The sequence below is a fragment of the Peromyscus leucopus genome, chromosome 8b (assembly GCF_004664715.2).
Source record: "Peromyscus leucopus breed LL Stock chromosome 8b, UCI_PerLeu_2.1, whole genome shotgun sequence".
Taxonomy (NCBI): domain Eukaryota; kingdom Metazoa; phylum Chordata; class Mammalia; order Rodentia; family Cricetidae; genus Peromyscus; species Peromyscus leucopus.
Window position 1 is genome coordinate 104,739,273 of NC_051086.1, and position 119,613 is coordinate 104,858,885.

Here is a 119,613-nt window from a genome sequence, read left to right on the forward strand (position 1 = left end):
GCCACCAGCCACGTGGCGAGGTATAGATTTCTAGAAATGGGTTACTTTAAGCTATAAGAAAAGTTAGCAAGAAGCCTGCCACGGCCATACAGTTTGAATGCAATGTAAGTCTCTGTGTTTGCTTGGCTGGGTCTGAGCGGCTGTGGGACTGGCGGGTAAAAGAGATTTGTCCTGACTGTGGGCAAGGCAGAAAAACTCAAGCTACAGGTGTGACTGTTTCTTGTTGTGCCCTGGCCTTCCATTTTGGAATAGGAATCTTACTCTGTGCTCTGACGTGTTAGATATAAATAACTTGTTTTTTATTTTACATGAGCTCACTGTTACAGACTACAGGGACTGAAAGCATTCCAAATGATGACATGGTCAGGAACTTATGAAGATAAGGAGTGGGAGACTGGCTTAAATGATGTATTTAGGTATCACGCTGATAAGAAGTGGAGTTGTATTGGGTTTTGTCAGCCTGACAACAACTACAATCACCTGGGAAATGGGCCTCTGAGCGTGACTGTGTGAGACATCTGTGATCCCTCAATTGGAGGTAGGGGATATGCCCATTCTTTCTTCCCAGTGTGGGTAGCACCGTTCCTTGACTGGGATCCCAGACTATACATATGGAGAAAGAGAGCTGAGAAGCATGTGTCCATCACCCTCCTCCAACTGCAGAGGTGATGTGACCAGCTGCTTCAGGTTCCTGATACCTTGATGTCACTGCAGTGACGGACTGGACCCCTGAGTTGTGAGCCAATAAACACTTCCTTCTTCAGATGGCCTCTGTCGGGGTATTTTATCAGAGCCAACAGGAGAAGAAACTAAGCCAGACATTCAACTGCTAACACACGCAGGCCTGCTCTCCACCAGCCAGAGTAGCTCAGGTATGTCTGCAGAGGGTTTCCTGGAGGTCTTTAGTGAGCACAACCACACCGCACACACAGACACGCACACTACACACACCAAGCCCACTACTCACACTGCACACCCATAACTCATACCATCCATACCACGCAAACACACCACAAACTGAATACTCCATAACACATGCCACACATGAAGCATACCCCACAAATCCGTATGCCACAGACATGTGCATGAACAGCCCCCCGTACACATCCCCACGCCCAGCACTGTCACATGTGCCGCCCCACACCCCCAGGAGATCCTGCATTTTCAGCCACTGGTAATCTGGCCGGGTGGACATCTGAGAGTACGGCACACCGTCTCTGAATCAGCGCGGCCTATTCTCTGCTACATCCTGGGCCCTGAGGCTGCTGCTTGGTGGACTGTGAGCTGAGGATGTCTGCTTTTGCTTAGTGCAGCTCCTGTGTTCCCAGAGGAGGGTCCGCCTTGGTTGGCTCAGAACCTATGAGTAGACGACCGAGTCTCATTAAGTCTCACACCTGCTGCCCAGGGACAATTCATGAGAGGGCCTTACTGTCCCTCTCAGCTCAGCAGCACTGGCCACTGCTGGCTCTTTGCTGGCCTCCCCAGCACGGAGGTTCCAAGACAGTTACGCTGGCTGAAGACAGGCATGGGGTCAAAGGGAAGACTCAGAAGTGTCCCAAGACTGATGCCTCCTACTTACTAACAGTGCGTTTTGACATCCAAAGGCAGGAGAGGCTAGAGCTGAAAGATGCGTAGATAAAGGCCACAGCAACCTCCCTGAGTACTCCTGAGGAGGTAGGCCGGAGAAGAGGTGGAGGAGCGGGTGGGACTGACCCTGAGGGCCCAGGATCTCATGTCGAGCAGAGATGGAGCAGGACAGAATGAATGCTCTTAGCTGTCCTGAACCCTCCTAGCTCAAGAGAACAAAGCCAAACGGTGTCAGAGTCACCAGATCCCACTGCCCAGCAAAGACCATGACAGATAGAGTTGGAAAAGGAAGAGGAGTAGCTGGAGGTTGCAGGTGACCTGGAGTCACAGGAGGTTACCTGGGCGAGCCGGTCCACGGCTGGTTGACCTGCGTGGTGCTGTTAGATCTTCGAAGATTGTTGATAGCGCGGGAGCCCCCAGGCCCTGTGGCGTCCTGGAGAAGGGGAAAGAGAACCTGGTTAGTAGAGAAGACCTTAGACACTTGCCAGTGGCTCAGCCAGGCCAGGCCTGAGAGAAATCATCGGGAACAAAGGAGTGTTCTGGGTTCCAAACAAGGCTCTGAAGGTGGTACATGGACAGTCAAGGCCACAGGACAGGATGGATGGGAAGCAATTCTAGGCCTAGCCATCGGTGGGTGTGTGGGGCAGGGCCCCAGCCTCTGGGAGCTAGGTGTACTGACAGAGTGGGGAGCCCTTCACCCCTGAAGTGCGGGAGGGCACAGGAAGTGGCACCAGGCCCGACTAGGAACTGCTCACCACGTGCCACTGCTGTCACCAACAGTGATGGAAATATCAATAGTGTAGAAATGTCACACTGCAGGGACGGAGAGGAAAGCAAGTGGCGCATGGCCGTCTGCGGACCAGGGGTGGCCACGGCACCCCAGGGCATGGCCGTCTGCGGGCCAGGGGTGGCCACGGCACCTCAGCAGCAGGCTGTCTGCGGACCAGGGGTGGCCACAGCACCCCAGCACATGGCCGTCTGAGGGCCAGGGGTGGCCACGGCACCTCAGCAGCAGGCTCACCTCTCCCTTCCTTTGCCCTCTGCACTTTAAACACTGGCACATCTGACCGACTCTTTTGTTTTTCCCCTTGGTTTTCTGAAAGAGGGTTTCTCTGTGTAGCCCTGGCTGTCCTGGAACCCACTCTGTGGATCAGGCTGGCCTTGAACTCACAAAGATTATCCTATCACTTCCTTGCAAGCGGCTCTCCCCAAAGCCCCAACCCCTGCCCATCTGCCACCCACCCAGTTTCTACAAGGCCACACAGTAGCATGTCCCTCCCACTGGTCCACCCACTCGAAGAACCTAAAGAAACCTAAAGGCCATGGGCAAGAGGGGCAGGGTCTGATGCTAGAAGGATGCAGGTCCACCCCGAGGCAGCTCGACAGGCTTGTAAGGTCCAGCTCTCCCTGCCCAGGGATAACCACGGATATGAGATAGATGTTCTTGGGAGGAACTATACCCAGAGACCAGATGCCACTCCAAAAGGGCCCTGGCACCCACACTCACCAACGCCTTTTTTCTCGGCTCACTGCCCGTGGCCACAGACACGGAGCGGACAATGGACTTGGTGGCAGAGGCACTGCTGGGGCGCTGGGACATGGGTGGAGGGAGGCCAACCAGACTCAAGTCCATACCTTCTGGACTGCCTTCAGGAGTAGCACTGATGGTCCGTGAACCTTTCATGGTGGACCAGGCTAGCTCTGAGACAGAAATGAGAGACACAATCGGACATCATGGTAGGGGCCAGGGATGTGGCTTAGTCTCCACTTAATCTCCAGCGTGGCACAGAGCCAGGTACGGTGGTCTATGCATGGAATCCTAGTGCTCAGAAGGCAGAGGTGGGAGAACCAGAAATCCAAGACCATTCTCAGATATAGTGAGTTCAATTCAAGGCCAGCCTGGGCTACATGAGGTCTTGTCTAAAAAAATGATGGGGGGTGGAGCTTAGAGAGGTGATCCGGTACTTAAGAGCACATGCTGCTCTTCTAGAGGGACAGAACTTGATCCCCAGTATTCATATCAGTGGTTCACAACTGCCTGTAACTCCAGCACCAGGGGATCTGACACCCACACACAAATTAAAATAAATATAGTTTTTTTTTTCCAAGATAGGGTTTCTCTGTGTAACCTTGGCTGTCCTAGAGTTCATTCTGTAGATCAGGCTGGCTACAAACTCACAAAGATCCACTTGCCTCTGCCTCCCAAATGCTGGGATCAAAGGCGTGGACACCACCTCCTGCATAAATAATTTTTTTTTTAAGATCTACCTGCCTCTGCCTCCCAAGCACTAGGATTAAAGGGGTTCTCGACCACCGCCCAGCTTAAAATTTTCTTTTAGAGACAAAAGAGAAAAGACAAGACACCATGGAGGAATCTCGGCCCTTGCACTTGCCACCTCAACCAGCCCTGGACATCTCAGTCTACCTGCCATCTATCTAACTCTGGAAGCTCCCATTAGGGATGGGAGCTCAGTCAGGAGCATAGGACTGCTCTAAACACTAGCAGGTTTCTGAATGGTGAGAAGTGAACAGCTGCGGCATGGCCTTGTGGGCACTGGCCAGCACTCCCAGAGGGTGGTAGCAGTGGTGGGTGTGAGCCTGGCCCTGCCACTTACCCCAGCCTAGTCCTTGATCAAAGGACTCCACCTGTTCAGGACATTCTCTGCATTTAAAAAAGTGCATCTTTCTGGGCTAGCCTGAGGTTCAAATGTGACTCTGAGGTTGGACCTTGGAGATCCCTCAATAGCTTTGACCGACTGTAGCAGGATGTGAAACCATAAAAGTTCCTGCATCACCAGAGAACAGAGTTCATGGGCGTTCTGTGGTCTCTGGTCTCTTCCACACTACATCTCTGGTCCAACCACTGGGCCCTTGCCTTGAACAAGTATAGCAGCCCCACCTGGCCAGGGCTCAACCTCACATCACTCATTGACTCCTTCTGAACTGTTCTCAGCTCACTTCACACCCTAGGGGAAACAGCTTAAGACAGAATAAATCTGAACCCCTGACATGTCCCGCTCTGGCCCTGTCCTCTACATTAACCACTTTGCATTAACCAAACTTGCCTTCCTGTTCCCCAAACCCAGGCAGTGCATCACAACACACCTCTGCATCTGCAATCCCCTCGCCTCCAAACTATCCATCAGTTTTCCTTCTATCAAATAGCTTTGCTCTCTAGGACACCCTTGAGAGGACAGGGACCATGCAGCCTCAGCGCCTGGCATGTGGAAGGCACTGAAGTGGTGAGGACTTAGGTGAGAGACAGGGACATGGGGCAAATGCTCAGTGATTACAATCCCCTTGCAGAGTCCAGGGAGCCAAGAGCATACACTCACCATAGCCCAAAGTGATGCTGCCTTGGTCCTGACATCCAGGTGGGGGGGGGGGGGGGGGCAGTGTCCCTATCTGAGGCTGCTCTGCCATCAATCTGGCCGGTGTTCTCAGTTACATATTTCTGGTTGTGTGGGTGAAACCTAACACCTTCCCCTACTTGGCACTGGCCAACCTGGGTGGACTCTGGCTGGCTCCTGAGCTGGTGGACACGGCTTTCCTAGCCCCACGTGCAGCCAGTGAGGTTCTGGGCGGTAAACATAGCCTCTCCATGGAAACCTCTAAGCCAGATGAAGGGAGGCTGGGGAGGCCAATCTCACCCCGGACAAAACCGTGCCGCAAGCTCGCAGGATCGGGAGGGGCAGGAGCCTGCTCCCAGGCCCTCGGGAGCCAGCTGACCCGGAGAGGCAGGGCCCTTGGGCAGTGCAGTGCTGCGCTCCTCCGCGGGCGACCCGCATCTCCCAGGCCCCTCGGGGCTTAAGGCAGGGGTTCCGGGCCGCCCGAATGGACCCTACGGCGATCTCCCAGGGCGAGGGGTACTGGGCACAGGCCATCCTCGCTGCAGGGCCCGATCCCTCACCGCGCGATGCCCCTCACCTGCGCGGGCCCGGCCTGGGGCGCAGGGCCCGTGGGCTCGGCCTGGCGGGCACGACTGCAGAGCCACCCGGGGCCCCACGGGACTGGCCTCGGCCGTGGGTGACAATAAAGAGCCGTCCGCAGGGGCGAGCGGCGGCGGCTAGCAACCAACCTGGCGCCTCCCCCGCTGTCCGTCACGCTGGCCCGCCTTTACAACGCGCGCCGCTCAGGGATTGGCTCTCCGGACGCCCTCTGATCGTCGGGCAGCTCATTGGGCCGCTGGGCTGTCCTGCAATTTCCGGCGTGGGAGGAGCAGCCGAAAGCTAAGGCGGAGTGGAGGCGGGCGGAGGGGCGGGGCTTCAGGGAGGCGGAGCCTGCGGGCCCCTGTGCCTCCTGAGGTCGGGCTTCTGGTCATGCTTCCCGGCTCACCCCGGGTCCTCTCCCAGGCCTGACCGGGCGACCAGGTGGTGTCTGTGCGCCTCTTCCCATTCTTTCCTACCTGCTTTCAAGAAAGCTTGCGGCGTCTCCTGGTGGCTCCACTCACTGCCACCCGGTGGTGGGCTCTCCTCCTTTCGCCCAAAGGGCTCAGGACACCGAAGTTCAACTGCCCACTCCAACAGAAGTTAAATAACAACTTTATAAACTCAAATGCTTTAAAAAATTATCCGCGTGTGTTTACTAATTTATGCGCACGCGCATATGTGTGGGGTGTGTGCGTGTTTGGGACGGTGGTCCAGGGGTTTGCACACACGAAAGAAGGGCTCTGCCACTGAACCTCAGCCATCTTTGTTTTAAGAAAGGGTCTCGGGCTGTGGTGGTGCACGCCTTTAATTCAGAGGCAGAGGCCAACCTGGTCCACAAAGCGAGATCCAGGACAACCAGGGCTACACAGAGAAATCCTGTCTCGAAAAACAAACAAACAAAAAGGATCTCGTGTAGCACGGCGTGGCCTCAAACTCACTATGTAGCTGAGAATAGATCGAACATCTCCTGAGTCTGGAATTACAGGTGCCACCACACCTTAGCCTTTTCTTTCTTCCTCTTCCTCCTCCTATTAAAGTTCATTATGCGTATGTGTTTGTCTCTGCACCACGCTGAGGGTGCTGGATCCTGGAACTGGAGTTAACGGATGGTGGTGAAATGCCATACAGGTACCGGGAACCAAAACCTGGGTCCTGTGCGAGAACAGTGCGTGCTTTTAAACACTGACGGCTTCTTTTTAAAAATTAACGGAAAGCTTTGATTTATTTATGCATATTAAAATTCACATCCTTTTGTGCGCAGTAACCACCTACTCAGACGTGGTCGTTCTTCACCTCCACACACCCCCGTGAAGCCTTTGTCTAATGTCCTGCTTTGGGCACGGGCTGGCCAGGACCTTCTGTTTTACCTCTTGAAGAATGTCAGGGACGTAAGGCACAGGGCGTCTTCCTGTTGCCCCACCGGAAAGGTCCGGGATTCATCTTGTCTCTTTCCCCAATATTCCAGGTGGTGGTGACATGTTACCGTACTTATCTCTAGAATGACCCAGGGCTTGTTCCATATTTGAGTAAATATGGAAGCAGATGTAGACACTGACTTTTATGTGAACATAGCTTTTCATTTGTCTGCTGTGAATTCCTATGACAGAAATCAGTGTGGTTTAAGAAACTGCCAAGACGTTTTCCAGACATGGCATGGCCAGTGTCGTGTAAGCTCTACTTGGTGTGTGTTCCCTCAGCTCTTGAAGTGGCTGGAGTCTTGTTTAGTCACCATAATAGGCGAGTGGTTGTAACCACAGGCTCAGTCACCTACTCAGGCGGTGAAGATCTGTGTGTGCTGATCTGCCATGCATTCACCAGGTTCCTTCATGTCTGCCCAGATCTTTCAGACACTTTGTAATTTGGGTGGTTTGCTAGTTTTGAGTTTTAAATTCCTGTGTATATACATGTGAGAGCACACTCATGCCATGGCATACATGAGGTGTTTAGCCCGGGTCCTCTGAAGTCACAGAACTTACAGAATGAATTTTCTTTCTCTTCTCTCATGTGTGTGTGTGTGTGTGTGTGTGTGTGTGTGTGTGTATGTGTGTGATCTACTGGAATAAATTGCAGGCTGCAGTCCAGCTAATCCAACAATGGCTGGCTGTGAATAGAAAGTCCAAGAATCTAGTAGTTGCTAGGTGTCTCGTGTCTCAGCTGGTCTTCTGTGCATGCCGGAATCCTGAAGTAGGCTCCAATGACAGTGAAGGGATGGATGTGCTAGCAAGGTAAGCAGGCAAAGAGCCAAAGCTTCCTTCTTCTATATCCTTATGCAGACTTCCAGCAGAAGGTATAGCCCATATTAAAGGCCTGTGTCTTTCCACCTAAAGATCAGGATTAAAAGTGTGTGTCTTCCTATCTCAAAGGTCTGGACTAGAAGTGGATTCACCCACTTCAAACCAAGCAGGAAACCTCTCACAGCTGTGCCCTCCACTATTCTGGACTGTAGTTCATTCCAGATATAGACAAGCTGACAACCAAGAACAGCCATCACAAGAGGTCAAAGGATAACCTTCATGTATCAGTTTTCTTCGTCCACCATGTAGGTCCCAAGGGTTGAACTCCATGTGTCAGGCTGTGTGTGTGGCACGTGCCTTTACCAGCCTAACCATCTCATGGTCTTTGTGTGTTCTTGACAAGGTCTTCACATTAGTCTGCATGAAACATGCGTCCTAAAAATCGTCTCTCTCAGTCTTTGGCTCATCTTTCATTCTCTTAACTGTGGCATTCAAAGCTTTTTTCCTGTTGATAAAGATCTTTTTTCCCTCCACAGGGTCTATGTAGCCCTGGCCAGCCTAGAAATCCCTATGTAGAGCAGGCTGGCTTCAAATTCAGAGAGCCGTCTCCCTGCCTCCTGGGAGCTGGAATTAATGGGGCACACCACCACACCTAGCACGTCTGACACTTAGGCTATGGTTCACTTAAATGTATGTGTAAAGTCTGAGGTATGGGCCAAGATGTCTTAGGTCTTTTAAACACTGATAGCTCCAGCACTATCACTGGAGGGTACCACATCATCACTGAACTATCACTACAGATGCAGAAACCACCGACTAGGAGTGTGACTGGCCGTGCTGACACACGGAACATCCCAGGTTCTACCTCCAGGATGTGGACGCTGTTGTTGACCTTGTTTCTGTAGATCTATCATCTTTTTGTTTAAGACTTCCCCAATAGCAGTCTTGGCAAGCATAGCTGTGGTAAACAAATCAGCCACAGGAGTCCCTCACCATAACAAGTCTGTTACCATTCCCTCACAGGAGGGTTGGGATCGCAAGTATCTCCCCCCACGCCCCACAAGCCATCAACAGTTACTAGGAAAAAGGACACCCCAGTGATACAGCAGCCATGAGCCTTCCCCTGCTCCTGCAGCCCTAATGGAACCCCGATTCACCAGCTCAACCTAGTGCAAATGTTTCTGTACCCAGGGTTAACCGAAAGACTCCCAGAAAAAGCCACACTGTAGGAGCTGTGAGTAACACCCTGGGGTGGGGAGACGGCTCAGCGGTTAAGAGTACTGGCTGCTCTTCCAGAGGACCTGGGTTCAATCCCCAGCACCCACCTGGCAGCTCACAACTGTCTGTAACTCCATTTCCAGGGGATCTGACTCCCTCACACGGACATACCTGCAGGCAAAACACCAATGCACATCAACTATTTCCTGTCAACTTTGGTGTCAGCTCATTACTACAGAAAAAATCACTACAGCTCAGTGGTACACACAAGGCCTTGCTTTTGACACAACTGAACCCCCCGAGACTCTGGTGGGGTTTAGGACAACACCTCTTTGAAAATGCTCCTCTCCAGCCTTGTTCACTGCGCATCATGGCATGGTGTAACCACAACTTCCATTCAAAATATCCTTCTAGCCCCTCGAGGGTGAGGACAAAACAATACCACTGAGAAGTTCCCCCAAACACTTAAGGAGAAAACATCTGTTCTACTTAGGAAAAGAAGTCCTTGAAGTGTACCCCTTATTAATAAAACACTAGCCGCAGCAGCGTGGGCTGTGTAAACATTGATGTTTATTGGGAAAGTGCATGTCCCAGCTCCACAGGCTCTTCTGAGATGGACAGGAAGGGTCACTAGACTCTCCCATGGTCTGCAGAAAACTGTGACAAGCTGAGCATCCATGGCAGGGTCCTACAGGGACCTGACACTGGAAATGGCCACAGGCACTTGGCTAAGGAAGCTGAGAATCAGACCTTTTGGGCCACAGGCACAGGCACAGGCACAACCCCACAGTGCTGTGACCCTGAAGGCTGTGGCTCCCAGCTGCTGTGACCTCCCTACGGAAAGACCCGAGATCAGAACCTTAACTAAGAACCAAGTCAGTGTTTCGAACCCTTACAAGTGCTCACTTTGAGGGTCAGGCAGGCAGGGCTTGCCCAGGGTACCCAAGGTCAGCCCTGCAGCCCTGCTACTTGCCAGTTGCTACCATAGGCATTCAAGTCCATATAACCATTGCCAGCACCTAGCAAAGGGACGGGTCCAGACAGGGACCGAGGTAGCCCGGGGGTGGGGGCGAGGGTTTGGCCTCTGTGTTCAGCCTCCTAGAATCAGAGCAGCACGGAGCAGAGGGGCTGTGGCCAACGGCCCTGGGAGAGCACTGCCCTGCAGATGTACTACATGAAGCAAGAAACCTCTGAGGTGGTCTCCAGCCATGGACAGACCTCCAAAAAGGTTTGTGTGTGTCTTGCCGGGAAGAAGACAGAAGCCAGTCTCAGGGGCATGGCCAGAGAGTCAACTTCCCAAGAAGCGACGAGTGTGCAAACATCTTTTGAGGGAGCCTCTTTTCCACACTCCCGTCTTGGCTGGTCAGCACTGAGGCCCGTATTTCTTCTTCAACAACTCTTCTGACCACTGGGAGGCCCACACAGGGCTCAAGGACTGCCTTACCACAGCTTTCTAGGTAAAGAGAGGGGCCAGAGGGGGCAGGAGGATACCCAGAAGACACTCAAGGACCACTCCTTGGTGGACATGAGGCCATGAGGTCTTGGGGGCCTCAGTATGAGGACCAAGGGACTCTGAGCAGCTGGGTCCAGAGAGTCACATGTTCAAAAACGCGAAAGCTGACGGCTCTGAGACGGAATGTTCTGTGGTCACCTTCTGTACAGCTGGCTGGAGACCCTGGGAGCCGGGGCGGGGCAGGCGGGGGCAAGCCACCAGCTCCATCCCCTCAAACAAAGAGTTGGGGCGCCACAGGCACGTACTGGAGCTACCCTCGGGGGTGTCTGTGTTCTCCGGGCTCTGCTCAAACCCTGCCCCCTGTTCACTGGAACATACCAATTGGGTTTTGACCTCACTGGCATCCTCTAGAGCAGGAAGAAAGGTATCTGGGGATGGAGCGGGCACAGGATTCCCGGGCATGATGGTGGTGGAGCTCAGAGGCTGGAGGAAGACCTGGCTCCCAGGGGGAGGCACAGGGCTGGTCAGCAGGTCAGCTGGGCCCACAAGGGCAGCTGCAGAGCTGTGCTGGGCACAGGGCCTTTGGGCAGGGAGATGCTGTCCACAGGAGGCTTCAAAGTGTCTCAGGATCTAGAGAGAAACAGGAAGGAGGCAGTGCCTGCTTAGCGCTGGGGACAGTAGGGGACAAGGCAGGGACCCAGTAATCTGCTGTTGGAATGGTGGAACACATGAAACAAGTCCTGCTAAACAGATGTATGGGCAGTCCCAGCCTCAGAACCTTCCAGGCATCAAGGAGCTGAAGGTACCAAGGAGACCTGATGTATCTAGTCACTCTGGACATGTGTTCCTGTGATGTCACCCCACGTTTACCAGGTGCTGTGTTAACTAAAAGGGAGTTAACAGTGCTAACAGCACAGCCAACCTGGACTAAGTGGCCGAGACACTGCAAGTTTAACAACCACAGAGAAAACAAGACCCCAGGTATGTGGCGCATGCTTTTAATCCCAGCACTCAGAAGACAGAGGCAGAGGCATGGGCATCTTTGTGAGTTCGAGACCATTCTGTTCTACAAAGAAAGAGAGTTCCAGGACAGCCAGGGCTCCACAGAGAAACCCTGTCTCAGCACAAACAAACAGAAGCAGCTAGGAACGCAACCAAGTAGATAGGAGGGGCGTGAGGGAGACCCTGGGGATGTGAGAGGGTGGAGAAGTGCCGTCGGAGACTTTCTGGAGAAGGTGGAGTGTCGTCTAGGACACAACGTAGTGGGTCTCACACGGCGGCAGTATGGGTGGGTGGGGGTCCAGGAAGGAGAAGAAGCCAAGGCACCCGCAGTGCCAGAGCCCAGGGGAGGGGGGCACCACCCACTAAGCAGGGCTGTAGGAGTGTGCCCATCAAGCGCTGATCATGGCCAGCTAGGGGCCGAGACAGACTCTGCTGTTCCCAGGGCCCACTGCCCACCTTGGTAGCTTTGTTGGTCACAGGTCCGGGGTTGCCCGCACCAAGTTCCTGCAGCTGTTGCCGGCAGAGGAGGAGGACGTGCTCCTGAGGCAGGAGGTCAGCACCCCCAAAGGAGGCAATGGCACACAGTGCCCTCTGTGAGCGGGAAGCAGGGAGGATGGAAGTCAGCTCTCCTGGCTCCTCACTTAGGGAGGCCTGCATGGGGCCCACCCTACCCCTCCATCCTCCGTGATGCCCTGCTGCCTGTGCTTTACCCACACAGCGCCTGCCCCTCGCTCTCAGCCTTACCATCTGCTCACACTCACTGGTCCCGACCAGCTGGCGGAGGAGCAGCTCCAGCACGGCCTCACAGTTGAGCAGCCCACACCTGCTCAGGGGGACAGACAGGAGGGGTTGGGGGCAGCCACAGCCAGCTCCCTCCTCCCTCGGGGCAGGTGCAGGGGGGCGGCTCACTCTTTGATGAAGTGCTGGGTCTCCTCACGGCTCAGGAAGACACGTGGCCCCTGGGTGACAGTTCTCACTAGGCTCAGCTCTTGCTGACAGTCATTTGGGGCCATGGCCTCAGTCCTGGAGAAAGTAAAAGGATAAGTCAGGATATCAAATCTCAGGTAGGGGCTGGAGAGATGGCTCAGCAGTTAAGAGCACTGGCTGTTCTTCCAGAGGTCCTGAGTTCAATTCCCAGCAACCACATGGTGGCTCACAACCATCTGTAATGAGATCTGGCGCCCTCTTCTGGCCTATAAGCATATGTGCAGATAGAACACTGTATACATAATAAATAAATCTTAAAAATAAAACAAAACAAAAAAGAACCTCAGGTAGACAGGTGGGACAACACCCCCTAAGCTTCCACACTGGAAGAGCCTGTTGACAGCCCCTTTGGGAGAGGTGGTATGGTGGTTTGAAAGAAAATGGCCCCCAAAGGAAGTGGATTAGGAGGTGTGGCCTTGTTGGAGGAAGTGTGTGGCTTTGAATTCTCATATATGCTCAAGATAATGCCCAGTGTTTCAGACCACTTCCTGTTGCCTGAAAGATGTAGGACTCTCAGCTACCTCTCCAGCACCATGTCTGCCTGCACACTGTCATGTCCCACCATGATGACAATGGACTGAAACTCTGAACTGTAAGCAAGCCACCCCAATTAAACGTTTTCCTTTATAAGATGTGCCATGGTCATGGTGTCTCTTCACAGCAATGGAAACCCTAACTCAGAGAGGTGGCCACCTATTCCACATACCTTTCTGTCAGGTCACCTGGCTCACGGCTGGCCCCAGAGTGGCTCTCACTGCCTGACCGACTGCCTGAGTCCGAGGCCCTGCTCGGGTTGCTGGTGCAGGAGGAATTCTGGGAACTCGGACCACTGTCCAGCTCATCCCAGCCTCCTCCTGCCTGCCCAGGCTGGTGTCTCACAGCTGAAAGACAGAATGGCAGGCAAGGTCCCAGGGCTTTCCATGGGCCCCATGCCATCTCCTAAGGGACTTGGGCTAGGAGACAAGGGGTTGTGTCCTGAGCTTACAGGGCAGCTCTAGAAACTCCAAGCACACAAAATGGGTGAGTGCTTCCTGCCGGGTCAGAAGCCTGGGGCTCCTGCCAGTGAGGGCAGCGTCAACATTTATCACCACATCCATCAAGTGCCCATTCCCCACCCCAACACTTGACACGAAGGAATGACCCAGATCTGCGAGGGTGGTAACCCTTGCCTCCATACCTCTGGCCCCAAGGATTAGAGTCCCAGGGTTGGGGTGTGTGTGGCTAGCTGAAGGTGTCACTGCAGGCTGATAGGTATCACCACGTGGCAAGGGGCCCTGGGTACGGGGGTTCTCAGGCCCAGGACGCACCGCATTAGCCACTGCCTCTGCGGCCCTCTGGATTGTAGAGAGGAGGGCTTCACCCGCAGAGCCTGTGCACAGAAGAGGTGGCATCAGCAGAAGAGGCGGCGCCAGCACCCCAGCCCACCTCCCCTGCCTCCAGCCACATTCTCCAGGATGGGGCCAGAGCTACTGCCTGCTCAGAGCTGGGAGGTAACGACACATGCTGCAGGGAGCAGAGTTGCTGCTGCCACAAATCCCAGGCACTGTCGTCTGGACACTTGGCTTATAGCTGAGATCAAGGGATGTTCTGAGGGGGAGGGTGTGGGAAGTGAAAAACGTCCTTGGCCCTTCACTCAAGTGTCAGGGGTCCACCCTTGCCTTTGAAGAAGGGACTTACAGGCTAAAGCATCAGTCAGAGGCCCCAGAGCTGCAAAAAGGCCCATCTGTAGCAGCTACAGCACACAGCTGGATACAGCCTAGCATCCGGCCCCAAGGATAGCTGAGGTTACTTGCTCTATTACGTGCTGCTGCATAACCCTTCAACAAACAAACCTCAAGCGTCTGCTGGCACAGGTACCCACATACACTACACTGTTACAACCTGCACGGTGACCGTTTGGGTTCCTGTCACGGCCTGGACCCTTGTCCATCAAGCAGCAAAAATGGCCAACACAGCCAGCTGGATTTAAGTCTAGCTCCTCCTCCCTGTCCATCAAGTAGAGCTGGCCTTGTCATACCTTCCTCCCAGCTAGGCAGAGGAAACAACACAGGGGAGCACACCAGGAAAGAATGAGTTCCACATGTGGAAGAGTTGGGGGATAGCTAATGAGATGCCAGTGAGGCCTGACCCTGATCCCTCGGTATCCCTACCCAAGAGCCCTGTCCCTTACCTGTCCGGCCCCACTCCTTAGTGTAGCCGAAGCCCTGGAGAGCACTATGAGGTCTGGCCTGGGCACCCATGCCTGAAAGAGGACACTGGCATCAGTGCAGGCCTCCCCCCAGACCAGCCCCCATGTACAAAGACGCCTAGGAGACCAAGAGGGACACCCTCTGCTGGTGGCCGGAGCCGGTCACCAGAGCGGCATACCTGCTGGAGGCAGGGCTTGGGGTGGCTGGGAGGGAGGCAGTGGCACAGCATCTGAGAACAAGGTGCTGCCCAGGTCCTAAAGAAGAAGTGTGTGCTCAGAGTCCCCCCGAGCCGGCCGCTCTGCCCGTCCCACCAGCCCTGCTTTTCAGACACCTCTCTTGAGCTGCCCAACCAGGCCCAGGGGCTGTGGCCCAGCAAGGAGAGAGCTGGGTCCTGTGTGGCAGGAAAACAGCAAGCACCTCACAGAGCCACTCTGTGCTTTGACCCTGTCCTGTGCTCACCTGGGCAGCTGCCCGCACCTTCTGGTACAAGCTGTTTCCATGAAGAGGGTCGGGGGGGCCTGCAAAAGCTGCAGGGCAGAAGTCAGACGGGACGGGCTGAGCCTGGGCAGTGCTCCGGACCCAGAGTAAACCAGCCCTCCTCAGCCCTCCCAGACAGTAAGTCCCCAGCCCCTCCTCAGCCCTCCCAATTGTATGTCCCCAGCCCCTCCTCGGGACCCTTTAACATCCCCTCTTGACCACTCATGGTAGCAACTCCACCGTCTACCATCACAACAGCCACTGTGTCTGCCGGAGACCACTCCGCCTCCCCCGACTCTGGAGCTACGCCTGCCTCACTGCTTCTCTGGGTCCATTCTCTTCTACCTGCCTGCAACAGGAACCTTCTAGAGGTTTCTCAGGGCCCGGATGGTAGACCCGAGGTCTCTATCAGGGCCTTCCAGGTATGAAATAGCCCCTGATTCCTAGGCTGGCTCGGCCTGAGCTAAATTCCCTCTGCTAAAAAGCTTCCATCATGGAAAATCAGGTTTTCTTATATCACATTTAACCACAAGCTTTCCCTAGCTCAGGGCCTTGCACATACTGGGGATTGCCACAGCACCCTGTACATGCCCGTTCTGCCTCATCCTTCCAGGAATACTTAGTGGGTACCGCCAGCACAGACACATTTCCAGTTCTAAGTCTAGGCCAGTCAGGACCCCAAGCCCCAAGCATAGCACTCGAGGGTTTAGTCTCCCCCACCCCTGCTTCCCCTGGGCACACCTGTGTCTTCCCATACCTGTGGCTTCCTGGATGAGAGCAGAGTTTCGTCTGAGGATGAGCAGGAAGGAGGAAGAGCCATGACCACATAGGTAAAGCAAGATCTTCAGCACCTGGAGAGTGGACAGGTTCGTGGGGCTGGCCGCTATGGTACAGGACACTCGGTACAGCTAAGTGCCTGTCCTCGGCTGGGCAGGAGCTGAGGCCTGGTCTGCTACCTACCACTCAGGGACTCACCTTGAGCTTGACGTGGCCAGAGCTACTGTCCAGGCGGTTCAGGAGGTACTCCAGCAGGCACTGGCTGCTGCCCAGTGACTCGTGGGAAATTTCTGAGAGTCATTTGAGTTAGGGAAGGAGCAGGCAGACACAAGACCCACTGCTGAGACAAACTCACCCTCCTATGACCATGACCCTTCTCAGGTCACACTCCCTGAAGACCATTACCACAGGCTTTGGTTTCATCAACACTGGAACTTTTAGGGTGTCCTGGACTCTACACCATTGGGTATTGCAGCTTTTAGTACACCCCTGACACATACATCTGGATACTAGGAAAAAGAAGTTGGTGGTGCTCCTGGGATAGCATGAGAACCCACCCCTGTCTCAATAACACTTCCTGCTAAGTCAGGGTGCCCACTCTTTACTCTTCCCCCCACCAACAGTGCAGAAGGATACTGGCAATCTCTTCAAACAGGTAGCCTGGACACGGGATGTCATCATCTGAGGTCCCCTTCAAGAGAATGGGGAGCTGAAGAGGAATGAGGACCATGATGAGCTACCATCTCGGTAGGTCCCAGCCACCAACCAAAATGGAAGCAAGCCTTATGTCCACTGGTGCTAAAAATGCCCAGGAGAATGCCTAAGAGGGACCAGAATCATCCTAGTGGTCACAAAGCACGGCTTTAAGCAGGCTCTGCTCTGGCAGGGATGAATGGCCCCAGGGGAGAGGACAGTCAGTGAGAGCGCTCTAAGAAGGTCAGGTAAGGCTCAGCCCCAGCCTCTACACTCACAAGTGTAAGGATAGTTTAAATATACCTACTTATCAAGCAGCAACAGCAAGAAGCTCAGGGCTTTCCATGTATTGGACGGTGCGGTGCCAGACCCAACAAGTCAGAACTGCTCGGCTTGATGGGTTTTGCCGCTCCTCAAGAACGGCTAACTTAAATTTTACATAGTCATGCATCGGCATGGTCGTGTGTGCTTATGCTACTGGCTTGCCTGTTACTGCAAGTGTTTATCTGGTTGAAATCTGGAAACACCTATTTCTCATCACTCAGTGTCTGGGCAAAAGGGTGGGGTTTAGGAATATTTAAGACAAGTATACGGGCACTGCCAGAGTTCCACACAGCCTCACTATACTATTTGTCCACAGTGCTTTTAAGGGGATCTGGAGGAAGCGATCAGCAGAGCTTAGTACTTAAGAACTTGTCCCAGCCTCTACATGAGAGATCTGACCTCCTGTAGCACGGCCCCTAGGGGCACTCAAAACCCTCAAGCTCCAGTCAGAAAGCTTAGGGCAGTCAGTTTGTTTCACTCAACAGCTGGCAACAGGCTCCGCCTTCCCCACCCGGTAGCTGCGGCCTTCCAGATGCCTCCTGTCTCCTTAAGCAGCATGAGTGTCCAGGGTGTTTCTCTGAATGAAGCCGGGGAAGCCGGGCTCCGGCCCGGCGGAGACCGCCCGCCGCCCTTGGGCTCGTCCTCCAACTAGCAGATCAGGCTCTCTCGTTCTCAGCAGTGGCTGGGCAGCCTGTCCCCGCTAATCCGGCGAGATCCCCGGGCGCCGGGTGTCAGCAGACCCTGCGAACTCCACTCACCCTGTGTAGGAAGCTCAGGCGGTCCCGCAGCGGCGGCGCGGCCGCCATGGTCCAAGGAGCCGCCCCCCTACAGCTGGCCCCGCTTCCGCCAGGCTTCGATCCTCCAATCATCGCGCTGCTCTGGCTCCCCCAGCCAATCGGTCGCAGGAAGGGGGCACAGAGGTCCGAAAACATCCGAGTTCAGCCAGTCCAAAGTCCCAGTTAGAGAAGGACAAGGACCAGTGCCAATTACAGAAGAACAGGCCCGCGACTCTGACCAACCAGAAGACAGTATGGGCGGAGGTGCCGGATGTTCAATTATTCGACGCCGGAAGAGGCGGGACCCAACATGGCGGCGTCCACGGGGGCCTGGAGGAACCGCTCATGTCCGCCAACGGAGCCTTATGGGGGCGCGTGCGGAGCCGTCTCCGAGCCTTCCCGGAGCACCTGGCGACCTGCGGGGCTGAGGTAAGGGGCGGGCGGAGCTGGACCTGCAGGTTAGCCGGAAAGGGAGGGAGGGCGGCGGTCAGGTCCGGCCACACTACCGTCAGGTCTCCCCTCAGGCTTCGGCGTACGGCAGGTGCGTGCAGGCCTCCACAGCCCCCGGAGGCCGCCTGAGGAAGGACCTTTGCGTGCGCGAGTTCGAGGCCCTGAGGAGCTGCTTCGCCGCCGCGGTAGGTGGGCGCGTCCCCCCGGCGTCGCGCCTAGTTTGGCGTTTCTTTTCCGGTGCTTTGGGGAGAGACCAGACATCCTTTTTTCTGCCAGTCAGCTCCAGGAAGGGTCAGCGAAAGGGCAGGAGGCCCCGGCTCGTTAACTCTTGGCTCCGTGGCCGAAGGGCAGCCTGCCCAGAGCGACCCCAGCTGCGCTCGCCCCGTCCCGGGGGTTGCTGTGTGATGTCGTGGGAGGGTCCTCCTAGGCAGTGTCGGTAGCCGGTTCTCAGTGTAGCGCAGAAGTGGTGAGAACCGCTTGGGGTCTTGGTCCTTGTCTTCTGCCTATGACCCCTCCACCGCAAGCCCCCTCTGTTAGTTGCTGCCCCACTTACAGTCTTGCGAAGGTGGCCAGTGTTAGCAAGGCTGAAGACCTGGAGTGTGGGGTGGGCGTCCTGGGAAAACCTCGGAGGAATGGTGAAACAGACCACAGCGAGTATTCCAGAACACAACTGGTAGGTGCCACCAGAGAATGGGGACTTGGACTGCCAAAGTCTTGGGCCCTCATTCTAGAATAGGTTCCTAGAATGTCACTAATGCCGACCTCCTCCTGGGGTACTGCTGATTCAGTGGGTCTGGGGTCGGTCATACCACAAGTGCTCCTGAGCTGTTAATGCAGAAATAGGACTAGAGATAGGGTTGTTGTTAAGAACCCAGAGCCATACAGTGAATCTGAGGCAGTTTGCCGACATTCCAGAATAGCCGTAGGCAGAAAGAGTAGTGTTTGGGAGATCTAAACGTCCCTTGAGTTTACTGCAGCCTAGCCTCACCTAGCAGCCCACTACTAGTTTCCCATCAGACACTGTTCCGTCATCAGGTGTTGCACTTTTCTTGTTCCGTCTGACTTGATCCCTGCCTTTTGGTGGCTTTCCAGCCCTACATCCCTCCCCGAGGGGAAAGGCAACAAGACAAGCCTTCATTCTTTTGTGGTTGCTAGCCAGGAGCTCTTTCTGAAACCCTAGACCCACTCCTAATGTTCACAGGCTTCTGCCTTCTGTTACCTTTCCTGTGGTTGACCAGAACTGTGTGGCTGGCAGGCTGTTGAGTCCATCTCCTCCTGGGCCAGGTGAAGGAATCCCACTGTGATTCCTCATTCATCCCTACACAGCACCTATAGATCCTCCATTCAATCACAGGGTGCAGGCTTCATCTTTTAGGTGAGCTCAGTCAGGTACCCCCACATACACAGCAGCACCTCAGTTCTTTAAGGTGTTTGGGAGAATGTGGCATTTGATGAGGTAGAGATCTTGCTTTTACGCCACATCTAACTTGGAAATAAATGCTTTCTCCTTCAGGCCAAGAAGACCCTGATGGGAAGCACCTAACTAAGAAGGGCTGTGGGCACAGGTGCCTTGTCCTGATGGCACACAGTGAAGAGCTCTGGGAACTGAAAGAAGGTCTGGGCGGTGAAATTCCTGGTGTTTTTGTTTGTTCTCAGCTTGAACCTTGGGCAGCACAGGGTTTGTTTACCAGCAGTGTGTATGTGTGAGGATCTGGATTCCATCAAGATGTAACAGAAACAGCAATGAAGGTTATTTAATCCAACACAGTTTCAGGCTTTTATACACATAGCATGGTATAAGGAACTGGTCTCCCAAAGACAATGCATCCAGAGCACACCTGCACTGCATCCCGCCACCCCACTCCCAAAAAAAAAGCGGGTGGCATGTCTGGACCACAGGACTCTGCCAAAGGGTCCCCGTTTAAAACTGTTCTCAGCAAAGGCTAGAGAGATGGTTCAGCAGTTAAGAGTACTTGTTGCTCTTTTAGAGGACCCAGACTCAGTTGCCAGCACCTACATGGCAGCTCACAACCATCTTTTAATTTCAGTTCCAGGGGATCCAACACCCTCTTCTGGCCTCTGCAGGAACCAGGCACACATGTGGTACAGACATGAATGCAGGCAGAACACAATATAAAATTATAAATCTTAAAACAATCCCTACTATTCTCATCAAAATTATTTGATCTAAGCCTAGCACACCAGGCCCTGGATCCAACTGCTTATGAGCAAAACAAAGCAAAGATAACCCAGCAGCAGCCCACGGGGAGTGAGCCCACAGGGGAAGAAGTGCCGTAGAGATGGCTGTCCAGGAATTGGGCAGAGGCTTTTCCGGACAAAAGTCAACAAGGAGGTTCTGCTTGGGACTTTGGGTGAGGGACAGCCATCCCTGCAGCCTGTCACAGACATGGCTCCTGGCTTTCCTTCTTTCCCTCCTCTTCACATGGTGAGTTTAAAAAACTTCAAAGTGTAGCAAGGGATTCTGTGTGTGAGTGCCACCTGCTGGGAAACATAGGAACTGCTCAGTTCTACTCCGTGTGGAGGTCATGCTGTCCTTGAACCAGTTTGCACCTGTCTCAGAGCCTTGGTACAGGGAACAGGGCCAGAGACCATCATGCCCTACACTCCATGCCAAAATCTGCCTCCCTGTGGCATCTAACTGCTACTCTGGAACTAGCCTGGCTTACCAGAGTGAGAAAACCCATGTGTTTTAGTTTAAAATTTATTTAATGAGTATTTTAGATGTATGTATGTATGAGCACTGTGTATGTGCCTGGTAGCCAGGGAGGCCCAAAGAAGGTGTTGGATACCCTGGAACTGGAGTTATAGTTGTGAGTCACCATGTGCTTTTAACTGCTCAGCCATCTCTTCGGCCTCTAGAATACCTGTTTGATAGATACTCTGAGTCCACCTCAAGACAGGACTTCTTTTTTTTTTTTTATTTTTCGAGACAGGGTTTCTCTGTGTAGCTTTGCGCCTTTCCTGGGACTCACTTGGTAGCCCAGGCTGGCCTCGAACTCACAGAGATCCGCCTGGCTCTGCCTCCCGAGTGCTGGGATTAAAGGCGTGCGCCACCACCGCCCGGCTTGACAGGACTTCTTGGCTATGGCAGAGAGCCAGGTCAGATAGATTCTGTCCTAGTGGACAGTGATGACGGGTCTCAAGGGACCTGATGGTTTTACTGGACAGTCCACCCCTCCCGCTGCTGTCAAGGTAGCAGAATGAGTGATTGTCCAGGGATATTATGTCCTTCACAGTCAGAAGCACTACCTACCTACTCAGTGTTCTTTTCTCCATGTGTTCAGACCAGCCTCTCCAGACTGACGGCCCAGCCTGCCACAGCATCTTCAATCCTCTTGATAGCTCAGACTATACCTTCTTCAGTCTTCCTCCTGAAGACTTCCCAACTTTGGGCCCCACTGAGCTCAGATTTGTCTGGCAAAATGTTCTCTCTGGCTGTCTCTTCATCCTCTCCTCTGAGGTGGCAGACATCCATTGCTTTCCACGGTCCAGCACAGCTGAGGCCTCCAGGACCACTCCACTCTGTCACTGTTTGAATATTAGATTCCTCCACATGCACAACCCTCTTCCCGTGGACAAGTGTTAGTGAAGTCTCGGTCCCCAGCGCTAGTGGTTCTATTTTGGGAGGTTCTAGAAACTTCAGGAAGTAGGTCATTGCAGGCATGCTTTTGAAGGTTGTGCCTGATCCCCAGTTCTTGTCCAACAGGATATGGAAAACCTCTTCCATATGCCAGTATGCTCCAGCTGCTGTAACATCCTGATCACATGGGCCAAGCATCACAATACTGAAACTGAGCAAAATAAATCAAGTTGTTCTCAGGTACTCGGGCCACAGCTGTGCCGGCACCTTTGGCCTTTGCACCTACGCTATTCTCTGGTTTCCAGACTCAGTCTCAGGAACACTTCCACGGTACGGTAGAGACAGTCTGCAGCTGTGTCAGCCACACAGCGCTGACCACTCGAGCATGCTGTCAGTCCACTTGGGCTGTTGGGGTGGAATATTGAACCAGGGGATTTACAAAGAGTGCAAATGTATTCCTCACAGCCTGGAAGCCCAGAGGTTAAAGGTCAAGGTTTTGTACTGTGAGGGCCCTCCTGCTGAATTTTCATTGGGCAAGAGACCACAGTACAAAAGTTGCCTCAGCAAGGATACACCTTTGTATCCTAAGCACTTAAAACTTCTTCCTGGTACTCTTAGAACTCCTGGTTTTTATAGAGGGGCCACACTGGACCACAGCAAATGTCTTGGCCTCAGATGAGATCTGTTGTTCCTTTTTGTTGTTTTTTTCTCAAGAAAATGTTTCTCTGTGTAGCCCTGGTGGAACTCAGTATGTAGACCAGGGTGGCCTTGAACTCAGATCTGCCTGCCTCTGCCTCCTGGAGTGCTAGGATTAAAGATATGCACCACCACGGCCTGGGCTATCTGTTGTTCCTTTGAGAACCTGAGCTCCACTTTCTTCTGCCTTGCTCTGCTGCTCCAGGGGCAGAAGCATGCATCCTGGCCTGGCAGCCCTGCGAACAAGCATAGCTGTGCTACAGCAGAACCCTCATGGGCAGGCACCATGTCCCAGTAGCCTGTACCAGGTGATCGACACCTACTAAAGGCAGCAGCTCAATTGGCAGGTGGCTCCCCAGTGCCCCCACCCTCACAGGCCTAAATCTTAACTTCTTAAAAAAATATTGCCGGGCAGTGGTGGTGCATGCCTTTAGTCCCAGCACTCGGGAGGCAGAGCCAGGTGGATCTCTGTGAGTTCAAGGCCAGCCTGGGCTACCAAGTGAGTCCCAGGAAAGGCGCAAAGCTACACAGAGAAACCCTGTCTCGAAAAACCAAAAAAAAAAAAAAAATATATATATATATATATATATATATATATATGTGTGTGTGTGTGTGCAGAGAGAGCACACAGTGGGGTGTGGCCTGGTTCATATGACCCCAACTGAGACTCCTAGGCCTTCCAAGGCTTTCATAGCAGGGCGTGGGGACAAACCAGGTTCTTGTCCCTTAATCCCACAAGTGCCTTACTTGGTAAGCAAATGAAGACAACACAATCACGTATTTCTGTTCTGACTCGGGGACACGGCCTGACAGCTCTACCCTCCCAGCTTGCGGCCAGAGAGATGCACGAGACATCCCAAGGCGTGCCCTGGTGGCATGCCTGTCAGCATTCAAGCTCCCTACAACAGGGATCACATGACACAGGGAACTAAGGTGCCTGCAGTGTCCCCAACTGTACTTACCATCTGAATCCAGCGATGATGGCTGGGGAATGTACCCCAGGACCTCGAGGTCCTGTTTGGTACCAGCATCTTGATGAATAGGTGTTCAACTTGACTCACTAGATGTTAGTGGTGTTTTATTTTTTGTTTCATAATCAATTTCAATGAATGTTTATGACAGGAAACCAGGAAGGCCATGTACCTCCTTCCCCAACCCAAGTCAAGTTATACCCAACCCTGGGCCTCCCCAGGGGGTTTCCCACACCATGGAGAACATGGGACAGTCTAGTCAGAGTGGAATCTGGCTGTGACAGGTTGCAAATTTGATGATGAGTCGCTTCCCTGCGGCCAGTGCTGAACAGACGAGAGCTGCCGAGTGCAGCAGCACTGAACCTCAGCACTGCCTTTCCTGGGCGGCTCAAGGCCCAAACCACACTTGGGCTATTGAGTGCCTTGGCGAAGCCTTGGAGCAAGTGACACCACCAAGTGACAAGATGTCTGGGTTAGGCTTTCCCGGCTCATCATGAGGGACTAGATACCAATCCCTGGGGACATAAGAATGTGGCCTCCAGTCGCTGCTGTCCAATGTCTGGTTCTCACGCTTCCTCTAGGTCTCCAGGCAACTGTTTAATTTGCCGGCTGTGTACCACCTGTAATGCGGCCCCTGCAGCCTGACGGAGCTGGGTGTCCAGGGCACCGCGGAGGTCATTACCCTGTACATTAGGCAGGGAGTTAAAGCTAATGATGACTCCATCCTTCGGAGCTAGCTCTTGCTCTGGATGAGAGGCAAGGTCCCGCCGTCTCCTCCGGAGGTCAGAGCCAGCCTGCACTTTCAGGTCTCGGTTGGGTTTGGCATTCTCTGGCTTCTGATCCCCAGGCACCGAATTAGAATCTAGCCTCTTCTTTGCCTCCAGGACGGTGGCGTCCTCCTTTCCTCTGCGCTGCTCCTCAGCAGGTATGTGAACCCCTTGGGGAGCCTGACTTCTTACCTCTGGGTGAGAAGCCTGACCTTTGTCAGAGATGGCCTGGGGTTCTTGCTGAAACCTAGCTTGGGGCTGAAAGCCTGTATCTGCTGGCCTAGCTGGGACCATGGTGGGTCCTGATTGTCTGGACTTTGTGTGAGAGTCTTTAGCCTCTGCCCCTGCCAAGGGTTGGGCAGCCTCTTTGGGAATACTGGCACCAGCGGCCATTGTTTCCTTTACAGTTTCCTTCCTTTCTTGGGAACCTCCACCAAAGGCATGTTGGTGCTGCCTGGCTACTTCCTCTGCAAACTGCTTCTCTGGACTCTTGGGTGCCCCAGCAGGGTCTGGCTTGAGCACTGGTTCCAAGTCCCCGGGGGCCAGCTCCCTCCCAGCTCCAGCCACCTTGAGCACAGCTCCCTTCTGGTCTTCTCTTAGCTTAGTCTGGACCCCCTGGAGCTCTGTGTCAGAGCCACCAGCAGGAAGGTCAGCAGGGTCTCTGCCTGGCCCTGCCTTGGCTTCCTCCAGGGGTTGCTGGCCTATCTCTTGGGGTGAAGCAGGGCGGCCTCTAGGCGCTCCAAGCACAGGCTGCAAAGGCTGTGGGGGCCCCTCTTCCACTGTCTCCCCAGCATGCTCCTTCCAGGTCTCCTCCTCCGGTCCTCTGAGGGCTGCCATCCCAGGCTCTGGCTGCATGTCTGCTGCAAATGAAGGTGAGCATCAGTTTGGTCACAGAAATGAATACAAGCTGCTGATTCACTGACTGAAAAAAATCTTTCAAGCAGTTAAGAATGACTAAGAGAGCCAGGCGGTGGTGTGCACACCTTAAATCCCAGCACTCGGGAGGCAGAGCCAGGCAGATCTCTGTGAGTTCAAGGCCAGCCTGGTCTACAGAGCAAGATTCAGGACAGGCACCAAAAACTACACAGAGAAACCCTGTCTCGAAAAACAAAAACAAAAAGAATGACTAAGAGCTGGAGAGATGGCTCAGCAGTTAAGAATACTTGCTCTTCTTACTGAAGACCAGAGCTACATTCCCAGCACCTATTCAGGCGGCTCACAACTGTCTGTAACTCCAGATCTAGGGGCTCTGACATCCTCTTCTAGCCTACACACACATACATAATAAAACTACTTCCTGCCACCTAGCCTCAGCTCTAGCCCCAGGCTTGGCCTGTCTGGCCGTCTGCTCCCGGGACTCTACCTACCAGGCTTAGCCTTGTCCTCCTCGTCCTCCTGCCGCTGCTGCCGGATCTCCTTGTGCTGCTCCTCGATCACAGCCAGCAGCTTCTCCTGCTGGTCCAGGAGGCGCTTCTGCTGCACCTGCTGCTCTTTGATCACCTGCAGCAGTACGGCGTGGTCCAGCATCTCCGCCCTCCCAGCTTCTGGGGGGACACACACAGTCAGACGGACTCCAGGTAGGGTTGCCAGAAACCCGCCAGACCAATGGCCTTGTGACGCACACAGTGACCCGTGGGGGAATTGGCCCTGCCATGCCCATATCAGCACCACGGTCTGCATCACCTCGGTCCCACTGGCACAGCAGTGAAACACTGAGCTAAGGCCGAGGGGTAAGCCCTAATCAGGATGAGCCTCCAGGGCAGCCTTCCCGGCCAGCAACAGTGCCGCCTGCTTCTACTCTTACCTCAGTGGTTCAGACAGACTGGCAGATGCCAGCTCCCTGTCTGTTGCTGGATGAAAGTGCACGTGCAGACAAAAATTAAGAAGGAATGTACCAAAAAGTTACAGGTTCTCTGAGCTGCGTGATTCTCCCCTACTACCTCACATAGTTGTTCTAGGACTAACACAAGGGAAAATAAAACCTAAAAGCTATTTAAAAAAAAAAAAAAAAAAAAAAAAAACTGGGGCTGGAGAGATGGCTCAGAGGTTAAAAACACTGACTGTTCTTCCAGAGGTCCTGAGTTCAATTCCCAGCACCCATATGGTGGCTCACAACCATCTGTAATGAGATCTGGCTCCCTCTTCTGGCCTGCAGGTGTACATACAAACAGAACACTGTATACATAATAAATAAATACATCTTTAAAAAAAAATATTTTAAGATTTCTTCCAAGATGAAGAGAATCTTAAAAACAAAAGAAGTCTTCAAGTGGAGCATGAGAACCTATCGCTGTGGTCCAGACACTCAGTGGCAGCCTCAGGAAAGAAGGGCGCTCCAGATCATCAGGGGTAGGTCGGGGAGGGTTAGGACACAGAACTGTGGACAGGGAGGGTGAAGGCCTTCCTATGCAAAGTCGCTATGTCCCGTCCTTGTGACACTGGTGGGGAATGCCCAGTCTCACCCCAGCTGCTTCTGGTGGCCACCAACAAGTGCAGCAGGGCTGGCTGGCCTTCCACGACAAGCCCCTCAGCACTGGGCCAGTCATCCACAGCAAGCAGCTAGGGCAGGTTAATTTTCACAAGTCATATGTTTTAAAATTGGGCGTCTTTAGAAGATGGTGGGTGAAGGACCAGGTGTTAGAGCATAAAAACATCTTGTGTAGGGGTAGGAATGGAGCTCACCTCTAATCCTAGCACACAAGAGATACAGACAAGCAGATCCCTGTGAGCCAGTCAGGGCCACATAGCTCCCAGGTACAGGGCACACGCTCACAGGCTCTGCACCAGTAACTAGCTGAAGCAGTTCCTGGTCAGCATCCTTTCAGGGGCAGTGATGAATGCCCATGAACACCTCTAGGGCCCCCCAAGCCCTCAGTAGCTAATGCAAGGAAAGAGAGGCAAGTCGAACGGTGGTGAGGATGCTGGGGCCCGCCATGAGGAGGAGGACAGAGTCGACCTAACAGGACCGTGCCGATACCTAAGGTTCAGACACTGGCTTGGGAAGGAAAGGCCTCCTTTCTTCTCCCTTCACAGGAAAAAGCTCAAACCAGTCTCCCCAACAGGCCACACCTCACCCTGACTGCATGATCATAAAACTACCAGTTATATAAAGACAAAGTTACACACGTTGATGACACTTCCCAACCACTAAAGCAAGGTTCTGAAAGAGCAGACCCCATGTCTCATGTACTCCTTAGTGGATGAGCTGAGTTGGTCCTGGGAGAGAAAGATAGGTACCACATCCAGCTGGAAGCCCCATGTGGCAAAGGGGAGATGCCATAGGGACTGGCTTTTCCCAGCCAGAACCTACCAGGACCAGATGGGATGGAAACCCCCACACTAGACACAGTGGGATACATGGATGCAAGCCACACACAGCATCAGCAGGTACATGCAGCCCCAACCCTGTCTCTAGCTCAGGTGGTACCGTAAGTTACTTATAGACACCATCTGGCTGTCCTCTGAGGACAAGGCCACGGGCTGAGAAGAAGTAAAGTTGAAAGAAGAGGGAGCTGGAGTGTCAGAGATGCCACCTGGGGGCTGTGCTGCATCTGGAAGGGTACCGCTTCCTCGGGACTGACACATATTCATGCAGGGCCCTCACAAGTGGAGTATGCCACCTAGGTGCTGTTCCCACACTGTCAGAACCTCCACACACATGCTTCTCTTGCAACACAGTCCTGAGCCATACCTGCTACTAGCTTTTTAATCTCAGCTGTCCATCCCATTGAGAGGCATATGGAAGAGAGGCACAATAGGGAATAATGAAAAGTCTCTTCTTCAGAAAGAAAAAGAACAAAGAATCAAACATGTTTAAGTGACAGATTACAGAAACTGCAACCAACAAATACAGTCAGACTAAAGCCACAGAGGAAAACAACAAGCGTGGGGAGTTTCCCAAGCCATTTGTAAGCTCCAGTGAAGCAGAGGGCGCCTGGGAGCTCTGCCCCCAGGCCCGGGCTGACAGTCAGCCTGGAGCAGCCCCATCTCAGCTGCAGTTGCTGGGCAGCTGCTGAGTCTGGCCTGCAGGGCCAAGTGAGAAGCAAACCCTGGATCTTTTCACATCCATTGCGAGGTAGAGTATGAACACTCAAGGCAGGCCCGGTTCAGAGATGGCCTGGGCAGTACAGAGAGTTTGACCCAGGAGAGTCAAGCAGGCCACTGCCTGCTCCTTACGCCAAACCAGGGGTCAGACTTCAGGTGGGCTTTGTCACTGGAGGGTTCCTGGGAGGGCCACCACCACCACCTTCCCTGTACACTAAATACCATAAACCATATGGGATCAACCATAAAAAGTCAAAATGAACATGGAAGTTTAGAGAACTCCGGGCGAGTCAGCCACAGTGAACTTTGGATGCCAGAGCAGGCCTTTACTTGAGGACACAGGGCATGCTGCTGACCACCAACGCTGCCCCAGCCCACTAATACACAGTTCCACCTAAGGCACAGCTTTCAGATGATCTTCACACCTGGTGTCCTAAGGCCTCACCCCAGCTGGCTTTACACACCCTGAGCTGGGGAAATAGCAGCATACATGCTTTAAGTTGAAATAAAAATGGTAATCAAAGCCGGGCGTTGGTGGCGCACGCCTTTAATCCCAGCACTCGGGAGGCAGAGCCAGGTGGATCTCTGTGAGTTCGAGGCCAGCCTGGGCTACCAAGTGAGTTCCAGGAAAGGCGCAAAGCTACACAGAGAAACCCTGTCTTGAAAAACAAAACAAAAGACAAACAAACAGACAAAAGCCATGTAACTACGTGACACTTTTTAAGGGGAAAAAGGGAGATAAAACGGTCCTGGAGAGGTGCCACAGGAAAGGTGCTGGTGGGAAATAGCCGGGGTCACTGAAGGTGCTTCCTTGGCATAAAAACCAAGGAACAGGAACTGTGGAGCAGGAGGGATCCAGGAGCACCCACCCCACCCCGCCTCACTCTGGGGCTCCTCCTGAGGGTCGGTGGCAGCCTACCTTCCAGCTTGCTCCCTGCCTGGTCTCCACCTGGCTGCTCCGCCTCCTCCTGCTCCTTCTCCTCGGCAGCCCCTGGCCTTTGGGCAGGGAGGCCCGCCTTCCCACCTGCACACAGGGAGACTCAGCTGGTTTTGGAAAGTCAGAAAGTCAGGGGTGGGGTGAGGGGCTGGCAGATGTTCCCTAAAATGACTCCATAGCTAGCCCCCACCCCCAGCACAGTTTATATTCAACCTGATGATTACCAGGGAAGTAATAAAAAAATATTTAACAATCTCACAAGCTGATGGCAGTGAGCCAATGTTAACTACCTTCGCCAATTAAAATGCAAGCACCGTCCTAACCAGCTCTTAGACGGGCACTTAACAATGTGTTACCTGTCAAGCGCTCCTGCACTGTCCCCCGTGTGCGCCCAGACACACGAGAACAGCATGGCACCTGACATTTAGTGGTCTGGCAAACAACTGTGTGACAGATATTACAGAATCTGTCAGGCCACCAGGCTCTTCTTTACCCCACCAGCTGCTGAAGGGGCTACGACTCTCACATGCTAATCTCGAGAAATGAGAGCTGGGGGCTGAGGACGACTAACAGGTTCCTGCAGCACCTACCAAGGGGTTTCCTCTGAGAAAATCTCCAGGAGGCTGACACTCACCAATGTTGCTCTCCAGGTCACTCTCCACAGGCTTCTGTGGGACCCCTGCAGCCCTCTGCACAGCCTGGACACCTTCACCAGCCACCAGAGCATTCTGCTCCACAGAGAGCCTGGACTGGGGGACCGGATGCAGATCCCTATTGTCTGCTCTGGAATCTTCCTTCCTGGGCTGGACAGGTGGCTGGCCATTTACTTCTGGAACTTTCTGGGCATGGTCATCTTCCCCGATTGCCAGGGCTTGCTCAGGTCTTTTCCCTTCTTCTCCTCTCTCAGGTTCCTGCTTTTCCTTCTCTGACTCAGGTGGAGGTGGTGCCACCTGCCCCCTGTCCCCAGGGTCCCCTTCATCTGTCAGCCTGGGAGGTGGCTTTTTCTCTTCTGGCCCTTCTTGGTCTTGACCTTCATCCACTACTACTTTGTCATGAGGAATGGGAGGCTCATGGCGGTGGGCCTCGCCCACAGGGACAGCAATACCTGGAAGGACACAAGGACAGACTGAGATCAGGCTGAAGAGAGGTCCCACTTTAACCTCCTAGGGAATTGGTCTCTGGCTCCTAAGAGTGTGTGTGATATGGGCCACTGCTTCAGATCCCTCCACAGCTATCTGAGGACTGGCAGGATTCCTAAAATGTTAACGTTTCAAGGGGAACAGCAGTAGGCAGTTGTCTGGGCTGAGGGAAGACACGCAGGCCACACAGGGCTGCTGAAGCCTTTCTCTGTCAAGGCAGCTAGCGCCACTTAGCCACTTACCTTGAGCAGGGCGGTCCAGCTGTGCAGCTTCCTGCTTCTCCTCAGGGGTCTCCCCTCCAGGCACATCTACAGGACCCTTAATCTGGGCCTGCTCCAGTACCTCTTTGTCCTCTGGCAGCTTTGGCTTCTCCCGACTATCCTCAGCAACAACCACAATGGGATCCTGGACTGCAAGCACAGCACAGTGAGCCTCTAGCAACCAGTACAGACTGGGTCATCCTCCTAAGATCAGGACCACATATCAAAGCCGAATGGCAGAGTGGGGGTGAGTTTCTTCCTGTCCAATCATTATCACCAGCTAAGGAGCACAGAAATCATTCTTTCGTTCATAATATAAAAAAATGTCAAAATTCAATTTATAGCTATAGGCAATGACCATGCTATGTAATACTTGTCCACAACCACCAGGTGGCAGTATGAGCACACAGCTAATGCCTGTCCCTTGGGTCTCCCAACAGGCACCAAACTGCCTGCCCTACTGCCTAGACTGAGGCCTTTAAGGAAACGTACACTGGATGTGGTTGGGCAGGCCTGCCAACCTCTTGCTGTTGGTGGGGAAATGCACACCACAGGTGAGAACAAAAGGAGAGGCCACCAGCGTTGCCCTTCACACACCCACACATGCATGGGATCCATGCTCTATCAAGAACAGTAGTGTCACAGAACTGGAGAACACTAGCTTCGCAGACTACCTTTGAGAGCTGTGATGGGGATCTAGCGCAGTTGGGAGAATGCACAGGCCCCGGTCAGGGCTCAGGCTCAGCAGGGCATAAACTAGGGACAGTATCATCTTAGTACTTTGGAGGTAGACTCAGGAACATAAATTCAAGGTCATCCTCAGCTATATAGAGTTGGAGGCCAGCCTGGGCTACGTGAGACCCTATCTAAAAAACACAAAACAAGCTGGCAGTAGTGGCGCATGCCTTTAATCCCAGCGCTCGGCAGGCAGAGGCAGGTGGATCTGTGAGTTCGAGGCCAGCCTGGTCTACAGGGCAAGTTATAGGACAGCCAGGGCTACACAGAGTAACCTTGTCTAGAAAAACAAACAGAAACAAGGAGATGCTGCTGGTCTCCAAGTTGTTTACACATCCAGCTCCAGACAACATGGGGCCCAATTGTACACACAGTTCTGAGGTTCTGCTTCCCCAAACTCAAGTGTTAGTTTGTCCATACAAGGCTGATTAACACAGGTGGCTTTCCTCATTGTCCTCTTCCAAGGGAGATGATCCTACCACATCACTATTCTGATGGGCCCTTATGTGATACCCTGCCCCCTGCCAAACACCGCCCCACCCCCCAGTCTTTATCACATGGTAACTCCCTGGTAACAGAAAGACGCACCCATAAATCAGGAGGGAGGAAGAAATAGAAGCTCCCTGTCCAAATCACAATCTACTCTGAGTGGTGTCTTCTTCATGTTCAGGTGAGGGATAGCCTGCCGCTCACTGTCTGGAGCCCAGGGGAAAGTACCAGGGGATAAGTGACCATGCAGGTGTGGAGTGGCCCTGAAGCTCCTCTGGGAGGCCTCAGGACAGGAACTGGACGGACAGGGAGAGGCTGTCCAGGTCCTCTAGCCTGCACTACCAGCAGATGAGCCCCGCAGCAGCGGGCATGGCTTCTCCAAGACGGAGACAGACCTTTCATCATGGATGGATACTGACGATGCCCTCAGCCACAACAAAACACACTTTCAAAGCTGGCAGCTCTGAGGAGCACCCCCCACCCCACCCCGTGCAATCTGCTTCCAATTCCAAGGCAACCACAGGGTGGAAACAGGAAACAGTGCAGTGGTGACTGGCTCACCTGCCCCACAGGCCAACTGACAACCAAAAAGTGAAGGCCTAGTATGGCTCCAAGAAGCACACCAATGCTCAATGGGCAGGCAATACCCTGTCCACCACAGACCCCTCACACAGTCTATAGGCTATCCCCATAGTCACCAGGCCTGCGAATAACACTAGTAATTGGAGCCAGCAAAGATCTCCTGTGGTAGCTACTTGCTGCCACATTCCAGCCAGGTCCTGGGCTCCTCCTACACACAGGAATGGACCAATGAGGTGACAAGTCATAGGCTCACCTGCTGCAGTACTTCCCTAGGGGTCAGACAGGAGTCTTGCCTCATAGATAGCAGATAACAGCTTCATCAAGAGTGTCCTTCATTCAGTGAGAAGAGGGCCCAAAGGCCTGCCTCATGAGGCCTTGCTCATGGAGCGAGGCCTGCTGCAGGCTGTAAGCCCTCTCCTTGTCCTCCTGCCCTCTTGGAGACAACCTCTACCAGTCCACCTGATGGCCCGGCTTGAGGCTGCTTCCATCTCTCGGGGCAACCAGGAACTGGGCAGCAGGCTCCGCATGCCAGTGCAGCTCTGCTGGCCTCCCCTGCGCTCCCTGGATGTCTTGCTGTCGGTAGAGATGGGAATGTCCACCCCTGGACGCTGGCATCCACCCCAGATGCCAGAACACCGTGTCCTATGGATGGGCCCCTGGTGGTGCAAGAGCAGCCCCACCTTTAGGGCCAACAGCCAGGGCTCCTGAAGAAGTAAGAGAAATGGCCTCACACTTTTCTGAAAGCCAGACCCTGCTCCAGGGAGCTTCTGCTTTGTTCTCCAGGCTTCAGTGAAGAAAATGACGCTTGCTGAGGTCTGGGCTCAGCGGGATGGTTCCATAGCTCACCTTGCCAAATATGGCTCACACCATAAGCTCCTGGGAGCTGGAGGGCTGGGCTGATGGCCGGGACCAGCACTGTGGAGCCTTGGCATCAGCAAGAAGTCTCCCCTGTTCTTCATTGCTGATTCTTCCTCAAACTGGCATGTGTGGTGGGTGGCAAGGGAAAGCCAGCACTGTGCCTCTCAGTGAGCAGCACCACAGCCCTAGATTACACTCAGGTTTGACACAGGCCAGCAGCTACCCAAGGGGAGTCCTTCTAATCCAGCAGGTCCCATGAGTACCATCACCACAGAGGAAGCTAGCAAAATGAGCCCACTGATGTCTCCTGGCACACCAGCAGAAAAACTGAACAAGATCATAGCAAGATGGTGGCACACGCCTTCAATCCCAGCACTCCGGGAGGCAGAGGCAGGAGGATCTCTGTGAGTTCAAGGCTAGCCTGGTCTACAGAGTAAGATCCAGGACAGCCAGGGCTACACAGAGAAACCCTGTCTCAAAAAAAAAAAAAAAAAAAAAAAAAAAGATTTTCATAGGAGCAATAAGCAGGCGACACAAAGAATTTTTAAAACATCATCACCGCACAAGGGAGAGGTGACAGGACCCCCTTTGTCAAGGAGTCAGCCAAGGAGAGGGGCATACAGCAGCAGGGTCTCTCCAGGACACATCTTGATACTGTCAAAGGTGCTGGGGCCCATTTCACCTCCACAAGAAGAGTGGCCAAGACAGGCAGCGACAGAAACCACGGAAGGTCCCGGAGAGGGAGTGCCGACAAGACAGTGGGAAGGTCTACCACAGGAGGACTCCTCAAGTCACCCATGCCTGGCGCCCATAGCACCCCATGGCTGTACAGCATGCCCCCCTAACTTCTACTTCCCACTAACCAGTGCTGCCCCCATGCTGCAGGAGAAAGGGGACCGGGGTGTGGATTTGAGCTGTGCTGCCCCATGGTGCACAAGGTGGGTGGGCAAGAGGGAGAAAGGAAGCCACCAGGGTGTAGCAGGGAAGGAGCCGCACCACCACAAAATCCAAATCCATCCCCAGGACCATCTAGGGAACCATCAGGCACAGAGAGAAATGGCCTAATTAGACTTTTTAAATGGATAATTGTCTTCTTAAGAGCTTTCACAGGGACTCGGCCAGGCTCACCAACGGCCCACAACACCAAGCATGGGGCCCCAGGCTGCACCTGATGGTCACGTGTGCCATGTGAGGGTAGGACACAGTCACAGCACATGCTGGGCTCTCACCAGAGCAAGCAGATTCTGTCTGTGACCCCACAAGATCAAAGAGACCAATTAAGGAGGCTCTCCTGCCCTGAAGGTGCAGCTGACAGGCCAGTCGGAGAAGCCCTTAGCCCGAGCCCTGCCCAAGTGGGAGAAGCCCTCAATTAAGAGAGGCTGGGTGGCTAGAAAACACAACTAGCTAAAAACAGACGGCATGCGGTTCTGAGAGGAGCATGTGTGTTGTTATAGCCTCGTGAAGAAATGGAAACCAGATGTGGCCTTGGAGAGCACAGGTGAGCAGGCGGCCTGTACATGCTGTAGAGACAGGACACAGCTGCTGGCCATGACTTGAGGCTGCACGTAGGAGCCTGAGTGTGGCCTGAAGAGAAACCCATTACTGCCCTAGTGAGACAGAACTGCACAGGGTTCTGCTGGGGTGACCTCAAGGCACACAGGGTCACGATGTCCTTGCTACCCACAGCAGGGCACCACATTCACTCAGCTCACCAGACACCTCTTCCCTTCCATGCTGCCATTCTCATGCCAACACCTGTTCTCGGCCTGGCGGCACCGGCAGTGGCATCAGACCGGCTCTTCTTCAAGGAACCACCCACTAGCTAGGATGGGCGTGCATGTGCACCTCCTTCCTCAAGCAGACTTCTCCTCAGTCCAAATGACCCCATCTACTGCCGCCTAAGACATGGCACCCTGCAGCTTCTCAACATTCCATCTTCAACCTCTGAGAACCCCAGCTGTCCCCCAGGGCCCCCTAGTGACCTCGTCTGTCCTTTGCCTCTTGATTCCTGGGAGTTGGGAAAGGAGGACTCTTCTCTGCCTTTGCCAATCCAAGAAGACAGAGGAGAGCATCAGCAGCTACTTCCAAGCCCTGCCTGGGCTGAATGAAGGCGGCGGCCCAGGACAGCACCTTGGGGCAGCTACCAAGGCGATGGCACTGGGTGTGGAGCCCTGACAGAGATGACAGAAATCCGAGGACCTCTGTATCAAAGGTGCTAAAGCTCCCAGCAAGTGCATCAGGTTGTGCCCTTCTCTTGTGTACACCACAGGCAATGTCTCCAGGGTGAGTGACCAGCCAGCACCTACACAGCAGCCCAAACTTCGCCAGGGAGGACAGGGCTCTTCCCTGGCCATGCCTCCCCAGAGCCAGAGCTAGTCAGACCCAAACCTTCCTGACTTCTAGTCTAATGTACTGACACCCCACCACTGCCAGAGACAGAAGCCCAGGGTTACTGTTATCCACAACAGCACCCACCACAAGGCCCAGACCGGCTGCTACTCACAGCTACTAGGCAGGCATGGGGCCTCAGCGTGATGGCTAAAGCGAGCTCTGTGTTACCCTTACAGCTATACCTGGGAAGGCCTGGGGGTACATCAACCACCCCAAACAGACATACACAGAGAATGACACTCTGAAAACATACATCCTGTACCCCATCCCACCCACCCACCGCCCCGTGGCACGGCCACAGATGGGAGTAAAGGAACACCACAGACTCTTGCTGAGGTAGCCTGCCACTGTGTGACCAACTTGTAATTCTGCCAAGAGTGAAAAACATAAAACAGCAAACAAAGCTGAGACAGACTAGCTGGTTTGTCAAGGGGAACACTGGCTCAAATTTACATCATCAACACCCCTCCCTCCCCACCTCCCGCCGCCAAAAAAAAAAAATAAAAAAAAAAAAAAACAGATGTGGGCAACACCCATAAATTTACATACCTTTTAGTGTCCACAATGGCCAGGCATGGAGATCTGAGCCCAAGCTGGCACTGTGCCATCCCGCATGTCACCTGCACAGAGGTGGCAGCACACGGGCCAGTCTCCATGCAGATAGCATACCTTCACGGAACGGAGTTGGTGGGGCCCAAGACTAGAACCTCCCACTAGCTCCGTCACTCACAGGACAGAGGCAAAATCCTCGAAGCAGAAATAAGGGGTTTCTTGGAAAGCATTACCCGTGACCCTGAGTTGATGCTGTGGACACTCACACCACGAAAGTTCAGGGATTTAGGGTGGGGTCTGTGTATATACCTGACAGCCGGGCAGACTCCACTTTCACCCCGCCCTCGGCATCTCCTCGCCGGCCACTTCGAGCTTCTTGTGTCAAGTCCAGAGGGGCTTCTTCGCTCACAGACAGGGTAGTGAGTGTGCTGACCACCAGGACGCCCAGGCCGACCCAGAGCACCACCTGGACAAAGACCCCAAGACAGGAGGAATGGCGACAGTCCCTGTGCCCAGTGGAAGCTATGGAGACTGAGGCTTCCTCTCTTTTTCTTTTTCTGACACAGTCCAGGTTAGCCTCAAACTCACAATCTTCCTGCCTCAGCCTCCGGAGTGTTAGCACTAGGTGTGCACCACAAGGCCAGGCTGAGGTCAAGTTTCTCCACTACCGCGGCAGGAGAAACAACTCGCAGTGAGCCCTGTGCATACCATTATTTAGGCGCATGCTCCCACACGACCCTGAAGAGTAGGGCTGTGCAGGGGATTTGGGTCACAGACTGGATATGCTGCCACCATGTGACCCACAGCAATGCCAAACAATGGCTGGGCACACCTGAGCTGGCAAGGCAGGATGCCCTGCTGGGCTGCACAGGAATTCAGGGCCTCACCTCTCATCTGAGGTGGGGTGATCACTGGCCACCCAGAGCTTCACTCGACATGACTTTCCTGGGCCCTTTCCCTCCTGAAGGGCCCTACAAGTGATGATAAATTCTGTGGTACTGCGAGCCCTCATCATACCCCCAGACACTGCCTCCATCACCTCTCCACTGTGCGTCTGGGGTGACCCCAGTACAGGTGCTGCTGTTTCTGACTCGGCCTGGCCTCCTCACGCTTCCTGAGAGGCAGTAGTTTCTGGTTCCACAGTTCTGTGACAGGAAACAGCGAGGTGGCCTCTTGCCTGGCCAGAGGACCTTTATTGGTTCCCTGCCTTGATGTCTAAGAGCCAAAACTCAAAAAGCTTTTCTGAATGGCTTCTGACTTGCAATATTTATTTACACATGTACGTGTGAGTGTCTACACACACGTGTGTGCAGCACATGCATGCCTGGTACCTGCAGAAGACAAAAGAAGGTGCCAGACCGCTCCGGACTGAAGTTACAAGCAATTACGAGCCACCAGGGAATGGAACCTGGGTCCTCTCTAAGAGCAGCAAGTATTTTTAACCACTGAACCATCTCTCCAGTCCTGGCCTACTCTTTAGAAACAAATAAATAAAAATCAGCACCAAAGAAGCTGGGTGGTGGCGGTGGCGCACGCCTTTAATCCCAGCACTCAGGAGGTGGAGGCAGGTGGATCTCTGTGAATTTGAGGCCAGCCTGGTCTACAGATCAAGTTCAGGACAGCCAGGCTGTCAGAAAAACCTTGTCTTGAAAAAACAAACAAACGAAAGAAAAAAATCAGCACCAAACAGCTGAGAGATGTTCCCAGGTCCATCTAGTACCAGAGGGAGAAAGAACTGCCACTCTCAAGTTTGAGAAAAAGCCCATCTGTGTCCAGATACCTCAGCAGGCTGGAGCCTGGTGTACCTCATGAATGTGTGGGGCTCTTTAGGAAGCCCTGGCTCTTCTGGCAGGAACCACGGCTACCTAGTGTGCCAAGTGGGGATGCTATCTTATCTGTGTCCCCTTAAGTCAGTACATCCATCCTACGGGACTCGGGCTCAGGGCCCCTGACCCCCATCACACCCTAAACTCCTTTCTTAAGCTCTTTGGAGACCCAGTCCTGAAATCCAGCACACTAATCCTTCTCATGAAGGAGAGATTTGGGGACAATGCTTATGGGGGTGGCATACTAAAACAGGTGTGGTCGCAGTCCCCAGGGGCATCTGCTCCCCAAAAGGCAGTGGTGAAAGCTAGCACAACTGACGAGGACTTCCCCTGCTGTGCCCTCACGGCCTGTCCTGTATCAAGGTTCCTGTCCCCTAGCACCACCATGGTAAAGAACAGAAACCTGGCTCTGGACACAAAGGCTAGAGGATCCGGATGGAAGTTTAAATCAACCACTGAAGGAAGCTAGAGAGGCTTTACATCATGGTCTGCAGGCCCAGATAAGTCCTTCTCAGTGTGGGCACTAACTCCTGCAGCGTAGCAGAGTCAGCCTCCCAGGCCACTTTCTGACCCGGCTCAATGCATTCTGTCTCTCTCCAGCTGGTGGCAGACATGACCTTTTCCAGGAGCCACAGAAAAGACACTTCTCCCTAAATGCACTTCCCACCCATCAGTGGAGAAGGCCTTGGAGAGTGCTGAGTGGGCTGGGAGACAAAGGGCTGCTGCTCCATCGTGGAAACGGAGCTCCCTAATGAGAACAGAGCCCAGGGGACGCTGGCAGGCCCTGGTGTTCTGTCCCTATGGGCCCAGTAAAGTAGGCTCTCCTAAATGCTCTGGACCAAAGATAAAGACATTTGTTGGTCATTTTACGTCAGTTATTTTCAACGGGGATTATCATTTACCAATGAAGACTGACAAGGAAAGGCAACACCTCATCCGTGACTTTGAATGATTTATTTCAACCTTCAGCTTTTTGAGCTTAGCAACAACAACAAAAACCACCCAGAAACATAACTCTGCTGATGCTGGGAGACAAGCTTCCTGAAAAATTCCCATTAAAGGCCAGGTATGGTGGGGTATACCTTTAATCCCAGCACTTGGGAGGCAGAGGCAGATGGACCTCTGTGAGTTTGAAGCCAGCCTAGTCTATATAGTGAGTTCTAGGACAGCCAGGGTTATGCAGAGAAACCTTGTCTCGAAAACAAAACAAAAAGAAAAATCCCCATTATGGTCTGCCTTGGAAAACGAGTTCCCATTACAAAGTTCTCAAGACAGAGTGGAGCTGACAAGAGGTCTCCAACCCCCACTTGCCCCCCACTTCCTGAGCACAGGTGGGAAAGCCAGCTCAGACCAGACAGGCACACTGAGAAAGGCAGTAAGGAGCAAGTTCCGGTCAACTTACACAGGGACCTGTACAGTAAAGGACAAGTGTGTATTCCAATAAAATCTATGGGACCCAGAAAACAGACTCAGCTCCACCTGGTACTTGAGGGACCTCTTACCCCAAGGTACCTCCAATTTGCACTCTGATAACAGATGCTGGCTCCTGTATCCCAGAACACAAGGCCAGCAGGATGCACGATCAATCAAATTGTTTCTTGAGACGGGGGAAAGAGCTCTGCATGCTGTAAGGATGTCTGCTGGAGACCATGTACACACTGATACACCACGCTGCAAGCTGTTGGCTCTGTGGGCATTGGCCTCTGTCTGGCCAGGCCCGCCTCACCCATAGTCCCGCCTCACCTACCCTCTCCTCTGAAGCAGCAGTAAGACCCCAGGGGAGAGCGCTAGAGCTACTCAGCTTGAGAGTCGAGGGAACCAGGCTAAAGCCTGAGATGAGACTGTCTTCTCCCCTGTGTGACAGCCTGAGCAGGGAGTGTGCCTATCAGCAAACACCTATTCTGTCGGAGCCACAGCCAGAGCAGAACAGACCCAAACAGCACTCAGTGCTGCTGACCACAGGCATGAGGCTTCCATTAGTGAATGCAACCAAGCGGGAACTAACTTCCTGGGGCAGTGTGGGAGGCCAGGGGTCCCAGACTCTCCCAGAGCTGTACTAGGTTGAAGGTCGGTATCCCGACTGGCGACCATGTGCAGTGCAGTGGTAGCAGCTCCTTTGGAGTTCTGAGCAAGAGAGTCAGGCCAGGAGTCAGGGAGGGCTCTCCATCCTAGGGCAGCCTCAGGCTCAGGGAGGAGACCAGCACGGCCTCTGGTCAGGCTAGCTCCCAGCACTGGGCCACAGCTTCCTGCAGCGGAAAAGCTACTTTTGAAGCAGGGATCTTGGTCGATAAGCAGGATCCGGTGTGCCAGACATCTGATTTCAGAGCACCCTGCTGACTACAATTCTGGCATCGATCCATCTTAATGTAGTCCAGAGCCAGCCAGGAGAAAGACACAAATCTACCCCCTACAGTTCAGCTCAGGCTTGGGAAATACAGGGGTCTGACCAAGGCCACAGTCCACAAACATCCTATAGCCCCTCCCCCTAGCTACCCGAGGCTGTGGCTCCACAAGGGGCCCTGACCCCTAACACAGTGGAGTCCGGACAGGCAGAGAATGCACCTTTCTGTTCTCGATAAAGAATTTCAGAGACAGAACAGACACCCGAGGCCAGGCTCCAGCTACTCTGCCGTCAAGCACCTTGCCGGGGCAGACAGTGTGTGTATCGAGGCTCCTTCAGGCAGCCTCATTCTGGCTGGCTATGGGACAAAAGCGGACCTGCTGGCAGCTCACTGCTATACACGCAGGTGTGCACCACTCACACTTGCCCAAGATCCACTGCTTCCCGGAAGGGGCCAGCAGGCCGTCTACATGCTGATCCCTGTGCAGCCCTTCTTGCTAGAGGAATCCACCCCTCTTGAAAGGTTCCTTGGGGCTCCAGCACCCCCTGCTGGCTTCATGGCCCAAGAGGACAAGGCCACCAGCCTCATCCAGGATTAGAGACAAAACACGCTGTCCACCAGAGCCGCTGTCATGCTTCCTAACTAGTCTCGCTTCGGCCACCTTCACACGAGCTGCCCAGCAGGCATGGACTCCTTTTCTGGCTCTTTGTGAGTTCCCTGAGCAGAGAGCAAACCATGCACCAGCCAAATGCTTGCTCAGTTGAGCTGAGGAGCTGACTCAGCTTGTCCTTTCTGCAGGAGCAGCTAGAGTTCCTGGGACAGGGCCCGGCTCCCAGAATGTGTTCTTCACAGTACAGAAGCTACAACATGCCCTAGCCTGGTTGAGAAGGGTATAGAGGTTGTGTGGTGGGTTCATGGCAGTATCTTCCTACCTCAGTCAGAAAGCAGTTCAAACGTTTATGATCCTAAGAAACAGTAAACCAAGCCCAGATCAAGCCTGGTTATCAAGCCTTGGCATGATGCAGTGTGTTTACATCTGCAGCACATCAAGCTGTGACCATGCTTGCTCATTCTTATACATGAACTCGAAAGGCTAGCCAACAGAGGCAGTCCCAGCTGGGTAAAGACAACACCAAATTGCCCACTCCGACCACAGGCACCATGACAACAGGCACACAATGGCGTACACGACAAAAGAAACAGAAATGTAGCGATGGGAAAGAAGGAAGTGAACCAAGAGATCCAGGGAAGGCTCAATGAAGCGAACAGGAAAAAATTACTATAGGAAACCCACAACTTCCCTGCACACAAACAGCTACAGTCAGCATGCCAACGAAACAGATCCCACACAGAAGCCAAGTCCAGAAGACCTGAGATGACAGCTGAGTCATCAAAGCCACGGCCACCTGCTGAACAGGAAGCACATAATGTGCAGAAGAGCTACTATACAGGCACACATTCTCTATTTTTTTTAACGATTTATTTATTTATTATGTATACAGTATTCTGCCTGCATGTATGCCTGCAGGCCAGAAGAGGGCACCAGATCTCATTACGGATGATTGTGAACCTCCATGTGGTTGCCGGGAATTGAACTCAGAACTCAGGACTTCAGAAAAGTCAGTGCTCTTAACCACTGAGCCACCTCTCCAGCCCCCAGGCACACATTCTTAAGCTCATCTGAACTATTAATGAATTCCAATGAGAACAAAAACAAAAGGGAAATTTAGGTTTCTTAGATTCAATGATTCAAATATTTATTCATAAAATAAATCAAACAGCATCCAGAACATTATTAATGAGAACAATGAGGAAGGTGGAGAATTTAATGTTAAAGAGCCAGGCATGGGGGTGACCACCTTTAATCTCAGCACTTAGGCAGTTCTGTGAATTCAAGGCTAGCCTGGTCTACATAGTGAGATCCAGACCAGCCAGGGTTCCACAATAAAACCCTATCTCAGAAAAAAGAGAAGGAGGCTGGATTAGGCAATGAATAACAGATCAAGATGCAGAAAGCAGGGGCCAGAGACATGGCTCAGTTGGTAGACATCTTGTCTAGCATGCACGGAGCCTTGGGTTCAGTCTCTAGCACTGCATGGACTAGGCTGACCTCAAACTTTCTATGTAACCAAAGTTTGAGGTCAGCCTGGGATATGTAAGACCCTCTCTCAAAAACCAGAATATAAAAAACAAACAAAAGCGCAGCAAGTGCTAGGTTGCCATAGTGATAAAAACAGTTCAGAAGGAAGAGACCAACCAGCAAACTAATGTAAGTACCAACCAAGGCTGGAGAGACGCTCAGCAGTTAGGAGCACTGGCTGCTCTTCCAGAGGACCTGGGTTCAGTTCCCTGCACCCACATGGCAGCTCACAACTGTCTGTGACTCCAGTTCTGAGGATCTGACACTCTCACACTGACACACACGCAGGCAAAACAACAACACACGCAAAATAAATATTTTTTTAAAAATTCCCAATTAGGAAAAAAAATAGCCAAGCGAATGGAAACACATGAACTATGAACCAAAGGCTGAGGGGCCCCCAGCTGGATCAGGCCCTCTGAATAGGTGAGACAGTTGATTAGGCTTGATCTGTTTGGGAGGCATCTAGGCAGTGGGACCGAGTCCTGTGCTCATTGCATGAGTTGGCTGTTTGAAACCTGGAGCTTATGCAGGGACGCTTGGCTCAGTCTGGGAGGAGGGGACTGGACCTGCCTGGACTGAGTCTACCAGGTTGATCTCAGTCCTTGGGGGAGGTTTTGCCCTGGAGGAGGTGGGAATGGGAGGTGGGCTGGGGGGAAGGGAAGGGGGTGGGAGGGGGGAGAACAGGGGAACCCGTGGCTGATATGTAGAACTGAATGGTATTGTAAAATAAAATAAAAGGGAAAAAAAGGATGTAAAAAAAAAAAATTCCCAATTAAAGGGCTGGAGAGATGGCTCAGCCGTTCAAGGCCAGGCTCACAACCAAAAAAAAAAAAAATTCCAGTTAAACCTATACACTAAGAATTTATTCTATGACACAAAGATCTTTCTGTGAGCCACCCATGTGGGTGCTGGGAATCAGGGAACCAGACTCAGGTCCTCTGGAAGAGAATACTTTTTTTTTTTTTTTTTTTTTTTTTTTTTTTTTTTTTTTGAGACATGGTTTCTCTGTGTAGCCCTGGCTATTCCAAAACTCGCTCTGTAGACCAGGCTGGCCTCAAACCCAGATTCACCCGCCCCTGCCTCCCAAGTGCTGGGATTAAAGGCGTGCACCACCGCACCCAGCTAAGAAGTAAATACATTGAACTAACTCCCTCGCTCCAAGAAAGTCTTTCTTTAATTTTTAGATTTTTAAATTTTATGTATGAGGGTTTTGCCTTCATCTATGTGCACCATGTGCACCATATATATGCACATGCCTGTGCCCTCTGAGGTCAGGTTACAGATCTTATGAACCACCATGCAGGTGCTGGGCCATCTGCAAGAGCCACAAATCCTCTTAATTGCTGGACCAACTCTCCAGCCTTTCTAGCTAGGATTCTCTCCCACCCCATTCTACCCAAAAACACATGATGGGGTTAAAAACCAGGACTTGACAAACTAGGAAAAGCATTTGCAATCCAACAAGCAATGGGCTAAATCTCCTTAACCTCACTACGGAATTGCTACATCAATCTAGAGCAGAAAAGCTGGTGTCACACTGGTCTTCCCAGATGAAAACACTAGGGTAGGCCAGTTGAAGACATGGGCAAACACTCAAGGAAAGGCCAGACTTACTGCCAGACAGCACAGTCCACAGTCTAGACTCCAGAGTGACTCATCAGTGGGTACTAAGAACTAGGAGCATGGGCTCCAGTGGCCACGTGTTCCTAAAGAAAGGAACAGAACCCCACAGAAGTAAGCTGCTCCTATGTACCCCATTCTTCTGAGGTACAAGCCAGCAGAGGGCAGAGCATGTAGGGAGCAGAGTAGCTACAAGATGAAAGCTAAGTGAGAATTAGCAGCATGAGGGCCAACAATATTTAACCAAGGTCCTAGGAATGAGGGCAGACTGAATCCATGTTTACCCCAGCTAGCTACAGCCCCTGCCCATGCTGTCATTGGGCACACCAGGAGTTACACCACTCAGAACTTCCATAGTTTCTTATTAAAGACCATGACTGAAAAATACCAAGCATGCCAGCAAACAGGACGAAAGGACAGAAAACCAAGGACCAAAAATGGAACATCAATCAGAACTGAGGGCAGCCGCTCCTAGACTTACAATGGGGTTATATCTTGATAAACCTAAGATAACTTGAAACTACCTAAAGCTGGAAATAGTAGCTAATGCCCTTGGCTGATCATCTACCTGCCTTAGTTTCTTTTCTGTTGCTGGGATAGGATACCCTGACAATGGCAACTGAAGGGAGAAGGTTTATCCTGGCTCACAGTTCCCAGGTCCAGTCCACCAGAACAAGAAAGGCGTGTGGTAAGGGCGTGAGGCAACAGATACATTTTAGATGGATAGGTGGTCTTCAAACACTTCCGAGATCTACAGAATGTGACATTTAAAAAGTTTTAATAACATAGGCTTTTTATGACAATGGATTCATCTGCTCCTGGCGGCACCAATCTACTTCAGAGAAGATGATGGCCATCGAAGAACCTCCATATGGAGTTTGCTTTCAATGTGACAAAGCTAGCCACTGGGTAAAGAAACTGCCCTGGCCTGACTGCTGACAGTATGCTGTCCAAACTGGACAAGAGGACACAAAGGAAGTAAGGACTACCAAACTTTGCCAAGAGAAGGCAGGCCAGTCCTTCAAAATCCAGCTTCACAGAAAAGTCTGTCAGATAGTCTAGGCCTATAGACTAAAGATGGATGCTCAATGTTGCAGAGGAACCTTGGGGTGACTGTCCAGGCAGCCAGCTGTCTCTGTCATTTCTAAAGTTTTGGAAGTTGCTTGCTCTGCACTTCCTGTTTACTTAGGTAATATTTTAATCCTTCTCAGGTCTCTGATGGGGTTGAAGACGAGATAGTTATAGTTTTACCATTTTCTTTATTACCAAATTCAAAAAAAGAAACTCACAAAAGAGATGTAAAGTTCATAAAATTAAGAGACAAAAAAACCTTAAGTTGTTTATCTAAGAAAATGTTTTAAGGTCTAAAAGGATATTTTTAGGTTGGTAATAAAAGTTATGATAGAAAATGGCTTAGGTTTAAAACTTGGACTCACCAAGATAGGATGGATAATAGAGTATTTTCTCTGAATCTTCTACATACAAATGGACTGGACACTGTGGATGGAATTCTTACCTGATAATTGTTCCTTATTGTATATAATTTTACTGTGGTAGAGTTAAAACCTTTCCTATTTAGACAAAAAAGGGGAAATGTTGCAGGGTATTTGATCACACTGCATGAAGATGAGTCTCTGTCCTTCCTCACTTGCCTAAGGCATCTTCTGATTTGTTGAATAAAGAGCTGAATGGCCAATAGCTGGGCAGGAGAGGATGGGGGGACTTCCAGGGAGAGAGGGAAACCTGGAGGAAGAATCTGAGAGGTGGTGATCCGCCAGTGAAACAGAGGAAATGGCACATACAGTTGTAGGAGAGGTAACAAGTCACATGGCAGAATACAGATTAATATAAACAGGTTAATTGAAATTATAAGAGCCTGGGAACAAGCCTAAGCTAAGGCCAAGCTTTCATACTTAATAAGAAGTCTCCGTGTCATTATTTGGGAGCCGGCAGTGCAAAGGAAGACCCATTACACAGTGCCAAGGATATTACAGATCACTGATGTCAGAATACCAAACTTCCAAGTACAGCTTCTCCTGAATGTGCATGAACTTCACACCATTGTAAAATCAAAAAGCTGTAGAGGTATGTTGTAAGAAACCATCCATAACAGAAACAATAATAATATTGAAGGGTTATGAGTTGGCTTAGTTGGTATAGTGCTTGCTGCACATCCATGAGGACCTGGGTTCCAGCCCCAGCAAAGATGTAAAAAGCCAGATATAAAGGCACACACTTCTACCTGCAACACTGGGGTAGAGATAAGCAGATTCCTGGAGCTTTCTGACCAGCCAGCTAGCATCCCCTAATCAGTGAGCTCTAGATTCAGTGAGGGAACTACCTGTCTCAAAATCAAGGTAGAAAGCAATTGAGGAAGGCACCCAATATCAACCTTTGGCCTCCACACATACATATGTACACACAGACCTGTGAACATGCACACACATACATCAGTGGGTAAAGTGAGCTGGAACTTGGAGATTTTGTAAAAAACTGAGCATGGCGGCATACGTTGTGATCCTGGAGCTCACTGGTTAGTTATTCTTCCACAAACAACAAGGTCCAGCTTCAGTGAGAGAAAAGGTAGAGGATGATAGAGGAAAAGATACCAGAAGTCAATCTTTGGCCTGCATACACACAAGTGAACACAGTACACGTATACGTATAAACCCCCACCCTACTCCTCACATTGATAAATAATGCCCTGGTGTGGTTGGAGCCGCCTTTAATCCCAGCAATCAGGAGGCAGAGGCAGCCTGGTCTACATAGTGAGTTCCAGGACAACCAAGGCTACATGGTGAAACCCTGCCTCAATAAATGAATGGATGGATGGATGGATGGATGGATGGATGGATGGATAGATAGATAGATAAAGGTGGGCATGGTTGTACACCACTTTAATGCCAGCACTCATCAGGCAGATCTGAGTTCAAGGCCAGCCTGATCTACAGAGTGAGTTCCAGGACAGCCAGGACTACAAAGAGAAACCCTGTCTCTAAACAAAACAAAACAAAAAACAAAAAAAAAGGAAATGAAAATCCTTGCCTAAATCAGTGGCTGCACCAACAGTCAACAACCCTGACTCTGTAGGTAGCAGGCAGGGTACCCACATTTGCCCTTACACGTCTGCCCTTGCACACCAGAACACAAGTAGGAAGGACACATGGAGGTCGCTGGCCACTCTACTTCTTGTTGCTGTGACAAAGCACCAGATAAAAGCAGCTAAGGACAGAGGAGTCATCAAGGCTCTGGGTGGAGGGTAGTCCACCATGGCTGAGGCATAGAGGCAGGATGTCACACAGCAGCAGTCAGGAAGCAGACAGATAAGTACTGATGCTGAACTCATTCACCCCTCCCTAGTCAGTCCCAGACACCAGCCAAGAGATGGCGGTGAAGAGCGGCTCTTCCCACATCAATTCAGTCTCATCCAGGCTTGTGTCCTGAGTGATTCTAAATCCTGTTGACAATCAACTGAGTCATCTCAGAGACACCGACACCCACACCCACACCCAAAGAGAAGAAAAGGCTAACCTGAGAGGCTGGAGAAATGGCTCAGAGGTTAAGAGCAGTGGCTGTTCTTCCAGAGGTCCTGAGTTCAATTCCCAGCACCCATGTGGTGGCTCACAACCATCTATAATGAGATCTGGTGTGAAGGCACACATACAGGCAGAACAGTGCATACATAATAAATAAATTAAAAAAGAAAGAAAAGAAAAGGCTAACCTGAGCAGAACAGAACTGAGACACCTACGTACGATACCACCTTCGGGGGGAAAGGTCTCCACAGACACACGGGACACCTCACAAGGTACAGCGTCAGTTAACAACACAGCTTCAGACTGAAAAGCAGAAACCAAAAGAGCTACAAGGAGACATAAATCGACAATTAGGAATTATTTTACCTTTCTCATAACTGAGAAGATTTTTTTTTTAAATATCAGTACAAAAACGTTAAATCTCAAGTCCTCAGTTTGTGACCTTAGGCCTAAGCATTCACAGAACAGGCCGTGTATGAGTCCACAAGCTCACTTCAACCAATAGTAAAGGGCCGAAACTCTCCAACGTGCATTCAAAGAGTTACTAAAAATACCCCAAATATCTAGAAATGGTTATGATTTGGATTTGAGGTATCCTCCAGAAGGCTCATGTGTTACATGCTTGGTCTCCAGTTGGTGAAGCCGATCACCAAAGGAGACCAGGCTCACAGAGGCTTTGCCTTTATCAGGGAGGAAGCGACCCACTGACAGACACTGGTGGAAACACTGGGAGGTGGTGCCCTCTATCTCCATTGCTCTCTCTGCTTCCCGGATGCCACAAGGTGAGCAGCATCTGGCACACACAGGCCACACTGTAACAACTCTAACTCACACCTAAAGATGAGGCCAGGGACCACAGCCCAACTCTGAGACTGTAAGACAAATGCATCTTCCTCCTCCTAAGCTGCTCTCAGGCACCTGTCACAGTGATGAAAAGCCTAAGAGGCTGTGGGTAAGAAGAATCAGCAGGAGTCAGAAGATACTGTGAGGAGCTGGAGTAGTGGCTCAGCAGTTATGAGCACACACTGCTCTCTCAGAGGCCTGAGTTCAAGTCCCAGTACCCACGTCAGATAGCCCACCACAGCCTGTAACTCCAGTTCCAGGGGAACCAATGCCTCTGGCCTCTGCTGACTCTTGTACTCAAATACACACAAACCCACATATATGTACATAATAAAAATAAAATAAATCTTTAAAAATAGAAAATACTGTGAGCTGAAGGATGATGTCACCTCTTTGATCTAGTCTTGATGCAACCCCCAATGAAAATGTCAGCAATTATTCTGGAAGAAACCAAAAGGCCATTCTGGGAGTTGGTCAAGCATGCAAAGGACCACTGATGAGAAGGAACACCTTGAAGAGGGAGAGAGGGGTGTGCCCCCACGAGCGGCCGTGGAGGAGAGCACAAAGACCCAGAACACGAAGCAGGCAGAACTGGCGTGGGGACCAGCACACCAGCCAGCAGAGGCTTCCCCAAGAGCCTCAAACGGACAACAGGGGCCAAGAAGGAGACAGCAGGGGACAGTGTGGATCAACTGGACAGCCACATGAGTCCTGCCTCACTTAAGCTGATCCCAAGTGGGGTAAAAGATAAAAGCTACCAGAATAGATCTTCAGAACTTAGGGTAAGCAGACATTTCCACTTTTCTTAAATAGAACCAAAAAAGCACTAAAGGGGAAAAAGTCAGTAAACTGGGCCAAAGTAGAACTCACAACTTCTGTCACCAAAAGACGTCCAACGCCAGATGAAGTAACTAACCCTGTAACCCAGCACTGGGCTACAAAATGAGGTGGTACCATCGAGATGGCTCAGCAGTTAAGAGCACCGGCTGATGTTCCAGGAGACCCAGGTTCAATTCCCAGCACCCACATGGCAGCTCACAACTGTCTGCAACTCCAGAGTCTGACACCCTCACACAGACATACACTCAGGCAAAACACCAATGCACATGTAATAAAAATAAATAATTTGGAAAAAAAAGAGAGAGAGCTCAGTAGGTTAGGGACACACAGGTTCAGTCCCGGCACCCACATGGAGGCTCACAACTGTCTACATCTCCAGTTCCAAGGAAACTGCCACCTTCTGGCCTCCATGGATACTCGGCACACCCACACATACACATCAGTTAACAGTAAGTTTTTTTTTTTTTTTTTGGTTTTTTTTTCAATTTTTTTTTTAAATTTATTTTATTTTACAATACTATTCAGTTCTACATAACAGCCACAGATTTCCTTGTTCTTCCCCTTCCTGCCCCCCTCCCCTTACCCCCAGCCCACCCCCCAAACAGTAAGTTTTAAAAACGTAAACGGGGCCAGTGTGATGGCTCATCACACAAAGGTGCAAAGCCTAACCTTTGAGTTCAAGTCTGAAACTCAAATGGTGGAAGGAGATAAATAACTCCCACCCATCCTCCGGCCTCCACGTAAGAGCATGTGCAACTCATGCAGACAAACAAGACACATAAATTTAATTAATTAAGGGGAAAAAGAGATGTTCTTAAGAAAGAAAACAAGCCGGGCAGTGGTGGCGCACGCCTTTAATCCCAGCACTCGGGAGGCAGAGCCAGGCGGATCTCTGTGAGTTCAAGGCCAGCCTGGTCTCCAAAGTGAGTTCCAGGAAAGGCGCAAAGCTACACAGAGAAACCCTGTCTCAAAAAACCAAAAAAAAAAAAAAAAAAAAAAAAAAAAAGAAAAGAAAGAAAACAAAACAACAAACCCAAGTGTGAAGTACATGTATTTGAAAAAAAATCATATAGAACCCATTAGAGGAACTGTAGTTGGTATGTAAAATGAAAAATAAATAAATAAAAATAAGAATCCATTAAAAAAACCTACAATCTCAAAAAACCAAAAAGAAAATAGAAGGAAAAAAAAAACCCTACAAATCAATAAGAGAAGGACAACAAACAGGAAAAACCTGAACTGCACCTAAAAGACGTCCACAGGGCTCATCAACACACCAGCAGTTCAGAACACCAGTCACATGGAGATTTAGGGTATTTGGTTAAAGACCTCCAGGTGCCTCCACACCTTCAGCTGGAGTGAATATGTAATGTACATATGTAAGTATGTTTATATTTAGAGACAGAGTCTCACTATGTAGATAAGCCTGGACTCAAACTCACCAAGATCTGTTTGCTCTTGTCAAGATGTGTCTGCCTGAGGGTGTGCATGTGAACCACATGTGCGTAGGTGCTCAAACAGAGGCCAGAATGTTACACGTTAGGAGTCACAGGTGACTGTGAGCTGTCGGACTTGGGTCCCCTGCAAGAACAGCAAGTACTCTTAGCACCTGAGCCATCTCTCTAGCCCTGGCAGCTGCAACTCTTTTTGTTTTGTTTTGGTTGAGACAGGGTTTCTCTGTGTGGCCCTGGCTGTCCTGGAACTCACTCTGTAGACCAGGCTGGCCTCCAACTCCAAGATCTGCCTGCCTCTGCCTCCCAAGTACTGGTATTAAAGGTGTGCACCACCACTGCCCAACTGGCAGTTGCGATTTATAAAAGGGATGGATGGTACATGTGAAGTCTGGGGACACTCTTAGTGCTACAACTAGAGGCACCGCTGTTTCAACCCCAAAACATGCAGAATCTACAAAAGCTGACTATGACACCCCAGGAGCCAAGTGCCTCCTGGAAAGCATGGGATGGCAGAGCTGCTCACTCGTGGGCACCCAAAGGAACATCCGAACATCAGATCGGACTAGACATGCCACAGGGGGTAGGTGCGATGGCCGATCTTGGCTGTCAGCTTGACTACATCTGGAATCAACTGAAACTCAAGCTTCTGTGCATTCCTGTGAGGAATTTTCTTAATCAGATTTGAAGCAAAGACCCACCCTAATCTGTACCACACCCTCTGGTGGCGCACACAGAAGGACACACAAAAACCTTTGCCTTTTGCCTGCTTGCCCTCACCCTGAGGCAAGTCCACCTGTCCATCTATTGCTTTGGCATTCCTTCACCAGTATCAGAACCCACTTCTTTGGAATTCGAACAAAGACTGAAGACCAGCAGCTCTCCAGGCCTCCAGCACCAGACTGGGACTGCTAAGACACCCATCCTCATGGACAGAACAACCGCCAGATCCTTGGCTTTTCCAACAGCCTGTAAGCCATTCTAATAAGCTCCCTTTGCCTACACATATTACATATATATATTATATATTATATATATATATTATCCTATCAGTTCTGTTTCTCTGGAGAACCCTCGCCCACACAGCAGGTTAACGTGGAGCAAGTGAACAAGTGCAAAGCCCTCATGCAGTGGCCCTAAGCACCACACAGGCCAGGCATGAGACCCCACTGCATCACGCTGAGGCCACCAAGAGATAACAGTGACTTTGAGAGGCAGGGTCAGATGATGAGAGGGGCTCACAGGCGCTCTGGGGGGGCAAGATACTCAGTTTCTCCTGGATGGTGGTTTTGGCTAGAGTCACACTGCAAAAATACATCAAGTTATACGTAAGAACTATGTTTTTCTACATACATATTGTACTTTTTTTCAGTGTGTGTGTATGTATATGTGCATGTGGAGGCCTAAGGTTGTTGGTAGATATCTTCTTCGATTGCTCTCTACTTTATTGAGGCAGGGTCTCTCACTGAGCCTGGAGCTCTCTGACTCAACTAGTCTAGCTACCCAGCTTGCTCCTGGGATACTGCCTCTGCCTCCCAAGTGCCGCGATTACCAGCTGGCCACCACGCCCACCCAGCTTTTATATGGATTCTGGGAATCCAAGCTCCAAGCCTCATACTAGCACAAGTGCTTTATCCACTAAGCCACTGTCCAAGCCCACACTTTATTTCTTCTTCTTTTAATATATAATTTATTTTATGTTCTTTGGTAGTTTTGCCTACATGTATGTCTATATGAGAGTGTCGGTTCCCCTGGAACGAGAGTCACAGACAGGTGTGAACTATCAAGTGGGGTACACTTAAATAAACATCTACCGGTATGCATCCAAAAGGAAACATTCAACAATCCCCTAAAAAGGAAGCAAAGACACAGGCAGTTCACAGAGAAAGAACATTAAATGGCATTTGTGCCTTTGAAACAACCTTTCCCCTCACTCGGAGGTACTCTGAGGGACAGATGAAAATGTTGGCATAGTGACAGACACACCTTGGAGCCGTGACCTCACCAGGCACAGGGTGAAAGGCTCCCATTCTGACCAGGAATCTTATTTCTGGAATACTTTCTATAGACACAGTCTCATGTATAAGGAAACACCTGTGAGCTGCAATAGCCAAAGGCTGGGGCTGACTTTGTGGGAGACTAGGCTTATGGAATTTCCCTGTAGTGAACTCCCAGGAATCAGCTAAGACAGAAGGTAGTAGTGGGTGCTTGCACCTGTAGTCAGGAGCAACCTGCTATGGATGTTAAGCAAAGATAGCAGGAAGCTGCATTACCAAAAAACCAAAACAAAACAAAGAAGCTGGAGCATGCCCACACATGTGCACATACATTATCTTCCTGGGACATCCCGCTAATCCAGCAATGGTGTTCTATGTGGGAGTATCTAGGGGAGGGTAGACAGTCACAGTATGAACACACTTCGGTGTTTTGTGCTTAGGTATGGAAGAGTAATTGTCCTCTCTGGGGAAGAGTCCTGATACACAGGGGCAGAGACTGAGCCACCTGTTTGGCCCACTTCTCACATCTCCTTGACCAAGTATTTCTTGTGATAAAACACTGAAAATGAGTGGACAGAACCTGTCTGAAGACCCTGGGGCGGTGACTGTATTCTGCTACTTCTCCCTGACTGGAGTGACTGGCCAAGGGTTAGGCCATGTGGTGGGCAACACTCACCTTCATCCAGGGGATAAGTGCATATGGCCTGGGGAGGGACACACTCACCTGGGCTGTGGGAGCATTCTTGTGGGCTTTTTTATAGATCAGAGCCGGGCAGATGAAGCAGATGAGGCTCCCCATCGTCGCCCCTGTGAGGCCAAGGATGGTTTCCACTACAAACGAAGAGATAGCAAGGTGTGACTGGGAGCCTGTGCTCTCCTGGCATAAGGGCAAACGGCCTCTGTAAGGCCGTCCGAGTGCCTGCCAGTGGGCGGACGTCCACTGCACCCAAGGGGCTCCACGACGACCTCCACTTTTCTCCTCCTCTTCATACACTAAGTGTGTCAGAACAGAGCAGCCTGGGAAATTCTGACAGCTCATCTTTAAATGGCCAAGCACAAGCCGGATGATGATGTAGAGGCAGGCAGATCTTTGAGTTTGAAGCCAGCCTGGTCTACATAGTGAGTTCAGGATAACCAGGGCTACACAAAGAAACCCTGTCTCAAAGACTCAGTAAGTAAATAAGTAGACAGACAGATAAACAAGTAAGTGGCCAAGTACAGCGGGTTTCCTACCAAAATCAGATGTTGGCTCCATGTGGCCTAGTTCACTCCATCATCACTTGTCAAGTAACCCAGTGCCTTGTCCTAAGATACGTGTGAAAAAGGCTACAATGTGCTGGCTGGCTGAAGCCGTTACTCCTGTGTGTGGTGACAGCAAGCTACAACTGGTCTGCTGAGGAATGGGTATGACCTTGAATTTCTAGGCGGTTTTTAGGATACCAGAGAAAATGGCCTGAGACTTTGGGAGCACTCTCAGATAAATGCTAAGCCTAGGCTAGGGACATCCCGGGTCCCCATGCAACAGGAAGAACGGAGGATAACTAAGGGCAGAAAAGAGGCAGCAGGGCTGCCCACCTTACCATTGGGGATCAAGATTCCACCGACCATGGTTCCAAACACCACCGAGAGGGTGAGGACTTTAAACCGGAGTGGGGGCATGTAGCCTCCTGCAGCAAAGGTGCCATCTTTTTGCTATGTGAAAAAAAAAAAAAAACAACCAGTTTTGAAATGACTACTTTCCAGTGGCACAAGGCCACACAGGGCTCTGCCAGCCAAGCCTATCTCTGCATGGGTCCAGGCGGGAGCTCACCTGGCCGGTGAATGGTGCAGCATAATCAGATTTGGCTGAGCAGCTTTAATGGAAGCCTGCAGAATGCCAAGAAGCTGTAAGCTTCACTCCAGGTGTGGGCGGGACATCTTACAACTTTGTTTTGAAATGTTAGTATTATGCCCTTCATTTTCATATTTGCTCTTGGGGCAAAGACAAAACAGAGACTTAAAAGACACACAAACCGGACAGCAGAATAGAGAGAGGCTCCAGAGGGACAGCCCTGTGAAGTAAGTCAGCTTCTCCTCAGTGTGCAGCTTCAGTTACGTGTTGAAGCCCTACACACACACACACACACACACACACACACACACACACACACACACACACACACACACGCATTCACGCACACGCTGTTATCGCCATTCCCAACAGATCCATGGTGAGCACTTAACAATTTCAAAGTCCAGGAAGGAGGAAAGTGGAGAAGGATTTGAGGTGGCATCGCCCAGCACCCCACCCCACCTGGCACACAGGACACTCATCACAGGTGTAGCAGCACAAGAGGAGGTGAGAGCCCCACACTCTACATGCCTAAGAGCCCGACACAGCCCGGTTCAGATCCGTTTCCTCTCTGACAACAGAAGTATCTCCTCCTCAAGCTGCTGATCCTCATGTGAACTGGCACACAGCAAGGGTTGACCATAATGATCATTCCTGAGTTAGGAACAACGGAACCTTCCAGAACTAGAATTTCAAAGCAGCTATTTTCACAATGGACACTAACGCAAGATGGACTGAGGTAGCTGGAGCTGAAATCTTTTGTTGAATAAGGATGACAGTTTGTCCGTAACCCAGGAATCCCAGTTACAGCCCTGGAAGTTGACCAAGAAATTATCTAAAGAGGAAGTGGGAACCTGTGTGCAGACAGGCAGAAAAGCCATCAACAGAAGAACGTCTACAAGAGCAGATGAGCAAGAGCAGAGATGCTGTGGGTTTCCATGGATACACATACAGGCCCCCAGTCAATCTACTGAAAACAGAGGAAAGGGAAGGAAAATCACACTGTAAACAGACACAAAGATGGGGATGTGACCACATGCATGTAAACGAGAAGCAGGTAAGCTAACTTTCTTTCTCTTTCTTTTCGGTTTTCCGAGACAGGGTTTCTCTTGTAGCCCTGGCTGTCTTGGATTTCACTCTGTAGATCAGGCTGGCCTCAAACTCAGAGATCCCCCTGCCTCTGCCTCCCAAGTACTGGGATTAAAGGCCTGCATCATTATCACTTGGTGGTAAACTTTAATACTTCTCTTTGTTCTATTACCAGTGTTTAACTTTACAAAAGAGTTAGATGCTAGCACTTGGGAAACAGAGGCAGGCAGGTCTCTGAGTTCAAGACCAGCTTGGTTTGGACAGCAAAGGCCAGACCAGCTAAAGCTACATAGTAAAACCCTAACTGAAAAACACAACAACATAACAAAAGGAAAAAAAAAACTTTGCAGAAGAGGGGGGACATTATGCAAAAAGCACCAACACTGCTTCAGTCTGAAGCACATGGACACACCAAGCTCACACGAAGCAGTGAAGGGTGGTTTTAGCAACCCACAAAGTGGAGGTGGTACAGCATGAACCAGGGTGGAGGAGGGTGAACCTTTGGCCACAGAGCTGGTCTCATCTTTGCCCCTTGTGGCAGTTTGAATGTAACCAGTCACCAAAAGCTCATAGGGAGTGACACTATTAGGAGGTGTGGCTTTGTTGGAGTAGGTATGGCCTTGTTGGAAGAAGTGTGTCACTGTGGGGGTGGGCTATGAGGTTTCCTATTTCAAGATATTGCCCAGTGTCTCAGACCACTTCCTGCTGCCTTCTGATCAAGATGTAGCCAGTATCATGTCTGCCTGCACATCACCATACTCTCCACCATGATGATAATGAACTGAACCTTTGGAACTACAGTTTCAAAGCCACCACCTCAATTAAATGTTTTCCTTTATAAGAATTGCCATAGCCGGGCGGTGGTGACGCACACCTTTAATCTCAGAGCTAGGGAGGCAGAGGCAGGTGGATCTCTGTGAGTTCAAGGCCAGCCTGGTCCAGGACAGACTCCAAAGCTACACAGAGAAACCCTGTCTGGGGGTGGGTGGGTTGCCGTGGTCACAGTGTCTTTTCACAACAATAGAAATGCTAAGACACCCCTCTAAGGGACAAAGTCCAAAATCCTACTTTGCATGGCATCCAGGTACATGAACACTAGCAGAGAGACCCAGAGCTGGCCTGTCACGGGGCCTCTACTGTCACAGGAAGCAGAGTCCACAGGAAAGAGACCCGAACAACAGCACTGCATGACTGGGCAGCTGTGCCAGCTGTTTCTCCCGAGCCCACACTCTGGGACCACTGCCCTTTCCCTTACTCCAAGTGCTTGTGACCTTGTGTTTCCAGCCACCAGGAGTCCTGGCTGATCACACAAACCAGGTGCTAAGATGTCAGGCATTGGAGCCAAAGAATCTTGGTCTAGATGGCAAAGTCCAGTCATCACAGAAAACAGCCTGGACAGTGGACCATCTTACCAGACTCAGGAGAGGGTGCCCCTGTGAACAAGGGTGGAAAGAAAGCTGAGATGGAGAAGCGCAATAGATGTGAGGCAACCCAGGGCAACAGCAAGCAAGGACCAGAGAGCTTTTGAGTTTCAATCCCTGTATTTTAAAGTTTCTTGTGGGGATCTGGAGAGATGGCTCAGCAGTTAAGAGCACTGGCTGCTCTTCCAGAGGACCTGGGTTCAATTCCCAGCACCCACATACATGATATCTCACAACTGCCTGTAACTCCAGTTCCAGGGGATCTGACTTTTTCACACCAATGCACATAAAATAAATTTAAATATATTATTTTTAAAAGTTTCTTGTGAAGTCACTACAAAGTACAGAAGCAGCACAAGCCTATCCCATGATTCCAGTTGTGATGATGTTGGCCAGTGAATTTGTGCCCCTGCTACAGCCTCCCCAGGACTACTTCCACAGCAGCCCTCATGTCTCACCATCTCTCTGACTTGAGTTTGCAAGCATCAATGCTGGCAAATCCCATAGATAACCAAGTTGCCTACACAGCTGGCATGGACCAAAGGGCACTCTTCTGTGTTCTTTTTACCTAGGTTAATGCAAGCCGTGCCTGGTCAGGGGGCTGGGAGTACATGCAGCTCAAGAGCCGTGGGTGTGCTTTAGCATATACAAAGCCTTGGGTTCAATCTCTAACAACAAAGGAAAGAAGAAGAAAGGAAGGACGGATGATCTCTATTAAAAACTTCCTGCCGGGGCCAGCAAGAAAGGCTCATTAGGTAAAGGCACTTGTCACCAAGCCTGACAACCTGAGTTTGATCCCGGAACCCACATGGTGAAGGGACAGAACTGGACCCCACCAGTTTCCTCTGACCTCCATTCGCACACCAAGGCAAAAGAGCCCCGCTACCACACTAAATAAAGAAAAAATTTAAATTACACACAATGACAAAAACCACTTCATTTCAGCTGGGTATTGTGGCACACACTTGTGATCCTAACACTCAGAGAGTGGTGCTAGGAGAGAGAGGAGAGAATCCTGAGTTCATGGCCAGCCTGGAAACACTCCCCTCAAAATAACCCAAGACTTCATTTCACTTGAAATTTGTCTGGGTCAGCAAGATGCCTCAACAGGCAAAAGCACTTGCCACACAAGCCAGACAAACCCTGGACCCACAACAGAAGAGAATCAACTTCTAAACGTTGTTCTCTGACTTACATACACACACCCACCCACCCCACCCCACCCCCAAACACATACATACACTGTTTATTGTTAACTAGGAAAAGCTCCACCTACCACTGTCATGGAAACAGAGCTAGCCCAAGAGAATGAAAGATCATACCTGTTGCTCGAACAGCAGTGTGTTCAAGGCCTGTCTGCATGGCAGAATCATCATGGGGAAGCCCACAGCCACAGACATGACGAAGCCCACTCGGATCATCTCTGTCACCAGGTTGGAGGGGAAGTGTATCAGCACGTTGCCGGCCGTGGCATCAGTGAAGCTGACGTAGCCAAAAAACCCCACCTGTCAGAGGGGACAAAGCAATGTAGCCAGCTGTCTGTCTGTCAGTCTGTGTTGACTGCCTGTCTTTGACCTCCAAGGAAGCTGGCACAAAACCCACCCACCCAAACACAAAAGCCCTCCTCATCTCCTCAGACATAAAATTCTTGATAACCGAAGGTGAGCTGTTCAAGTGTAACTTCAACAAAACTATAAATGAGGCAAAAATGGAGTTGCCAATATGGAAAGGAAGGTTCTAGAATGCCTCCAAGCCTTTCAGAGGAGCCTTTTTTTTTTCTTTTGGTTTTTTGAGACAGGGTTTCTCTGTGTGGCCCTGGCTGTCCTGGAACCCACTCTGTAGACCAGGCTGGCCTTGAACTTATGGAGATCCTCCTGAGTGCTGGATTAAAAGGAGTCACCACCAGAGCCGGGCTCAGAGGAGGCACTGTTAATCAGGAGCTGGGCGTAGGGCACAGGCCTGTGATCCCAGCTTTCGGGAGGCAGAGACAGGAGGATGGAGAGAGTTCCAAGCCAAACTGGGCCACACAGTGTAACCCCGCCTCAAAAACCAAGCTGAAATCAAACAAAGCCAGTCAAATAGCCGTGGCGAAGAGGACGGAGGAAGCTCCAGGACTGGATGATGCTCCAGCGACCACGCTGAAGACTGACGCCACAGGCAAGGGCAGGAGCCGGGCTGCAACCCCAGCACGTTCACATCCTCCGCAGACAGCATCTGTCCCCCTCCACGGTTCTGGGCTCAGACCCAGGGAGTCACGTATGCATGGCACGCTCTCTCCCAACTAGGCTGCTTGTCTAGCTCTGTATTCTTTTTTTTTTTTTTTTAAGATTTATTTATTTATTTATTCATTATGTATATAGTGTTCTGCCTGCATACAAGAAAAGGGCACCGGATCTCATTACAGATGGTTGTGAGCCTCCATGTGGGTGCTGGGAATTGAACTCAGGACCTCTGGAAGAGCAGTCGGTGCTCTGAACCTCTGAGCCATCTCTCCAGCCCTAGCTCTATATTCTTAAAGACAACAAACAGAAGCCAGATGTGGTATAATCCCAGCTCTTAGGAGGAGGCAGGAGGATCTGAGTCCAAGGCTTAAGCTACATGTGAGCTTCAGGCCAGCTTTGGCTACACAATGAGTACCTGTCTCAAATAAATAAACAAATAAATAAATAAATAAATAGGGAAAGAGAGAAGGGGGGAGGGAGGGGAGGAGGGCAGGGGAGGGAAAGGATGGGAAGGGAAGGAAAGGAAGGAAGAAAACAGCAAGTATATTAATAAGAGCCAGGCAGTGGTGGCGAATGCTTTTAATCTCAGCACTCAGGAGGCAGAGGCAGGTGGATCTGAGTTCAAGGCCAGCCTGGTCTACAGAGCGAGTTTCAGGGCAGCCAGGGCCACACAGAGAAACCCTGTCTTAAGGGAGTGGGGGATGAGAAACGACTGAAAACATTTCTGATGTTTGTGAATCGGGATATCTCTCACACTGGCATCCCATGCACCCTCATTTCTTTTTAATTGGAATGCTCCTCTGTAGAGAATTAACAATGGCCATGGAGAGGGGAAAGCAGGCCCCCAGTTAAAGCAATCTGGAACCAGCCCTGGTCAAGATGCCTGAGTTCTTCAGACTGGATAATGTTCACAAAACTGGACATTGTGGTGCTCGCCCACAATCCCAGCACTTGGGAGGCAAAAGCAGAAGGATCACCCCAAGTTTGAGATCAGTCAGGAATACCAAGTAGGACCCTGTCTTAAAAAAAAAAAAAAAACAGAAAGAAGATGCAACATGGTCCAGGGCAGAAGCAGCTCCCAGGTGCCCAGCTGCGGAACTGAACTGCTCTGGGTCACCGTGAACACAGTGACCTACAGACACTGGCATGGAAAGGGTGGGAGCCAGTTATGTCTGCGACCCTGACAGACGGGCAGGTGACATGAGGTCCTGAGTGCAAGAGGCGGTGTGCTGTGCTACTGTGCATCAAGGAGAAGGTGTGGTGGCTCCTACCATGACATAGAAGGCAGTGACCACGTTGAGGGAGGAGGCAAATATGGAACTCATGGTCTTCACCGATGGCTCGTCCAGGCTGTCATAGGTAGGCAGGACCTGGCTGTGTAAAGACAATCGAGTCAGCAGCAGCACACTCCTCCTGACAACTCCTAGAACCTCTACCAAAATGGCCCAGGCAACAAACGCCTGGCACTTCTTTCCCAGACCATGATTCATGGGGCCCGGGAGAGCAGCTGGATGACGCTACAGACGGTAGCACCATGAGACCCACCAACCTACCCTGAGAGGTTCCGTGGAGATCCCTTCACAACTAGCACCATGCTGTGGGAGGAGTGCAGCTGTGACTGGGCAGGGACTGAAGACAGGGCTGAGGAAGGAGCCGACAGGAAGCCAAGCAGCACCACTGCCAGGGACGGCAAGTTCAACCCCACGGGCTGGCTGGCTGCAGCCACCTCAGCACCGTCAACAGACACGGCAGTGAGCACAGACAAGGAGACAGCCTGCGCACATTTCCCGACTCGCAGCCTCTCTCCAGTGAAGAGAAAACTGGCTTCTGTCCTAGGTCTGGTGCCAGGAGTGTGCTGCTGCTGGACATGGAGGAGGGACCCCATGTCAGGACAGGGATATGACAACCTCACGAAGGTGCTCTGCAAACAGCATGTCTGAGGACTTGGGACAGAAAACCCGACTGAGGAGAGTATGCAGGGCCCGGGCACCAGGTGACTGTAACTAGCAGGGGGAGGTCCTTTGCTCCACCCCTTAGCATCGTTGTAAATAGGCCTTTGGACTAAAGCTCTGGGCCGGTGGATAAGGATCCAGGCCTGCCCGAGTCTATCCTGTGTTTTCTCTGTTTCTCTTCTCTCTATTTCTAACTAAGTCTCTTATCCCTCATTCTTCAAGAGTTCCTGTGGGGGACCAGCCCCACACGGCATTTGAGATGGTTCAGGTTAGAACATGAGTTAAAGAACTAAGCTAGAGCAGGAGGGGAACCTGGTAGTCACCCTTAAGTACTTCCCAGGTGGCTATAAACTTCCAGGACAAGATCAAAGGCACTAAGGAAACCAGACTAGGAACAACCAGGCAAGTGTGTGTGTGTGTGTGTGTGTGTGTGTGTGTGTGTGTGTGTGTGTGTGTGTGTGTGTTTGGGTGTGTGTGTGTGTTTGTGTGTGTGTGTGCGTGCGTGCGTATGCGTGCAATCACACACATGTGCATGCCGGAAATCAGCAACCAATAAACAGATCAGCACAAGGATGAGTGGAGCTATGCACAAAAAAGTCTTTAAAAAGTTCCAGGAAAACAAAGAGACACACTGCTTTGATCAAAAAGCAGGCACAGATACGTGGGAGGGCCTGGCAAGGCAAGTGCAACCCCTGTCCACCCCCTTCTCACCAGGAGTCAGCCACACCCTGCACAGCCTCAGGGACACTGAAGGGAAGCTAGCATGAGCCCTGGGCTCAGCTCTGAGGCCGGCAACAGCTTCTCAGGCTGACCGGACTCTAGTCAGAGCAGGAGGCCCACCGGAAAGGGAACTTGAAGCAGATACTTGTGCACAGACACAGACGCCCGTACCACACACAGGCAATGGCACTGCGGGTGCTGTGAAGAGGTGGGATGTGCCTGGACACCGTGGAAAAGCTGATTCCATAGGCTGCCATTCAGTCCCAACTGCCCTCCCACCTGGCCCCCACTTCAGAGAGCAGCCGCTATGGCATCACACAGCTCCTGAGAGTAAGCTCTCCAGGTGATCCAGGGTGACAGTTCTGTATAACACAAGATCTATCTACCACGAAGTGAGATCGAAGGGGCCAGACAATCACAGCAAGAACTACTCCAGGCACCAAGTAAGGGGGCTGGCTGCCATCCCAGCAGGGACAGGCCACTCACCTGGCAAACACTGCGTGCTCACAGCCTGGGGACAATATGTGACCAACACAGGAGAAGAGGGCACATTTACAGCCCCAGGTCTTCATGGAAGGGAGATGAACCGGCACTTAGACAGTGGCATGCTTCCACCCTCCAGGAACAGTAACTTGCACTAAGAACCGACCCACAGAGTTGCACTGCCTGCTAGGCGGCTACTGCCAAAGAAGCCCAACCACAGGCTTGCTTTTTAAAAAGCAAGCACGCAGGCAGAAAGGACAAATGGTAACTAGGTACGCCTCACAAGAATGTAACTTCTGTCACCGACGATAATGGGGACATTAAACAGCGAGGCTGGAGCACGTTCTGGCGGAGACAGAGCTGCCAAGAGGAGCCGGTAAGTGGGAAACGACGATTTGGAACTCGCATGTGGGTGTAAACACAGCAGTGTGAGCAAATCTTCTGTCACACTAGTTTACGATTGGCACAATACATGCCCACTGACACCACAGGAGGGGGGCTTCTCTGCCAGCCCCCCTCACACACATGCTGATGGTCTTTTCCCATTGATGTCAGGTTTCCGCTTACTGTTCCCACCCGGGCGTGCATCACAAGCTCCTGCCGCCCTGATGGAGAAGGTAGCGCTGCTGTGAAGGGGGAGCAGCCCGTTCTGTGTTCACAGAGCCCCGCACGCCAGAGAGCCCGCCTGCACACACAAGCCTCAGAGGATCGCAGCAGCAGCCTGAAGTCAATGTTTGTGCAACTTCTTTTTAAATATTCTCAGAAGAACAGCTAAATTCTGGCAAAACACTCAGGACTCTGCACAATCAGATGGCTGGGTTGCTGCTGCACCCCACAGCCAACTCTCCTCTCATGGGATCTGGAAAACTAGGTGCCCTTGCCAGTCAGTCCCAGCAACAGTTCATTTCCCAGTTACAAGAGGTCTGGCCCCTCATCCTAGAGGGAACAGCCGTACTAGAACAAGCGTCATTCCTCGGTGGCCAGGAACAAGCAACTCAAGCAACGAGAAAAGCAGGACTCTCATCCCCACGCCTCTACACCCTCGGCCCCACCTCCAGCCCCGCCACCTCAGGGTACTTACGACTGACAGGCAAAGGACATGCCGAAGATGGGGACGCAGCGGAAAATGCCCTCCCAGCGGATGTAGCTGACTCGCTGCAGCCACTGCCCACTGAAGAGGCCGTGCTTAAGGGAGGACAGCACAATCTGGACCGGAGAGAGAGCAGGGCAAGGGTCAGGAGTCAGCGTGCAGCGTGGACCACTGGACACCTTGCCACAGAGGAGGTGCAGGAGATATGCAGTTCTTCTCTGCATCGAAGATGGCTTACTCCTTCCTACAGCCTGGACCCTGGCTCACACTCAGTCCATACCTGAAGCTGCCTGAACACCCCTGAGGGGTATACCCGGCTGCAGGGGGTTTTCTACACATGATGGAGCAGCTCCTATATTGGGCCTCTTAGGAGAGACAGAAGCAAAGCCTCACTCACCATCCCAGCCCTGATGTCTGTCTCAAATTACAGAATGCTGTCTCCTTGATATGGCATGTCCTTCCTTCCCTCACCCTGGCCCAGGCAGACATAGCCATCTTTCAGCAGCTCAGCCACTGAGGATGTGGCTACCTGAGTAAGGAGTTAACTGTCCCTGGGCTGGTCCTCAGAGAGCTGAGGGGCACTGGCGGGGCACTGGCAGACCATGGCTGCAGTGAGAAACCTGCAGCCCAGACTGTACAACCTCCTGCAAGGACGCCTGGCCCTGCTCTCAGGAGGGGTAGCTTCTTCCCTAGCCAGTGAAAGTGATTCCAAGGGTTCAGCAGGCTCAGGCGGCAAAGGGTGAGGACCCTCTCGGAAGTCCCCACACCTTGTCGTCCAGACTGTCCTCCAAAAGCTTTTAGAAAATGACAGCTGGCACCAAAAATGACAAGTGCCACCATGGTGGCACCATGGACCTGGTCACACGCTCCACATGAAAGATCTTCCCACAAAACACACATCCGCTACATTTGCTTTTTCTAGAGCCTTGGTAAAGGGATGATGGTCTCAGAGTCCCTCACCCTGCTATTCAACTGCCGGGCCTCTGATACCCACTAGTCAGACATACGTATGGCCTTCATGACATGACAGAACCTCAACCACAGTTGTAAGACTCAGAGCCACCTTCCCCTACCCCGTACAAGGTAGCCAATGGCTACACCAGACTCAGGCATGGACATTCATGGTTATGGGAAGGACTAAGCCACAAACAACGCCCTTAACCGTGCATGTGATGCTCACCACAAACATGAAGATGGTGTAGAAGAGGAGCGCCATGGCACTGAAGGACTGGATAGAGGCCATCATGTTCCTCTGCAGGCTGAGTGGGAGCACAATGCACAGGGACACCGCGAAGAGCAGGAACACGCGCAAGCTGTTGGTCACCTGAAAGGGAACCAGCAGAATCCTCACGGTCTGCGGTGCTGAGTACTCACTGCCAAGGCTCAGCTTACAGTGTTGCCAGGACAGGAGTCGCCGCAGGCTGGGGAGCACCTTGAGGCCTTAAAACAGCAGGAGGCGGGGTCAGGCCTGGCATGCTCACTCTGAAAGCTCCCCTCTCGGCAGCTGTGCCCATGTGGATCAAAGTACTAGACACCTCTGGCCCCAGTGTGGCCCAGCCAGGCTCCACAATGAGACCAGTCAGGACAAAAAGGTCAGCTGCCCCTTTACACAGGGAAAGAAGCCGCCTGCTCTGGCATACCCGCACAGCTAGTGCCGGGGGCTGGAAGGAGGAGCCACCACTTCTCCATACGACTCAGAGCCAACTCTGCTGCAGAAGGAAATTCTGATCCAGAAGATTCATCGCAGAACTCCAGACCAGCATCTACTAGCAAGCAAAGGCTATCTACCATCTAACTCAGCGGCAGCCCGCACTCTGACTTCCTGGGTCCTTCGTCACAGCTGACAGCACAGGTGGAGGCCAAGAGAGTCTACTGCCCAGCTGCAGGTACCTGCACACCTCCAACAGCCCACAGTGCTGAGCAAGGGCGCACTGGACACCATGGAGGAAGAGGACAGACAGGCTCTATGCACACTGGCTCACTGCATGGGAAGCACTCGCAAGGTGCAGAAGCCAATGCTGTCCTTCAAGTCTCTCAGAACTGCAGGTGAGACACCTGACCCTGGCACCGGTCAATAGGTTTTGAGAAATGACCCAAGAACCTGTGTGAGGGACTGACCCACAGCTCTGTGAACCCACAGGAAGAGCGAGAGATGGAAAGCAAAATGGGAAGATACCTTCAGAACATAGACCGGGGCCAGGCTCACGGGATACTCACTGGAAAGCTAGCTCTCCAGCACCGTAAAAAATCCAACACATTGTATTCATGAGTAGGGCCACCCCTCAGCTGCCATCTTTACAAACTAAAATCCATCTCTACCTATCTGATAAACAGATACGAAGAACTCTTCACAGAAAAGACCCTCCAGGGCCATGTGTGTACTCTCCCTAGCCAGTCAATGGTTACAGCTCTTGTTCCCCTGTAGGAGAGGAAGACTTGTGGGGCACAGTTCACAGGTGGTACCCCTCAGGGACAGGGAGGGTCCCCTGAAGGATGCAAAGAGCTATGTCACAGGCCCTGACTGGCAGTGCCCTCCTCCCTTCCTCAGCAGGGTAGAGACCCAGCTCCCTGACTCAAGGTACTGGTCAAAAGCCAACCCAGCAGCCACAGAGGGCCCAGCCTCTTTCTGCCTGTTGATGAGCAGTCCTGGAAGGCTGAGGCCTCTGGGCTGCACAGTGGTGTGACCTGTCCTGCCCCTCCTCCTCCCTGCCCCTCCTCCTCCTCCCTGCCCTCACACTGCAGGCTGTATCACAGCCTGCTCTCCCTCTCCTGGTATCTCTCAGACACTACCCCAGCAAAGCCCCTGAAATCCAAGGGAACCTGAGCGGCTGGCAGGCATGGGGGCTCGCTGGGCCAAGGACACTAGTCTCAGCTGGCTTCAGGAGAGGAGCCGGGGCGGCAGCACAAGCATTACCACAGGCCAGACAGTTACCAGAGCCTTACCCGTAATCCAACCAGCGGGGCAAAGAAGTTGGAGCCCAAGTCGCCGATCACGACGTAGAAGGCGATGCAGGTCCCCAGCATCAGCCCAATCATGCTGTGAAGACAGACGGCACAGGGCTTTGGAGTCAGATTCGACAGAAAGTGCTGCCTTGTGATGAGAACATGGCACCTTCACGAGAATCACGACCCAGGCACCCCCAGTCTGAGACCTAGGACCAGATCCAGTCCCTGGCCTGTGCTGACACGGCATTGCCAGGAAACTGGCTGAGTGACAGACAGTTTCGTATGTCCACACTCATAGGACTGGATGTTTGGGGCTCTCTCCATTGCACTTGGGGTGAATACTGAGCCACACTTAACTATTCTCTGTGGGGTAGCATACTTTCCTTCCACAGGAGCTTCAGAAATTCAGGTGCAACAAAAACTCACAGTGATGTTAGACAAGTTAAAGGAATAATCAACTGCTTCCAGGAATGTTTCCTTCTGTTTTCACAATTCCTCGATTTAAAAGCCTAAAAGTGTAATTTCCCAACAATTTTTTCAACTCATAAAATTTTACTTTCAATGACAACAATGTGACATTCTGGATTAGTGCATCCCTTCTGCAGTAGAATTGGGGACCATCTAAAGAACAGCGCTGAGATTAACTATCCAAGGGAACTATTTGCTGTGCTCCCCAAGTTCCCCATTCTCACGTACTAAGTCTCAGCAAGACTTAAACAGGCTTTCAGCTTTGACAACCGTCATTTTAAGGGTACAATAAACCGACTTCCAGCTATTCTCTAAGTAACTCTTCAGAAGCATAGTAGGCGTTATCAGCCAATCCACACGTGAAACGCAACGTTCATCCCCACCAGGCTCCAGCTCCTCCACTGCTTCAAGAAGAAGGGTGGGACCCAGCAAGGCTGCGCCGCTTACCTGGTCTCCACGAGCATCTTCCCCGCCTTGCCGTAGGCATGGAACGCTAGGGAAGACAAGAGAAGAAAGCTCAATCCAACGGTGAGAAAAAAGGCTGCCCAGGAAAGCTGTGAATGGCAGTTTGACAAGCATCCATTTGTTCCAAGTTTCATGGATAATGAAATACTTTCAAACTCCAGTCCCTCGACTTTCTTTAGACCTACCATCCTCAAGTGAAACAACGGGAAACAAGGACAAAGCAAGGGAAGAAGGGAACCTTGGGCGGGAGTTTCATTGTTGTTTCATATGAAACTTAGAGGGGGAAAGGACTCCAGGACCCTATAAAGTAGTGTTCTCGGCCGGGCGGTGGTGGCGCACGCCTTTAATCCCAGCACTCGGGAGGCAGAGCCAGGCGGATCTCTGTGAGTTCAAGGCCAGCCTGGGCTACCAAGTGAGTCCCAGGAAAGGCGCAAAGCTACACAGAGAAACCCTGTCTCAAAAAACCAAAAAAAAAAAAAAAAAAAGTAGTGTTCTCTGCCCACGACAGTGATGAGTAGGCCTGCTTGGAGCAGTGCCAATATAGCAGAGGTAGCCCCACTTAGGACAGGGGAAGAGGGAGAACTCAGGAGGGATCCAGTAGGTTCAACCCCTGCCCCAGAACGCGGAACTCATGCCCTGCACCACACGGACACTGCTGAGGGCTTCATATCTGCCCTTTGACTGTGATTTACAGAACAGAACAGAATCTTTGCAAGCATGGCACTCTGAGAAAGGAAGGAACGAGGGCTCTGAGCCTTGCCAGTGCCCAGGACAGCCAGTAAAAGAGCGCTGATAATGGCTGGCACGCATGGCCGCAGCAGGGTCCAACCAGGAAACGGGTCTGTCTTTCACTTTCTGATCTAAAACTGTTTCCAGCAGATGGGAAGTTAAAAGCTGACTCAACAAGGTTCTTCACAGGACCTTAACAGTTATCCGGTCAGCCAGTGTTTTCCCCCATAGTTCAGCCAGATGAGGGCAAAGGGAAGTTCTGGTCTTCTGGGAGCAGCCAAAGGCAGTGCACGTGACAGGATGGCCTCAACCTTGTCACAGCCCCAGCTTCCTGCCCCTTGTTTCCTCCCTCACTCTGGGCCAGCAGCCCTCTGAGGTTGAAGAGCAGGAAACACACATCCACTGGGTATGAATGAACCAAACAAAATCCTTGTTACTTTTAACTGAGGGAGAGGCACAGAGTTGGCAAAAGCCAGACAGTTGGCATCAGCCTCAGCCTGGCCTGAGAACAACAAGGACTCCAGCCTCCAGGGGTCACTCTGGTCTTTCCCAGACTCAGTTGCGAAAGGAACCAAGCATACCCCTCAAGTTCATCTAGCAAGGACTGAAACCCAGTTCAGGATGTTACCTAAGGTCTAGACTGAGAATTTCAAAAAACTGAAAGAACTCCAGAGGCAGTATCAATAGCTGCCTGCCATGTCACCAAAGGATACCCACCCTCTAAGCCCTGCGCCAGAACACGCAGCATAAGACACAGAGGGCCTAAGCACTGACCCATTCCAGCTCCCACTGTGATTCCTTTGTACTCTCTAAGGGAAAGTGGGCCTACTGCACACTTCAAATACAGAAGAGCCTGCCTGCCCTAGAAAATTCCAGAACACACATGCTTCCAGGTGTGAGAAAGTGGAGGTCATCAGCTAGCCAAAAGACCAGCAGGAGGTGGTTCTGTCTTCTCCCAGATCACTCTCAACAGAGCCCAGGCAAGACCAGGCTTGCTGTGCACCTGCCTGTCCTTATCTTCCCTGAGCCCTGAGAAACAGGGCCACAGGACACCAAGCAGAACTGATTCCACCTCCACTGCCCACAATACCCAGCAACGGCAGGGCAAGAAAGGAGTGCCATTCAAGACGGGACACAGATGAGGCAGGGAAGGGGTTGCTGCTCATGACTAGGGCAATACAAGGTGGGGAAGGCTGGCCAGTGACTTCAGTTGGGCCGCTCCCGGACGAGGTGTAGGAGGAACAGCCCTGGGATCCCCACTGCAGCATGGGCACAGGGCCAGCAGACTGGGCAGGTGCATAATACACATCGTCAGCTCTGGGAGGCTGGGACAGCATAAAGAACAGGTGTCAGAGCTCCACTTCAGAGTCTTGCTCACCAAACCTAGGCCACACCACTCAAGGCCATGCAAGAAGAGGCATCCAGCCAGCATGCCCCTGCAGGTACTACTCTAGGCCCATGAAGAGTGAGGCACACTGACCATGAGCCATGGTGAGTACCAGCAACATCCACTATTCACAGCTGAAAAGACCAGAAGCCACAGGGCCGTCATACAGTCTCCACTGCTAGAGAAGGTGGCTTCCATCCCAGAGCATACACTCCTAGAGCAGGGTCTGAAGCCAGAAGAGTTTCCCAGGAGTCACTGATATGTCTGTGTTACCTTCTATCATGTTCTTGTTTCTGTTAACTTGACACAAACCTAGATAGACATATTTAGGAGGGACTCTCAACTGAGAAAATACCCTTATCAGATTTCCTATAGTATGTCTGTAGGGCATGTTCTTCATTAGTGACTGATGTGGGAGGACCCAGCTCACTGTGGGTGGTGACACACCAGGACAGGTGGTCCTGAGTTGTATAAAAAAGTGGGCTGAGCACGCCATGAGGAGCAAGCCAGTGAGAAACCCCCTCCATGGCCTCTGCTTCAGTCCCTGCCCTGCCTTCCCTCAGCGACAGCGTGACTTGAGAGTTGTAAGATAAAATAAACCTTTTCCTCTCCAAGTTGATTTGGCCATGGTGCTAACTAATACACCATAATAAGGTTTTAAAAGGCCATGTGGAATATAAGCTGGGCATAGAAGCAGGAGGTGTGGAGTTTATAAACACCATCCAACAATCACAAGAGCCAAAGCAAACACAGCAAACTGGCGTCCACATTCACCAACAACCCCACTGTGCCGGTTCCCCACCCTGCAGACATTCATTCTCCAGAGGGGGGGAGGGAGTTTGCCAGGGAAAAGAGGCCACTGCCACAGCTGGTGGTGCAGTTAAGACTTAAAAGGCAAAGGGGCCAATATGAAAAAGAGGTTCCCAGATTCCCATGGAGTACAAATGGCAAACAGGTTCTTTACTGAAGATATGACTACCACCCTGGAAGTTCTTCACCTTCTTCCATGGTCTCCAAGTGAGGACATAGGCTATCTGCACATTTCATCTACAGAGCCCAAGTGTCCATGACCCAACCCAGGGTCCTCTCATACATCCATAGACACAGGCCATCTGTCAGGTCTGCTATATCTTGAGGGAAAGAGGGGCACATCTTCTGAGTACCCTGATGGGCTGCAGCATAAGTAGACAGTGAGTCCTGGCCCATCAAGAGGACAAAGGACAAGGGAGAAAGGCAAGTGTCTGTCTAGCTATAGAAGAGGGCTCCACACTACCTGTAGGGCCAGACCATGGCAGAAGGTGGCACAGGAGAACCTCTCTACCACTCTGGCTCCCATATAGCTAGTCACCCCAACTTGTAGACAAAAGAAAACTGGTGCTGAGCTGACAGGTCCAGAAGACCATCTGGGGACCTGACAGACTGGGGACTAGGGAGCTCAGGATTCCAATTCCAGAAATTGTCTAGGGGCTCGAAAAGCTCTGGGGACCTGGGAGACTGAGGGCCCAGAAGATTATCGGGGGGGCTCGGGAGATTGAGAGTCTAAAAGACTCTCTGGGGGCCCACACAACTAAGCCATCTTGTTTAGGACCCAGGCGATGGTGGCACATGCCTTTAATTCCAGCACTTGGGAGGCAGAGGCAGGTAGATCTCTGAGTTCAAGGCCAACCTGGTGTACAGAGTGATTTCCAGGACAGCCAGGGTTGCACAGAGAAACCCTGTCTCAAAAGACAGGAAAAAAAAAGGGGTGGGGGAGGATAAGCTAGACTACTGGGAATTTTTGGGAATTTGTTGTTTCCAGTAAGTTACCACATTCAGTTAAAGCTGCAACCCCAGGCAGCCAGCATTCAGAGGTGTTCATTCGACAATTTTCTTTCCATTGCTCAAATCTAGACAAACCAGTTTGACTTCTCAGGGGCTTTCGAAGAATAACTGACTGGCCGACCAACTACAAGAAGCCATGGCTGCCCCAGCCCAGGGCTGAGCTCACATCTTCTTTCAGGACACAGAATACAGAAGCTGGAACTTCAGCTACAAAACATGGACAGAGGTCTCAGAGGGAAAGGACCACACACTGCAACATGGCTCCACACCACCAAGGGCAACCCCCAATGACCTCACCTCCTGCTTTCTGGTAGGGCAGAACTAGGCTGTCTCAGTGTGGATCAAGTTTAACTGATAAACCTCACTTCTTCAAATGGCAGTAAAAGACAGAACCAACATCATCACAAAAGAAAGAGAAGGAACTCATCCCTTGGGTTCTGAGGCCAGAAATGAACATCAGGGTACTGGTACCACCACAAAGCAGACTGGAAAAAAAACAAGAGACCACACTGCAGAAGCCCATATGTGCATCTAGAGGAGGGCAAGGCGGAGGCATGGTCTCAAGAACTACTTTACTTGGCACTAGTCCATCGGCCCCCACACGCTGCACCACTTTCCTCGCTTGACCGTGAGAGCCAGGACCAGAGGCAGGCGCTATGCAGGTGAGAGCAACATTCCAGCCACACACTGGTGGGGAGGTCAGGAACATCCCAGGAGGCTAGAAATTTTCTTTCCACATTCCCACACAAGGCTAAGTACCAAGAGCAGAAGAGTGGCATTCCGACCCCATGCCAAAGAATTCCAGAACAAGCTACACAGCAAGAAGGTCCAAACCTGGTGGGCAGAAACAATCAGGTTCACATGCTGACCTGAGGGGAGGACGGAGAGTGAGGCACCCTCCTGCTCTTGAAGCCAAACTACCTAAAGACAAGCACAAGCGCTGCATTTAGTCCTTGTGGCTGAAACTGAGAAGAAGCAGAGGGAACAGAGCTGCAACCAACAGTCCTGGGAGAAGGACCCACCCTCAGGGCAGATGGGGCACCGAGCCCCAGACACAAGCTGGACTGAAGCGTTTCCGTCGTGGGGTTCCAGGGGTTGGGAGTTAGCGGCAGAAAGTCAGCAGAAGGCTACGGAGAGGAAGTCTATGGACTTGAAGGGCAGGTATGCACATCTGTAAAGAGGTAGGAGCACAAGGGGGAGAAGGAGAGGGGCCTGATGCTCTCTACCCTCCACCTCAGCCCAGTTCTGACCAGGTGATTCTACCTTTTTTTGTTTTTTGTTTTTTGTTTTTTTTTTTTTTTGGTTTTTTGAGACATGATTTCTCTGTGTAGCCCTGGCTGTCCTGGACTCACTCTGTAGATCGGGCTGGCCTGGAACTCAGAGATGAGAGATGCATCCACCTGTCTCTGCTTCCCAAGTGCTGGGACTAAAGGTGTGTGCTGCCAGGCTTTTTTTTTTTTTTTTTTTTTTTAATTTTTGAACAGTGTTTTTGATTGCGTGTTTTAAAAAATTATATTCAGCACTTAAAAAGCAGAGGCAAGTAGATCTCTGTGAGTTCTAGGCCAGCCTGATCTACATAGCAAGTTCCAGGCTAGGTATACCTACACAGTGAAACTTTGTCTCAAAAACAACAGGCCAGGCTGTTGCTTACGCCTTTAATCCCAGCACTCGGGAGGCAGAGCCAGGAGGATCTCTGTGAGTTCTAGGCCAGCCTGGTCTACAGAGCGAGATCCAGGACAGATAGGACTATTCTACAGAGAAACTCCGTCTCAAAAACAAACAAGAAAACAATAATGTGTGTGCATATATATGTAATTTCATTCATTATCGTGTGTGCACATGTGTATGCGTGCATTTGTACCACACTGTGGATGTGTAGCTCAGAACACAACTTTGTGTAGCTGGTTCTCTCCTTCTTATATTTTGGTTGTGAGCCTGGCCTTCAACGGCCGAGCCATCTCTCCAGCCCTGGTTCCCTCCTTCTGTTGTCACCTTTATGTGGGTTCCAGAGACGGAACTCAGGCTGCCAGGTGTAGCAGGAATCTTAAAAGTTCTTATTAATAAAATCAAACCTGAGCCAGGTTTTGGGGTGAACTCTGGAAGATCAGAGAGACAGAACAAGCCACAGCTACCTCACCTGGCCAACTTCTCAGCTGATCTTGTTTCCTCAGACTGGAAACCTCGGTTTCCTCATATCCGAATAGATCTCTGCTGAACTGTGCTGCTCAAAGCCTAAAAGCTTAACCAGCCAAATTGCTTAACTAGCCAAACACCTCTAGTTTCTAGTCCTCAAGCCTTATATACCTTTCTGCTTTCTACCACCACTCCCTGAGATTAAAAGCGTGAGTCACCAAGCTTGGCTGTATTCTTGAACACATGGATTTCTGCCTATGGAATGCTAGGATTAAAAGCATGTGCTACCATTGCCTATCCTAAGTATCTAGTGGCTTTTCTGTTCTCTGACCCCAGATAAATTTATTAGGGTGCACAGTATTTTGGGGAACACAATACCACCACAGCCAGGTTTGTGCAATAACTCTTACCAGACCTTGTTTTGTTTTTTTGAGATAGTTTCTTCTTTGGTTTTTTTGTTTGTTTGTTTGTTTTTCGAGACAGGGTTTCTCTGTGTAGTTTTGGTACCTGTCCTGGATCTCGCTTTGTAGACCAGGCTTGGCCTCGAACTCACAGAGATCCACCTGGTTCTGCCTCCCAAGTGCTGGGATTAAAGGTGTGCACCACTACTACCACCACCACCACCACCGCCCAGCTTGAGATAGTTTCATGTAGTCCAAACTGGCCTCAAAATTGCTATGAAGCCAAACAGAGGCTGGCCTTGAACATCCTCCTGCCTTATCCACCCAAGTGCTACGATTACAGATAAACACCACCACACCCACCTTGCACCAAAATTTGAAAAAGCCAGGTATGGTGGCACACACCTTTAGTCCCAGTATTTGGGAGACAGAGACAAGAGGATCTCTGTGAGTTCGAGGCCAGTCAGGTCTACAACGCAAGCTTCAGGACAGCCAGGGCTGTTACAGAGAGACACCTTGACTGAGGGTGGGGGAATTAAAAAAAAAAAAAAAAATCAAAAAAACCAACAACATTGCTCTAAAAACAAAAACAAAAGAAAAAAATCCAGAAAATTCCTTAAGAAATAGAAGAAAAATAACTAAACAAGAGGAATAAGACCCCCCCCAGACCCTCTTCCTCCTCTCCCTCCTCCATTGATTCTCATTTTTCCACCCCTGCTCTCTTTCCCCCTCTTCCTCTTCCTTATTTTTTGTCCTCTCTTTTCCAACTCCCCTCCTCCTCCTTCCCCCCCTTTTTTCCCCTCCTTCCCCTGCTTCCTCCTCTTCCTCCCTCCACACCTCCTCCTACCTCCCCTTCTGTCTTCTCCCGTATCACCCCCCACACACACACACAAAAGACCCCCCAGACCCCCACAAGCAAAAGCATCAAACTTCCTGAGAAGGAGCCAGCAGCTCTGCCAGCATTCTGAAAGTCGGGCCTTACCCAGGCCAGCATAGGTTCTCCTCTTGCTCAGGCTGGCCGACTTCACCAAGAACATACATGACTGATGTGTCATCCATGAGCAGAAGACCAAGAGCAGGGCCCCCAGGATGATGCCACACTGTAAGATGGAGAGAAAAATACACGTTTGCAAAACCAGACCTTCTTCAAGTCTCCACTTCATACATCCACAGCACGAGGGGCTCCTGTAGGCCCTCACTGCTCCATCTGTGACCTCCTGTGGATGGCACCTGAAAATGATGTTTCCATAAAACCGAAGCAGGAACACTGAGTGTCGTTTTAAAGTGGCCCGTTAGTCCTAGGTCTACTGGGTGAGGCCATCAGCTAGCACCCCACGTTCCCTACACCCACCTCATCTTTAGCTACCTTTCTCAGTAGCCCTATATGGAAACATGGTCTAGAAAGATTAGGAGTGATGTGTGCCTTCCTTATAAACAGATGATGATCACATGATCCTGTGACTACTCTTAGGTCTTTCCCCAACAGAAATGAAATATTTATGCACAAACCTGGACATTTACAGTGGGTTCAGCCATAACCCCCAAACAAGAAAGCAACCCAATGGCCTTCAAAGGTGACTAGAAAAACAACTGTAGTCCAACTATGCAAAGAAATATTATTCAGTATTAAGGTTTAGAACTCCCAACCTTTCAATGGCACAATGCACCATGCTGTAGGAAGGAAGGGGCCATGAAGGCAGCATACTGTGTGTTGCCGCATTCATAGAAAAGACTAGTTGTGGGGCCAGGCAATATGTCGGACGGCTGAGGGAGGGAAAACTGTTTACTGCAGAGGGGCAGAGGAGACCTTTTGGTATAAAAGAACTCTCTATTCCATGTCCTGACCACAGTATCAACACAATTGTATACGCATGTCAAAACCCAAGGAACCACACCCTAAAATGGGTGCATTTTATTTCAAAAAAACAGCCCTTCAATAACTCTGACATTTAAGGCATCAGTGATTTTGGCAAGGCATGATGATCCACAGACTTTTTGTTTTTCTGAGACAGGGTTTCTCTGTGGTTTTTTTTTTTTTTTTTTTTTTTTTTTTTTTTTTTTTTTTTTTTTTGTGCCTAACCTGGATCTTGCTTTGTAAACCAGGATGGCTTCGAACTCACAGAGATCCTCCTTGCTCTGCCTCCCAAGTGCTGGGATTAAAGGCGAGCACCACCACAGTCTTAATCCCAGTACTCAGAACACATAGGCAGGTGCATCTCTGTGGGTTCAAGACCATCCTGATCTATATAACAAGTTCCAGGGCTATACAGTGAAAGCCTGTCTCAAAAAAAAAAAAAAAAAAAAAAAAAAAAAAAAAGCAGGCGGTAGTGGCATAAGCCTTTAATCCCAGCACTCAGGAGGCAAAGGCAGGAGGATCTCTGTGAGTTTGAGACCAGCCTGGTCTACAAATCAAGTTACAGGACAGCCAGGGTTACCCAGAGAAACCCTGTCTTGACATTTCTTGTATAAGATTAGCGGGACCAGCCTTAATATTATACATCTCAGGGGCTCAGGAGAGAGAACTACTAACGGCAAGGACTATTTTCAGGAAATAGAATCTCAGCACACCGAGCTCTATAGTCCACTTGCTTTAATTCTTCTGGCATAACATCCTTTATACACAGCTTCATTTCTGTTCTCGTGCCTAGCTCCTTTCTTGCCTGATTTCTCTCTGTATTTATATACTGCTTCCTCTAAGTTCTATCTTAATTCTCTTGTCTTAACTCTGCCTCATCTAGGTCCTTTTCATCTTGTTCTTACCCAGCTAGTACTTCCCCATCTGACTCTTCCTCATCTTCCATCTCGTTCCTCTGGTACTCTCTTCTAGCCCTACAACCTAGTTCTTCCCCATCTCAGTTTGTTCCTCTCAAGTTCTTACCTGTCTAGTTCTTCCATTCTCTTTCCTCTTCTCCGTCCTGTGCCCTGGAAGTCCCAGTATATAAAGGGAGGGTCCGAGCTAAATTATTACTTAACGTTCACCTCTCCTAGGCGGTGTCTCCTTGTGGAATTTACCTTAAGTCAGGAGACTCGCCCGTGGGTTGTTATCACTGTTAGTCCTCGGAAGTTGGGCGACCACCTGGGCAGTGTCTCCTTTAGTCCTTGAAAGTGGCTAAGGGAGATATCTGATTCCAGAGAAAGCCTTTCCTGAGGTTGTTCTCCAAATACCTGGAATGTGTGTGTCCAGAGAGTGATCAGTCCACACTGTTAGCCCTTCTTAGGGAAAAGTCAATTGGGAAAACTATGAAGACACACATGATTTTTATAACAGAAGACAGCTGATATATAACAAGCCAAATAACACCAAAAACTCCTTGTGATTTGGCTTCCTCTGGAGGAATTCCCTGATCCTTTCAGGTAGTGACTTTGCCATAACCAGCTGAGTTCTTATGATGTATTCCTGCGGCCTGCAGCAGACGTTAGTGGTTTGAGGATACAGCTCAGCAGTAGGGTATTTGCCTGGGATTCGAGCCTCAGGACTACAAAAGATTAAAAAATAATAAAAGTAAAAATAAACAAAACAAAATATTAGCACCACTAGACCAGCTCAAAATCTGCTACCAAAAGGGGAATTGGGAGGAGGGACATGGGGGCTTCCTGTACTTTCTACTCAGTTGGCCATAAAGCTAAAATTACTAAAAGTAAATAAACATATCAATATAAAACACAAACCACAAGATATCAAATTCGGGGCTGGAGAAATGGCCAGTGGTTAATAGCACTGGCTGCTCTTCCAGAGGACCCGGGTTCAATTCCCAACACCCACATGGCAGCTCACAACTGTCTGTAGCTCCAGTTCTAGGGAATCTGACACTCTCACACCAATGCACATAAAATAAAGTTAAATAAATTAAAAAAAAAAAAAAAAGATAACATCAAATTCTTACCAGAATGGTTCAAAGACCCATGATATCAAACACTGCAGAGGACACCTGTGCCGGCAGGCTCCTCACCCCCTCACTCCCTAGATCCCAGGGCAGGGTCTGTGTCTCCCAAAGGAACACTGGCAGGGTCTACACACAACATGCAATATCAACCAGATGCTGATTCCTACACACCGTGATCCCACCTCCGCCAGGTCAGACCGGGCCATACCAAGATCTGGCACAAGCCAGCAGTAGGTGGTAGTCCTCTGGCGAGCAGGAGCAACTGGTAAGTGTGCCAGCACTGGGAGATTCCTCAGTGTACAGTAGGGTGCTATATGATCCTTCACTTCATGAAAATTCATCAAGAGGACACTTAAAGTGTATGCAGTTTCTACTCACTGAATCACAATAAAATGTTTCTCTTTTTTAAATTGCCAGGATCACTAAACAAACTAGCACTAAACCCGAAGTTTTTTATTGGTACGCCTGCTAAACACTTGCACACATCCCCCAATACTCTACTGGATCAGATGGCTCTGCCCCAAGGTCCCTAGAGGAGACACTAGTGACAGGAACCGACAGGCTTTAGGCACATGGTGTGACCGTTTCCAGTTTGCACATTGGGCTCCCCTACTCAATTCCAAGCTCTTCCCAAAAAGATCTCCACCTGGCTCATCTTCGCAGGCTCTAGCAGAGGCCTAGCACCCATGCACAGCAATGTTCCGATCTCGAAACTGCTTAACCACCTGAGCCCACACGTCTGTCTTCCCAGGCATCTACAACAGAGCCCAGTGACAGACAGGCAGCAAAGATGACAGGGTTCACACGAGATCTGAAACCAGCCAACACTCCCTATCCCAGGATGCAGTTCTGTTGACAGACAAGTTGCCATGGACACTGGGACACGTAGACACTTCAGAAACACCCAGAAGTGACTGACTCAGTACTGGGGTTCACAACACAGATGTCACCCACGAGGGTCTAGCTCTGTCCTGCCTACATTCATCAACCATAGCAGACCCCACACAGGAACCTAGATGCATTCTCAATCAGGATAGTATGCAGAGAATCAAAAATTCCCTAATCAAGAAACTTTTTTTCTATTTTACTCTGGAGATGTGAAATATAAAACATGCAAAGTGGTTTTTAATCTAATATTAAATTATCAACAACCCACTTTCACTTCCAAAATGTCTTGGGCATCATCAGGTAGAAGTAGTGGGTCTTTGCCCTGAGGTCTGGCTGTCTCAACAGCAGAGGACAACAGTACACACGGCATGAATAAGTGAGTGGAGAAGGGATGGGGAAGACCCACACTTCTTTTGTTAACAGTCATTACCCAGTTTGATGCTTCCATCGGCTTCCGCAAATCACTGGTAGAGTCAACAGAGCCACGTAGAAATTGCTTGCCATCTTCTCATGTGGCATTCAACGTTGGAATAACACCAAACTTTTTTGTATGCCGGTTTTTCCAACTGGGATGGTATATGCACATATCGGACCAAACGTACAGTGTTTGTGCAACACAGCTCTTAGAAGTAAAACCTAGATAATGCTTTAAATCACCTTGATTAAGCCTTGTAAGTCAGAGCTGAAGACCGGCGTGCTTCCGTACAGTCGGTCAGAGTCAGTAACAGGATGAACGCTACCAATTCGCTAATTTCTCTTTCACTGTGCCCTTCCTTAGGGTGTTGTTAGTGTTCTTGGAGCGCGCAGATTCAGACAACACGCTGCGAGGACGTTGCCTGGGAGCCTCTTCCTGCCCGCTGGGTTCACACACCCTTCCCACCAGCCGAGCACTTCAAACTGACGCCCCTCGCGACCCGGACTCACCTGTTTGAAGCAGAAAGGCATGGTGAGTACGCTGACGCCCACGATGCTGTTTACGACGTTCGTGACCAGCCCCCATTTGGAGGTGGAGGCTGCGGTCATTTTGAGGGTCTGGGGTCCGGGACAGCGCGACCCTAGCTAACCCTAAACTTGGAGCAAGGAGCCCGTGGACCGGCGTCGAGGATGTCAGCCTCCAGACCCTGTCAGGCTACGCAGCCGCCTCACAGCCATGGTTCCAGGTTCCCGCCTCCACCTCGCGGGAGTGGAGCAGAGACCCGGAAGAGCCGCAGGCAAAGCTAGCGACACCTCAGCTCCGCTTCGTTGCCTCCGGCACACAAACTTCCGCCTTCCAAGTGTACGCTGCCAGGAAGTGACGGTATCGGGGGCGGGATGAGGCGGGACGCCATCCAACAAGAAGCGGATGTGTCTGCCTGGAGGAGGCGTGGCCTGAGACAGGGCGAGGTGGAACCCTAGCCAATAAGAGGTATGTAGGGGCGGGGCGGTGGGATGTGGTGGGCGGGCGGTGGGGGTGTGGTGGGCGGGGCGGGGGATGTGGTGGGCGGGGTCGGAGTCAGGCGGGGCGGTGGGATGTGGTGGGCGGGGCGGTGGGATGTGGTGGGCGGGCGGTGGGATGTGGTGGGCGGGGCGGTGGGATGTGTGGGCGGGGTCGGAGTCAGGGCGGGGCGGTGGGATGTGGTGGGCGGGGCGGTGGGATGTGGTGGGCGGGGCGGTGGGATGTGGTGGGCGGGGTCGGAGTCAGGGCGGGGCCCACACGTCTGTGTTCCTTATTCCACGCTTAGTCTGTGAACGTTTGCTCCTTTTCTGGAGTCTGGAGCCGCTGGAGGACAAGTGACTTTCAGGGTACAGCCTCTAAGCTGGAAGAACAGGAGAGGAAAGGAAGCACTAACCTTCGGGTGAGGAGTGGGATTTTGAGGGTTTATTTTCAGGTCTTAGGCCACAGGAAGGATTTTGGGTCGCGATTGGCGGGAACCATAACTTTCTAGACTGAAAGCCAACTTACTGGGACAAAATTGGCATTTATGGGGTTTTTTTGTTTGTTTGTTTTGGTTTTGTTGTTGTTTGTTTGTTTTCGAGACAGGGTTTCTCTGTGTAGCTTTTGGAGTCTGTCCTGCCCTCGAACTCACAGAGATTCACCTGCCTCTGCATCCGGAGGGCTGGGATTAAAGGCGTGCGCCACCACTGACAGACGGCATTTATGTTTTACTAATGAATCTCCGGGACACCGAGAGGTTCAGAGACTCAGCCAAAGTCACACAGCTTGTAGGAAGGAGCATAGAGATGTGTGTGCTTGGTACCCAAAGCAGCAAGAGGAAATAATCTACTGCCCTAATATGAAAAAAGCAAAGAAAAGGAAGAGGGAGGACCCAGAGAAAGCTAGGAGGACTTCAAGAGAAGGTGGCTTCTGGACTTGAAGGACTACTGATAATTCTTCCTGGAGTAATGGACGTTAAGGAGATTTAGAGAAGAAAGAAAAGTCCAACACATCAGAGGGTTACTAGCACCTGGCAGTATCTGTGGTAAATGAGAGGACCTGAGATCTGAAAAAGACCTCACAATAATTCCAAGTGGCCAGAGGTGTGCACGCAAGGAGGAACTACAAGCTGCTTAAATAGGCTCTCCTAGAAAACACGCTTGAGGCCCTTGGAAGACCATGCATCTTAGACAAGGAGCAAATTCTTCAAGCTAGAACAGCCTCTGGGTACAGAGCTGTACTTCCCTTCAGGTGGGAGAGGAAAAACCAGGATAAAGAATAATTGAATACAAGTAAATATATAATTGGATACAAATAAATGTCTATATTCATTTTTTGTAAGTGAACAAAGATTGTTGCACTTGTCTCCTTAATGTGTGGATGTTAGCGTTTATCTCAGGTAAACACCTAGAAGTGGAATTGCAGATTCAAGTGCATGCATACCTCCGACCTCACTTGGGTCTTGCCCGATTGCTCTTCAAAATCACTAGAAGGCTCCTGATTGACATCAAAGGTGGTCAAACTATCGTTAGGAGTTAGGTGGGCACTGCCTCTCTTCCTCAGCTCAGGAGCAGAGCATTACCCTGTGTTCACGAGGCCCTAGGTTTGATCCCACAGCTCTGCAATAAGTTCAGCATTGAAATGGACTGCCTTTGGAATGGCCTCCTTGTAAGAGTCATATGCTTCTCAAACATTACAGTCTCTGTCACAACTGTTCAGTTCTCCATTCTACCTCAGACACTGCCATGAGCAACATATAAACAAGTGGGTGGGTATTCCAATAAAGCTTTATTTATAAAATCAAGACCTTGCCCAGTTTGGCCTAAGGGCTCCAGGCTATGGGCCCCCTGCTCTATATTGTCCCCAACATTTGTTATCAGTTTGGCCAATCTGATGAATCAAACAGAACTTCATTGTTCTTTGAATTTCTCTTTCTAATCATGAGTGGGGTTAATCATCTATTCATATTTTTTAACATCTAGTCATTGTTCTTTGGTGAAATGTACGCTCTTTTTTTTTTTTTCTTTTTAGCAATTTGTTCTTTGGAATTTTGAGTTCTTTTTGTGTGCTTGATAACTAACCCTGTGGCTCTCCACTCTGGTTTGTCTGCTGTCTCCCAACATCCCATTAGGTTTTCATTGTTGCTGTAACAAACAGTCACAAATTCAGTAACTGAGGGGCTGGGGAATGGGCTCAGCGAGTAAATGCTTGCTGCAGTGGTATAGGACCAGAGTTTGGATGGCCGTAGAGACCGGAGATCCCCAGAGCAAGACAGCTAGTTAGACTAGTCAAACCAGCAAACTCTGGGTTCAAGTAAGAGACTGTGTGACTCACCATAAAAGGCAAGGAGAAGGAAGACATCCGATATTAACCACTGGCATGCACACACACACGTGTGCACACACCCTCACACAAATGTGCCCACACACATGTGAATATGAATACACACACAATTTCAGCAACTGGTTACAAGGTTATTGTCTCTTGATTTGGAAGTTAGAAATAAGTTCAGTGTCACTGAACTAAAATCAAGGTGTTGGCACGATTCATTCCCTCAGAAGCTCAGGGAACAGTCTAGTTCCTTAGGATTTGGGGCCCATTTTCTTGCCAGCTGAAAGCCGAAGGTAGTTACCAGCTCAGGGATCCCTACCACAATCTTCCAAGTTAGCTGCAAAGGGAGGCACAATCAAGTCTCTTTGATGTGACATCTTTGGTTCAGCTGGGGACAGTTTTCTGATTCCAGGGCCTCTTGCGATTATCAGATGACCCATGAGAATCAGCCCGCAGGGCCTAGCACCTCAAATACACGTGCGAAGGCTCTGTGGGCATGTTCTCACAGGCTCTGGGAATTAAAGGGTGCGTAGTTTCCGGGGGCTCTTCTTCTGTAATTGCCCTCATGATATGATTTGTGTCCCTTTCATAGAGGGTTGCTATGTTTTATTAACAGGCTCCTTGTCCACGGGACTCATCCCAGGCTTCCTACCCTCCGGTCTGTAAGGGCTGACCATTGATAAGGAGCCTCTACCTGCACCTCCAGATTCACACACTGAAGTCTTTGTTGCCTCAGGATACAACCTTCTTTAGAACTTGGTTCTTTGCAGATGTCATTAGTTAGAATGAGGTCATAAGGTCATTCTGAATTAAGGTGTCCACTATCTGGAGTGTAACTGGTATCTTTAGAAAAACAAGAGGCTTGGGGACTGGGGAATAATAATAGCTCAGTTAGTACAGTGTTTGCTTTGCAGGCTTGAGGACTGAGCTCAGTCCCTAGCAACACTGTAAAAAAGTTATTGGAGTGTGGGGGTGGCAAAGAGAAGAAGATCCCTGGGATTTAAGTCAGTGAGCTACAGGTTCAATGAGAGACCCTGTTGGGGGACATTCGATCACACTGTGAACCCCAAGTTCACATTTGCGTTAATTAAATAAAATTAACCTTGGGTCAGGAAGCTGAGTGAGCAACTAGTTGACAGAAAGTAATCATAGAGCATCAGAGGGCATCGGGAGAAATAGAGAGATGCACAGGAAGTAGCAGGGAGGGATTTGGAGTTGTGGCTTTTTCTGGTTTGGCAGAGCAGAAGCAGGGATCTTTCTGAGATGCCAGCAAGGAGAGGGGGTTAGCTATTTGCTACTCAGCCTCTCTGAGCTTGCAGGTTTTCACCCCAGCCTTTGAATCTCGAGTCTTAGTTATAATTAGAACGATAGAGATTTAGTTAAAGCTGCCTTTAGCGGCAGTGACAGGATGGTGGCTGTAGCCTGCACGGCCTGGCCACTGCTAGAGAAGCAGGCTGGTGACTGAGTTGCAATTGCTGCCTGAAATAGCAGTAGATTGAGGCTCAGCCGCTTGTGCCACAGTTAAAACAAGATCCTATCTTGAAAAACAAGGTGGGGCTGGATCAATGGCTCAGAGATTAGGAACACTGATTGGTCTTCCAAAGGACCCAGGTTCAGTTCCCAACCCACGTGGTAACTCACGACCATGTGTAACAGCAGTTCTAAGGGATCCAGCACCTCTCTGGCCTCTGTGGGCACTACAAACATGGTACAGGAAAAACATCCAGAAGCAAAGTTAACTTTTTTTAAGGTGGATGGCTCCTGAGGAATGATATTTAAAGCTGACATCTGATCTCCACACATGTATGCTCACACATGCACACCCCTGTACACACACAAACACACCACTGAATGAATGAGTAAATAAACAGGGACTGGGTCGGTGGCTCAACAAGTAAGAGCACTTGTTACCTAAGCATGAGAACTAGAGTTCAAATCCCCAGTACACATAAAAAGCCAAGCATGGCTGCACATGCCTTTTGTCTCAGGCTCCCAGCTCACATGGCTGTGCGTGTGTACATGCCAGGCTCCCACAGTCCCAGCATCTGTCACAGCCTTCCTGTTAAGTCACCTGGCCACCATGTCATCCCTTCTGCTCCTCCAGAGCTCTCTCTCCTGTGCATTCACCCTTTCCCCAATGACCAGACCACTTAACCGCAAAGCCAGTGGACAGCCTTAATGCAGCCAAGTTCACAACACCCACATAACTCGCCAGAGACACCCACAGAAAGCAAGAAGCAAGCATTGGCAGGGAGAGAGCCAGTGAGGCCTGGGGCCCCGAAGGTTGAGAGAGGCCTCCCTACAGATCCTGGGGGACCTTGGCATTAGGCCTCGGCTTCTTAGATAAGGAAGGAAAAAGCTTGTCAGTCTGGGCTCCTTCACTGAGCAGCACCAGGACACAGGTACAAGAGGATTTCAAGATAAAAATGTCTTCCCAGGAGAAGGGCAAGTGTCATCTGCAGGGGAACCCAGTGAATGCTCCACTGTCCAGGTGGAAGGGGGAGAGGACAGCCAGGCAGTAGGGCAGGCGTGGTCCTGTGAGGAAGACCTGACCCGCAGAACCAGAAAGGTAGGGTGGGTTTCAGTGAGGACTTTTCAGCTACCCCTGGCTCTTCCTCCATTCCTCTTTTGTGCTGTCTGGAGAGCAGATGTAATGTTTGGGGTTCTCACAGCCTCTGTGGAATCCTCTTTGACTCCATTGTCATTTCTGCCCCCTCATCCAGAAGCAATGGGAAATCACGGTTATTCCACCTTCAGAGTCCATTACCTCTTCTGTGATGCCATCTCTTGATCTGGGCTATCATTGCTACCATACACTTTTGATCTTAAATGACCCCACAAAGGTCCAGCTGTGTACTGAAGGTCATGCATGGGGCTAACAGAAGGCAGGAACCTTTAGGAGGTGGAGCCTAATGTGAGGAAGTTAGGTTGTTGTGGGTGTGCCATTAAAAGGAAAGAACCCCTTCTTTTCCTCCCCACGTCTCTCTTTGCATCCTAACAACCATGAGGTTAAATAGGTCTCCTCTACCAGGCACTCCCACCATGATTGACTTTACCCCATAATGCCAAGGCAACAAAGCCAAGTGACCATGGGCTGAACCTCTGATACTAGGAGCCAAAAATAAGCCTTTTGGGTTGATAATCTAGGGTACACTGCATAGTCATGGGACACTGACCAGCATAGTCCCTCTCTCTACTGCGTCTCTACAGTCCTGTCCTTGCTTCGCTGGGCCTCCTCCACTCACCACGCAGCAGCCAGCGTTAGTCTCCATCCGTATCGTCCCCTACCCAGGTCCCTGCGGGTGACCTGCACAGTCCAGAGTCTGCCCCAAGATGTCTCCAGCATCCTCTCCTGCCTTAACACACCTCCTCCTCACTTGTACTGGTGTGCCCTTCTTGGGAAGGTGCTCTAAACCACACAGGTCACGATTCTAAAGTCCCCATCCCTATAGGCCACCTGCGTTTAACCTTGCCGTAAACTGAGCAGATTTCCAGTGACTTGGCTGCTGCCGTGTGCAGGTTCTCACTGACTGTGCCCTGTGCTTTAGAAAGGAGAGGACAGGATGAGCATATCTTTAAACATTCAGACTTCATCCGGCTGGGCTGGGGCAAAGCCTGGGACCTTGGGGCCCAACTATGTAGGCCACCAAATGAAGTGGAACCTGGACCCTAAACAGCCTCCCCCGGAGTGGTCTTAAGGTTCAAGCCCTTGCCACTCCCAGAGGGTGGAAGGTTGCCATGTGCCAGCAGATGCATATCTTTGTCTTTCCAAGTGGGGCCTGAGGGTGGTGGCCTACCCCCACTCCTACCCAGAAAGCCACACAGGGAAAGCCTGACAGTGTGACCTTTGCCAATGTCCCCTGCTCAGACAAAGGCTGCAGATTATAATCTTGGCCACCAGGAGGAAAGATCCCCTGAACCTTCCTTTATCATGCTGTAATTAGTGGGGGCCATTGAGAATTTGACAAGATGGAAAACCTGCTTTCATCTACATTTTTTTTCCTCCTTTTCTTAAAATTCCAGATGAGAGAAAGGAATAGGCTTGCTCTCGGTGTAGGAAGCCTGCTGTCTGCTCATTGGACATAGAGGTACAGCATGGTAAATACGCACAGCTGCCTGAGATTCTCCCAGACAGTCCTAAGGAGAAGGGGTGCCATCTCAGCCCCCACTCCCCAGCAAATTCACATGCCATGTGTCTTGAGACAGAGCCTCAAAAGCACAGGGACAGAAAGGACAGCATATGAGCATATGATGCCCTCAGCAAGGAATAACCCTGGCCCAGAAATACCACCTCCAGCACAGGCCTCAGGCCTCCCTGCGCTAGGGCAGCAAGCTGGAGGCAGCTGGGTCACCTTAACCCAGCCTCAGCCTAGGAGCTTGAGGTGCTGCCGGAGCTGAGATCCAGCATGCACTCAGCTTCCTGTGTTCCCGACCTGGGGACCCTGTGGCCAAGGAGCGCCAGGGAGGAAACATCACAAAACTCAGAACTGAGACTTCCTGCTCCTCTAACTGCACCACAGATGGTAGGGGTGAGGTAAAGGGCAGAGGGATCAAAAGGCAGTAGTGCCCCCCCATCCCCAGGAGTGCCAGGGAGAGGTGTCCCCCAAGGGCTCTGGCCATGGATAGAAACAGTGATGCTGCATTTTAGAAGGGACAGGGTAGCAAGCCTTCCATGTCTTGCTCGGGGCTTCCTGAGATGTGGGTGGAAAAGGCCTGGGGTCCCTACTCCCTCTTTTTCCCCCATGGTGCTTTGGGATACAACCCAAGGGTCTTCATGTGCTAGGTACCTTCTTTACACTGAACTCTATTCCAGACCTTGAAAGAGTCATTCTCCTGAGTTCTGGCTTGCCCCATCGACAGACCAAAAGCAAAGGTCTCTCCTGTCTCCCACAGAACTGTGCCCCAGTCAGGACTCATCTAGAAAACATGAGTCCTATAGCTCCAGGGAAGGGATGACCTTATGGTACAGGGTGGCTAGACCTCAGAGAGTCCCGCCTTATGAGGGAATTCCTGAATGCTTGCTGGATCCCTTCTATAGAAGCTTCTGGTGTCAAACCCCCAGGCCTCCTCCAGGTGCCCCTTCACTGTTAGGTTGAGAGACGGGGCCATGTTGGGGGTCCAAGGATCAAGTAGACACAGCTGAGAGTCCTGGGGCACACTTGGGCTGCATCCAGATCCCCATGCATCAGCAACTGCAACCCTGAGCTCCCTGCACCTCCCTGTGCTCTCAAAGGTGGCTACACAGTGGCCCCAGGGAGGTATGCAGGAATGTAGCAGGCCCAGGCCCAGCTCCTTCGCCTCCCCAGATGTGCCAAGGACCACGCAGACAGAGCTGGTGTGAAAGCCTGTAACAGGCAAGGAGAGGCCGGAACAACAGGGCTCCAATAGGCGTACACTGGGGACAGGGCTGGAGTGGACACGGGGAGGTGGCCTGCATGAAGGCAGAGCCTGGGCAAGAAGAGAACAGGGGTTGGTGGGTCATGGACCCCTGAGCAGAGAGGACAGCTCCTTGAAGGAGAACCCCAGGCCCTAGGGAGATGTGCTAAGTGTGACACCTCCCATGCTGGGAATGATGGTGTCAATTTGGGTATTGTGTTCAAACCTATAATCCTAGCAGCCTTAGGGAGGTGGAGAGATCAAAAGTTCAAGGCCAGCCTTGGCTACATGAGACCCTGTTTTGATTTTTTGTCCTTCCTTGGCTTTTTGTTTGTTTGTTTGATTGGTTGGTTTTTTCTTAAACAGTATGATCCCAGTATATGACAAACCACAGAGAGCTGCTAAAGGAGAAATGAGATCTTCATCCCACATTCCAGAATTCTCCTTGAGAAAAATTAGGGCGCCTGCCGGCAGAAGAGGCTCAGCCAGGGTCTGCACAGGCCAAGCTCTTTCCCTCCCGTTAGCTACTTAATAGCTTTTTTTTTTTTTTTTTTTTTTTTTGCTGTATGTTGTTTTTTTTTTTGTTTTTGGTTTTTCGAGACAGGGTTTCTCTGTGTAGCTTTGCGCCTTTCCTGGAACTCACTTGGTAGCCCAGGCTGGCCTCGAACTCACAGAGATCCGCCTGGCTCTGCCTCCCGAGTGCTGGGATTAAAGGCGTGCGCCACCACCGCCTGGCAAAGTAAGTGTGGTACACACCTTTAATCCCAGCACTCAGGAGGCAGAGGCAGGCAGATGTCTGACTTTGAGGCCATCCTGATCTACAGAGCAAATTCCAGACAGCCAGGGCTGAAAAACAAAAAAAAAAAAAAAAAAAAAAAAAAAAAAAAAAAAAAAAAAGAAGAAGGAAAAAAAAAAATAAATCAGAGCCTCCAATCAAAGATTGCCTTTTTCTCAGGAGTAACCTGGAGCTACCTCCTTCAGAAAAGAGGGGGGCAAGATCCATCCACCATTCTTGACGGGCAGGGGCCCGGTCTGCATAACCGAGACCTCTGAGTTCAAGAAATGAAAACTTCCTTTGTATCATTTCTTTCTTCAGTACCCTCACAGGCTGAGAGGGCAATCCTAGATCCTGTCCCTGTCTCTGCAGGTGACCGTGACATAAAGCCAGGTGCTACCAAGAAGAAAATACCCCTGAACAAATACATACTGCAGAGCAGCGTGTGTTGTGTAGTCTGTAATCCCTGCAGTCGGAGCAGAGACCAGGGGTAGGGGGAGGTGTGTGTGTGGGGGGGGTGTCCATAAACATTCAAAGCCAGCCTGGGCTACCAAGCAAAACCCTGACCAAAAAAAATTTTAGGGGGTTGGAGAGATGGCTCAGTGGTTAAGAGCACTGGCTGCTCTTCCAGAGGACCAGGGTTCAATTCCCAGCACCCACATGCAGCTCACAACTATCTGTAATTTCAGTTCTAGGGGACCCAACACCCTGACACAGACATACATGCAGGTAAAGCCCCAATGTACTAAAAACAAAAGTAAATTTTTTTAAAAACATTTTTAAAGAAAACATGCCATGAGGGCTACCACAGATGCTTTATCATGTCCCATGTCAGAGGTGACCTCTGCACCCAGCAGTCAGTTCTTGTCCCTGGAAGGAGCCAGGGCAGGAATTCCCTCGAGAGAGGAGCCCTCAGACTTTGACAGGGTGGGGCAGGAGTGAGGGTTTGTGAACAAAGACCAGGTGAGGACATAAATCAGCTGCCCTATCACATTTCCTGCCCTGAAAGCTCCTGTAAAACACAAGAGAAAATTGACCTGTCAGGGGGATAGATGGGCAGCGCCCGCACTACCTCCAGGGTGGCTTCCAGTCACCCTGAGGTCCCACCGGCACCGTATGCCCCCACACTGAGCAGACTGCCACTGCCCAGCAACACTAGGGAGAAGTGGCATGGCCCAGGCAGCCTGGGAGGCTTGGCTCCCTACCCTCACCCCTCCACCCACCCCTGGAAGACAGGCCCAGCTGCTGAGCCTGAAAGCTGTAAACCGGATGGAGACCAGGCATGGTGTCAGGAGACAGCTAGAGTGCCTTTTAAAAAATGTAATCTCTTTTTATTTCCCCCTCTCTGCCCTCCCTCCAGACCATAACCTCCAGTCACTCCTCCCCTCTTCCTGTGCTGCTGGAGGTGACCTTGGTGCCAGGACCTTAGTGTGCAGCCGCTAGAGCCAGCAAGGACACCCTTCTCACCTTGAATCTGTGTTGGGAGCCTGCTCACGGTGTGGGAAGAGAAGGTGGCAGGCTGTGGTGTGGCCAGAAACTGCCCCCTCCAAAGTGACCCACCACCGGCAGCTGCCCAGTTTGAGGGTCTGGAAACCTAGGATGGAGCCCTGGAGGCTTGAGGCGAAGGGCAGGGACCTCCTGCAACCCACTCCTCTGGACAATGGAGGCCGACACCTCTGGACTCCAGGAGCTCAGCCGAGCTGGGCCTGACCTCTTGCAAACTGCTTTCAATGCAATCCAGCTGTTTGCTGCCAGCCCATCTCATGGTAGAGAAAAGCAGCCAGGCAGCTCTGGAGGTTGCCCGTGGCCAGCTAGTGGACAACCAGGCTGGGCTGGGATCTTGTTAGTATCTGTTTGTGTCCCTCACAAACTCCTGGGGTCTCCGTGCTCCCTAGCTGTGAGCTGTCTAGCTGATTCCTTTAGCCACTGGGCCACAGCCACAGTGCCCCCAAGGCCTGAGGGTCATCACCTCTCACACTCTAGGGGGCCAGGTGAATGTTCTCTGCGGTGACAAAAACCAAGAGAAGGGAAGAGAACCTTAACTTAGCAGCCCGGGCTTCCCTCAGGACCAGAGATGAAGGAGATGCTATATGGAACTAGTCTCAGAAAGGTGCTGGATGCAGCAAAGCTCCCAGACTTTGGAAGCCAGTTTATTAGAGGAGAGGACCGTGACCTCCCAGGAGAGAGGAGCTCATGATCTCCCAGGCAGGTATTGGTGGCCAAAGCAACAGACCATGGAGACCATGTGGCTAGGGAAAGGTTTAGAGAGGGTTGAAGATCTACCAAGAGACACAGGCAGATGAGAACTCGAGACACGGAAGCTGGGTAGAACCAAAAGGGGAAGGTAGTGATTGTGCCGCCTGAGCCAGCCTGGTTTCCCTCCCAGATGCAGAAGTCACGACAGAAACCCGTGTGTGGATGGTGAGTCTCCAAGACTCAAGGACACAGCTGCCCAGACCTCCTCTCCATCCTGTCTTCTGAACCCTGCATGTCTGGATAAGGAGGGCTCTGGAACCAGCCTGGGACCTGGGGCTTGGAATATAGGCCATTGAGGGTCTAGTCCAGTCTCCTGGGAGAGCAGTACCAGAGACTGCCCAGCCTCCAAGCAGGGAGCTGAGGTGTGTCCTTCTCAGGGCTCAGCTAGACCAGAGTTCCCGCCAGGTGTGAGCCTGGACTCAGATCTGCAGGTGATTCCTGGGGACCACACACACCACTGTCTCATTCCTACGTCCCTCAGCCAAGAATAGGAGGCACCTCCAAACACAGGCCCTCTCAGTAGCTGCTCTGAGGTCTGATTGGTCTAACTGTTAGCACATGCCCAAGGTATGCTGGCACAGCATAGGCTCCCAGCCTTTCCAGTCATGTCCTCAAACTACTAACCTACAAGGTCCCCAGAGGCCCAGGTTTTGACACCTCATCCCTAGTATTCCCAGCTTCCCCGGCTGAGGTCTCTGGGACCCTAAAACAGCCCAAATGGCCTGGCTTCCCAGCTTCAGCTTCCCCATCTTCCTGGAAGCTGGCCTTCCAACCCCACTTTTGACCTGGCCTCTCCTGTGGCCCCCACTCTCCTGCCTCAGAACTCTTCCCCAGTGCTAGCACGGCCACACCCTGCCAAGCTAAGCAGTTTGGTTGTCCCTGTACCCCAGGGGCTGTGCATCCTTCTCAATGAAAATGCATATGTATACAAGTGCACAGATGTGCACATGCAAGCACACACACCCACTGTCCTCTGTGCTTAGGCTCTCAATATAGGTCGTGGAGACTTGTCCTGCAGCTATCTATGTGTGCTCAGCAAGAACAGGATAGGCAAGGAGGCTGTGAAGCCACGCGTTTATCCCACAAGATGGTTACTTGGGGTAGAGGGTAGAGGGTAGAGGGGGTCCCTTTGCTTGTCTTTCTCCCCCCTCCATTGCTGTTCTTGTCTACCCTCTGGCCAATAGAATGCTGGAGGGAACCTCAGAAGGCTAGACTGTACACTGTTCCCCTTTCTGTCCTGTGTGGGCCCTCTTGCTGCCTCCCTGGGATTGCCCCAAAGTCAGAGTGGGTAGATTTTCTTCCCTCTCCTATGTGATTTAACCTTTTAACCTTGTAGCCCTGCATCCTGAGGACGACTAGCTTGTGCCACCGCGTCACCCTAACTCAAGCTTTGCTGGCTTTGTCTGTCATCCTGAGCTAGACATAATGGTCGATCTGTCCAACTCCCCCTTTTCTCTACCACACCATCCTGCTCTTCCTCCTGTTCTTCCTCAGCTCCATCTGACCTCCAGGATATTAAGCACCAGGTCCCCCCACAGCCCAGGAATAGACTTATGTAGGGCAGCTTTGGCTCATGGGGCCACCTGACATGGAAAGCAGGTTTCAGCCACCAGGCCTGAGGCCAGCATGCTCTAAGAAACAGTGAGTAGCCATGAACAGACACTGGGATTTGGGGCCTGCCCAGGCCATCCGAGAAAACCCGAGGGTGACTTGGCTTGACAAACAAGCCATGCCAAGGTTACTCAGGACTTTCTGTGTTCTAGGTTTCCTTGGCTTGCCCAGGGCTCTAAAGAAAATAGGCATGGAACATAGTCTCATATGGTTCTAAATTGTTTTGTTTTGTTTTGTTTTTTCTTTTTAATTTTTTTTTTTCTGTGTCTCAAAAACTGTAAGTTTTCTAACTGATGAAACAAAAGAAAACTTGGGAAGCTTGCAAGGTTGGAGCTCATGTGGGCTGGAGATTTAGGTTTGGAGAGCTTCAATGCAGGTAAGGGGTAACAAGGCTTAGAGGCCAAAGATCCGAACCATAGTGGCTTGCAGCCTCTGCTTCCGTCACTAGGGAAGGAGACCTAGTGGTTCTTTTCTCATCTTCTCTCAGGACTGAAGATTTGAGTCTGTAGTTCTCAGCCACCAGGCCCCTGACTGCCTACACCTGACTCTTGTTCCTCAGTGGGGCTGGACAAGGCGGCCTGGACAAGGCGGCCTGGAGCTCTTTCTTCCCAGATATACAGCTCTCTCCCACAAATAGTTTAATGCAACTTAATGGCTTGAAGTTGATGTAAAAATTACAGGCACACGGCTGGGGTGGGGTGGGGGCCTCGTAAGAAATCCTTTAGAAAATATAATTGAGTTAATGGAGCCATAACTGCGGCTCATTTTGGGGGTAATTGGCCCGCTTTTTGTCACCCCGTCCATTTACATACTCCTGTTTTCTTTTTGCGATTGATTTTTTTCTTTATAAAGTGGGCCACTTTACTGCAATTTTTAAAGCCCCAGTGATGAATAAAACCTCATCTTCCCGCTCATTAAGACACTGGAATTAGCTGGGCCCAGGGCCCCACCAGGCAATTTGCTTAACAATCCCAAGGCTGCCGGCAGCAGGAGGGGCCAACCTCCGGAAGGTGGGTCCAGGCAGGACCCTGATCCACCTCCCAGGAAAGAAAGGAGGACAGAAATCTCCTGCCTCCAGCTGCCCAGCCTTGAACTTAACACATCCTCCCTTCCCTCTCCTCCCGCCTTCCTCTCTTGCTGAAGGCTTCAGCCTTGGACTCTCCGCCCTACGTCCTGCCAACTGAGGCTGTCACTCAGAGGCCTCACCCACCTGCCTCTGTAGATCAAGGTCACACTTCCTAGAAAATATTTCTTTTTAATTATAAAATCCATATACACACAGAGTAAGTGAGCCTGGTAGCACAATGGAACATAAAATGAAAACTGAACTCTGTGGAGAGCATGTTGTTCCAGCATTTAGGCATTCTCTCTACAAATGGGGGACAGGTAGGCATCCTTAAATGTGTCTGACCCCACTTACCCGCCACAGACAACATGGTGTTTGATTTTGATTTTGTTTAACTTACTTTCCTCTCCTTCTGGTCCTATGGATCAAACCTAGGGCCTCTTGGGTGCTTTACTACTGAGCTCTGGCCCTGCTCTCCATTTACCTTCTGTTGTGAGACAGTATCTCATTAAGGTACCCAGGCTGAGCTTGAACTCTCTGTAGCTGGCAGGCCTTGAACTTTCAACCCTTCTGCTTCAGTCTCCTGAGTAGCTGCAACCTCCTGAGAGGCCTGCAAACACCAGCCACAAGCATACCCATTGTCAGTTGGCCATCATCCAGAGTGGCATACAGCCGGTCTGCAGAGCGAGTTCCAGGACAGCCAGGGCTGTGTAGTGAGACCGTCTCAAAAATCAACAATAACAACAACAAACACAAAGCAGACTCTCACAAAACCAATTAAAGGAGAAAGAATCCCTATGTTCTGTTCATCCTACAGTAGCTGTACAAACCTCCCCTGGCCCCAGACACTGGCCAGACAGAGCATTTCTCAGACGTGTGTTTCTTAATTTCCTGGCCCTGAGTTTTATTTTTACAAATATACCTGCCTATTCCGTGCAGCCCTGGCAGTCTCAGCTCTTTGAAGGATCCTGTCTTCCTGGCCTTTAAAGGGCCCCACCTGTTACCCAAACATGGTTCGAACTTGAACAACACCAAAGCCCAAATACAGGCCCAGCCAACCCATTTCCACTCTGGGCAGCAGACAGGATCCTGTACTAACAGGACTTCAGGACTTGGGTGACAACCGTTGGAGCCACACTCATGACCACTGCCCCAGGCCAAGTCCTCTGTGGAGGCCTTCAACACTGTGCACAGTGACCCTGCTAATACCCTCTCTTCACCTGTGCTGAGGTGGTGGGGGAATGTGCATCCTTAGGCACAATCCCCAGAAACCCAGCGCTCCGCTATGCAGGAAAGGAAGACTGCACTCAAGGCAATGGAGAGTCAGGAGCTAAACAGACAGGGCTCCTTACCAGAGAGAGGCCTTATCTCTGCAGCAGCCCCAAAACAACTGGGCCCACCCACAAATGGTGCCCTCTGCTGGCCACCCCAGTCTCTGGTGGGAAGGCTGATGGGCTCAGGATCAAGCATAGTCTGCTCTGATTGGTCACACTATGCAGGTGAGCTAGGACACTGTGATTGACAGCCCAATCGATCAAGAAGCGGTCAGTAAGAAAAGCTGTCTGGGTGTATTGTTTGGATCAAGCTCTTCTTGCAGACATGAAATCCTTTCTGCTTTCTACCTGTGCAGCGTGGCAGCACCCCACCTAGTCATAGAGTTGGAGGTACTTCTGACCCAGAAGCCTCGAAGCATGCTCTGTCTACGGTAGGGTGTCGGGAGGGCCTCAGCCATCCCGAGAAAGCTGTTCGGTTGTCAGTGCAGAGTCTCAGGGTGATGGACCTGTTCCAAGGAGAGAGCTTTGCAGGTTACCTCTGCTTCCTTGTTGTCCTGGGGATTGTGGGGAACTCGGGACACCCAGAGTGTCTGTGCCCTTGTAGGCACTGTGACAGAATCCTCTTGTAGGACAGAGAATGGACAGCTGTGTCTCTGGGGACAGGTACCTACTTCCTGGATGAGGATGAAGGTGTGGATGGAGACAGGAGTTATTTTCATTCATGATGAGGCCTAGAGACACTGTGGGTATTCAGTGACTTGGTCTACGCCATTGGGAATCCAAATATGTTTACTCATGTCACCCCCTTCGAGATTTGAGTAGAAGGGCTCTTTGCCAGGTCTGCATCCTTTGCCATCCTTGTGCCAACCAAGGCCCCTCCAGCCTGGACTCCTTGCTGAGAAGGACAAGCATCCCCTAGCTTTCTGTGTTCTGGTCCCCAGGGTAGGAGAGGTACAGAAGTGTCTGCCACACCAAGTTACACCCCTTTCTAGGAACTTGGCCCTAAGCGGATGGCCCTAAGTCTCTATCCACTGTCCCCACCCCACCTGTCTGTCCCAGTTGCTACACACAGTAAAAAGGGAACTTATCAAACAGGCCTTCATGTCCAGCAAGGCCTCAGACAGTGGTCAAAGTGGGGCTCAGGAGGCCAGAGGCCCAGGCCACATCTGGGACTGGCAAAGATTGCAGAGATCCCACACCCCAAACCTCAGGCCCAGAAATGGGGTGGCCCAGTCCAGTCTAGCGCATTACCCTAGACTATGGCACTCAGTTCGTGGAACCCCAGCAGGGCTCAGAGACTCAGGCTGTCTCATAGAGTTTATCAAGGTCTGATAAGCAGCCATGAGGTCCTGAATGTGTCTCCAGATCTGGACCCTCAAAATAGCAAGTCAGACCTGAGCAGGTCCTCTAGCAGTTGGGGCACAAGATGAACTGGGGAGAGCCACTTCGACCCTACTTGCCAGCCATCCAGGAAGCTTTGCCAGAGGGGTTGAGGCCCAGGATGGAGTCCCAGCTCTAGTGGGCTGAGCTGGGGAAGTTTGGGCCTTCTTTAGCTTCAGGCCTTCACCTGGAGGAGGCCTGAAAAGGCTCAGGCTCAGGCTGGGGAAGGGAAAGGCTGTCTCATGGAGTGAGGCTGCTTCTGGGCCTGAAAAGTGGCAGAAAGGGACCTTGTTTGTCACAGTCCAGACTTACCCTACTGTCTCTCCTGAAGTCAGGATAGCTAGAGGCTGAGCAGGCTCCATAGCCCAAGCCCTGTGCCCCAAAGCCAGGGGCCCCTCAAGATGGAGCCAGTGTGTTACCCCGAGGCAGGAAAGACTAGCAGAGCAAGGGAGAGAGCACTGGGACCCCATGGTAACGCACAGGCTCAGCCCTCCGTCCTCCCACACCTCACCCTCGAACCCTGGTCATTGGTGAGCCTGTGTCACATCTGGGCAGGCAGGGCAGAGAGCTGCAGACCCTTGAGGAGAGGAGGTCAAGGCTGAGGTGAGGACAATGAGGAGAGCTGTAGAAACCCCATTCCACAGCCTCCCCGCTGTTCAGGACACCGTGGCGACCCCAGCGACCCCACCAGAAGGCAAGTAGACGCCTGAGCCTCATTGGAAGCCAAGGATGCCCATGCTAAAACTGCCTGGATGCTGGGGATGCCTGAGCTCTCCCCTGGCAAGTAGAGTCAGACTCCCCATACTCCACCTAGAGTTTATCCCAGGATGCTCCCGGTTGGGCTGATTCCCTACAGTGTGAGCTGACACCTTTTAGACCCCCTCACAGTTACTCTCCCATGGCCCCTCTGCTGCACAATGCTTCCTTCATCCCTTGATCCCTCCACCTGCCCTCGATGGGCCCACAGATCTAAGTAGACGTTGTGGTCCCTGCATTGGAACCCCAACTGCGGCAGCCCTGTCCAGGTATGACTACTGATCCTGCTGCCTGGGGCAGGTCTGGTTCCCACTCAGGCCCCGATGCCTAGTTCTTGTTGGCTATAATTCCAAGGACCTCCCTCCTCATCGGAGGACAGATCCTCTGAAGAGCTGTGCAGAAAAGGAGGCTACAGTCTCCAGCCCCTCTGCCCAGGGCTAAGGGGGAAGAGAGTGCACAGGAGAAGCCCTCCAGACACCTGGTGTGTCTTCACCACAGGATTCTGACCCACTTTCCTGGAGAAGGTGTGGTGGGTAGGGACATTGGGCAGGGCTGGAAGGAGTTTGTGTTCTCTTCCTGGGGGTTGGGGGTGGGAAACGGAGCCGTGATGTGATTGTTGGGGGCCAGACATCCCTCCACAACCAAATCCTACTCAAGCCCCAGGCTGCCTGTCCCAACATGTCCCAAGCAACTCCCAAAGTCTCACTGTGTAGCAATGGCTGGCCTGGAACTTACAGCAATCCTCCTGCCTCAGCCTCCCAAGTGCTGGCATTACAGGTTTGCACTGCCATGCACAGCTCCAGCAGCTGTTTTCTGGAGCAACTGGAGGCTGAGGTCACCAAGAGGCCAGCAGGGTGGGGGAGGCCTTACCCCTCCAGCAGGCGAGTCCCCCTGCTGCCCCCCCTGGCCTGGCTGGCCCTGGGCCCCAGAGGGTTGGGGGTGGCTCCACAGCCCGGGAGCCGCAAAGGGCAGAGAGAGTGCAGTGTGGCGGCCAGCCGCCAGCAGAGCCGCCAACAATGTGGTTTCAATCTAATTGTCCCAAAATATTGTTACAACACAAACCACGTGCCATCCATTCACCTGCAACTGATCAGCTGCAAAGCTACCGGATAAACGGGCTCCGTACACGCCGGCTGGACTCTGTGTCTGGCCTACTTTCTGCCAGGGCAAGAATGGTCAGGACAGGGCCTAGGCTCTTACTCTCTCTGTGGTTCTCTAGTCCTGTGGTGGGGTAGAAATTCAGCACACTGGGCCTTAGAGGGTCAGAGAGGGAGCCAGGGACTGCACTACAGCTAAATATTGGTCGGCAAAGCTACATCCAGGTGGTGTGGCCCAGGAGCCTTACTGTTTTTCTCATCCCAGTATGGCATTGCCGGGCTCTTCACCTCTGGGGGAGCTGTCTGAATGCACACTGCAGTGGCGGCACATCAGGTCTCTCCATCCACACGCAAGACCGGAGTGACTGCAGCAGCTCGTGGAAGGAACTGCCCTACTTAGCCAAGAAGGAAACTGAGGCTCACAGCAGGTCCAGGCACCCCACACCCAAAGATAGAGGACCCAGCCTGGTACCTTGTGCTCCAAAGACACAGGCCCCCATAAAGGAGCCTGGAAGCTTGACCCCATAGGGACAGGTTACAGGAAATGACCAGCAAGTGCCAGCAGCTAGAGTGGCCAGCAGCGCTGACCGTCCTCCTGGAGCTCAAGAGCAAGGAAGGCCCTAAAAACTAATGACGAGGCCGGGCGGTGGTGGCACACGCCTTCAGTCTCAGCACTCGGGAGGCAGAGCCAGGCGATCTCTGTGAGTTCAAGGCCAGCCTGGTCTACAGAGTGAGATCCAGGACAGGCACTCAAACCACACTGAAAAACCCTGTCTCGAAAAAACCAACAACAGGGCTGGAGAGATGGCTCAGCGGCTAAGAGCTTCGGCAGCTCTTCCAGAGGTCCTGAGTTCAATTCCCAGAACCCACGTGGTGGCTCACAACCATCTGTAATGAGATCTAGTGCCCTCTTCTGAGGTGTACAAATATGTGCAGACAGAATATTATATACATAATAAATAAATAAATCTTTAAAAAACAACAACAAAAAAGAACTAATGGTGTGATACTTGGAAAACAACAAACCCAGATGGGTCACAAATACACCCTGGAAGGTAGCTGGAGACAACCCAGCATCTCACAGTGACATGGGTTCTTCCAGGAGGAATCTCCATCAGATAAGGGTGCAGGGGTGCATCTGATGCCACGAGCTGTGGAGGGAAACTGGGGAAGGAACATCTGGGGGCACAGTGCTGAGAACGATGGGACCCAGGCATGCTGGGTGGCTTACACAGGATTTGTCCTCTAACAAGCACGAAGCAGAAGTCCAGCATCAGGGTGCTGTGATGGCACTGGCTCCTGGGGAGCTCCGGGAACACCTACTCCTGTCTATCCCAGCATCTGGAACATCTCAGTGAGCCTCACGTACCCTGGGTTCTGTGAGCATCACTCCAGTCCTGGCCTTGGCCTTTATGCAGCCCTCTTCCCTCATGTGGACCTTTTCTCCATTTCTCGCCTTAATATAACATGTCCTATTGGATTTGGGACCACTCCAACCCAGCATGACCTCATCTCAAGATCCCTAAGTGAGAGACTAGAAAACTGGTTCAGCAGTTAAGAGTGCTTGCTTCTCTTGCAGAGGACCAGAGTGTAGTTCCCAGAACCCATGTCAGATAACTCACAACCGCCTAGAACTCCAGCTCCAGGGGATCTGACAACTTTTTCAGGCCTTCATGGGCACCTGTGTGACCATGGGTATGCATGCACACATGAAAAATAGAATAAAGTTGGGTTTTTTGTTTGTTTGTTTTGCTTGTTTTTGTTTTTAATCCTTTAAGTGAGACTTGGAGATGGCAAGCAATCCACCTTGAGGCAGCACAGCTGTGAAGTAGCTGATTTAGAGGCCCGTGCTTTGCTGTAGAGCAAAGCCTGAGAAGTACCAGTAGAAGCTTGGTGCTTCCAGGTGCCAGAAATATGGGCATGGATGCCTGGCAGAGAGGAGAACAGTGTCTCCAGGTGCCACTGTGAGCCTGTGTGTCTCGTGTCTGTACGTGGAGGTAGTTATTCATCCGGACAGCTCTGTGCAGACTAGGCAGCCCAGAAGGGCTGTAACACGACTCAGCATCACACAGTGGGCAGAGACAGAAGAGGCACTGATGCAGCTCACACTCTGGAGACTGCCTCCCAAAGCCATGGACCAGGACAAGAGTTCAGGACCGCAGCAGGCAACTCTCACAGCATGGATGGAGCTGAGCGCCTCCTTGGAGAGGTTTCCTTGGCAGTGGGTAACAATGAGATGTGGGCTGAACAGAGAAAAGATGCAGCTGGGCAATGGTGGCACACACCTTTAATCCCAGCACTCAGAGAGGCAGAGGCAGGCAGATCTCTGAGTTCGAGGCCAGCCTGCTCCATGACCAGGGCTAGCACTTCCTGGGGTCCTGGAAGCTACTTGGGGTAGCAGCAAAGTAATACAGCCACAGCAATGACGCTGCGTGAGAAATCACAGAGGACCCATACCCCATTTGCACTACCAGCAAACGCTGCTTTCCATCCAGTCTCTGGACACACACCAAAGCAGTCAGGGCTGCTTTGAATCTCCTGTTGAGGCAGAGTTGAACGGTGGGGTGGGCTAGGAGGAGGCTCTGGACTCCCAGCCCTTAGAGGGAACCCTGGGAAAAGCCTCAGCGACACTTTCATGCCTCTCATGGACCTCTGGTTTTTTTTTTTTTTTTTTTTTTTTTTTTTTGAGATAGGCGCTCATGTAGTCAAGGCTAGCCTCCAACTTTCTGTATAGCTGAGGATGACCTTGAATTTTTAATCTTCTTGCGTCTACCACCCAAGTTCTGGGATTACAAGCAGCCATCAGCACATCAGCTTTATGCTAGGCAAGCACTCTACCAATCTGAGCTATGAGCCCAACATCAGGCATTTTCTTTTTAAATCTCTTGTTAATGTGTATGTATGTATATGTATATATATATCTCAAAAGTAGCCATTGTGGCCGCTTTTCAGGGCATGGCCGGTGGCGCCAGATACCCACACTATTGTTCAGCTGCTGCTAGCACCATTTGCAGAACTTTTCATTTTCCCAAACAGAAATTCAGTTCCCATTAGGCAACGGTGTCCTAGTTCTAGTATCTTCTAATCCTCACTCATCTCCATGAATTTGCCTGTTTCAGAGATTTCGCAGGAGTGGATTCTGAGGTGTCCATTTTTGCCTGTTTTCTTGCACTTAGCATAATGTCCTCAAGGTTGGTCCATGTGCTAACAGGTTGTAGAATTCCTTTCCTTAAATTTTTTTGTTTTAATATTTTTTAAATTTTGTGTATGCATATGTGTCTGTGTATGAGTATGTGCACATGCATGCAGGGGCCTGTGGAGGCCAGAAGACAATGTCAGATCCCAGGGAGCTGGAGTTACAGGCAGTTGTGAATTGCCCCACATGAGAGTGCGGGGAACCACACTCAAGTCCTCTGCAAGAGCAGTATGCACGTCTAACCCTGAACCATCATCTCTCCAGTCCTGATTCCTTTCCTTTTCAAGGCCAAGTACTAGCTATTCTGTTGTCTGGACCACCACATTTTGTTATCCACTCTTCCATGGACAGGCACATGGACGGACACGTGGATGGGCACGTGGGTTGTTTCCATCTTTCAGCTCTTGTGAATAAGGAGCTCTGCAGAGAACAGTGTGGTCTGGGTGGTTATGTGCAAGTGGCATTTCTTGAGTTGTGATAATTCTGTGTTGAACTTCTTAGGTGACACCAAACCTCTCTCCCTTTGTTGACCCAGATTTTGTCTTATTATTATATATTACCATTTGCAGTACTGGGTGGAACTCGGGACCCTGTTACTTACCAGGCATGAGCTGGACCACAGTCTAACCGTCGCTGTGGTCTTTGCAGTAACTCTTTCCTTCTCCATCCCTTCTCTGGGTCCAGAGGGTTCTCTGGAGGTGTGAGGTGCTCAGGCACTACAGCAGGGGTGCTCAGAGTGTTTGGGCAGGTCTGTAGCTCAGAACACGTGTGTCTCCTCCATAGCTGCAGGGCCTGAGCCTCAGTTTCCTCATCTCTCTGTCAGTTGGGGGCAGGACAGCACCTGCCCCTCAAGTTATGAGCACAGGGCAGACAAGACCAGCACTAGCACAGAGTAAGCCCTCTGTGAATGACAGCCCTGGCTACTCACAGCCCGGAGCAGGGAAAACAGACCACGGGGATGCTTCCTCATTTTTGTTCCCTTTTATATCTTCGTTGTTTGAATTAGGGTCTCACGACGTAGCCCAGGCTAGCCTCAGACTTACTATGTAGTACAAGCTGGCCTCAAATTCTCTATGTAGGGCTGGAAATTGGCTCAGTGGTTAAGAGCACTTGCTGTAGAAGGAGCAGGGTTCAGTTCCCAGAACCCGCATGGTGCCATATATACAGGTAGGAAAGTACTTATACACACAAAATAAAATAAATCTAAAAAAAATTAAAAAACAAAAACCACCTCTCTGTAGTGGGTTTTGTAGACCAGACTGGGATTACAGGCATATGCCACTAAGTCTTGCCTGTGTTTGCAGGGCACCAGGCCTGGTAAACTAAGATGTGGGAGGCTCCTCTCCAGCTCATACCTTTCCCACGCTGCAGGTGCCTGGCTGAGGAGGGAGGAGGGTACCTGCCCTGCGGGAGCTTCTCTCCCTTGCAGGGGAAAGAGCCACCCAGCCCCAGAAAGGATGCTCCTCAGCAGACCCTTCCCACTGGTTTCACCTGTTTGTCAGGCTAGTGGAGGGGTGGATGACGCACGGCTAGGCGGGTGCCCCTTCTCTGCACCCCTGCCCCAGGTGAAGCGAGAAGCAGATGAGAAACCCCAGTCCAAGGCCTGAGGCAGGACAGGTGTGGCTGGCTGCAGCTTCCCTCCCACACCCACACAGGCTTCAGGCCAGTGTCTGGGGCCAGCTTGGCTGTCTCCCAGGCTCTGAAACACCAGCTGCCTCTCCCCAGGCCTGGAACAGTAATCTGGGTGGGCCTCGGGCCCTCATCTCAGCCTCTATCTTTCCTGGAGCACCTGTCTTGACTTCTGGCCATGACCTGGCATTTCAGCCGTCTTCCACCTGGCTTCTGTGGCCTTCCACAGGTTGTGCCCGTCTCTGGGCCCCGGTGTCTTACCTCTGGGTGTTTATTGGGTCCATGGTCACCTGTGGGCCCCGAGACTCAGAGCTCCTTCCTCTTGCCCCCAAACCCAGAAGTCAGGCACCTTACCCCGATCATGAGGGCAGGCGTTCTGGGTCAGGAAACCAAGACAGTGTCAGGTGGAGGAGTCATGATCAGTGTCCAAACTGTGGTGCTCTCTTCTCTAGGCAAGTGGCAGTGGCACCCCAGGACCGTGCACCCCAGGACCGTGCACCCCAAGACCCTGCAGTGTTAGATCACCAGGTTCCAGGAAGTTGGAGCCTTCAAAAGGAGAGTAGAACAAAGGACAGATTTCCACAAAGGGAAAGCACAAGCTCCCAGCCAGATGTGGCCTGCAGCAGGGATCAAGTTGAGGATGTTAAGCAGGGTGGTGGCGGCGGCGGCGGCGGCGGCGGCGGCGGCGGCGGCGGTGGTGGCGGCGGCGGCGGCGGCGGCGGCGCAAGCCTTTAGTCCCAGCACTCGGGAGGTAGAGGCAGGCGGATCTTTGTGAGTTCGAGGCCAGCCTGAACTCTACAGAGTGAGATCCAGGAAAGGCGCAAAGCTACACAGAGAAACCCTGTCTCGAAAAAACAAAAGATTTGGGGATTTAGCTCAGTGGTAGAGCGATTGCCTAGCAAGCACAAGGCCCTGGGTTCGGTCCTCAGCTCCAGAAAAAAAAAAAAAAAAAAAAAAAGAAAGAAAGAAAGAAAAAGAAAAAAAAGAGGATGGTTAGTGGTCAGTGCCCACTAGCTGGCTGGGCCCATGCCCAGCCTCCCTCTCAGGTTTAATCTAATATTTTGAGGTCATGCAGTGATAGGGTGTCATAGTTCGATGAGGAGAGAAGCAGGACTCGGTCGGATACTGCGATGGGTTTAGGCATGTGTTCTGTCCCTGCCTCCCCACGGACACCAGTGCAGAAAGCATCCTGGGTTCCAGCCCAGCCACCACTCCAGAGAAGCACACACTCCTGGCTGGGGAGAGGATGCAAAGGGGTAACGTGCTTGCTGAGCAGACGCAGAGACCTGAGTTCGGATCCTCCGCACTCATGTAAAGGCCAGGCAGAATGTCTGGGACCCCAGCACTTCAGGAGTCAGGCAGGGGTTCCCAGGAGCTTACCGGCCAGCCAGTCTAACTGAAATGGTGAGCTCCAGTCCAGAATCAGTGATAGGTCCTGCCTCAAAAATAAGGTGAAAAAATGCTAATCATTATATAAAAAACAGGAGAAAGGGATTTTGATATCAATAAATGTTGAAAAAGAAAAAAAAAGATGGAGTGGGGGCTGGAGAGATGACTAAGCAATTAAAAGCACTGGCTGTTCTTCCTGAGGACCTGAGTTCAGATCTCAGCACCCACATCAAGCAACTCACAATTGCCTGTAACTCCAGATCCAGGGAATCTCACACACACACACACACACACACACACACACGCACGCACGCACGCACGCACGCACGCACGCGCATATACACACACATACACGCACACAAATAAATAATATATTTTATAAATAAGGTGGAGAGTGATAAGGGAAGATATCTGGCATTAGCCCCTGTGCACTACATGCATGCACCCTTGCATGCACACACCATGCACACACCTGCATGCACCCTTGCATGCACACACCTGCATGCACCCTTGCATGCACACACCATGCACACACCTGCATGCACACACCATGCACACACAATAGGAATGTAAGCTTTTTCCTGAGCCTGCTAGCTATAGCCAGGGGAGAGACAAATGAAGCAATACCTGCTTGTTTAAGGCACTGACCAGAGCTTGAGACCCTGGATATCATTACCAGAAGTGGACTAGGAAGAGACTGGGAGGGGTGAGGCCAGAGGTCAGCCACTGCTGTGGCCTTAGCAAGAAGAGTGGGTCTGAAAAAGACACCCCACATGCCATAGCACTGGCCCCGAGAAGGGGTGTCATCCTCCTGCCTGAGACTGCTGGCCCCGAGAAGGCCAGGCTGCAGAGAGCACCGGAGGTGTCAGCCTTGGAGGTTGGAGAGGCAACCCTGGGATAACCAGGCCCTGCAGAAGGCTGGAGGGCTTCTGTAGTCTCAATGTGAGCTGAAGGAGCTGAAGGCCCCCAGCGCAAGCCTGGACAGTGGCTGAGCAGAGGTGGTCAAAGCACATCACTGTGGGGAGGAGCACACCCCAGAGACTGGTCAGTCCTTAGCAGCAGACAGGCTTTGGGGGCGCTGACTGACAGGACCAAGCCCCACTCCCTCGCTGGGATCCTTGGGCACTGTACCTAGAACTCTGACACTTGAACTTTTCAATCTTCATTTTGGTTTTGGGAGGGTTTTGTTGTTGTTTGTTTGTTTGTTTCTCCCAGACAGAGCTTCTCTGTGTAGCCCTGGCTATCCTGGGACTTGCTCTGTAGACCAGGCTGTCCTTGAACTCACAAAGACCTGCCTGCCTCTCCCTCCCGAGTGCTGGGATTAAAGGTTCCAGACACCACTGCCTGGCAAACTTTCTGGTCTTTGAATTGGGAATAACTGTAATAAACAGATGGTCCCAGACTAATGGTGGTTTGACTTAAAATTTTTCATCTTAACTGAATGTGGTGGTGCACGCCTTTAAACCCAGCACTCAGGAGGCAGAGGCAGGCGGATCTCTGAGTTCCAGGCCAGCTTGGTCTGAAACCCTGTCTCAAAAAAACCAAAAACCAAAAATCAAAACAAAACAAAACAAAGCGTTTTTATCTTCTTGATGGCGTGAAAGTGGGACACATTCAAAAGCTGTACTTTGAATTTTGATCTTTTCCTGACTTTTGCTAAGAGGTCTAATCCTGGGGACCAGAGAGTTGGCTCAGTGGTTAAGAGCGTTTACTGTTCTCATAGAGGACTCGTTCAGTTTCCAACACCCACATAGCAGCTCACAACTGTAACTCCACCTGTAACTCGTTTCCCAAGCCCCAGGATGCAGCCTCCTGCTGCCTCAGCAGCACCTGGGGCTCCAGCCACACCGGCTGCTCAAGCCTGCTAGCATCCACATGGTGGGATGACCCGAGCCCCTCTTCTGCTGTCCACCTCAGTTCCTGAGAGGTCTCGCCAATCCAGCACTGCTCTCCTGTGCTTTGACATAGGAAAGACATCCCTGGGCCTAGGGCGGGTCATAAAGCCAGACAGGACTGAAGACAAGTGACATGTAGCCGTTTGAGGGAAGCCAGGGCCAAGGTGGGGCACTGACTCCACGAAGCACAAGAGACCAGGCTGAGAAGTGACCCTGAGTGTAAAAGAGACATCATAGGCAAGGCCAGAGTCCAGTTAAGGATAGGGAGTCCCCAGTATGGAAGGGGGGGTCTGGGCTCTATAACCCCACAGTGCCAAGGTCCTCCAGGAATGGTGACTGAGCTGCTGCATCCTCACAGTGTCTGTCAGCGGGGAGTGTCCTTTTGAGGCTGGAGACACTGAAGGGACAGGATCCTCCAGGCACAGAGGCCTTCAGCCACTGAGGTGGAGCCGCTGGATAGGAGATCTCATTCAGAACTGCTGTCATAGCATGGAAAACTGTCAGAATGCACCTGTGTTACCCTGGGGTCTCAGGCCCCAGAGCTTGGTGTGAGCTAGGAAAGCTGGAGGTCCTAAGACCACAGGCAGCACTGGGCTGGAGAAAGGATTTGTTGGGGGGGGGGGGGGGCTGAGAGGTTCAGTAGTTGAAATTGTTTGCTGTTCTTACAAAGAAATACAGTGTGCTTCCCAACACCTGTGCTAGGCGACTCACAACTGCCTGTGACTCCAGCTTCAGGGGATCTGACACCTTCTTCCGGACTCCACAGGCCACATGTGAGTGTGTGTACATGTATATGCACGCATGCGTGCACACACACACACACACACACACACAAATAATGTCTTTTTTAAAGAAGAGATATGTCAGGTGCAATGATGATCCTAATTAATCTTTAAGACTGTATCATACAAACAGAGTCCATTTCTCAATCAGACAGACCTGCTTCAGATTCTACTATGTGGCCTTGGCCAAGTAACTGACCTTTTCTGTACTCACGTACAGTGATATGTCTCTGTTGCAGAACAGCCATGAGGCCCTAGAATTCTCTTGCTACAGATATATCAAGCCAGGTACTGGTCAACGAAAGCCTTCTCTTCCTTCACGTCTGTAAGCCTGCGGCTGAGGGACCGAGGCTTGTCAAGCTCTGGAAAGCTGGCACTCTGGGCTGCCATGAACCCAGCAGATCCTAGGAAGGGTTGGGACTGCCTGGGGCAGACTGGCGTGGCTGAGGCAATGCCCTGCCCTTCTGTGGTGCTCGCCTGGAGCCAGCAAACTAGAGGTCAAGCCTCTAACCATACCTGATGCGGTCTTCCCTCCTGCCACGAGCATGTCCCGGCCCCTGCAGGCCACATTTGCCCATGTGGAGCTGGATCCAGGCCACCCACATGCCTGAGCTCTGTCACTGTAAACAAACTCTGCTATCTGGTAGGGGCCAGAGGGTTAGGGGCTTGGAGGTCAGCTTGGTTGGCAGCAAGCAGAGTAGCCTGTCAACAGGCGAGGAGGTCATCTTCAGTCCTCAGAAGCCCTCTCTCTCCCATGGATACCTTCATCCATGTGCCCATGCATCCATCCTTCACTCTAACACCGTGTGTGTGTGTGTGTGTGTGTGTGTGTGTGTGTGTGTATGTGTGTGTGTGTGTGTGTGTGTGTGTGTGTGATTCTCCCCTCCCCTGTGCTGGTGTATAGTCCAGTCCAGGCCCTAGGGGGTGACTCTTGTACCGCCTGGGTCAGAACTATCCAGTTCTTTGGTGTCCACTCCTGTGTCTTGTAGGCTAGCTAGACTGTCCAGATGTATCCCTGGGAAATGTTCCTGAGGCTATAAAGGTGCAGCCAGGAGTTGGCAAAGCAACTGACAGCAGATGTCTGTCGGGAACTCAGCTGTGCCTCCCAAGGGCATGGAGAAGAAGCCACCTGAGCCTCACACACAACCCTATTCCTGCTGGCTGCACTAACAGGCCCAGTGAGCACTGATGCGTCCGGGGTAGATCATAAGACACTGGGGCTGCACTTCCTGCAGAAGAAACCTGGAGCAGGTTCTGCTACACCTCATGTCTCTACCTTGGAGGACAGGGGGACAGGAGAGGTCCTCGGGGAGGAAGGGGTAAAGTGTGTATGGTAGCAGGCTTTCTGGCTCTCCTCAAGCTCCTTTTCTGGGGCCCCAGCCTACCCAGCCTGCAGTTTTGTCAGGGCCCCTCCTTTCTGTCTGCTGCCACTGGTGAGGGCCTTTCTGGGGTCGGTGAGAGAGCCCACTGGAAGTAGTTGAGGTGACCTGCTGACCCAGATCATGTGGCCGGGGAACAGGCTGTCTGGCCCTGGGGCAGGGATGGCTGGACTCCTTCCCAAGCATCCCAACCCCCAATGTTGCTGTGCCCAGCAATGAAACTGCTAAACTGCACGGGGGACGCCTCACCCCTGGAAGATCTTGTTCATGTTAATGGCTTTTCCAGGGTCCTCTCACATGCTCAGGCCCCCTTCCCCCGCTGGCCTGATTAGCAATGAGTACAACACTGGGAAAATTATTAATTTTCATCCCTCAAGTTTACTTCTGGGAAAGTTTGCCAATTAACTTAGCGCACCAAGACTCCCAGAGTAAAAAGGAGAAAGAGGCAGAGGCCCAGACCAGCCCCCCCCCGGGGGGGGGAGGGGCAGCAGGTGAAGAATCCATCCTAAGGACCCTGGAAGGTCAGACAAGGCCAAGGCCTCTGGCCAGGAGACTGCCCCAGCCCACAGCAGGTAGGGAAAGGGTAAGGCTGCCCCAGTCCTGGTCCTCTAGGGCTCTGTGATGTTCTGCAAATGTAGAGGGCAAGGCTGAGTGGGAGACACAGGGACTTGGGGACCCTGGCTCTCATGGCTCTCTGGATATTGCTGAAGAAGCCTAGTGCTGGTCTGGAATACCAGAACCAAGTGGTTGAGATGCTATGACCTCCATGGCCAGGGTACTTTAGGCACTTAAGATGGCCCACCCAGCAATCTCCAGGTCTGGCCCTTCATACCCTTTATCTCCCCCCACCCTTTTTGGTGCTGTTTTAGAATCCAGGTTCTGCCTAGCTAGGTGAGTGCTCAGCTCTGAGCTACATCCTCAGCTCCATCTTCTCCAGTTCTTTTGTGCATCCCCAGCATCCCCTGTGCGGCCTGGTGGCTCCGACTCCACCATCGGGGTTCATCGGGATCTGTGTGTGGTTGGTGTGGGTTGGAGGACAATGCTCCCTTCCCAGCAGGATCCAGGGAGTAGCCCAGAGTGTGGAGGAGAGCAAGGAGACACCTGCAGAGGCCATCTGGGCTGTTAAGCCCCAGAAATGCATGTGGCATCCAGGCCAGGCAAAGGCCCCTAAAGGGGACACTGACTCCCTAGGCGACTAGAGGAACCAAGAATCCAGCTGCACAAGAAGGAAGCTCAAAGCAGAGCATTGTCCCTCCTCCCCCTCTCAGACCCAAGAGGGGTCTCTGATGGTGTGAGAGACGGAGAGCTCTCCAGCTGTTTCTGGACTGAGGAACCTGCCCAGCAGCCTGTGGGGTGGAGAAAGGCAAGCCACCTCGCCCAAGGCCTGAGTGTCTGTTGGGCACTGTCTTCCGGATGTGGGCTCAGGAATGCTACCCCAGGCCTGCAGAGCAACCCAGAAGACAAGGCCACTGAACGGCCTTTCTCTGTAGGCCCCTCCTGAGCTGCCTCGGGGCAGGGATGCCCCAGCACCCTCAACACCTCCTGCTCTTCTGGTCACTTCACCTCTGGTCCCTGTCACCAGCTCCAAAGGTTCCCTTGTGCTCAGGGGTGGAACTGTGTTTTTAAATTGCAAAATTGGGGCCATTTTATCTTTTTGTTACCACACAACCGTTAATAGCGCCTGCCTGAGCCGTCATCATCCCGTGGAACTTGGCTTCCCCGTCTGCCACACACCCCGTGAAATGGAATTGCAAGTAAGTTGGCAGGCAGGACCAGGTGCCTGCTGCAGGGTAGGAGGCAGGGGCATGCAGCTGAAGGGTCAGGTGAAAGGTTTTGGGGGACTCGGGACACAAGAGACCTCTGCCACTAGGGAGGATGGCCTCCCCTTCCTGACCACACAGGACTCCTGCCGGGAAGAGGGAGGAGATGTAGACTGGGGCTTGGTTGTGAGGACTGCTCCCCAACTCAGCAAGCACATGCACACTCCCTACCCAGAAGGCCAGCCAACCCGCCTGTCCCGCTGGGGGAGCAGCCAGGAGGGCAAGGCCTTTCTCCACACTGTGGCATGCTGGACTTACCGGGGGTACATGGAGCCAGAGGCTGAGGTTACCGACTGTAGTCAATAACCAGGGCTGCCAGTTCCCCTCAACAGACAAGGGACCCGGCAACTGCCCTCTTGGACCCACACACTGCTGGGCTCTCCAGATGGGGGCAGGGCAGTGACACTGGGGGACTGTAGGCAGAGGCTAGGTTTCTGAGGGAGGGGCCCTAGGAGGGACAAATCTGAGCCAGAGTCCCTGGAAGGCCCTCTGCCCCTCCCCCAGGCCTCTTAATCTTTAACTGCTTCAGGGCTAACCCTGACCCCTGAAACAAACAGGGCCGGCTCTTCCCAGTTCTAGGCACCTCCCTTGGGAGGAAAGAGCTTCGGGCTGGAAAGAGACGTCTTAAAGGAAGGCTGGAGGGGGACCACGTGGAGCAGACAGGACAGGATGCCCCCACAGGTGCTCAGGTCTCAGCTAACTTTACCCCATTTTCTCCAGTGAGAGCTTTGTCCAAGAGTCGCCAGAGGCCAGCCAGCAGGAGTGGGACAAGGTGGACTTAGGACCCTGACTGGAGTCTGAAGGCCAAGGAGCAGAATGGTCGAGTAGAGGTTGCTCCAACTTCAGTCAGAGGATACCGTGGTCCCTGGAGTATGCAGGGGAGGGGGCTTCCTCTAGAAATCTGCTGGGCTATTGTTGCACTTTCCAAAGCCATGGAACATTTCCAGGAGGCAGTGACAACCCCAAATAATAATAATAACGCCCCTCCCCCAGCAGCAGGAATTCTGGAAAAAACAGCTGCTGCCGTTATCGCCCCAGGAAAAAACAAGGTCAGGCGCTGCAAAGATTTAATTTAAGGTGCGCCCCCGCGGCCTGCGGGCCACGTACCAGCACGCACGCGTCCTTCGAGCGCGGGGGTCGAAGCCAGTGGGAACCCGGGGGGCACCCCGGCTGTCTCTGCATCCGCCGAGAGCCGGGCGCAGCAGACCTAGCTCCAGACGTCTCAGCAGGGAGTCTGGGGCCGGCCCACTGTCGCCTGGGGCCGTGAGCGGACCTCACTCAGGCTGCTTGCTGCCCCGAGCTTCTGGGGGGCTAAATCAGTCTCCAACAAAGCATTCTGAAATGAGGGACTCTGTCAGGAGAACACAGCCCGACCTTAATCAGAAGTGACGGCAGAGTGGGCCGCGGGCGCTGGCAGGCCAGGTCGGCTGGAGCCCAAAGACCCTTGTCCTTGTCGGCTGCGGCTTGCAGGACTGGCTGCGGCGCACAGGGGAGGGAGGCTGGAGAGCGCCTCCGGCCGCCGCCCAGTCCCCACCGGCCACACTTGCCGAAGGTGGAGAGAGCTCAGGTGGGGCACACGGAGAGGCTGGGGCCAGCTCTGGGTACAGCCGCCTGCGGAGCCTTGGTGGTGGCCTCTGGCGCGGAGGACAGACGTCCACACCACGCAGCTCTCGAGGGGAAACTCGCTGCGATAGCGAGCGCGGTGCGGCTAAGAGCGCGCTTCCTTGGCGCTCGGCGCCAGCCTGGGGAAGCCGTGAAGTCAAGGTGGGCAGAGGCTTCAGGACCTGAGTACCCCGAGATTCCCGGGCCTGTGCTGGGAGTGTCCATATTTCCGACTACCAGAGGGAAGGGTCTGGCCTGGGCTACCAACAACACCGCGCGCGCCTGGCCCTCCAGGCCGCCCAGCCACCGCCGGCGTCGCCTATCTCCCAGGCAGAAACCAACCAACACCAATGATTCCCTTATTTCCCAAACTGGGGAATAAGGAGCAGGGGTTAGGAGAAAGGCGGAAGGGGGGAGGGGATAGGGTCGAACCCGTTGGTTTTTTTTACTTCAAAATTATATATTTTATGTCACAATCACTTTTCGTTAAGACCACAAACATCCAATTTGGCTCGGCGTAATAAAATCAGCCGGAGCTCCCTTAAACGGAGCCATTGCAGAGAATTAAGTTGTGAAATCTAATCTATTATATCCATAAAGGAGAATGCTTTCATTGTAAATTCAGGTTATAAAGAAACTATACCTGGGCCGCCAGCCTCCTTTCGGATTTGCTACTTGAAGGCTTATCAAATTACTTCGAAATGTTGGGCTCCCCCTCTATCTCATGGCAACCAAAATTAAATGTGGCAACATTTCTTTAATACCCAAGGTCGGAAACAACTGGTTCAACAATAGGATATAATTTTTAAGACATCTCCATTCGCGTTGGGAGGCACCCTACTTCCCCAATTATCTCAAGTTTTTAAAAACTAAACGCAAGAAGGCTCCTTCAATTCTCTCCTGCTCAGGCGGAGGGCTCTGGGGTGCAATCCCGGGTGGATCGCACGTGGACCGCACACACCCGCGGCTCGGACCTGCATCAGCAGCGTTAGGCGATTCTTGGCGCGGCACACTTGAGGGACCGGCGCCGCGGAGCCCGGCTTCCGCGCCCCAGCCCCAGCTCCAGCCCCAGGCGCCCCGCTGGCTCCAGGACTGGCTGGACCAGACAAAGGAGTAGCCAAGGAGGGGTTAAGCCTCCCCTCACCCTTCTCAGAATACACTCTTCCAGGCAGCTGGAGCAAGGGAAACGCAGCACCCTAAAATCATGCCGGGTGGCGGTATTTGCTGCCCTTCCCGGGAGGGAGTTGGGCCCAGGCCGGCCCCTCTCCCTCGGACGCCTTCTTCCATTTCTGAAAATTAATTAACTCCGGACTTGGGCTGGGGCGTCCTGGGCTGGCCAGAAGTGGGGGGTCACCAAGGACTCTCTGCCCTCGATCTCAAAGAGGGGTGTTTGGGGGACGTCGAGGAGATCGATAAGTTTCTGGATTCCCAGGGAACCGGCGGACGTGGCTTTTGTCAGGCCTGCGAAAAAGATTTATGAGGCGCCGGCGGAGTGTTGGGCCGGCTTCGCCCGGGCGGCCAACGCACCCGGTCTAATCTTTGATTTCCATCTAATTATTTTTTTTTTCCTGCCACCTTCAACTCAGTGTCCGGAGAGGCGAACAAAGGGATGAGGATGGGGGATGGGAAGGCAGGCAGCGGCGGCTCGGGGATCCCCCCCCATCAGCCTGGAGCCCCCAAGACGCCCGAGGCTCGTGCTCCTGTGAGCGTTCCGGGCGGCGGAGAGAGGAAGGGTGGCCGGACAGGAGCCGAGACCGTGGGCGACTCGCCACGGGGCCTGGGTGGGCGTTGCAGTCCTCAGAAGGGGCCCAGAGCCTGAGCGCAGCAGGGTTTCTAGGGCAGGATCCGTGGCGCGGGAAGGGCTGGGGGGGGCGGGCAGCTTTCCCCTAAGTTGCAATTAATCGGGGAGTTGGTGGGGGGAGTCAGCCCTTGGAAGAGGCGGCACAGGAAGGATTTCTTTTACCCCCGCCCAGAAAAAGATCTGCACAAGCGGGTGCGAAGAGCGAAACTTGAATTTTTCATGTTGGCGAGAAAAAAAATCCGAAGTAGAAAATGATTTTATTGGTCACTACCCATAAGTCAACTAAAAACAGGGATAATTAGAGAGTGGGGAATTCAGGGGGGCCATAAATCCGCGGCGCCTTCTCCATCGGCGTCGGGAGGCTTTATGGCTTGTTGAGTTTTATTTTGAGAGAAGCGAAGCCCCGAGTTTTGGTGGAAGCGGGACTACCCGCCGAGCGCCGCGCGGGCAGCCAGACGTCCGGGTCCCCTCCGGAGGGGGGCCAGTTAGGGCTCGCGCGGTCCCAGAAAGAGGGGCCTTCCCCAACGCCGGGACCCTTCTCTCCAACCCGCCTCTGGGCAGGGGAGTCACGTTCTTCCTCCACCCAAACTGCGATGCAGACAGACAGTAGGTGTGCCTGGGGTCCCGGAGTTTTTATAACAAGATTCATTCCACTCGCGGCTTCCAAACGTCCGCCAGGTCCTGCTCGCTTGGGGGCCTTTTGTTCTAATTTACAGGGAGGAGGGGATGGAACAAACCAACACACAACAAAAAACAAAACCCACCTTACTTTGCAATCTTGCGCAAAGCGGCTGGGAGTACTTTTCATTCCATAGGGGTTTTTACCCCACGGTCAGAGGCCCCTTTCCTCTTCTGAAATGGTCGTCTCACGAAGCCACCCTTAGCAGACCACGTAAAATCCCATTATCAGGTAAGACAGAGGGGACACTTCTGACTCAGCCGCGGCTAATTTGGGGAGAAAAGAAAGTGAATTCTTCAGGAACTCCAAAATAAAAGCGCCCCTTCCCCTGCAACTCGCGCCAAGCTTGCCCTTTGTTTTAAACACACGTACACAACCCTTGTCCTTCCTAGGAACGGGGGCGGGGAGAACTGCGCGGCCACATAGAGAAGAGCTCTCCCCCTAAAATCTACTCTCCGAGGAGCTCTTTTGTTTGAAGTGGGCATGGGGGAGGGGACGGGCCGGGGCCGCTCCAGGCCCGCTACCGGGCTCTTCTGACCCGGGAAAAAAAAGAAAGAAAAGAAATCCTGCCTGCCGCGAGAGTCTCCGCGCAAATCGGAGGTTTCCGGGTCCAGGAGGGGTACGTTCCTGGACACCCACCCAGCAGTAGCCAAGGCCAGGGCTCCCCACTGCGAGTTCCCCCCAAATGGGGCCCCTAGACCTCCAAAGTAAACACCCCGGATCTGAAAACGAGAACCCCGGGTTTCTGGGTGGGGGATAACCGTAAGAACGACTACGAACGAAACAGAGCCATGGTGCTGTGGTACCCAGGGTGTCCTGGGTGAATCCCGTGGGACTCAGAGGAGAGCGACGCGCGCGCTTCCACAGGGGCTACCTCCAGGCCCCGCGGTGCGGGTGGCGGAGAGCCCGGGAGGGGTACCCCGAGTTCGGCTGCCGTCCCAGTACCCCTCAGAAAGACACGTTTGCTGCGAAAATCTTGCACACACCTCCTAGGTTTTTATTCGTCCCCTCCCCAGAGTACGCTCCGGGCGAGCGGGAGACAAGGAGATCGCACGTACCTGGCGGCGCTCCGAGGGCAGTCTCGCGGGCCCTCCGTGGGCGAGGGAGCCCCCCAGAAGCCACTCCCCGCCCGGCTAGTCGCCCCAAGGCCTTTCCCTCCCTCCCCGACCACGCACACCGCCGAGCTAATTCTCCGGGAAGCAGGAGCGGGGCACTGGCCCGCCTCTCCGGGAGCAGGATCCATTTTCTAGCGCCAAGGCCCGCGCCAGCTCTCAGGCCGCCGCCCGCGCGCAGGGTTCCCCGTGGCCCTTCCTCGGGATCAGGAGAGAGTGGTGCGGCCTGGACGCAGGGCTGCGGTTCGCGCTGCAGCTCCAGGCTCCCGCGCGCCCTTCTGCATCCAGGCTCCTGCGTGTCCACGTTCCCAACGGCGAGACCGGGACGAACTCTGAGGCCTCCGGGAAGAGGCGCCTGCAGCCGCGGTCCAGGCAGAAGCCCCGGGCGGGAGGGGTACCCGGCGGAGGGGCGGGCGAGCTACCAGCGCCCCGCGGCCACGGCCCTCGGGGGCGCCCAGCCCCACCCACGTGGAGGCCCCCGCCCCGCCTCCGCCAGGGCAGCATCCCCGCCCGGTCCTGCGCGCCCGCCTAGCTCCGCCCAATCGCCTCCCGCAGCGGCCGCTCCCTTTGTCTGGGCAGCCGGTGCAAACCAATGGCGTCGCGTAGGCGGTGCGCAGCTTGGCCAATAGATGATCTAGGAGGTGGGGCCCAAGGGGAGGCTCTCCCGAGAGAAGATACTGCAAACCCGCAAGCTGCAGGACCCGGGCTCTGGGGCCAGAGTACGTCTACAGATTCGAGCTGGCTCTGCCATGGAAATTTGAATTTAGGATCCCTTTCCACTATCAGGAAAGATGCCCCAAAGTCGAGAAGGAAGTGTGAGAGGATGACGTCCGACCTGTGGAGAGCGGGAAGGCGGTTTAGACGGAGTCAGTCCCGAAGCCCCAGGGGACTTGATTTAGAACAGCCCTTTAGCACCCTGGTCACGCCTTGCCTTGCACTTTGAAATTCAGTGGGTACAGCGTCCCCGGAAGTCAGGAAGGTGCCCTGAGATCGAATGGTCAATAACGTGATGTTCTGACTCAAAGGCATCCCAGAGTTAGGGGAGGTGCATAAGCCCTCCCAGGGAGGCTATAGTATTGGGGGCCACTGCCCCAGGATCACCTTAATGGGCAGCGACCCATTTGCCTTCTGAACTGGGAAATAATAGGCCATGAAGGAGACTCAGACCAAAATGACCACAGCCAGAGAGAGCTACGTTGCTGGCTTGCCCCTAAGCAGAGACAGTGAAGGAAAGCTCTCGGGTGTCCTCTCCACCGCCCTGTGGGGCAGCAGGTGCAGAAAAAACCTCAGAGCCAAGCTGATACCTCCTCAATAAGCAAGCACACCGTGTCTCCCCCGGAAGGCTTTGAGTGGTAAACAGGAGAGTCCACTGCCTAGTCCTGGTCTCAGACCTGGAGGTGTTTCCCAACCTTTTCTCATTTCCTACACCTTGGCTCAAAGTGAAATCACAAACCAAGTAGAAAAGGAAACAGCCCTCTCGTGTGGGGGCTGCAATCTGCTGCCGCCAATGGAAAGCTGAGCTCTGGAAGTAAATGAGGTGCATTACATCCCTGGCCCCACAGGGCTCCACCTGAGAACTATCAATCCCCACATCTCCCACGCTGTTGTCACAGAAGCTAACATCTAATTCCTTGTTGCTAAAGGCAGTACTCAGCCACCTTTATGGCTCTGTTTTGAAAGTCCTCTTTTCGAAAGTCCAGGGATACTGAGATGGCCTGTGGCTAACTGAAGGGCAGACTGTAGCACTCAGAAGCTGTGGTTGCAAGCCACAGACCTGATCAATATGGCCTCCAAACTCCCAGGGATTACGCATCCCAGGCTGGACACAAACTGGATTTTGAGACCAAGAGGAATTGAATCAAGATAATGATCTTAATGATTCCTAACAGCCTCCCTTCCCACCCTCAATCCCTAGAAATGATAGAAAAATTTAAAACTCTATTACAATCAGAGAATAAGGATGGTGCCCGTGGAGACAGGAGAGGGCAGTGCTCCTGTGGGAAGGGAGACTTGGGCACAGAAGGGAAACTGCTGGCAGTAGGAGGCCCAGGGAGAGCTGCTCAGAGGACGTTGTGGGATCCTGGGATAGCGTCTGTGGAGACATTCTCTCCCTGGCCTGTGCTCTGCCGCAGTGGGCTGAAGCTAAACAGATACCACTGGAGAATAGCACCTGGAGAAGGAGATCTCCTGTCCACTCGCAGATGGACGCACCGAAACCTTACACACAAAGAGCAGGGCTGGTTAGAACCACTAACCCTGGCTGGAGAGCTGGCTCAGTGGTTAAGAGCACTTGTCGCACTGGCAGAGGACACAGGTTCACTTCTCAGCAGCTACATTGTGGTTCACAACTGTCTGTAACTCCAGTCCCAGGGGAATCTGGTGGCCCTCTTCTGACTGCAGAAACCAAGCACACACACTGTATGTACGTGATATAAACACATACATGCAGGCAAAACACTCATACACATAAAATAAATAGATCTAAAACAGTTTTTAAAAGGAGTCACTAACCTAAGAGAAGCACCAAACAGGTCAACCTGAGACACTAACGCCCCGGACCTGCTGAGCCTGACGCCTGTCACCACTGTCCTGTCTCCTTCCTCCTGTGGAGGGGGAGGGGGCGGTGGCTGGACTACACTTCTCAAGTTCTCTTGCAAAGAGTGATCATGTGGCAGCTTCCCCCAAGTTAGGAAAGGAGTAGGCCTCTTGCTCTGCTACACCCAGTGGCCATTACTAGAGTGACCCAAGAAGTTTCATATGGAAGGCAAGACCAGCACGAGTGTGGAAACACCAGTGACCTTAGGTGTTGAAACTAAAAAGAGGGCCCTGGCCTTACTTCTAAGAGGAATCTTGGCTTTGCTTCGGCTGTTTACCCCCAGAGTCTGTGTGTTCAGGCAATTAAACTTACCGTTATTTCAGCTTAAATTTATCTTAGGTTAAATGTCTGAGCCTAGGTCTTAATTCTATGACTATTTTTTTTTTTTTTTTTTTTTTTTGAGCTGAGGATTGAACCCAGAGCCTTGTGCTTGCTGGGCAAGCGCTCTACCACTGAGCGAAATCCCCAACCACTATGACTACTTCTTTACCACAGCGATAAGACGCCCTGTCCTTCCTCCCAACTTTGGGTTTGGCAATATGGCTGCCTCTGGCACATAGGATTGTTACCAGATGTGAAGTGGATAAAGCTTGAAATGTGCTAGCAAGGTCAGTCTTGTTCTATTGAATGTCAGGGAGCCGCTATGAGGAGATAGTTTCATGGAAGAATGTACGGGGTGGACCTGGTCTCAGGAGGAGACAGCAGACTTCAGCCTGTGAGTGTGAATCTGGCGCTGTAAGCCGTTTTCTGTGGTTCTCTAAGCAGCACTGTGCGGTGACAGCAAAGATTCTTGTCCTGACTAATACAGACAAGGGCACTGGGCAGAAGGAACCTTGAGCATGTGGTTCCAGCTTAGAGGTTGGGTTATGGATGGCAGGAAAACTGAGGAGGTAAAAATAACAGCATGTTTTCCTTGTTACCCTGCAGTAAACTGGGAAAAACTGAGAGAAGAGAGGCGAGAGCCAGGATGTTAGCCCGCCACCTGCCCCTTGCAGAGAATGAGGCCAGGTATAACCAAATGCACCTTGGTACTGTGGAGTCACAGGTTGGAAAGGGCACTGTTTAAACCTCCAGACCTGTAGAAGTGGTTGTTATTGTTCTGAGCCAATGATGAAGGCAGCTTGGTCTAGTAAAAGGACTTGGCCTGCTTGGGCAGGATGGCTCCACAGCTAAAATTCCTGTTGATAAGCTTGATGACCTGAGTTTGATCCTGCGACCCACAAGTTGTCCTTTGGCCTCTGCATGGATGCCATGGCACTTGTGTGTGCACAAGTGCATGCAGGTACACACACACACACACACACACACACACACACACACACACACGACTTAGGCCTGCAACAACCCCAGATTAGTACTCAGACAGATTACAGGGATGGAGAGAGTAGCAGTTAACTGAATAACGCGTCCCCTGCTGGTTGGAGAGACTCTGTGTACTTTAGTTCATCTCTCTAAGACAGGATAGCCATTTTTTTTTAAAGATTTATTTATTTATTATGTATACAGTGTTCTGTTTGCATGTATCCCTGCAGGCCAGAAGAGGGAGCCAGATCTCATTACAGATGGTTGTGAGTCACCATATGGGTGCTGGGAATTGAACTCAGGACCTCTGGAAGAACAACCAGTGTTCTTAACCTCTGAGCCATCTCTCCAGCACAGGATAGCCATTTTTTAAAATGTGTTTGAGGATGCAGGCACTCACAGATATCAGGAGGCCAAAAAAAAAGACTTCTGAATGTCCATCTTTCCAC

General features: G+C 51.8%; 4 protein-coding genes across 17 annotated transcripts in view; 1 reads left to right on the forward strand and 3 right to left on the reverse strand.

Moving 5' to 3' along the window:
* Positions 1–5,647, reverse strand: part of Cep131 (centrosomal protein 131) — a 23,280-nt gene extending 17,633 nt beyond the window's left edge. The window contains exons 1-4 of the mRNA XM_028853607.2: positions 5,515–5,647; positions 3,095–3,288; positions 1,926–2,020; positions 839–844 (exon numbers count right to left, since the gene is read on the reverse strand). Of these exons, the coding sequence (XP_028709440.1) occupies positions 839–844; positions 1,926–2,020; positions 3,095–3,271 (278 nt within the window). The 5' untranslated portion in view covers positions 3,272–3,288; positions 5,515–5,647. The remainder of the gene's footprint in view (positions 1–838; positions 845–1,925; positions 2,021–3,094; positions 3,289–5,514) is intronic.
* A 3,869-nt stretch (positions 5,648–9,516) lies between these two features.
* Tepsin (TEPSIN adaptor related protein complex 4 accessory protein) lies at positions 9,517–17,829 on the reverse strand. The gene is made up of 13 exons (XM_028853626.2): positions 17,629–17,829; positions 16,490–16,562; positions 16,052–16,143; positions 15,834–15,927; positions 15,059–15,126; positions 14,778–14,853; positions 14,581–14,652; positions 13,588–13,779; positions 13,117–13,291; positions 12,333–12,446; positions 12,168–12,246; positions 11,880–12,014; positions 9,517–11,051 (listed from the first exon to the last, which is right to left on the reverse strand). The coding sequence occupies exons 1-13, from the start codon at positions 17,800–17,802 to the stop codon at positions 10,563–10,565; spliced, it is 1,833 nt and encodes a 610-aa protein (XP_028709459.2). The 5' UTR covers positions 17,803–17,829; the 3' UTR covers positions 9,517–10,562.
* Positions 17,830–17,942: 113 nt separating this feature from the next.
* Positions 17,943–19,859, forward strand: Ndufaf8 (NADH:ubiquinone oxidoreductase complex assembly factor 8). Of its 2 annotated transcripts, none has more exons than XM_028853649.2 (3): positions 17,943–18,075; positions 18,159–18,281; positions 19,610–19,859. In XM_028853649.2, the coding sequence occupies exons 1-3, from the start codon at positions 17,992–17,994 to the stop codon at positions 19,637–19,639; spliced, it is 237 nt and encodes a 78-aa protein (XP_028709482.1). In that variant the 5' UTR covers positions 17,943–17,991; the 3' UTR covers positions 19,640–19,859. The 2 variants fall into 2 exon arrangements, with proteins under 2 accessions (XP_028709482.1, XP_028709483.1); XM_028853650.2 differs by having other exon boundaries at positions 18,171–18,281.
* A 3,591-nt stretch (positions 19,860–23,450) lies between these two features.
* Slc38a10 (solute carrier family 38 member 10) lies at positions 23,451–79,905 on the reverse strand. 13 transcript variants are annotated; one of them, XM_028895380.2, is made up of 17 exons: positions 79,571–79,905; positions 74,857–74,974; positions 67,386–67,431; positions 66,468–66,561; positions 64,705–64,848; positions 63,516–63,640; positions 60,551–60,653; positions 58,380–58,562; positions 54,297–54,408; positions 53,441–53,547; positions 36,428–36,584; positions 30,494–30,661; positions 29,747–30,217; positions 29,095–29,199; positions 27,823–27,909; positions 25,499–25,675; positions 23,451–24,991 (listed from the first exon to the last, which is right to left on the reverse strand). In XM_028895380.2, the coding sequence occupies exons 1-17, from the start codon at positions 79,667–79,669 to the stop codon at positions 23,931–23,933; spliced, it is 3,357 nt and encodes a 1,118-aa protein (XP_028751213.1). In that variant the 5' UTR covers positions 79,670–79,905; the 3' UTR covers positions 23,451–23,930. The 13 variants fall into 13 exon arrangements, with proteins under 13 accessions (XP_028751213.1, XP_028751217.1, XP_028751214.1 ...); XM_028895384.2 differs by having other exon boundaries at positions 25,499–25,672; positions 27,823–27,846; positions 79,571–79,669; XM_028895381.2 differs by having other exon boundaries at positions 25,499–25,672; positions 79,571–79,669.
* Between the last annotated feature and the right edge of the window lie 39,708 nt (positions 79,906–119,613).

Bases quoted from the DNA above. Each gene is read 5' to 3' on its own strand.
- Tepsin (XM_028853626.2), bottom strand. From the start codon at position 17,802: ATGTTTTCGGACCTCTGTGCCCCCTTCCTGCGACCGATTGGCTGGGGG. The intron at 13,780-14,580 runs GTAAGGGACAGG...TTCTGTGCACAG, and splicing joins TAAGGAGTGGGGCCGGACAG to GCTCTGCGGGTGAAGCCCTC. The intron at 11,052-11,879 runs GTGGGCAGTGGG...GTTTCTCTCTAG, and splicing joins TGACCAACAAAGCTACCAAG to ATCCTGAGACACTTTGAAGC.
- Ndufaf8 (XM_028853649.2), top strand. From the start codon at position 17,992: ATGTCCGCCAACGGAGCCTTATGGGGGCGCGTGCGGAGCCGTCTCCGA. The intron at 18,076-18,158 runs GTAAGGGGCGGG...CACTACCGTCAG, and splicing joins TGGCGACCTGCGGGGCTGAG to GTCTCCCCTCAGGCTTCGGC. The intron at 18,282-19,609 runs GTAGGTGGGCGC...TTTCTCCTTCAG, and splicing joins GGAGCTGCTTCGCCGCCGCG to GCCAAGAAGACCCTGATGGG.
- Slc38a10 (XM_028895380.2), bottom strand. From the start codon at position 79,669: ATGACCGCAGCCTCCACCTCCAAATGGGGGCTGGTCACGAACGTCGTA. The intron at 54,409-58,379 runs GTATGATCTTTC...TTTTTCACATAG, and splicing joins CACTGCTGTTCGAGCAACAG to CAAAAAGATGGCACCTTTGC. The intron at 30,218-30,493 runs GTAAGTGGCTAA...GTGTCCTTCCAG, and splicing joins GCTGGACCGCCCTGCTCAAG to GTATTGCTGTCCCTGTGGGC.